Source organism: Barbus barbus (assembly GCF_936440315.1).
Source record: "Barbus barbus genome assembly, chromosome: 6".
In the NCBI taxonomy this organism is placed as follows: Eukaryota; Metazoa; Chordata; class Actinopteri; order Cypriniformes; family Cyprinidae; genus Barbus; species Barbus barbus.
Window position 1 is genome coordinate 17550697 of NC_136734.1, and position 144179 is coordinate 17694875.

At 37.4% G+C, this 144179-nt stretch overlaps 8 protein-coding genes and 1 long non-coding RNA gene across 18 annotated transcripts; 2 read left to right on the top strand and 7 right to left on the bottom strand.

Moving 5' to 3' along the window:
- Positions 1-4700: 4700 nt before the first annotated feature.
- On the bottom strand, positions 4701-27341 carry LOC306871662 (tubulin-specific chaperone cofactor E-like protein). Of its 6 annotated transcripts, none has more exons than XM_079419744.1 (10): positions 27232-27331; positions 26572-26764; positions 25323-25469; positions 24368-24537; positions 23918-24057; positions 22686-22867; positions 21742-21998; positions 20917-21043; positions 20625-20741; positions 4701-7744 (listed from the first exon to the last, which is right to left on the bottom strand). In XM_079419744.1, the coding sequence occupies exons 4-10, from the start codon at positions 24504-24506 to the stop codon at positions 7420-7422; spliced, it is 1287 nt and encodes a 428-aa protein (XP_079275870.1). In that variant the 5' UTR covers positions 24507-24537; positions 25323-25469; positions 26572-26764; positions 27232-27331; the 3' UTR covers positions 4701-7419. The 6 variants fall into 6 exon arrangements, with proteins under 6 accessions (XP_079275870.1, XP_079275871.1, XP_079275869.1 ...); XM_079419745.1 differs by having other exon boundaries at positions 24368-24542; XM_079419743.1 differs by having other exon boundaries at positions 24368-24662; positions 27232-27306.
- LOC306871663 lies at positions 26634-31907 on the top strand. The gene is made up of 5 exons (XR_013784353.1): positions 26634-26775; positions 27287-27780; positions 27996-28565; positions 30286-30364; positions 31578-31907. It is a non-coding gene; the product is annotated as an uncharacterized lncRNA (long non-coding RNA).
- Positions 31837-37595, bottom strand: LOC306871661 (gelsolin-like). 2 transcript variants are annotated; one of them, XM_079419742.1, is made up of 16 exons: positions 37148-37595; positions 36224-36420; positions 35967-36121; positions 35659-35820; positions 35216-35365; positions 34850-34939; positions 34632-34764; positions 34234-34538; positions 34003-34136; positions 33684-33774; positions 33207-33377; positions 32896-33070; positions 32655-32776; positions 32480-32557; positions 32330-32390; positions 31837-32240 (listed from the first exon to the last, which is right to left on the bottom strand). In XM_079419742.1, exons 2-16 carry the CDS (start codon positions 36414-36416, stop codon positions 32071-32073), a joined length of 2190 nt encoding a protein of 729 aa, XP_079275868.1. In that variant the 5' UTR covers positions 36417-36420; positions 37148-37595; the 3' UTR covers positions 31837-32070. The 2 variants fall into 2 exon arrangements, with proteins under 2 accessions (XP_079275868.1, XP_079275867.1); XM_079419741.1 differs by having other exon boundaries at positions 31843-32240; positions 32875-33070; positions 37148-37239.
- Positions 37596-37603: 8 nt separating this feature from the next.
- Positions 37604-45070, top strand: LOC306871665 (ras-related protein Rab-14-like). The gene is made up of 8 exons (XM_079419752.1): positions 37604-37841; positions 38539-38597; positions 38773-38826; positions 40010-40187; positions 40292-40358; positions 40508-40595; positions 42655-42685; positions 42796-45070. Exons 2-8 carry the CDS (start codon positions 38546-38548, stop codon positions 42971-42973), a joined length of 648 nt encoding a protein of 215 aa, XP_079275878.1. The 5' UTR covers positions 37604-37841; positions 38539-38545; the 3' UTR covers positions 42974-45070.
- LOC306871664 (centriolin-like) lies at positions 44736-64599 on the bottom strand. 4 transcript variants are annotated; one of them, XR_013784354.1, is made up of 32 exons: positions 64373-64599; positions 62665-62818; positions 62313-62533; positions 62056-62232; positions 59633-59698; positions 59230-59375; positions 58934-59117; positions 58627-58785; positions 58041-58220; positions 57854-57961; positions 57503-57644; positions 57222-57364; positions 56964-57132; positions 56567-56865; positions 55957-56114; positions 55668-55830; positions 54853-54983; positions 54387-54527; positions 54182-54308; positions 53543-53707; positions 53303-53462; positions 52478-52593; positions 52158-52375; positions 51041-51198; positions 50894-50958; positions 50623-50811; positions 48827-49019; positions 48562-48720; positions 47003-47206; positions 45691-45753; positions 45433-45612; positions 44736-45308 (listed from the first exon to the last, which is right to left on the bottom strand). XR_013784354.1 is itself a non-coding variant. In XM_079419750.1 (32 exons), exons 2-32 carry the CDS (start codon positions 62768-62770, stop codon positions 45249-45251), a joined length of 4752 nt encoding a protein of 1583 aa, XP_079275876.1. In that variant the 5' UTR covers positions 62771-62818; positions 64373-64599; the 3' UTR covers positions 44736-45248. The 4 variants fall into 4 exon arrangements, 3 of the variants coding, with proteins under 3 accessions (XP_079275876.1, XP_079275875.1, XP_079275877.1); XM_079419750.1 differs by having other exon boundaries at positions 48562-48725; positions 58627-58782; XM_079419749.1 differs by having other exon boundaries at positions 48562-48725.
- A 1577-nt stretch (positions 64600-66176) lies between these two features.
- On the bottom strand, positions 66177-69504 carry LOC306870730 (centriolin-like; the record flags this gene model as incomplete). The annotated part of the gene is made up of 6 exons (XM_079418157.1): positions 66177-66392; positions 66559-66668; positions 66969-67158; positions 67908-68027; positions 68270-68302; positions 69451-69504. 6 exons carry the CDS (start codon positions 69502-69504, stop codon positions 66177-66179), a joined length of 723 nt encoding a protein of 240 aa, XP_079274283.1.
- A 573-nt stretch (positions 69505-70077) lies between these two features.
- On the bottom strand, positions 70078-72689 carry LOC306870731 (centriolin-like; the record flags this gene model as incomplete). Its single annotated transcript, XM_079418158.1, has 6 exons — positions 70078-70391; positions 70465-70651; positions 71081-71222; positions 71313-71443; positions 71549-71679; positions 72542-72689. The coding sequence occupies 6 exons, from the start codon at positions 72687-72689 to the stop codon at positions 70078-70080; spliced, it is 1053 nt and encodes a 350-aa protein (XP_079274284.1).
- A 771-nt stretch (positions 72690-73460) lies between these two features.
- LOC306871462 (complement C5-like) lies at positions 73461-89718 on the bottom strand. The gene is made up of 42 exons (XM_079419416.1): positions 89351-89718; positions 88912-89107; positions 88623-88776; positions 88453-88523; positions 88244-88338; positions 86512-86594; positions 86302-86392; positions 85340-85445; positions 85130-85265; positions 84908-85023; positions 84616-84816; positions 84246-84437; positions 83368-83574; positions 83114-83275; positions 82877-83003; positions 82681-82749; positions 82481-82583; positions 81779-81891; positions 81599-81683; positions 81298-81380; positions 80111-80247; positions 79326-79547; positions 78663-78723; positions 78492-78581; positions 78120-78332; positions 77493-77577; positions 77212-77371; positions 77032-77130; positions 76781-76952; positions 76468-76673; positions 76217-76369; positions 76044-76106; positions 75830-75923; positions 75701-75740; positions 75494-75596; positions 75350-75424; positions 75133-75238; positions 74962-75045; positions 74642-74731; positions 74221-74304; positions 73936-74077; positions 73461-73723 (listed from the first exon to the last, which is right to left on the bottom strand). Exons 1-42 carry the CDS (start codon positions 89419-89421, stop codon positions 73582-73584), a joined length of 5082 nt encoding a protein of 1693 aa, XP_079275542.1. The 5' UTR covers positions 89422-89718; the 3' UTR covers positions 73461-73581.
- A 1238-nt stretch (positions 89719-90956) lies between these two features.
- Positions 90957-94516, bottom strand: LOC306870973 (PR domain zinc finger protein 12-like; the record flags this gene model as incomplete). The annotated part of the gene is made up of 5 exons (XM_079418604.1): positions 90957-91381; positions 91517-91631; positions 92188-92343; positions 92455-92645; positions 94297-94516. 5 exons carry the CDS (start codon positions 94514-94516, stop codon positions 90957-90959), a joined length of 1107 nt encoding a protein of 368 aa, XP_079274730.1.
- Positions 94517-144179: the final 49663 nt, after the last annotated feature.

Consider the following 144179-nt stretch of genomic DNA (forward strand, 5'->3'; position numbering starts at 1 on the left):
CAATGAGCCTGCGGCTGGGAGAACTTGCCTTGCTCCTCTCCATCGTCTGAAGGGTCCATTACCAAGTGTTTATGTGTTATGACTTGTTGGCATCAGAGAAAAGGCTGTGAACAGTGAAGCTAATGGGTTTAATTTAACGGGCTTGAGTTGCCAGGGTCTTTACGGCAACCCTGAGGGGCAGAAGTTTGGGTTTCACTCCCTTTAGATTCATCTAGCCTTAGTGTGCCAAAATAAATGGACAACCTCTCAAATATCAGATGATGGAAATGATAAGGATATAAAATTATTCTGATGGTAAAACTTTCAATTGGAAATGTTTTAGGTTGACCAATATTTTGATGAGGAGGACCAAATGCCTTTTAGAAAGTGCAGTAATAAAAGTAAGCAATAGCAAGCAAAACTCGATTAAACTGATTCATCCAGTGTAATTCAGTCTTAAGGGTGACTCCACAGAAATCTTGTCTTAACATAAACTACCTAATACTCAAATGCAAACCCAAAAGGTCTAGTGTGTTATTAAATAAATAGCATTTAACTTATATGGCATGTGTATGGCAAGAAAATGTATAATGTTATATTAATTAGTTGTATTTGGAAAAAAACACAATTACATTGCCTTGCCTTTTGTTAATTATGTAAACTCTTCATAGTATCACAAATCCAGAATTATGTTGAGAGATTTCACTCAACAAAACAAACCAAAGCTCACAATGTCATCATAGCACAATTATCAAATGTAAGTCTAATTAATTTTTTCATATTTTATACAATGTTTAAATCCTAGAAAAGGAATCGGCTGATCTGTGCCTTTGCCTAGTAAAGGTTGTGAGCAAATTAAATTTAGCATTGTGCCCTGGCATAAAACTATCATACAACAAAGAAAGTTTCCTTACTTAAATAAAAAAATCAGTCTTAAATTAAATTAATTAAAAATGCAAGAAATTAGCAAGAAACAAAAAATACTACTAGGGTTTTTTCTAGAAATAACAGGAAATATGACATTACATTTCAATACAAACAATATCAGGATGCCATTAATTATAACATTCTAAAATTGGCATGGAAACAACCGTAAATCTTAATTCAAGCTGCTTGAATTAGGAATGGATCCTTAAATCATAGTCTTAAGTGTACCATTTCTTCATATTGCCAAATGAGAAAGAATATCCACCTTCCAACATAACTGAAATCCAGTCTCCTGAAGAAAGCCTATGTGTTTTGGACAATGTCCTGTATAACATCTTCCATCATGAAACCACAGCACAGACAAAACTGACATTTGATGGGATTCCCAAGTGAACCATAGACTGGCAGAGTTCATTTGGCTAACCTCTCAGAAACCGATCTCAAACAAGCTGCCTGTCTGACGACTGGCATTAATACAAATGATAGATGTTATCAAAATTACTTAGTTTCCGACTGGAAGTTAAAGACTATCATTTACATTTTCACGCACAAAGTGCGTTTCCAAAACAAAGAGAGGGAAGGGAGGTGTAAAAGAGGTAGAGAGCACCTGAACATCACTTGTGAGAAAGTGACAAGGAGTGAAAGACAGTGAATTTGTCATAAGAAAACAAAACAAAACAAGAACAAAACACAAGAGCTCCAGTTCAGAGACCACAACTAAGAACTCAGCACTCACCTGCCTTCATAGGACGGAAGTTCAGCACGTCACCTGTGCATCAGCCTCTAAGTCACATCCAAGTGGGTACCATCAACGCAGTCTCAAGTGCGGAGGGGCTCTGCTCTTGGATGCAGAAAAGGGAGGGGGAGACTGCCCAGAAAAACCCTCCTAAATCCTCCACTCACACAGAGCGCTGTGCTGGTCCAATTCCACCGGACAACCGCCAAGGACAAGAATGGCAAACACGGCCCAATCCGTGCCTCAGGGTACGCTTGATTTCAAAGAGCAAATGTATGGAGAAAGTGATCCCAGAATGAGAGGACAGAGGAGGAATGAGTGTGTGGGTTCCCTGTATGGCTCTACTGGAGGGAGACGCATCAGAGGCAGGCGCTACCTTTTGCACCAGGGATAGTGTTAAAGCTAATCTGAGATCAGTTTTTGGGGAAGGGAGAGGATAGGAGATGGAAAGAGAGAGGGGTGGGGATGGAGAGAAGGGTTGAGACTTTCGAAAGAGGGAAAAACGAAGAACAAGAGCAGAATGGTGAAGAGAGAGTGGATAAGAGAAGGGGGGTAGAGCTGTGGACCAGTGAAGGGTGGCGTTTGGTAAGTAACTAAAGGGAAATATTGAAACTAGAGCTGTAAGCACAAAGAGGATTTCTGAAGAAAATGTCAGGCCTTTGGACTGAACCCCAATTCCCTAGATAGCAGCCCTCTCCATAACTAGTGCACAGTCCACGGCATCTCTTCAGGGGCTCTACGGTCCACCCTAGGGGCATTTATTTACAAAAGGAAACACAGCAGAAAAACATTGCTTTATTTGACTGAAAAAAGGAAGAAGAGCTTAGGTTACTGAATTAACATGAATTAACTTGGACTCTCTTAAGTCTGTGCGTGTGTGAGTAAATCAGTGCTCCCCCTCCTGTCTTACTGGGCTCCCTGCACCAATTAAGTATAGCCTCATTTGCAACAACTCACTCAACCCTGAGTTAGTCTCCAAATGGGGCTTATTTCCATAGATACGGTGGCGAGATAACAAAAAGGAGGGAAATCATTGGTGCATCCACGGCGATAGGGTCTGGGAAGGAGATGGGAGCGAGATCTGAGTCAGACACAGCATTGTTTCTAGGAGGACAGTGGACGTAACTAGATACTGGAGGAGGGCAGGATGTGTGAAAGCCGACTGGACAGACGCAGACCCCAGATTCCCTGTGACCAATGTGGGGGTCCCAGGGGAGGGTTCCTTTACACCTTGTTGCTTTGTTGTGCAAATGCAGCCCATACTCTTAACTAAACTAGTGCACAACAAGAACAGAGAATTTGACAAAGAGTGCAATGTGGTCCCAGGCTGATTGTTGGACAGTTGAATCATCTTGTGCTGGAATGACCAGACCAGAAAAAAGAAAGAGTGAGTAAGGACAAGGAGGAGACAGCAATCCGTATCTTCTCACCATTGTTTCCCTCTGCCGTTGTAATGAGCTTACTAATAGGGTTTATCATGCAATGTCTTGTTTTTATATTTGTTCCTCACTCTTTTTCATGTTGATCATGTTGACAGAAATGTTGTGGTTGTGGATTAGGTCAACCAAGCTGAGATAATCCTACATCTTTACAACCAGTTTCAGTCCCACCAACAACAAGAGATGGCTATGAGCTTGGCGATAAGCATTAACTCCACTGTCTGAGTATTGGAGTCAAGTGTCTGATAAAATGTAATCTCAAACTGTCAGCCCCATCAACCACCTGCTAACCAAACCTGGCAGATCCAAATCAGGCTGACCGAATTACCATAATGTCATCGGGTACAACAAGGACCTTTGGAGTCATCGAACCATTTCCGTGGGAAAGGACTCAAGCATAGTTGGACGCACTAACACTGTAGTTGCTTGCTGGTAGGTCTACCAGGCCTGACCCTGGAAGCTAGAAAAGGCCCTGGACTAGACCCTGGCTGGGTCATCCAATACCTTAATTTTCATCCAAACCCCCTTGATGCATCCAATGCCAAACAGTTGCCTTGCCCTCATATTATTTCCTTTCCTCGGCAATGTCAAACCCCCTTAAGGTAACTCAAACCTACTCAGAAAACATCTCCCTCTCCTGGCCACACAATGAGCCTCCTTTAGCGTTCCTTGCTCTGTGATGCACAGGGTAGATCAGGCTACCAGCTGCCCAGCCAGTTCTTTTTACTCTAGCTACAGAGTGAGGTGATAAAAAAACTTTCTTAAAACCCCCATCTATCCAAAACACACCAAATCCCTTAGCAGCTCCCAGTGTGACCTTGTCTTTGTAGCCCACCCCTGCTTTCATGCCCTGGTAACCCCTTGTCCCGCTTCCCTCCGATTGGCACCACTCTCGGTGTTGCCGATCCACCAGTGAACTCTGTCTACTGCTGCACTCTGGGAGGTTATGCTGCCCAGTAGTAAGGCCGCTAAGGAGATGGAAGTTTTAAGCCTTGGTAAGTGATAGTGATGCCAGGTTTGGCACGTGTAGCTTTCACCTGTAGGCGTGACAGGGATAGGCCAGCACTGAATGTGGTGAAACCAATTAGGCATGATGCTTTTTTATCAGCCAAACTGTTGCGGTGATCTGGCTGGATAGGCTCCAGTTGGATGCTAGCATTTGTCTAGCCTCATGGTGAGGTCTCTGCAGTGGTTAGTCCCTAGTGTGAGCTGGGTAAAATACAACAATACTACAACTACGGCAACAAAAGAGGAATAGTTAGAAGAAAGCACAGCAAAAAACTGAAAAGGCAACTGATAAAGGTAACCCTGGTGAAGTAAACAAGTTGCAAGGTTAGCTTTATCAGAAAGACCATGCAGGTTGTTATGTGTTATGCTGTACCACTCAAGTTTTGCAAGTTCATGAGCTGGGCCAAAATAACTGGACTTTGGATTAAAACAAATTGAGGAGCTAACATGGGGGACCTCTGCTGTTAACATCATTAACATACAGTCAAACATGGTTTGTGTCAGATGAACCATGTAATGTTATGTCCACTAACAATAAAACAATGTCATTAAAAAGAGAAACTTTCATTACCTTGGTGGCAGCTTGGGGGACATCAAGACTAAAAGAATTTCATGCAAAGCATTGGCTGCTATTTATTTGTAAAATTTTTCAGTATGGCATTCAACAGAATTTCACATAATGGTAAATTCATTACTCGTAACACATATCACACACTATTACAATGATATTCCATGTCAGTGTTCATATAATCATTAACACTGAATTAGTATCCATGGCACAAGCCAATGGCTCTCTTTACACTCTGAAAAACACCATTATACAGACCCAGCAATAAGTAAAGATGTCAGCACCTGCTCTGTTAACATTTTGGCATTAGAGGCCAGATGTCCTTTGGGAGCAGAACAGAGAGGATCAAGTGTCATCACCACAACCAGAACACAATAAGAACAAAATATGAGCAATGAGAAACTTGTAGAGACACAGGCACTGCTAAAAGATGGGATAAAGGGGATGCTGGAAGCGAACACACTACAGTTTGTAGATGAGAATAAAAGCACACATGCAGTTCGAGTGAGACATTGGCATAGTGCAGGATTATTATCCAAATGGGGCATTATGGGGTTTTGCGATTATCAGTGAAGAGTAAAGTTACACAGGGAGTGAGTAAATAAATGTGCCAACAATATGGTATAATCATAGGATTTGGACAAAAATATGACACACAAGCTCAATTACCAGTAATAGGCACAACTGAAACAGCTATGGAATTTTTAAGCATAACAGAGTCAGATTAGAGTGCAAACAGAAGCTGGACTTCTCTGTGATAAGACAATAACAGATCATCAGTGTGACATATGCGGTTACACTGAAACAAAGCGGTCTAAATATCTGACAACAATATCTTTGCAGACTCTTCTTCCTATCAATAGCACTACCTCTTTAGCTAATTTGAACCCCTAATGGATTCTGAGCTCCCTGTTAACACCTTCCGCTGGGATAGTGTTGCATAGGGACAGCTTGGTAACTAGAGAGGGAGTCTATACTATATCAGTCACTCCAACATTAGAGCCATTCTGCAGGGAAATGGTATGGGAATGAATAGGACAAGCCCTGGTAATCCAATTCCTTAAACGCATAGACTGGTATGTGCTGAGTGTGGTTAAAAAAATAAGTCCACAAAGACTGAATGTTAAAATTAGTATGTATCTGTGCAACACATTTATATTTCCCATTTAGTTTTATATTGAGAAAGGGCATGGTTTAAGTTCAACAAACTGTTCTCTTTGGGAAGAGAACAGGTAAGAATACACGGACAGTCATTTGCAAGCTATAAAATAGACATAATTAGGTTATTTGTGTATGGCTTCCCTTAATGTTTCATGCTAAACAAATGACAACAAAAATATCTTCAACTTCCTTTAAACCTGTAATATGTCAAGATTTAAAAAAAATAAAATAAAAGTCAAAGTCAAAATTCAATTTATCAGTATTCCACATTTCAATTTGTTTTTAATAATAAGCCAACAAAAAGCTACTCAATAAAAATTAAATTAACTTAATTTTCATTATTATTGGTCCCCTTGGGATTTCCTTCTCTGTGACATAAGCATGATAATAATCAAATGCAGATTTATAATCCAACAGCACATGATCTGTTTTAAACATCAATGAGAGTATGCCACCTAGATAATCCAAAGACGCTTTCCACCAGTTAGAGACGTGACTAGGGGAAGACTGAAGTCATAATAGGGGGAGCTGTATTTGTGAATGTAAAGTGTGTAAACTTTAGAGGGCTTCAGGATTGTAGGTGACTCTGTTGTAATTCAATCAGAAAAGAAGTGGTTGGTGTTACAGCTGGAGTATAGAGTTCACTTTCTATATGCCCCCATCCCCTGCTAGACCACCATCCCACCAACCCATCTCATGGCCTTAAAGCTATGTCAAGGGCACAGGCAGCCAAAAGACCTGTCTCTCCTTCTCAAACATTCACAGTCTGCATCTGCATATTTTACCTAGTATTCAGTCATTTTGATATCTTTTCATCCTTGCCAAGATGTCAGAAGATGTTACTCTGATTCACAATGGTAAATTGAAAATAATGATTTATGAACTTTCCAATTTTACAGGAAATGTCACTTTCACATAATTTGTCTTTGCGTGGCTACATGACGTCTGGCCAAAACTAATGAGCAACATAATAAATACAATGAATGAAACCATATAAGGAATCATCTTCCACAACAGGGGAAGACAGTTACCTGCTCAAAAGACATTGAAAACACATGGATATCTGTCCTTTTAGATTTCTTTTTCTTTTAGGAGGGGGCGAGTTTTGATATTGATAATGCCATTTGCTCTTATAAAATGATTGCACACGGGTACACTGGTATGCCTCAAACCATTATATTTATCCATGCTGAAGAGCTGAGCTGAAGCTCAACTCACATAATTACCAAAATAATGTTCCTCCATGAGTAACTTGCAGTTTTACACCTCAGCTACTAGAGGGACAAATATTCCATACTGCACCTTTACTAAATGGTAAAATACTCTTTAGAGTAAAGGCATGTATGCGGTTGTGGGTAATTCCTGAGAAGCAGTCTCACACACACACAAAACAAGAAAAGTCCACACATTTTTTTGTTTTTTATACATACATCCACAGAGCAGTGGAAGTTAAAAAGTTTTTAATCCTGATCCAATGTCTCTTTTTAGGGACCATTTTTAAATACGATTGAAGATGCTGGAAAACCAGACTGACAGTTTTTCTTTGTCCTAAACATATGGCATTTTTTCCAAACAGTGCTCAGTTGTTGCTCTCTTTTCAGTCACTGTGTCTTGGGCACCACAAAGATTTCATCTCCATCTCGTATACTGTAGGAATGAAGTGCTCGTGCTCCATATTTCATCTCCTGAGGCTCTAGTGCGTAGCCAAGCTGCCGGTCGATATAGTACACACGTATCTTGTTTGGAGGTAGCTGGACCATGGCCCTCAACTGCTTCTTTAGGTCTGCCACTGTCTGATCCAATCTGAGCTCTAGGGGCTCTGTCTGGTCCCCAATACGCACCTCTACCTGGACATGGCAGAGAGGGCGCAAATCCACCTCAGCAAGTGGGGCTAGGCGGCCATAGCGTGCTACCAAAGTGTGGTACCTGAAAAGAGTCGACAGCAATGAGAAAAAGAGAACCATCTGAATTTAGGCCATGTATATGCTTTTTTTCGCTACTACACCCAGTGACCCATTTATGTTAAAAGAAACTGTTGGAGTGGATTTTAGTTAAGACAGAAAGACTGTCAAGAAACCAAGAATAGAGAGAATATACAAAAATTCTGTTCTAAAGTGAAATTCCTACCTTGAAAGTATTTACAATCAGCAAAATTATACACAAAGGCCATTATTCCAGACAGTAGACAGCAACATTTTGCTTCCAAGATAACTTGTAACTGTAACTAATACGGATTTTAAAAATTACATTGAAAAAAAAAAAAGATTATTTATGCTTGAGTATTTCATAGATTGTTCCATGGATGGTGTAATTTTGTAGGCCAACCGAAAGTTAGTATCACTCTGGTTCTCTCTCGACAAAAAGCTTGACCAGAAGTTCAAAAATGCTAACTCATTCCTGGGTTTTAGAAGTCCTTTTTACAGCATCCTACAGTTATCTTGGCAATATGCTAATCCTACTGGAATCAATTCTGGGTCATACTTTTACATCTGGCAATCTTTATGCAGATTTGCGGCTTATGTGAATTGTTCCAATTATTCCAGTTCAGTCAAAAGTGAGGTTTCAGGTCTTTAGAAGTCAACTGCTTATGTAGACTAACAAGTCAACTAGGATTTAGAACATAAATAATGATCTATGATAGCACAGGTAAAGTACACTTCTACTTGATAAATGCTTTCAAAACATGGTATGTGTACATATGCAGACTCCCGGAAAGGTACGGCAGTCTCCCACATATTGATATCAGCTCCCTGACATCCACAAATTATATACAACATCCCAGAAATCAAGAGAGTGTGAGAGAAAGCCTATTTCTACCTGCTGTTAAAGGATTAGTTCACTCCTAGAATAAAAATTTCCTGACAATTTATTCACCCCCTTGTTATCCAAGATGTTCATGTCTTTCTTGCTTCAGTAGAAAAGAAATTAAGGCTTTTGAGTAAAACATTCCAGGATTTTTCTCCATTTAGTGGACTTGAATGGAAGCCAATGGGCTGAAGGTCCAAATTGCAGTTTCAGTGCAGCTTCAAAGGGTTCTACACAATCCCAGCCAAGGAATAAGGGTCTTATCTAGCTAAAGGATCTGTCATTTTATATACAAAAAAAAAAGTATATACAAAAAGTATATACTTTTTAACCACGAATGCTCATCTTGCACTACCTCTGCGATGCGTGTCTGCGACTTCACGCACTACATAATAACATTGGAAAGGTAATGTGTGGTTAGTTCTTTGTCTGTGTACTTCGATTCAAAACGGTAGGGTAGGGCAAACAACTCCATCTCCATCATTTTCTCCTCCAACTTCAAAATCATCTGACATCATTGTCAGGTCATTTCGCTAGATAAGACCCTTATTCCTCGACTGGGATCACGTAGAATCCTTTGAAGCTACACTGAAACTGCAGCTTAGACCTTCAACCTGTCGGCTCCCACTGAAGTCAACCATATGGAGAAAAATCCTGGAATGTTTTCCTCAAAAACTATAATTTATTTTCAACTGAATTAGGGAATTTTTATTCTGGAAGTGAACTAATCCTTTAAGATTTTTTTTTGGTGAAGTGGTCAGCCACGTGGTCAGGAATTTATTGTGCCATCTGCCAGGAATGAGTTTTTGCAGGGTGGGACGTCTGCATATGTCTGTTTTCATCAAAAGTGTCAATTATCCTCAACTGTTTAAAAAAGACAACACCTCTGAACAAAAATAATGTCAGTGCATCATGGAAGTGACCAGAGATCTGTGTGTGTTTGTGAGAAGATGTGGTAGTGTATTTGTGTACCTGTTTGTGTGTTTGTGAAGCACAGTGAGTTTTTAAACCGTGAGAAAGTTTTCACCACCACCCCGTTTACCCTCCCTTCTTTCCCGTCTTGCTGAAGGATTGTTGGAAAGATAAGAGGAGATCGGCAGGAACAATTAAATAAAATCTCCACAAAAACGTCTTTTAGCTTTAGAGGGCTACAGTAACCGACACAGCCAATCAAAGTAATTTCCCCAGCCTGTCCAGAAAAGTCTCCCCACAAAGCAGAGCCTGAGTCTGGGTAGGTGCCTGTGGCTCCCTGCCTTCGCCATGGGAATACTGCCCCCTCTATACAAAGTGCCACTCTGTCTGAGAGAAAGAACAGTCTCACTCAAGGGTCTCATTTAGTGTGGCTAAGCTCCTTAAATGAAGGTGAATGGGTGTTCGCTGTGATAACATAGCTGCCTTGGATTCCTTGAACAGTGCTTAGATCAGTCTCGGAGATGGGACCGGACAGTCGCCACCATGCAGTGCACCAGGTTCATAGTAGAGCCATACAGTGAGTCTACGGTAGATACTGCCATTGTTTATGCCCTCAAAAACAATATGATCTGTTTTCAGGTAGATAACATGCACACAATCACAATTAGCTCAAAATTTAGATATCTACAACTTGACATGAGAAATATATCCCCTTGAGACCCAAGATAATTCACTTGTGATTTACCTGTTAGCAATTTGGCTTTTTATCCAAAGCAACTTTAGTACACATATTATAGTGGCAGTCACCCTGGGTGAACTTGGAGTGGGGAACCTGTCTATGCCTTTGTTCACACTCCACACAATTGCCATTTGTGCTTTCCCATTTTTAGGACTGACGGTCATTTTGCATCAGTTGAAATCAAATCTGTTTTTAAGACAGTGTAGGCAATAACTAGTATATCTACATGGGTTGCTATAGTAATGATGTAGGTGGTTACAAGAGACCAAGAGCATTGTTTTCTTTTCCAACAACTGAGAGTCACACAAGACAAAATACCAGTAAAAAAAAAAATTATATTTCTGTATTTTAAGCATACGTTAGTGTCTAAAATATTCACTATATATTTTATTGGTGGGACCCAATACTATTGAGAACATTAGCATCCTGGGACAATGTTATCGGTTGTTATCCCCCTAACAACAGCCATAATCTTATGGAAAGAGAGAATTAAAATGAATTCAGGCTAGGGCTGTCAACGTTAGCGCGTTAACGCATGTGATTAATCAAAAATTTTTAACGCGTTAATATATTTTTAACGCAAATTAATCATTTGATAAGGTTTGACCAGGGACGGATTATGCCGCAGAGGTGCCCTGGGCACGGACTGATTATAGGCCCCCCTCAGTTGAAATCGCGGTCATTTTCAAAGTTCAAATAGCAATGGATTCTATCTACACCAAGTGAAAATAGCAGTATTTTTTAGTGATATGTTATTTACACTAAGTGCAAATAGCTATAGATTATATTTACACTATGTTATAATAGCAGGATTTTCTGCTAGTTATACTACTTGTTGCAAAATAGTGGCAATTATCTGCACGTCAGTATTGTATTACATTATAAAACAGTATGCAATAATAACGTATTGAGTGTAAATTATAATTTTGATTCAGATTATTAAATGGATGCCACCTTATTGATACAATAAAGCCCTCCCTACACCTACCCTAACCCTACCCGATAATTTATTTTCAACTTTTTGGTTATTTCTTTAATTTTTATTAAAAATAAATGCCTTTACAATGTGATATGAGATTTGAAAAGGGAGAAAAAAAAAAAAGAAAATTCGTCAAAAGGCGGGTTCTAACCCTGGTCAATCGAGTCAAAAAGACCACAGTACGCGCTTTACCATTTGACCACTGGAGATGTTGGCTCACAGCAGTGTTTTATAATTTTGACAGTCCCAATCACACATTGGTGGGCGGAGTTAGTGTAAATAGCCTCTGCCAAAAGGTGGGTTATTTGCACTAAGTGTAAATAGACACTCCGTTTACATTATCAAAGAACATTATCATTGACTTAGCCAGAATTAAAGCACTCTCAAAAACTCCCATTAATCACTGAAGTTGCTTACATTGTGAAATTAATATCTTGCTTACATCGTACTCACTTCTGCACTTTGTTGTTTCTGATGAGATAAATCGGCAGAGAGCAGAATTTATTCAGGGAGCGCGCGCACTGAACAAAACAGCTGTTTCAGCGATGACTCATCTGAAAACCTCTTATTGACCATTGTACTCATAAGCTCAACAGAATCATGTGTGATTGGTTATAATGCGCAGTGCTTTAGAAAAACGCGGCTGTCTCTGGCTCCTTGCCAACCAGCGAAGATAAGCGAACAATTTAGCAGCTGACCATGTTCCGCACTGAATGATCTAATCACACCTGTGTGATCGTTTATTAAATATAAAAAATATTATTCGGCTATTTTTATTTTTTTTGTCTTTTGGATGCTGCATTCAAAATCCACTTGCCTCAAAAATCTGAGGGGGCACGGTTGAAATCGCGTTCTGGGAGTAGCGGTATTTTGGCTGGGCCCCCCTCTGGTCCAGTGCCCTGGGCAGGTGCCCAGTAGGCCCGTGCGTAATCCGTCCCTGGGTTTGACCCAGTGGCGTAACTTTGCTTTGAAAAGTGGTGGGGACACCGCACAAAACGTTTTGCTATTTGTTTATTTAATAACCGAATTTACTTGGGGACTGAGTTCAGAGTTAGAAATGCACTTAATTTCCACACATGCATCACATTCACAAATATGTCTATAAACATCCAAATAAGAAAAACGTAACATTCACAATGTGGAACAACTTGCTAAAAGGACAACTTGCTAAAAGTAGGTGATCAATGCACGCGCTGAACGAAGAATCAACATTACGTCAAGAGTCAAGACAAGCCCACAAAATGTTTCCTCATCCAATCAAATAATTTAACCAATCCTGAACTACGCAAAACCTTGTGTAAAACATGAATGAGAGTTAATTTGTGTTTGAAATAGTTAAACTACCTTTATTAATTAAATAAATGAAATTGTTTTGACAAATCTTTTTTTATGACGTTTTTATAAAAGCTCTATTTTTCCCTCCCCCACCCCACATGTAAAGGCTAGTTAACGGTAAATGTTGCTACCTATAGCATAAATGTTAAAACATCAACAAAATGTCCAAAAGAAAGCGTGGAAGTGATATAAGAAGCTTTTTAGTGAAGCAGCCACGCACAGTAAAGGCCATTGCACACTGAGTCCGAATTTTTCGTCCAAAATTTTCGCACGTTGAAAAATAAATACGACCTCACGTTGTCAATCACGTTTGCACACTGCCTCCGAAATTGTCGTCCGTCAAAAAAAATCGGATCGGGTTCGTTTTTTTTGCGTTTTTCGCATCCGTATAAAGCATTTAAGTTCTCTGCACACTGAGTCCGAAATTTTCCTTGCCAATAAATTTACATCTAGGTTGTTCCTCTCTCTTGTCGAAGGAGGGAGGCTTCTTAATCCACTCATTATTCCAGCTTTAAAGGTCTACTTGCTGTTACGGTCGGTGACGGATGACTAATGCAACTTCGCAGTTTTATTTATTTTTCATCTCGAGTCAACTTCGATTGTTGCGTTTAACCTACAATAACTTTTTGTTGGTTGTAATAAAGACTCGGAGCAATTTTTTTTTTGCAAAAAAAAAAAAAAAATGCACAGAACAAGAAGTGCTTTACTGCATGCGTGTTCGATAACAGGTGCGTCTCTTCAGTTTTGTTTCAGCTTCTTTTTTTCATGTCACTCATGAAGGAATCCATGATCACTGTCCACTTGCAGGCTACTACATTAACTCCGCCCGCGCTCTGCTTCTGGAGGCTGAGGTAACGCGTGTTTTTTTTCCTTTTCACCTTAGTTCCCGCTCACACTTTTCTCATCCTAATTTTACAAACTGCAAGTTATGCATGCTGACTGACACTGATCACTGGCGGGTGCGGTATTCTCCGATCGACTCTGGTATTACACATAATGTTAAACAGACCCGGGACCCGAAGTAATAGATTGGGGGTCGACCCGGACCTGGCTGACCATTTAAAATATAGACCCGAACCCGTACGGTTCCCGGGTCGGGTGCCGGGTCCTCCGTGAAGACCTCTAATGTATTAATGCATTTTGTCATAATACTTAATTTAAGGTCGCAAGAAAATGTTTTGTTGTATTTATTTAGAAATACTTTTGATAATAGTTGGGTAAATGTGTACTGGGATTTAAGCGATGTGGCTTGGTAAACGTTTTATTGTCAGTATAAAGGCTGATAATGGCTGAATAAAAACAAAAGAATAGTAAGGATTATGTCTCATTCCTGGCGGAGATGTGAAAGGTTATGTTGCCTTAAACTAGTTTGTCATGCATTCCTTTATTTCAACACATTTACAGGTAAATCCTAGTATTCTAAATTTGCGATTAATCGTGATTATGTCCAGGACTGTGATTAACGCGATTAATTTTTTTTATCGATTGACAGCACTAATTCAGACATAGCTACCTTGAATTCCCTTTCGAGGGAACTTCAAACTGTTTCCTCTAGGGGGAACGCCTCGGCGTGACCGGTGTCTTGAAGCACATATCTAAACAGGACAATAACATTGGCCGGCGACAGCCTATGACGTCACTACCGGCGCGACCACAGTATAAAGGGGCGCCGGGAAAATACGTCATTCTCTTCTTCGTCTTCATTGACCATTTGTTTATGTTAGCAGAAGCTAAGCACGACTAGGAGTGCATGTTCTCTTGCCGGAGGCTTTGTTCTGATACCCGCAGTTTCACGTGGCTCACATGTTGTATGTGTGGTGAAGAGCAGGCGCGTTCAGCTCTCTAGGGAGTTAAATGCAATCGTTGCTTATTTCTCGTGAGGAATAGGCATGAATTGAACGTGCTTGACTCACGAGGAGACTGCTTGTGCTCATCGTGATGCATTCGCGAGACTACTGAGAGGGGAGGTGAGTGCTTCACTTTTTACCCGAATTGTAATACCCGTTTCTGCATGAGTGTTCGCCTTGGGCCCCACTCTACCTATTTCTCCCAATGTTTCTGGGCTTGCACAGTGGGTTATTACCAAGGGTCTGTTGAGACAGTTCCCTCAGCGAGCTCGTGCAGAGCAAGCGGTAGCCCCTGGGTGACAGGCCAGGACCTAGCTACTATCCTAGGCACTTGGCCGTATCCCCTTAAAGGAATCTTTTCTTATGATACTAAGCCTTTGAGCTCTACCCTGGGTCCGGGAGTCCCGGACCTTAACATGGAAGTTTTTTACGATATGCAGCTCGGGTCTTTGGCCGTAGGGGATAATGTCACTGACAGCCGTCTGACCGTCCCAGGGGCAACTCCCTTAGCCCGGTAGAGTTGGTACTTAGTGGTCGCCTTTTTGTGCTTGGCTTGCACTCCCCTCAGCATGGTGGCGTGGGTATTCCGTTCCCCATAGCGACCCCGAGAGGACGCAGTTCGAAGTTCCCTCGAAAGGGAACGTGTCAGGTTACATATGTAACCATGGTTCCCTGAGTAGTGTAGTGCCTAGTAGACCAGGACACACACACAAAATTATTTCAAGACAGCACATTCCTTAGCAGGGGTTAAGACTTCCACTCCCAGCATCTGCATTTGACTGGCTGGCCGATTTCCTGCCCTAAAACTCCTTATCTCAGGAGACCTCTAAAACCAGGATAAATTTGAGGGAGCATCTGGACGTATTCCAGAACAGGACTATACTGTGGCTTTCTTATCACTTAAACATAATTCAACCAGAAACAGGACAAAGACCTCTGGATCTGGACATGACCTCCTGACTGCTTAACATGTAATTCAATGATTGTATCAACAAGGAGAGACGTTTTTATGATGAGACTGAGCATTGAAGTCTCACAGATACATACCCAACGGGACACTCATGACCCCTGGACAGCTCCCCCTTACGTCCTCCCTGCATTCCAAAGGAATGTGGGTTTTTTTCTTGTGCAAAGAACACCCAAACTTTTATTGACTCTCTGCCAACAGATATTCCTTTATTCCTATTTCTATTAAAACAATATACTCAATAGACAATACATACTAACGTTGTATCTTTGTGTCTTTTCATATACTTGGTGTGATTATTTAGAAGGTAACATGTTAATCGATGCATTAACCCATGTAGTATATAGAATTAAGGTATGTACTTTGTGTATGCTAAATACCTGTTGTAAGCTAGTTGCGTCAGCAATAATTCGGTGTGGATGAAAGTTGACTTTTCTCATCATAATGTATGATTAAAACACTTATAGGGATCTGTGCCATGCTTCGGACGCAAGCTTCAGATGAAGAATTGAATGACGTATTTTCCCAGCGCCCCTTTATACTGTGGTCGTGCCGGTAGTGACGTCATAGACTGTCGCCGGCCAATGTTATTGTCGTGTTTAGATATATGCTTCAAGACACCGGTCATGCCGAGGCGTTCCCCAGAGGACGTAGTGTCTCGTTCCCTACTCAGGGAACCATGGTTACATAAGTAACCTGAGACATTCTTTATGGCGCTAGGTGTCCTGAGTGACAATAAATGTACTTGGAATTTGAACTGATTGCTCAGACTGAAATACAGCCTGATTTCATTCATTTTTCAGTCCTGTTAAAAAAAACAATAATTTGTTAACTAATAAATAAATTTAAAAAAATTTCTGCCTGTTTGAAGAAAATGTTATTAAGCCAGGTTCTGCACCTCAAGTTATCAAGTCCAGTCAACCTCAGTGTAGTCACCACTCACCATTATACCATTAAATTAATTAAAACTGCAGTAAATGCATTAAATGTTTAATGGGAACTTGTCTACATGTTGTCTATGAATCCTTCTATCTTGACATCTTTAGCATCGACATCCACCATGATGAATGCTAAAGAGCTGGGTTATGCAATCCACTTATCTTCTTAAATTTCTCATTGTCCTTAAAGAGTGACGCACTTAGATTTTCCCTATACATTGGCCTTCTTACATCCTTGTAGGTCCCATGTTGTCTTTCACTGTCAAAATGTCAATAAGGTCCCAGGCTATGGTTACTCAAAGACAGTAAGACCAATAGCCTCTTTCATTTTCTTCACACTCTCCTTCTGTCATCCCTGTCTTTGCATCCCTCCCCTCTGCTATCATTCCTGTGTTTCCCATTCATCCAAGGGAGGATCAACATGCCCATGGCCACGGCACAGGTTTTAGTTAATCAAAGGCTGTTGAATATATAGAGCTCCTTCATCTATTTAGCGGCCTCCTTCTTTCCTACATACACTATAACAAGTGTACCTCACAGCTTTTGGTACAATTAAATTAGTTAAAGTATTTTCACACGTTTTGTTAATAGGACAGTACAAAAGCTATTTTAGTGCACATAAAGTAGTTTTGTAAGTATATTCATAGGTATACGCTAATCAACATATATAGGCCTGATCTAGGAAATTGTTGTGAGCAATCAAGCAGTGAAAGGTTTGAATTACACTAGCCAGGACTCAAATCTCTACATCTTCTCAGCTTTATAAAGATAAGAGTCTCATGCCTACTTATACCTAAAGTTTATGTCTAAGCAACCGTAAATGTGACTAAGGTTACTGTGAAATCACTCTGAAAGTCTCTCAAATGGTTCTAACCATGCTACCACAGATTGAGTCTCATATATTAGGCTGAATGGGTCTCTACACCAGTTACGTCTCATGCATTCAAAGAGGGCCCGGTCCAACGGTGTGTTTGAGGTCAGGCAGGCATAATTTCTTTCTGCCCATCTCTTTCTCTGTTTCTCAGATCTTTGTCGTCTTTCAGAGTTTTATCACAGAGTAACATAGCCTAAGCTCTGATCTGCGACCAAAGGGTAGGGGAAAGAGCAGGCTGGGTTCAAAGAGGGGGCAACCTTAACCCATATCTAGAGTTTACCATCTACTTCTGCACCTGCCCTTTCACCCTCCAGTGCCAAATCTCATCTCAACCTCATCCCTCTGGGAAAATGGCTTTCCCTCCAGAGAAACAGACAGAAAGGGACAGAGAGAAAGAAACAGAGGATGGGGATGGAGTGAGTAGGTCAGAAATGAGGGTCAGTGTTCCCTGGTTTTAGTTTACCTAGGTGTTGAAAAGAAAATCTCTGAAGAAGTGGTCCCGGTGGGCACAGGAAGAAATAAATGAAAAATCGAGTTGTTAAGGAATGGTTCACCCAGTCTTGAAAACTTTCTCAAGTCTTTTGAAACGCGTTCGATTTTCTTTCTTTTTTTCAAACAATGACAGTAAATGGTGACCACAGCTGTCAATCAAAATTTTATTCAGATTTCCAATAAATAACTGCATACATTTCAGTGTGTTCTTCACTATTGCACGGCTTCAGAAGAATTGGAATATAGCGAACTATTTGTATGAACAACTTGCTCAGACTGCAGCTTAATCTGCTAATCTTCTGTTTCTCCATGATGTTCCAAAGAAAAAAAGTCATACAGGTTTAGAAAAACAAGAAGCTGACTAAATGATGACAGAATTTTCATTCTTAGGTGAACTGTGCCTGGCACAAGACATAAAAAAATGACACACACACAATAAATATGCCGTAGCCATGAATTAAGAATTTGTTCCTGCAACCTATTAATTTGTATTAGCCATGTTGTGCTAATTTGTTCCCTTCTTTTAATTGAGTTCAATCATTTCCATAATTTAACTAAATCAGGGAACAAATGATTGCTGTGCAATGAATTCTTAATTTGTGGTTTTTATTTATGCTATGGTATTTAGTTTTTCCTACACATCATGTGTGGGGCTCCTTACTTTAGTTGTACAAAATTTAGAGTGGGATGAATGTCAGTGTTATCATGGGCACATGTTTAAGAGAGGGTTACTTTTAACAGTTGTTAAAAAAAACTCTCTCTTTAGTATCTGGTACTTTAGACTGATGATAAAAGGCCAGTATTTCTGAGAAAGGCCCATTTCCACCTCATCTCTAGTTTCCGACCTTCTATATCTGGAGCAGGAACTGTGTCATAACTGTTTAGACAATTTAATCAATTCACTAGGTCTGAGAGCCATTCCGGAACAAAGGCAACAGCATCTCCATCACTTAACGGAAAAAACAGGAAAGACTGAGTCAGGGACGTCATTCCATCCCCTTTTGAAAAAATCCTCCAGCTAACTCAATCCCCTCAAAGCAAATGAAAAGGGGCAGGAAAGAAGAACAGGGAGGGCAAGAGGGGGATATAAGGAGGGGAAGAACGAATAAAGCTGCCACCTTGTGTATCGATTTTCTGATTGGAGTATTCCAGTACAAAGGCGTCTTTGAGGAGGGAGAGAGTGGACACATTGTCTCCCAAAGGTTAGAATCCCCTGCTGGAAGCTGGGGCTTGCCGCAGTCACTGAAAAAGTCCTCCACACATTCTCCCAGGTTAAGTGGAATGGGGTGTGCTAAGAACGTGGGTGATCCATTTTCCGTGTCTTTGACCTGCAAAGACCCTCCAAAATATCCACCAAAATATCCCCCGAAAGTCCCCCAAAAAACGGAAGCAATGAGGGAAGGGGGAAAGCCAGAAGACATGAGGGATGGGAGAGTTAAATGTCACCTGGATAACTGGAGACTCCAGACTAAAGAAAAGGAAGTGAAAAGAAAACAGGTTGGAATGTGTGGATGGCCACCATGTAACTTAAAACATGGCCAAAGAGAGAGAGGCTTTTAGTACTAAACCGGAAAGAGGTGGTTGGGCTCTCAAAATGTTACGATTTTATTATGTAACTGCAAAATTTAGTTTCAACTAATGTTCTATAGAAAATTGTACTTACAAGCAATACTGACAAATAAAAAACTGCAAGGACTAAACTAACCTTTAATGTCTGTGGAACAACAGTATGAGAATGTAACCTAAATTACAGCATAACACTTGTTCGGTAAATTATTCAGAATTTAATAGATAATATTTAACTGTATACACTCTAAAAATGCTGGGTTAAATAAAAACCAGCGCTGGGTAAAATATGGACAAACCCAGCAATTGGGTTGTTTTCAACCAACAGTTGGGTTAAATGTTTAACCCAACCTTCTGGGCAGTAACTAAACCGCTGAGTTTGTCCATATTTTACCCAGCGCTGAGTTTTATTTAACCCAGCATTTTTTTTAGAGTGTATGAACAAGAAACTAGTGCTCATTATAGTCATTGTGAAATTAAAATTCATCTGTTTTCTGAATGCCTATTATAGATCTTATTTTGTAATATCTTTTATACCTCATAATTTTTTATCCAAATATTCTAACTTGATATTCCATTGAAACAACAGAATTCTATCTGCTGACATTTGCTGGTATCTAATAATTTAGTCAGATTAAATCCCACCCCTTTGTTACAATCACGTGCAAGCTTGCATTCAGATCTGCCTCCATCCAATCAACGGCCAATGCATAGAACCAAGCTCCCACTCCTGCTTTTTTTTTTGATGATACGTTTCCCTCAATGTATTTCACAACACAAAAGAAAAGATTTGTCACCATTTCTGATTTATTCTGATTTATGACCTATTTAATGGTTATCAAAAAGATAACCAAAAAATAAATAAATAAAAATATTTACTTTCTTAAAGGATGTTTATATACACTGCAAAAAATTTAAATAAAGTTGAGCCAACTTCAAATTTCAACCAGCTTCAGCAGATTTTTGAGTTCTCTCAACTTATCTTTGTAGGAGATTCTCAACTTTTTGTTGCATAAACTTAAAACAACAAGTTGAGAAAACTAAAAAATCTGCTGAAGCTGGTTGCCTTAAAATTTACTTTCTTTTTTTTTACAGTCTACTGTAAATAATTAAAAGACAACCTTTTAGTAACTTTGGGAAAAAGGATAACATTGGTTATGGGTAACAGATAAGACCTGAGTCTGCAGTTATGAGGGAATAAAAAGAAGCATATTTTGATATTTTAATACATAGACACCAGACATTTGGGACAACTATGTACAGTACATCATAGTTCTCTAAAGAAACAATAAAAGAGACTGAGAGAGTTGTGTATATGGAGTATGGTGGTGTGAGGGGTGCGGGTGGGTCACCTTTGGGGTAGCTCATCCTCAGGGCAGTCCAGGTGGTAGCGGATGAAAAAGCGTTCTGCATCCTCTCTTTCTCCATCAGTGACAACACTGCCGTTCAATACAGTCACGTGAGGCAAACTTACAAAACACAGAAGAAGGACAAGTGTGTGAGGGAGAGAAACAGAAAAAGACATGGAATGCACAGACGTGGACAATTCCATATTGGTGGCCACATTGATTTGTGCAATCATTTCCAGCAATACTTAAAATTTGCACATTCCAAAAGTGGCTACTTTTGTGTACGGTTACTTACTGTGCTACCATAAGACAACGTCTCTCCTGATCAGTGTAGGGCTTCAGTAGAGGAATACCCATCAGTCTGACTTCTTGAAGCTTTGGGAAGAAATTCAATTTCTCAATGTCCTCCCAACGACTTAAACCTAAATGACACAACACCTACATTTCTGTTAATAATCCATGTAAGTGGATAAAAATAAATAATTTAATTACTCACCCACGTCGTTCCAAACACATTAGACCTGGGTTCATCTTCAAAATACAACTGAATACATATTAATGAAACTTCTGTCCCTCAACACTCCATGCAACCAAAACTTTGACAGTTGATGCATCATAGTTTTAGTGGAATGTACTTTAAATGGAGGGACAGAAATCTCTCAGGTTTCATTGAAAATATCATTTGTGATTTCAATATGAACAATTATCTTATGGTTTGGAACAATATGAGGCTGAGTAATTCATTTTTGGATGAACTAACCCTTTGATACTACATGATTATTCAGAATAGGTACTTAAAAATATTTACTACCAAAAACCACAGAAATTAGATATCCTACTGAATAACAGAAGACAAATATCAGAAAGCTACAGAGGAAGCGAAGATTTTTAATGAATAACGGCTTCCATTTTGGTATTTTCCTCATATAAATCTATTGTATTACTTAAGAAGACTTGAACCATGTGGACCACTAAAGTTTTGGCAGTGATGTTCTCAATTTTGTTTAAATGATAAATTAACCTAGATAGTAAAGGTTTAATGCTGCAACTACCTAAAAGTGTGTGTGTGTGTCTGTGATGATATTCTTTCTACAGAGATGATGTTCATGCAGTCCAGCACCTGAGTTGTGTAGGTTGATGCTGCGCAGGTTGGGAAAAAGTCTCTGTAGGGAGTCCTCAGGCTCGTGGATAGACGAGAGGGAGTTGTTTGCCAGGATAAGAGACACCAGGCCAGTATACATGAGGCCCAGCTTGCGCACCTCCGCCCAATCCTGCAGCTGGTTATCTGTGATATGCAGCAGGCTCAGGGACGGGCACAGCGTAGATGACACACTCACCCTCTCATACTCGTTCAGACACAAAAACAATTCCTCCAGCCTACACACATACAACCACAAGAAAAAGAAGAAAAGTTTTAGTGCATGACAAAATTACCAATTTTCGCAACTAGTGGGATGCCACAGCACAGTGCTAAAACACTATCTCCATTTTAATAGAAAATGCATTAAAATAGATTAAAAATACATAAATTTCTTAATAAAATATTTTAACAAAACCGCTTCACTATTTTGTGTAGCATTGTCTATTTATATTTTCCTATAACTTTCGCAATGCCGACCAGTGCTGTTAAACGATTAATCGTGATTAATCGCATCCAAAATAAAAGTTTTTGTTTATGTAATATATGTGTGTGTACTGTCTATATTTATTATTTATATATGTAAATACACACACATGCATGTATATATTTAAGAAAAATATGTTAATATATTAAATATATTTATATATAATATAAATTATAAGAATATAAATATATACATAAATACATGTAAATATTTTCTAAATATATACTGTATGTGTGTGTATTTATATATAAACATAATAAATATACACTGTACACACACATATATTATGTAAACAAAAACTTTTTTGGATGCGATTAATTGTTTGACAGCACTAATGAGAAACTGCCCACCTAAATCATAAATAATGAATAAAACACATTCACAAACACATTAGATGGTTCAGACCGAGGCTACTTCAATGTTAAACACACACACTTACTCTGGGATCTCTCGTGTAAGTGCATGCACCATGTCCCAGGTGACATGTGTGTTATTGAGCACGAGGCGGCGGAGGCCTGAGAACGCTTCAGCAGCTCCAGGCTCTAGACTCGACCCTCTCAGTGGATTCATACTCAGATTGAGAAAGTCTAGGTTAGGGATGTTACACAGGATCTTACTTATCTACAGAGAGGAGAGAAAAAAAGAGAAAAGAGACCGAACCCAAGCAGTTTGTCTTGTCAAGCCTGTGTCAGGTAGCAGACCTCGAGTTCACAGAATTTGTGAATGTTACAGTCTAACATATGCATAAAATTAAGCTTTAGTAAAGGTATTTTTTTTAAATGAAGTAACGGTTTATTTATAAATTAGTTTCATGAACAAAAATGCATACAATTTGTCAAATATTGCTGAGAAAAAAGTCTACAGACAGACATCACTTTCAAATTAAACAGCATTATGTTTGTCAACAGCAAATTTGTGTGAAAAGAGATGAGCCAGAAGCAAAATCTGTCTCTTATTCAAAATTCCTCGTCTGTGAAATGTCAAAAAATTGACCACAAAAATGAAAATTAGCTGAAAATGTACTTACCTTCAGGCCATCTCATGAATATAAGTTTGTTTCTTTATCAGAACAGATTTTGAGAAATTTATTGATGGACATTAATTGATTTACTGATTATTTACAATAATCTGACTGGATTATTGGGATGTTTTTATCAGCTGTTTGGGCATTCATTTTGACCCCACACGTTCACTGTAGAGGATCCAATGGTAAGCAAGCGATGTAATGCTACATTTGTCATTCAAATTTGTTCTGATGAAGAAACAAACTCATCTACATCTTGGATGGCCTGAGGGTGAATACATTTTCATTTTCAGGTCAACTATTCCTTTAAGACTTAATTTCTAACAACATCAGAGTAATGAAATCTGATAAAACTTAATACGGCTTTATATATTAAGCACGATTTAATGCATTCCAGATGCATTGATGATTTAATTTTTTTTTTTACAGCATTTATTATTCTTGGGTATTGTTAATTTCTGCATATACTAGCATGTTTTTATTAAGTTCCATAAATTTACATTAAAAGTGTTTTTCATTGTTAGTTTACAATACCTAATGCATTAATCACTGATAATAAACTGTATTTTATTGAATTGTACAGTAATTGTTACCTTACCTAACAATACAGTTAGACAAAACCTGTGATTCAAACACATTTTTCTCACCTCTCCCCAGTCTTTTAACTGGTTGTGAGAGAGGTCTAGCTCAACCACGTGAGCACAGAAAGTGGCCACCTCCTCCTCATCTCCGGCCTCCGTGATTCCACAACCATCCAGAACCAGAATGCTGGGCAGATTCAGACGATCTTATACACACAGAGGGAGACATAAACTGCCTTTAAATAACCAATTAATGTATAGATGAAAATTCATTAGAATTTGAAGAGGTTACAACCACCTGTTTAGGTTTAAAAAAAAACAAAACTTTATTTACAGCATATTCACTTAATATCTTCAGAAAATTCTTAGATTTTGGCCCTAGAATACATTATTATAATGATAACACTGTGCTCTTCAACAGATGCAACAAAACAATGTTAAATGGCAACTGTATTTAACACACCCTCTTTAACTAGCAGGCTTAGCATTTCACCTACGGCCAAAAATAAAACTGACCTTTGACAGGTGAACCCTGGGGACTCGACCGGATCACCACTCCAACTCCTGGCCCACGGCAGTATGGGAAGTTTTCCGGGCTGTACTTCTCACTGATCACCTGTACTAAAGTGCGTCCTTCTGTCTCCTCTGACTCCATCTCACCTCTCCTCCCACTCTCACACCTTCAGCTGAGCTAACACAGAGTAGCGTGTGTTTAGGTGAATGTAGCATCAGTTCCAGTGAAACAAACAGGTTTATCAGTTATGTCGACTGAGTGGATAGGCATGTGCTTGACATTCGTGAAGAGGCTAGTCTGGAAATTTCAACCAGGGCAAAGATTAGTACGAGTTTCAAAGAGCTGACATTTAGGTCAATAACATTTAACAGTGTCCATGATAACAAAATCAAAGGACAAATCATCTAAAAAAAACTAGTTTAAAAACAAGCACAATTCCTGAAATGTGCTATTCAAATTCATGTTGGTTTTATAAAGTTTTGAAAAACTTTATTAATATTCACATAAACAGTTTAAATTAAGTAATCAAGTAAAAAGTAAGAAAAAAACACTTCTTGCACCTTGAATACATATAGTGTACACACCTTAATCATCAAATTGGTTATTAACATATTTATTTAGGGGTGAGAAAAATTCTTTAAAATGCTTTTTTTCCCCTGCTTGTTAACACCAGAAGATTTTAATTTTTGGGACAAAAGTGTTTTAACACTACTAAAAAGTGAAAGCACTTTCTCAATATATTTTTCTAAGAAATAATAATAAAGGACTTGCATTTGAATGTATTTTGAATTAACTGATAAGACAAAAAAAGATTGTCATGTCACTGACCCTTTTGTCACACGCACCAGTGTTCAAATAATCAAAACACTAATACTCTACGCTAAAAAGCAACTGGTTTCTATATTAAGAAACAATGATACAAGGTTAAAGCCAAAAGAGTGAAATCTGTTGACTCACATTTGATCTGGAGGTCAAATAGGAGCGCATTGATGGTGGGCCTCCTGCTAAACAGCATCCAGGAATGGATCTCTTAACCTGCGGCCTTGTGGGTCAGGGCCAGGGGTGTCCCATAGCCCCTGACTCCAGTCTTCTAGACAGATGAATCTGTAAGTGTAAAGAGATCTTTATTGCTAAAAGATTGGCCTGCTGATTTATTCTGTCTGTGGGTTTCTTTCCATGAGCAGAAGTGTGATCTAAATCTAATCCAGCACAGACAGATACCTGTCACAATCTTCTGTGAAGTCCACTCAAAGTACATCTCACAAACGACACATCAAAGCAAGATTCATCTTGCTCCAAAACCTTGTCTGTCCAGACCAGGCAAAGTATTTTTTCTTATGAGAGATAGAAAAAAACACCCGTGGGTGGATGGGACTGCATTCCTATTAGAGGCCAAACATTTTTGTTTATGTAACTAATATTAGTGATACACAGAACCAATTTGTAATTTTTTATTTTACAGTTCTTAATGATAAGGTCCCATTAGATATTAAACAAAATGCATCATAACTTTTTGTTAAAAAAAATTAACTGTTCATTGTTGATTAATATTACAAGACACAACTTTTGATTTTAATAATGTGTAAGTAAATGTTAAGCAATTTACATAAGATTAGTTCATGGTAACTAATGTATGTAATGCATGTGTCAATTTTATTTAATTTCTTTATTTTCTTAAATATGTAGGTATATAGTATTTATAGAGTTGTAACTTTTAGTTTTAGTTACCTTTTCTTATAAGTCGCTTTGGACAAAAGCGTCTGCTAAATGACTAAAAGTAAAAAGTATAGTTGAAACGTTACAAAAAAGTTGGACACTTCTGCTAAAATCCACAAAATATTAAAGTCAGCATGAAATGGAAATTGCAATGGCTTTACTTTTCTATTGTGATGAATATCTGACTGAAACCGCTTCTCGAATAAGATAAAATGTAGGTGTTTGCTAATTGCTGTGAAAGGTTTCTTCGCAACTGTCAAAATTATGTTTCAAAAACATTTTAAATAAGGAATCAAATAAAATCTGACAAACAATCAGGTGTTTGGCTCTGAACAATGAAAGGTGGATTGGCTCTTTTAACTGTAAGGCAGGACTACAACTGTTTCTCATTTGAGAATGAATGTTTGTTGCATTAAAGTCCGTGTAAACCTGCGACATACTTTACTTCACCATTGTTACATATTTCCAAGTGAAACAGTCTATTACAAACCACTTGTAAATTGTCGATTTGCTGTCCTGCCACGAGAGTAGTTAGTTAACGTGACTCGACTTGTCCTCGGGTTCACTGAACGCAGTCAACAGCTGCGCGGTGCGCCTTGACGAGTTGTTGAATTTCAAACGGACGGCTGCCATGACAACGCGTTTGTTTGGGATTAGCGCTGGTTCGACCGGATTCTGCAGCTCTGCAATAGAAGTACAACGCTTTTGTTTAATACTTTTATGAGTTTTAGTGTTTTAAAACAATAACGGATGATACAGTACATGTCCATTTAAACTCGCTGTATGACTTCACGATCAGCTAAATATAGAGTCAAACAGGCGTAATGTACTCGAAAGTAGGCATACACAAATGCGACGACAGCAGCCAATAAGCGCGTGGATTTTATTTATTTATTTATTTATCTATCACCAAAACAACATTAGGCTGTACCGAAACGTAGTTCAAGGGTTTAAATTAAATAAAACATGTTTATAAATGCGACCTGCAGATAAACATGCAAATATCACACGATGTCAAAAAGAAAGAATATTTACGATGCTGGATGTCTGAAAAAAATAAAAGTATACAATGTAGCCTCATCTACAGGCTCGATAAATAAAAGGCGAAATATATGTGTGGTATTTTACGTGAGTAGTTTGATTCGCTTACCAGTGACTAGGTTCATCAAATCGCTCTGCTTGTTTTGTTGTTGATCCGTTGACAGTGTTTTGAACACGAAGCTCTGCTGTAGTTAACTTACTTCCTGCCTGAGGCTCCAGTGCAGACAGAGGGTGGCAGCATCACAGCACAGACGACAATCACATCTTATGAAATGGCATGAAAATATTTATTATGCATTTCGTTTTACTCTTTTACGAGGAAAAACCTTATTCATCTGAATAAATATGGGTCTATATGAATATTACATTCACAAATGTTGGTGTGTGCAACAAGAACGCTGCCCTGAATATTGTTTGCATTTTTGTTTTCAGTGTACAAACAACAACAAAATAACTGAGAAAAGTATTATATTGTGCAATTTGGAACTGAGCAAATGTGAGCTAACATATCCGATATTTGTAATATGTTTGTAATGACTCTCCTGTCTGAGAGGTGGCAGTATGTTGGAGTGGAACTGAGAGTGCAGCTTGTTATCGGTGGTGAAGAAGCAGACTAGGGAGAACCCGCGTGGAAAACAATCCGGTAAAAGTTGACCAGGTATTAAACACTTCGCTTTATACATAAATATTGCTAAACGCAATTTCAATCCCTTCCCTTCTTAACGCATTTGATGTGATTCAGAAAACACAGTATGTGCGGATGACCTGATATTCTAACGACACACGTTCAAGACTGTCAAGAATCAAGTTGGATTTTGTGTTTGTTGTGAAAAGCACGTTGTGCTATGTTTTCTGTATTCTTGCGTTTTAAAGGATGTTGGATGAAATGCAGTCAGATTCGCGAAATAACATAACGGACCGCGTTAATGATGATAAGGTGAAGAAGAAAAAGAGCAAGAAAAGTGAAACTCCAGACCAGCATGAACTCGCTGAAAGTCCACAGAATGAGAAGCACCATGAAAAGATGCAGAAGAAGAAAAACAAAAATAAGGAATCGGAGAATGTAAGCCTGCAGACACCTACAGACAAAAATGAAATTGAATGAAGGAGTGGAGGTTGTCACAAGTCTGCATAAAGTAAAAGATAAGAAAGCCCCCACAGCAGAGTCACAAGAGACACAGAAGCCTGCAAAGAAAAAGAAAGCAAATGTGACACAAGCAGACTGTGATGACAAGGCACAAGAAGAATAACCTGTCATTATCACAGGACATGAGGAAGAACCTGCCATACTATTTGGTACTAGAAAGCGCACGCTGTTGGATGAACCAGAAGTTGATCCCAATCTACTGAATGAATTGAAAGAATTTGAGTCCAGAAGCTCAAATGAAATCAATAAAATGATCATGTATGATCTGCTAAGGTTCAAGGAATTCAGAAAGCAAGGTAGGCTGATTATATCTATTAATATTTTTGATTTGTCAATCTTACTTTAAAGGGATAGTTCACCCAAAAATGAAAATTCTGTCGTCATTTACTCACCCTTAAGTATTTCCAAACCTGTATGAATGTCTTTTGTTCTGCTGAACACAAAGGAAGATATTTTGAAGAAAGTTTGTAACCAGGCTGTTTTGGGGCACCATTGACTTCCATAGTAGGAAAAAAATACTGTGGAAGTCAATGGTGCCCCAGAACTGCTCTGTTTCCCACATTCTTCAGAATATCTTCCTTTGTGTTCAGCAGAACAAAGACATTCATACAGGTTTGGAAATACTTGAGGGTGAGTAAATGATGATAGAATTTTCATTTTTGGGTGAACTATCCCTTTAATTATTATTCAGATCAGACTATATGATTTATTTACATATGAAGATTAATGTCATAAATATATAGTGCCCAAATAAAAGGCATGGAAGATTCTCTAATGCAGAAAATGAGAGGTTAAGACAGAAAGTTAGAGATTGTAGGCTCTCACAGGAGTGAAAAATGCTACCAAGCTCTTTCATCCAAAACGTTTCCCAGAAGAGAGACAGGAATTGACAAAGATGAAAAAGATCTACAAGTTTTTTGAAAGGATAGGTGAGTCTCAACAATCACATTGGATTCACTCACTTCTCGGTTGATTTTGTGTTTGAAAGGTCTAAGGTCATCATCCTCATCCTGCACTACTTAAATGTTTTTCTGTAGAGAGAGAGACATTACGAGACGCACTAGTCTTTGTGTCCCAGATATGCCTTTACACATGTTATTTGCAGGAATAGTCTAACCAAATGAAAATTCTCTCATTTACTCACCCTCATGTCGTCCCATGTACATATACATCTGGGATGGCATGAGTCACTGTAAAGGGTGAGAGAATTTTCATTTTTGAATGGAGTATTTCTTGGAATATGAAGACTTGTTGAATACATATTGAACATTGTGATAAGCTATACTGAAAATGTAAAATTTTCATTGCTTAATTTGTTCTAATCTTTTTTCAAATCAAATCAAATTTTCGGGTGAGGATTATATGCAGTTTGGGGTGGGTGATGTGGCAAATAATATACATTTCTTTCATCAGGATCACAATTTATGATCTTACAATTTAGACTCCATTTAAAAAATATAGCCCTACAAGGTAGCAAAACATAAAAACAAAAAGATTAAAAGGATACTTCACTCAAAAATATTTTTTTATTTTATTTAATCACCCTCAAGTTGGTCCAAACATTTAAAGAATTTTCTTTCTTCTGTTGAGCACAAAACCACATATTTTGAAAAATGTTGTGTTTTCAAAATTATTTCTGTAATTTGCCGGTAAATAATGTCTTGGCAACATTCAGCTTGTCTGTTTGTGTATGTATATATCTATGATATTATATCCATTGAAAACCCAGATCAATTGAAACCTTGGTGTTGTTGAAAGTATATTTGAATCTTTTCCAACGATATGAGAATTTCATAATCTCTGTAGATTACCATGGTGATATTGCTAGATCCAGAATAAAGAAAATCCTCTAAGGAGTTTAGTGTAAATGGCATCTGAGCAAAATTACACAGGTTACATTATTCAGTTTCCCAGTAAGTAACTAGAATAATGTTCCTACTTGTTCTGGCATGATGATGATGCTGCTGCTGGTGTAAACAAGCTTTGTGTCACGTCTTTGTCCTCTTTGTCTCATAGGGATGTTCCTCCAGCATATGTGCAAGCAAAGTGGCACCATCTTAAAGTTTGCTATGTGCCCGAATGGAGTGTTTTGGAGGTTAGTTAGTGTTCATTTATTTCACATTAGATTGTAGTTGTAGATCCAGCATTTTTTGTTCTATTTTCCATAGTGTACTCCAGAGATGGAAACTACAAGGCACAAGAAACCATTTTTTGCTGCTTCAATCAATTGACTTTTAAGTCGAATAGGACTTCAGGGACTTGATAATGTCCCAAATGGAAAGGGCTGCACGATATTGGAAAAAACTCACATTGCAATATTTTGTATTTCTGCGATATATATTGTGATATGAAAGAAAAGAAAAAAAAAACACCAGACGACTTGAAAAGCTCTTCTCTTTGGAAAAAAATGATTCGGGTGATTTTGTAGGCGAGTAAATCAGCATAGAAACCAAACAAATTACAAACATAGATAAATATAATAGAACAAAGATAAATTAAAGTGCTTTAAATTTTTCCGGTAAGTCTAACAGTATTCAGGTATACTGGTCGAATAATCAAATGTAAAATAACACTGCATAGTCTTCACTGTATAAATAAAATCTAATAAATCGGTGTTAAAGCTCCAAAAGTGATTTTTCTCTGTGTTTTGTTTGATTAACATTCATAACATTCAAACCTTAGGAACATTAAACTGCTGTGAACCAATATACCTTACCATCCATTTCCTTTATCAATGTTTACCTTCACCTAAGCAACTGTGTTTACAAGACCTGCATTTTGACAGTTTTGCGCGTAGGATAATGTGTCATTTCAGGCACAAATAGACGCGGAAGTGAACGGAATTCAGCGTTCATGTGAATCTGAGTGGCTCTTTACCGTGTCTGCACCGGACGCGAGCAAAGTACAATAGAACCCATTATAATCAGTGATGCGGTGCGACACGGCAAAACCCAGAGATTCTTCTTCGTTCTTTTTATGATGTACTGACACAAATTAAAAGGATTTGCAACGGTCGCTTGCTTTGTCGCATCCAGTGTAGACAGCGCGGGGCGGCGCTACGCGACAGCTGTCGCGAAAACGATCAGCATAATTAACCATCAGTATACTAAAATTCGCACATCCTGCTATATGACAATCGCGGATGTGCACATCACGATATCGATGCTGAAATTATATATCGTCCAGCCCTTTTGTTAATTAAAAAAAAATTATAATAATTGGATGTAAAAACCTACATATAGTAGGGCATGTTAGGACTGGACTATGTCTTTTAATATATTGCGTGTCTTTGATGTTGTTCCTTCCAGACATTGTTGACTTTCTTTATGAGAGAGTCTTGCCAGGCCTGGTGAAAGATTGTGAAGACCTTGGTAACAATGAGCTGAGGGTTGACCAGAAGCAGAGCTTCCTTCTATCTGACATTTTTCGGGACATCAATGAGGATAATTGTAGCGACAGTGATGAGGAGAGTGGCCAGAAAGAGGATGACAAATCCTCTTGAGCCATGTACAGATCATTCACACTTGTGATTGAGTAATATTCCACAAGTAATGAGAAAGACATTTTCAAGATGTACATGTAATGATGTATGAATTCCTTTTATTTTGAAGAATTGAATAAACTGAATTTGTATTATGCTTTTTTCTCTTTCCCATATGAAATGTAAAACAAGAAAGAGTGAGGTAAACGATGATTGGTAAATCAGTTGTGAAATGTTAGATAATGTTAAGCGTTTATAGTTAATTTGAAACATTCGATCAAACAAACAACTCTGTCCCTTCAACCCTACGAGTCAATTAATTACATTTTCAAACCAGCCATGGCCCGTTCCAGTGGGTTAGAACTCCAGAAGTCATGATCCCAACCCAGGAACCACCCTGTAAAGGTGGGGGGTTCAAAGCCCTGCTTCACTGTAACAATGGGAGTTCTCTTGTCCCTGCTGGCAGGATCTGATTCAATATATTTGGCAGCTATATTAGAAAAGACAAGAATAAAGATAAACTGTTAGCTAATGAAAATGGTTGCAAAATATTGCAGTTGAAAATAGGAAACTTCTCACCTGAAGTCACAACTTCTCTTTTTTCATCTTCACTGGCTTCATTTCCGATCCAAATGAAGACCTTGGAGACAATGGTTTCAAGCATTACATTGTTAATTTCATTTTCTCAAGTGCATTTTATTGCAAGTGTCGCGCACACAAACATTTTACCTGATCCCATGTGTCCAGAATCATGACATCATCTGGAGCCAAGTCCTCTTGGGTCATCTCTCCTGGCACCTCTTCAATCTAGATTGGCACAGAACGAACATAAATTGTGAAAAATGCAAGATTCTTTTCTGATTTCAGTGGACTATAAGTTGAACCATTCAACATGGAAACTCACAAGGAATTGTCCTGTCTTGTTAGAGCATGCAAAAAGCCTAGGAGGATGAGTGTCCATTTTGCTCTTGAGCCTTTCAGAGGTACGATACTCTGCTTTTCCTCCAAGAGCACTCCAGAAGCCATCTACATAGAAGTTTGAGAAAGAACAAGGGTTGTTCAGTAGAAGCTTATTTATATTCTGAATGCAACATTTAAATAAGTATAATAAAACACTCCTTTACCAACGACAGAAGTACACCCACCTCCCTCTGCTCCTTCTGATATCTCCGAAAGGTTCACTCCTAAAATGCTGCCAAGCTTTTTGGCTCCATTCTTTTCTGCATTACTTGCACCATGACCCAGCCACAGCATAGAGCCTGAAGCAGCCACCAAAACAAAGGCATCATTGGAATTTAGGCTGGAAGCTACAGGATCAACCTGTTTCAGGCAAAGTGAAGAACAACTGTCAATAGAGAACCAATTTTGCATAGATTTTCAAATGAAGAACATTTGACAAAATGAAACTGCATCATACAATGGTACATTCAAAGCATGAATGGACATTTTGACTCACCTCAACAGCTCGTGTGTGCCCAGCAGGATTGGCACGAACTTGGAAAAGGAGGACTGCAGAAGCCTTTGATTGGCCACCCTCTCGTGAAGTCCCACCCTTGTGCACGACCATTGGCTGCCCGCCAAAGATACTCATGAGATGAGGGGGCTCTTTGCCTTCAATTACTCGCACCTTCATAAACATTAACATTCAAACTGGTGTTACTAGTTTGTTTTGTTGGTATGCGTCAAGGACGTCCAATTCTGCTCTCGAAGGACTACTGTACTGCAGAGGACCAGTCCTGATTGAACACACCCAAACCTGCTAATCAAGGTCTTCAATATTACTAGAAACCTTCAGACAAGTATGTTGGGGCAGATTGGAGCTAAACTCTACAGGACATTTGCCCTACAAGAGCAGGAGTGGCCACCCCTGGTCTATATTACAGCAGACATCCAGTAGGTGAATACTGTAATCGATGCACCAAGCAAATGTCACCTGCACAGGACTCCCACCGAGCTCTGAATCAAGCTGGGCAGCCAGAATGGCAGAAGCTCCTTTCTCATCTTGACTGGACTCTTCCCCCTGCCTGTGGACATAAACAACCACATTTAATAAACCTTTGCAGGAATGGCTCATCCTATTGACAAAGAGAAGCCTAGCGGGCCTTAGAGATACTACCTAAAGACTCTGTTCTGTTACCCAAGTGTTTTTGTGTAACATGAGCAGACAAAGACCTTGGCTTATGACCAAATTCTTTCAGTGTTTATTTTTAAAATGGCTGAATGGATTCCAAAAGTAGGTCTATAGCTTTTACCATATATATATTATCTGCCCCTGACGTCCCCCATGCTTGTAGCTGTACAGGATGATATAACTGTCTCCTCCAAAGAACTGCCCATGAAAGGATGGGTCAACTGGTACCTTGTCCGATCCCTCAATGCGCCAGATCTTTCCAAAGCAACAAAATATAAAATTGTCCATTATTTTGTCTACATAAACACTTGACCGTTGCAATCTGTTGTACAATAGTACAAAAAACATTTACCTTTTTCTCTCCCTTCCCATCATCTACCATTCCATGCTGAGCAGCCATTGCCTCCGATTTGTGCAAAGATGATGCATCAAAGGGCACTTTCTTGATCTTGGCAATTTTGTTAGGCACATAGGCTTGTCCCATACCCTTTGTCTGGTCTATATCACGCCAAAACTTGAAGAACTGTTTGAAGAGAGGAGTCTCTCCATTCTCAGGGATGATCTGGACCTCAGTGTGTTTGGGATAGCCCATCTTACTGATGAAGTCCTCAGCTGTTTTCATGCCTGCACTCCTCTCTTCTTTATTAGCCTCTTTACCTGTTATATTAAAGAAATAAAAGGTCAAGATTTATATTCAGGCATGTTCCAAATGCAAATTTTGAATTAATTTGAATGATGTGCTGAGCTGACCTTTCCAGACAAATATCTTGCCATTGGAACCATGGTCCAAGATGAAGCAGTCGGTGGACTGCAGTGCACTCTGGGAAAAGGGGTTTTCTTCAGCCACCAAAGTCACAGACATACTCCCACTGGCATTTGACACCTAGGTAATAATGACCACCAGAATAAACCATCTAGTTAAGTTTTCTGTATTTCACGGAAAACCTAGAGAGTGTAGCTTACTGTACCTTGTACAATTTTGCAGACTTCCTGTTGGATGCATCAGTCTTGGTGTCTTCAGTCTGTGCATCAGGAAGATCAGGCTTCGGTCCAAGAATCTGACAAAATATAGTAAAGTATTTGCATTCAGAAAATAATATTGAATACACTACACAATGTTTGCCCTGATTTTTGATATTTTACAAACTTTTACTTCTAGCAATGAGAAAAATGTCTCTATACGAGTTTATTTTGTCCAGAATGACTTGGTCTGTGGTAGGGTGTGATCTTCAGTTGTGTAATACAAGTGTTTGATGCATATTTAAAAAACAAATGCTAGCACTAACCTATAGCGAAAATGACTAAATGAAACATTTTCCTTTTATTATACTAACCGTTAGCATCTTCTCGTTTTCTGATCCTTCTTCACATACAAAAAGTTTTGCTCTCCCACAACGTTCATTATCACGAATATCTTTGGAAACACCGGTGGCCTTCAGTCTCTCAAACTGGTTACACTTGGACCCACACCACTGGTATATCTCCTGATGAAAGTATAAAAGAGAATGGCATGAATACATTGGATACGTTATAACAGTGGTCTCCAACCCTGCTCCTGGAGAGCTACCATCCTGCAGATTTCAGCTCTAACCCCAATCAAACACACCTGAACCAGCTAATCAAGATGTTCAGGGCTACTTGATAATTACAGACAGGTGTGTTGCAGCATGGTTGAAACTGAAGTCTGCATGACCGTAGCTCTCCAGGAGCAGGGTTAAAGATCCCAGCCTTATAATAAGTACATAGGAAAAGGCAAAGCATTCATATCGTCTTTCACCTGTCCAAAGTCTAGGATGAAGCAATCACCCTGGTTGAAGCTGTCCCAACTCACAGGTACCTCAATGGCCCGGACCACACGTCTACCACTCACATGGAGAACTCGCTTCACATTCACTTCACCGGAAGCTACGTGTTTGAACCCAGAGGCAACTCCACCTTGCTGAAGAAACGAGAAGTAGTTTGATAAGCAAAATTATTTAGAGTTTTACTATTATGAACTGACCAAGTACCCAAATATATTTTGCATTCGAGTCCATTTTTGCATATTATGCATCAAAGCATGGTAAACGTATTAACTCTACCCACCATGTATTTAAGGCCTGATTTGAAGTAGCCTATAAAGGTTTTTGACTCATATCCCTGTACTTCTCTGTACTGGATGGGTTTTCCTCCAAGGAAATCATCCATTTGGACGGTAAAGATAGCAGCTGCCCCACTCTCATCAATTGAGCATGCATCACCTGGAGATGCCATTTAACAATGTTCATAAACACATTTCATGCACATCATTTACTAAGTGCACAGCACAGAAGACCTTGCATTTACACTAACAATAGTCTCACCTATCCAGAAGTGAAGGTCATATTGTAGATTTCCAGAATTTTGCTTTATGGTGTTGAGGATTAGGTAGGTATCGCCTGTGTAGAAGCCACCGTGAAGATTCTTAGGGACAGGCACCAAATCCATGCTCTCAATCCTCCACACCTGCAGGCCTGGCTGCTTTCCTGCCTTCTCAAATTCAGGGTGGTTCACCATGGTGCTGTTTGGAAACAACAACTATTGTAACAGCCATACACAATAGCTGTATTTTGCATGCTCTTGTGTTCCACAATCTATTGTTGAGAATAAGATTAAATAGAGGAAGGGTGATGTACTTTGTTCATCAAAAGAAACAATGGCAATTTCTCTCAGACTAGAACATTTTCTCTACATCTTTAAAATTGTTCTAATGCTTCCGCAAAATCAAACTGCTGGTCTGGTATGAGGTGGGTGATGAGGTGGATGAGTCTTGTCATGCCCTCAGGCACAGATCTCCACCCCCAATGGAAAAAGGAAGAGTCACAAAGGGCGGGTCTCTCTTCCTTACTGCAGAGGTGCAATGCACAACAATACACTTACCTGTTCTCAACCACTTTGTCATTCAGAAATAAACAGCAAAAAAAAGTTTAAAAAGTTACCCTGTTTACATAATCTGATGTAAAATTCAGTTTATTGGTTACTATAGTGATAATACCATAATTTTCAGTATAGATAAAAGTATTTTTCTAAATATCACTGGTTTATACCAGATCAGTTTAGTTTTTCAGTTAGAATAATGCATTAATAAATACAATAAATCATAACACTTTACCTACACTAAATGAGTTATGCTTGAGAAAGCTAAATAATTAATAGCAACATCAGATGGTTATTATGCATCAGGAAACAAAAGAATGCTTTTCAGTACTAAAACACCATCAAATAGAATGCTTTTGAAATAGGCCTACCTGTTGGGTAAAGCTTTTTAAAGGTATTATCAGCAGAAGAGTCAGACACGACAGCTGTAGGTTTGAGCACTGAGCTTCCGCAGGTAATGGGCGTAATCTTCAACAGGTTTGTCTCATTTGCATATGAAACCCCTCCTCTTATTAGTCAGAACATGCATTTTCTTCCGGAAAAAGCGAATAAGTTACAGAGTCTGCAGTTTAGTATTGTGTTATACATATGTTATATAAAAATGCACAGTAAATGTTTACACTGATTCAGTTGCTACAGTGTGCTATTATTTGTCTATAAGGTTTTGCTTTAAAAGCGCGTGTGTATATTATTCTGTCCATTCATACAACAGTAAAGGGGAGGCAAAATGAAACAGCTATTTGCTCAATATAATATAATCCATTGCCTGGGCTAACAAATATTGCAACTAAAATAATAAATATGCATTTTAAAACGTGTGGCAGCTTGCCTCGATCTGACATTTTTTGAAAAATGCACATTTTGGCTTTTTGAGAAAAGCTTCTTTCTTCTGAAGCAGTTAGGCCTATTCTGAGGTGTGTGTGTATGGTGCTGTGTCTCCGGTGGAGGTCGCTGCTCTCACTGTTTTCATCGCAGCAGCACTTTTAGAGGAAGAAAGCGGCCAGACGGCTCACACACGCCGAGACCAACCCAAACCTCCAAAAACCACTTGAATTTATATTTTAGGTAAAGGATACACACAAGACAAGATACATTTCTCAATACTGCGTTTCAAAATCGTTGGATACTAACGACTGACACTGTTTTTACCGCTTTACGGGTCTAATTTTGGGAGTAGCAGTTAGCTTTAGCATTTCTGGGTTTGGTTCAGCGCGAGGTCAGCTAAGGCTAACTAGTCCTTTAATGCTCAACGTTAACACATTTATCGTCTGAAATGCGACACGGAAATGAGAGCGCCGCAGGCTTACGCGTTAAAATAATACTTTGAGTGATTTTTATTAGGAGTGGTCTTGCATATAGCTGCGAAACCTGTGACAGGAGTGTGTGATTAGCTGATTAGTCAGTCATGGCGCTGGCTGATTGTAGTGCTGCAGTCAGTGTTTATGTTCAGTGTCACGTTACTCTGCCTATATGCATTTCAGTTTACATTACTGTCGTGTTTGCTTGTCATTTCTACATTATTATTATCCTGAATTTGTCCTGAACGCTCACCACCGCGGTTAGGCAAACTTGTGGAGGAAAAGGGAAATGTGTCTTTAGAGACAATAGTAGGACTGACTAGTCGGTCAGCTGAGCTCTGCTGGATTGCTGTCAGAGTGGTTTCATTTTATTGTCGTGAATGTTTTACATTTGGCTCGCTTCGACTGTTTATGGGTTATTGTGTCATTTTAAGCTTTGAATCACATTTCTTTCTGCTTTCCAGAGCAAAAATGACGACTGCACCATATAACTATTCCTATATTTTCAAATATATCATTATTGGTAAGTGAGCAGCCCTTTTTCCACTACATTTTAGAAAACGTACAATATATTATATAAACGTTTTATAATATTTAGTGAATTTAAAATCTTGGATATTGTATTCTGTCTTTGTGACAAATCAGATGTCTTTGTGTTGTATTTTTGTCATATTTATGAATATTTGGTGTCTTTATAGGTGACATGGGGGTTGGAAAGTCATGTTTACTCCACCAGTTCACAGAAAAGAAATGTAAGTCCTAAGAATGGTATGAATTACACTGAAACAATGGAACAGTGCTTTTTAAAATATACCAAATGCTTGTTTTATCACAATACTGGAATTAATAATTTTTATACAATATCTTCAAAATCATCAATATTTGATCTGATACCATTTTTGATGCCATAGGGAAAAACTGCAACAACAAGGGCATACAATTTGAACAGTATCTAAGTTAAATTACTTTTGACGGTAATCCTAAAAAATAAGTATATTCTTTTAACTTATTTTCTTATGAACTGTTGTCTGAGATTCCTTAGGACCATTAGCTATTATTTAATAGTAATAATAATATATAAATTAATGTAAAAGTTATTAATGTAATTTCAGGAGGAGTACGCCCATCTAATCTTCCAATTAATATCAGAGTATAGAAGACAGCCTCTTACCACTTCTGTTGGTAGTTCTTTCGGCATCTCTCCACCTTCCCATCTCATCCTTTATGCATATTTATTTCATTTATCCTTCTGTCTATAGGGGGCTATCGGAGCTCGAGTAGAATAGTCTCTGAGCCCTCCATTGCAGACATCAATCCAAATCCGTTTACCACTGATGCTAAGATTATATGGGCGCACATTCGTGAAATATTATTTCAAGAGAGAAATATATTGTTATTGTAACTGCTGTAACTATGTAAAATGTAAAAAAATATGTATTTCAGAATAATTATAATTATTTTACTTTACACTGCAGTAGTAATAATATAATGCTTTTTATAACTTACAAGAGTTAAAGCCTCAAGCTTTTATTTTGGTGGAAAACTGCATTGAAACATTTAAATTTTCTGTGACAACAGAAAATTATCAAATAATTGCAAATCTTGTGAAAAGCTGTAATGACCTGTCTACAAAAATGGAGATTATGGAATGTGAAAAAGAGCAAATGGTGTATGTTGCATTTTCAAATGCAGAGATGAAGTTTGCAGCATTTACTGTGGATCGAGTTGCTCTAAAATGACCAGATCATTAGCTATTGTGGAAAAAGATTGAAACAGTTTCAAGTATATAAGTATCTGTGTACCAAACACACCATGTATGTTTTTACAACACACCATATGTTTTTTTTTTAGATTGATTATTGAATACAAACCTTTTGTCATTTCAAATAAAGTCTTTTTGTTTAATCTAGCATACTTAACTTTGTCTCGTTGTAGTTATGGCTGACTGTCCTCATACAATTGGCGTTGAGTTTGGTACGCGGATAATTGAAGTGAGTGGGCAGAAGGTGAAGCTTCAGATTTGGGACACTGCGGGGCAGGAGAGATTCCGCGCCGTCACACGCAGCTACTACAGAGGAGCCGCCGGGGCCCTCATGGTCTATGACATCACCAGGTAGACCAAGATTCTGTTTGGATCGCATTGAAGTTATTTGATTTGTGCCTGTTATCATATTTTTAAAAGTCGCAAGGAACATATGCAGTTCATGTTATTTGCAGGAGAAGCACGTACAACCACCTCAGCAGCTGGTTGACTGATGCTAGGAATCTCACCAACCCCAATACTGTAAGTTCATTAGCTTCAGCAACAATGATGCCTTTACATTTCCATTCTAGTAAATGGTGTTGGAGCTTCAAATATATTTTAAATGCAGATGTGGTTTGCACAAAGACCAACCTTGAGCCTGTTGTAAGGAAATCTGAAACTTTACTCAGGTGATCATACTAATTGGTAACAAAGCAGATCTAGAAGCCCAGCGTGATGTCACATATGAAGAGGCCAAGCAGTTTGCTGAAGAAAACGGTAAGGTGCAAGTAAGAATATATGAGGTCTTTCATTTAAGTGGTTAATATTTTATATTAAGTGATTTTTGTTAAAGAAATTGTTCAACCAAAAATGAAAATGTTATAAGATTTACCCTCAGGTCAAACAAGATGTAGATGAGTTTTTCTTCATTGGAGCAGACAGTCCAAAGAGCTGATAAAAATATCACCATAATCTACACAAGTGATCAATTAACGTCCTGTGATGCAGTAAGCTATGTGTTCAGAAGAAACAAATCCATCGTTAAGGCAGTTTAACGTTAAAATGTCACTTCTGCCCAGAATACTAGTCCATAACCATCCCCTGTTGTCCTTGCATCAAAATTCAATTCAGATTTTGAACTGTTTTAGCTTGTAAACAGTGATTGATCTATGCCTAGGTCTCTCCCGATTCAGACGAGTTGCCTTTTACTGGAGAAAGCAATATAATAGAGGACTCATATTTTAGCAGGAAGCAATGCTTTAAAGGTGACCAATCATGAAAATATGACACTTCCATCTTTTAAGTGCTATAATCAGGTCCCTGGTACATCTACCAACCAGGGAAACATGAAAAAGATTAACCCAGTAACTGTTTTGGTAAGCCTTTTTCTGCAAGCGTCTGAAAAAATGAGCGCATCTCATTTCACTCCCCTAGTGATGTTGCAAGGGATGCATCTCATTATAATCTTGCCACCCCTTAATCTGTAAATTTCTACCCACCACGCCATCATTTTGATTTCGCAAGTGACAATGGTGTACCAGTTCTAATGTCATGGCAAAAGTTTGAGCAAAACATGCTAACTGTTCTGCCTTTGGCTGCACAGAACACTATAGAGTCCCAGCCTCAGAGGAGACAAGAGAGCAGTGCATTTATTGATTTATTTATTGCATATTGCTGCTGCCACACACATCTAAAACCTTCACAGATGTAACCGAGTTACAAAAACAGTCGGTTACATCTGTGAAGGTTTTAGATGTGTGTGGCAGCAGCAATATGCAATAAATAAATCAATAAATGCACTGCTCTCTTGTGAATGAGAACTTAGTTTAGTACTCACATGCTGTGATAGCCACTTTCTGTACTTCGTGTGCTTCGGATGTGTGCACTCAGAAAAAATAGAGTCAGACTTGTAACCCAAAGGTCGTGGGTTCGAGTCTCAGGTCCGGCAGGGATTGTAGGTGGGGGGGAGTGAATAACCAACACTCTCCACCCTCAATACCACGATTGAGGTGAGACCCTTGAGCAAGGCACCGAACCCCCAACTGCTCCCCGGGCGCTGCAGCAATGGCTGCCCACTGCTCTGGGTGTGTGTTCACTATTGTGTGTACACTTGGATGGGTTAAATGCAGAGCATAAATTCCGAGTATGGGTCACCATACTTGGCCACACACCACTTCCCTTTCCCTTAAAATGCATGATTTCAGCGCAATAAACATGATAATCAGAACCAAAATAGATATTTTTTTAGCAGGTACGAGCTGTAATGGCGCAACTCTATTCTGGAAAAGGGGGCAGCAGATCATTTGCATTTAAATAGACAGGCACGAAAAACAGCGTGTTTCTGCTTCTACTCAAAATGGGCATTTTCAAAATGATATAATAAATGATCTGTGGCGTGTATTGAGCTGAAAATTCACAGACCCATTCTGGGGACACCTGAGACTTGTTGTAAAAAGGGGCATAATTGTCTCCTTTAAAGTTGCCCTATTACAAACACGCAGCTTTTCACTTCTCAACACATTAAGTATTGGATTGGAGTTGTGTGGGTTACTTGAGGATTATTGTGGTGTTTTTATCAGCTGTTTGGACTCTCATTCTGACGGCACCCATTCACTTAAGGGGATTGGTGACAGCAAGAGATATGATGCAAAATTTTTCTAAATCTGTTGCAATGATGAAACAAACTCCTCTATATCTTGAGTAATTTTTGGGTTAACTACTGCTTTTTACTGAACCATTTTTAGATCAAAATGGTAAAGCTGTTGAATTGACTGTAAGGCTAATACATTGTAGGGCATGCCACGCTCACTTTCACATCTTTAATCTTTTTAAACAGGTTTGTTATTCCTGGAGGCAAGTGCAAAAACGTAAGTGGCCTTTAGACCTGTGTCAGCTGGCACAGCATTCCCTCTTTGTCTGTAAAACGTACTTCGTATTTCAGTCCTCTTTATCATCTCCGCATATGTGCATCCAACAGAGGCGAGAATGTGGAGGATGCATTCCTTGAAGCTGCGAAGAAGATCTACCAGAACATTCAGGACGGCAGCCTGGACCTGAACGCGGCTGAGTCAGGGGTCCAGCACAAGCCTACCGCTCCCCAGGGTGGGCGGCTCAACAGTGACGCACAGCCCCAGAAGGAGGGCTGCAGCTGTTAATGACCATGAAGACTTCACTCTCTCTCTTTCTCTATTCCTATTCTCTCTTTGTCCCACATCCCACCTCTGCCTCCCTCTGTATCTAAAAGCCTCTCCCCTTCTGGTATGATTGCTTATGGAGTCTTGGGCCAGATGGCTCTGCGTGATGATGGAGGTGTAACATAATTCATTCCCTCCTTACTGCCCTCTTCTTCCCCTCCTCCCCTTCCTTCCCTCACTAGTTTAGCTTGTTTCTCATACGCACACATCCCAGTGCTCCCAGCAAGCACTCGAGGGAAGACGGCTCCTCCGCTGAACACTAATCCTGAAGAGAGAAGATGATTGTCGATAAACTGAAGAAATGCTGGGTTTATCCTTTACAGACGTGATGTGCATAACTATAAACTAAACCTCTCATGTACAGGAGCTGTCTGAATACTAGCGTAATGTAAATTATACGGAAATATTGGCAAACGTTATTTGTGTTGACATGATGTCAAGTGATCAGGAGGATATGCTTCAACGTTGTAACGCTGTTTTGTTAAAAAAAACTAAAACTGAAATATTGTATTCTGTTTTAAATTAGAGGTTTTGCAGTTTCACATCCAATCACCAAATATTTATCCCTGTTTGTACCTATTCAGGAAATAATATACATGTACTATACAAGATTAGTATTGTTTTGAGAAGAATTTCAATAGAAGGTCCATTGTAAAAAAAAAAAAAAAAAGTCGATTCAGACAGTTATTTTAACTTAGTAACTGTTATAGTAATATATTGAAGAGGATGGGGTGCATTTTAGGTCCTGAAGAATGGTTTCTGCACTGCAGTTTCAGTTAAGTTTTCTGAGGGTCTGGAGCGTGTTTTGTGTTACTGAGGTCTACAGTCTGTCGCACTATGAGGTTTCAGATCCCCTTCGATCTGTTCTTGAGCATCTGTAAACATTTCAACATCACAGTAGCTTAAGAAAAACAGATCGACAAGAGCATCTTGTACCGAACGTTCAGGCCTTGCAAACCCTCACCATATCAAGATTCATATTGTTTTTACATAATTTCAGTTGCCTTATATGCTTTTGTTAATTCTGATGTGTTGCCCGTTTTATTCATAATCCTCGTATAGCTTTTATTGAAAGAATTCCAGCGATTCACCTGTAATAGGGATTATGCCTTTTCAAAAGCATTCCATTAAATTAATTTCCAAACACTGATCATGTTTTTGACCTGAGCTGAGTTTCTTAAAGGTTTCTTAAGCATGATGCATGAGACAACTGCTTTTTACAGACATTGTGGTTTCCCCCAGTTCAAACAGAGTTAATTATATCTTTAAATATATAAATATGTAACAAATAGTCCACCACAGCATGAGAAACATAACTGAGGGGAGACTCGGCCCAGATCTGATTTGTACGACCAGCAGTTGTTTCTTTTTCCTTTGATGCACATTTGCAACAAACAGCTAAAAAGGCAAATACAAGCACTCCAAATATGATTTTCTATTCAATTTGTGTATTATGGTAGATTTTAGATGTGTTTTGTAAACTGAAAATCCATTTTTAATTTGCTCCTACTGTCTTGCTTTTTTCACATCTTAATGACATCTGCAAAAATTAATCTTCTGCGCACTTCTGTCTTCTGTAAGTGACTTGTTTGTAATTATGTTAATAAAGACAATACTGTAGACTGTGTTTTTGTCCACATACACGATTGGTCACACTGTATATAAGCAATAATGCTGAGACATCTTGAGAAGAGAAACTGGACAAAATAAAAGACTACTAATTGTATTGCACACTTAATTTAAGTTGTATTTGATTTGAGACAAACTGTATATAAAGAAAAGTGCTGTAATAAATACTCTGCATATCTTGGCTTTGAATACAAGGTCATTTTTGACAACAGTCATTAAAAATCTCATTCAGCCTGCATCAATGAGATCACATGATGAAACGTGAAACCTTCCTGCCTGCATCTGTTTCACCTGTAAACACTCACAGGACATTGTCTACTTTAACATGAGCAAACCTTGAGAAGGCACATCAGTTTGTGTTAAAAATAATTTCATAAAGCAACAACAACAAATCAGAGCTAGAGAATAAACTTTCACCATCTTGTTTTTACCTCAAGTTTCAGTTTGCTTATTTGTATATGGAAAGTGCTGACGCCAGACTATTTCTTTGGCATTTAGGAGACTGAAACACATCCAGCCTCTGCTCTAACTGAAGCAGGAAGTCATTGAAACGGTCTCGTGGATTTGGCTCAGTGGTTTCTGCGTGCTTGTTTCTGGTAAAGCGGGTTTAATCGAGCTGCTCCTCTGATAAGATCTGTGCTCCTCTGTAACCACCTGCTTTCATAATCTGACAAAAATTATGGAAATGAGTTACTTCTTTTTATATGCTGCTTGGTTACGTTACTGCATATGCAAATATTTCCTCATGTCAATACAAAATGGTCAGTGGAGAATTGTTTCTGATCAATTACATTGGCATGTTTTGGCAGAGCTTTCTGGTCATTGAAATAATAGGAGTCTTTGGAGGAGTTGCTGAGGAGCTGGTCCAGTTTGTCAACATGTCTGCGCAGACCCTGAATGCTGCCTTCAGTCTGCAGTCTGCGCTGACTCAGAGATTCCTGCTGGGAGAACATGCGTCTGCGCAGCTGAACCTGGATACCATGGAGAGATAAAATCTAAATCAATGTCTCAAAGTGTTACCTTATCAAATGATCAAGATTTGACTGTACCTTCAAGTGGTCCTCCTGCTGCCTCAGTCTCTCCCTCAGAGCTTCGCCTCGCCACTGTTCGTCCTGTTTGTAGCAAATGATCAACATTAGCACTATTGACTGCATCTTCTGATTCATTAATGATACGTGGTTTGCAAATGTGCCAGGTTTGAAAATACACAAGATAAATAAGATTTGAGAGCTGACAAAAATGAGGCAAATGAGCTACGTTTTGGTGCATTTTTATCCTTTTTAGAGCTCTCTGTGTAGCACTGATAGAATAATCAGACTTTACAGTGATATGAAGCGTAAATGTTACTTTATAGCAGTGGTTGCCAACTTTTTTTTCCAAGGCCACTGCAGTTCATAAATATGTTCAAAGTGCTCCTAATTTTGTTTTCAAAAGTTACTATAATCTATGGCTAGGCCTTGTTTATGTAAATTGAAAATTAAAGTAATTAGGCTACCTCATACAGTATATAAAGTTTTTCCAAAACAGTGGAATCCCTTGTTCTGCAAAGAAAAATTAAATGAAAGGGAAGTGGTGTGTGGCCAAGTATGGTGACCCATACTCGGAATTTATGCTCTGCATTTAACCCATTCAAGTGTACACACAGTAGTGAACATACACCCGGAGCAGTGGGCAGCCAATGCTGCGGCGCCCGGGGAGCTTCGGTGCCTTGCTCAAGGGTCTCACCTCAGTCATGGTATGGTAGAGAGTGTTGGTTATTCACTCCCCCACCTACAATCCCTGCCGGACCTGAGACTCGAACCCACGACCTTCGGGTTACAAGTCCAACTCTCTATCAATTAGGCCATGACTGCCCATCTAAAGTGATAGTTCATTCAAACATGAAAATTCTGTCATAATTTACTCACCGTTATGTCGTTACAAACCTGTATGACTTTATTCCTTATGTGGAAAAAGAAAGATGATATTTTGAAATATGTTGGTAACCAAACAGTTTCAGTTCCAACTGGCTTCCATTGTATTTTTTGTCCATACAACTGAAGTCAGTGACAACCAAAATGGTTTGGTTACCATCATTCTTCAAAATATTATTATTTTTTTTTTTCTGCAGAAGAAAGTCACTGGTTTGAAATGACACGAGGGTGAAGAAATTACAACAGAATTTTTGGGCTCTATTCCTTTAATAAAGGTGAATTTGAATAAAAAAATATTTAGATTTAGTTGTTTAGGTTAGCAGTTTTAACCTTATTTCATTGTTTGATTTAATTAAAAAAACCACTGCTTTAGAGTAATTGTGCATTTTTACACCCATATCTCCCATACTACAACACTTGTTTAAGAGGTGCATAGGAAAACCCTTACCTTAGTGTTGTATGCTGGGTTCCCCATGGATAGTGTAACACCGAGATGGTTCTCTTTCAAGCTGTCTGTGTCTGAGGAGGCACTAGAGGACGACTCCAGCTCCCTCAGCCCATTGTCCAGCTCTGTTTTCACCTGGGATCTCAGAGAGTGCACGCTGTCCTTGATCTCACGCAGTTGAGTGTTGTTCTCTTCTTGGCTCTGCAGCTGAGAGAGGCACATGACAGTCATTCATCTTCCTCGTATTCACTGATAACCACGTGCTTCAGAAGCCAGCCCAAACAAGTAGAACAAATATGTTTATCTGCAACAAAGCTATTACAGTAAACAGATGTGGTGTGTTACAGTGCTATTTCCTGTCTGTACTTTGTCTTTGAGGCAGAGCAGCTCTTGAGAAATGGTTCTGAGCTCTTCCTGTAGCGTTCTGGCTTGTTTATGGTTTTCTTGAGTAGTTTTTCCACAGTTAGCAGGTCCCTTTGGAGCTGTACACGCTCTTGAAACAAGCTCAAGTTAGTCTGACGGCTATAAACTATAGCAAAGCACACAGCCAGAGGCGACCAAAGACTTTAAGGATAAATAAAGGAAGGTTGAAATAATAAAGTTAGCACAGTATACCCAACCATGAACCTATAATGCTTACAATCTCATTCTATTGGATTACTGCTTCATTTCTCCTAGTCTTTCAAATATTTTACAATCACTTGTTTAAATTGGCCAAACAATCCAATACTGATAATATCAAATTTGTTGAGATTAGTCTTAAGTAAAATATAACTAAAATACCTTAAATAAAATAAAGTATACATATTAGATGAAAAAAATGAAACTTGCACTGGCAACGAAACAAGTTTATGTAAGTACTAAAGTGTTAAGTACAAAAATTGAATGAAAATGAAAATGTAAAAATTTAATTAAAATTAATGAAAACAAATAGAAAAAGAATAGAAATAGAAATTAAATATAAAATGAAAATAGAATATTAAATGAAATATATTTATTAAATGTTTTACAATTCAAACTAAAGCAAATGACAAAAGCACATAACCAAATGACTAAAATATTTACATTGAAGTACTAAAATTACATTAAAATTATATTTAATTAAATTTAAATAAAATTAAACAAATAAAAACTAAACAGAATATAAAAAATAATTATACAAATAAAAAAACTAAATGATCACATACCAAATTTACTAAAACTTGAGTTGAAAAGAAAACCTAAAATATAAAAAAGGCTATTTAAAAATATCAATAAATACTATAATAGAATATAAGCAATACTAAAGTAACACTGAACTAAACTAAACGGCATAAAAATATATTTTGCGGAATGTTTTTGTGCATATAATAAAAGAACAAGTGGTCTAAAACAACTTTAATTGACTTTTATTGTATGAACCCCAAAAACGGAGAAATTCTTTAAAATATCTTCTTTTATGCAACAAAGAACAAAGTCAGTTAGGTTTGGAACAACATTTAAATGCCCTTAATGATATACAGTAGTGCCTATGCAGCATCTCCATGGTCCATTAAACTGGCAGTGTACTACTTATGAATCACCTTTTCCACTCCCTGCAGTTTTTGCTCGTTTGTGCGGCTGTGGTTCCTCTGGGCCTCCTGAGGTCCCTCAGCGCTGGTCCTGTTAGACAGCAGAGCCTCCTGCAGGCTATAGGTCTCCTCAACAGCATGCAGGAGTCTGGAGTCCCGCTCACACACCTCCTGCTCTGAACACACACTCACGCTTCAGTGTGACAAAGGCAAGCCGAACTGCATTTATCAGGCTAAGTGTAAGGGAACACATGGTAATGTTGCTCATGCAACTCACCTAGCTTCTCCACCTGCTCTTGTAGTGCAGTGCACTGTTTGCGCTCCCTCTGCAGGTCAATTTCAGCGGCTGCGACCTGCTCCATTCGGTCCAGCCTGAGGCCCAGAGCGCTCTCTACTGCCTGCAGCTTCTGCTGCTTCAGTCTGCACTGCTGCTCCAGATCAGTGCTCTGCAGCTGCTGCACTCTCATCAGCTACACAAAGAACACAAATACCATGTCTTCATTAGGACCCCCAGAAAATGACACAAACTCGGTTCGCCCACATCATGTCTCAGACATAATGATTTGAAAAGAGTTTTAAAGGTTATAGTTCACCCAAAAACAGGGTGACCATACGGAAACATACATATAGAAACACTCAAAATATAGAAATCCTGGCAAGGATGCGTCCCGTATAAATGGCACATATGGCCAGCCTACCCAAAAATTTTATTCTGTCATCATTTACTCACAGTTATGCTATTCTAAATCCACAAAGGGGCAGTTGCATTTACCATTGCTTGACAATTTTTCATTGGCAAAATATACAATACTGGGAATTTTTTGTGAGTGGGTTCAGATTCGCAGTGCAGATTAACAGAAGCTGATTGGTTTGAAAGTGACTCCTGTGTGATACAACTACACTGACAACAGAAAACTCTCTTTTTTTTTTTCACCCACAATATTTTGCAGAGATTTCGCTAATGTGACCTCAAGACTTTTGTCCATCCAAGGAACACAGAAATATTTTTAATGAAACCTTCCTTTCAAAGTCCATTCCGCCTTAACTTTGACTCTTTAAAAAGTTCAAAAAGGTAAGAAAGAAAAATGCTTTGAAAAACTCGTGCCACAGTTTTCCAATTCTTCAGAAATGGATCAAATGCATTTGTTACTAAAGGTAAGACAGTTGAACTGCAGCAAAATTATTATTTTTTTTGTTGCTGTACACCCTTAAAAGACCATCTACTGCCTTGATCAATATAATCAAAGACCATCATTGCACATTACAGTTTATTTTTCATCATGTGGTTGGTAAAAAAGCTGCAAATAAGGCCCATACACTGAGGTTTAAAAAAGCTAATGCGAGATAAAAGTCACCAACTTACTGAGGAGCAGCAAACATTTAATAAATGTCTATTTTATATTATATATTTATTTAGGTCACATTTTAGTTTAGGGACCAATTCTCACTATTAACTATTAATTACTAATTTTCTCTCATAATTTGCTGCATAATACTTACTAGGTGAGATATGTGGGATGTAGAATATGGCTGTGCAGAATATGTGATTTATAAATACTAATAAACAGCCAATAAGATAGTAATCTGCATTCTGATAAGCAACTAGTTAATGGTGAGAACTGGTCCGTAAACTAAAGTGTTACCCGTGTTTATTATTATTTATTAGCAACTTTGATATAGATATAGATAAATATATCATAGATATATTTACTGTTATATTATGTACATTTACATTTATGCATTTAGCAGACGCTTTTATCCAAAGCGACTTACATTTGCATTCAAGTTAGTTTTTTACATTTTATCAGCTCTTGCTAGATATATTACTGTTATATTATGTATATTTCTTTGACTTGTCAATACTTGGTTTATGTATAATGCTTTAGCAATAAACACAATCATTCCAATAAAGTACTTTAAGAATGAAAATTGAGATTTTAAGAGAAATCCATAATGGACTTCTAATGAAGGGTGAGTAATTGGCTACTTGTGGGTGAACTCTCCCTTTAAGATAATTTATCCTCCAGTTTCAAAGGTAAAGGATATGAAAAATACAACAGTGTGTCACTTCACCTTTTCATGTTCTTGAAACTGTGTCTGTTTCATGACTACTTCTGCCTTGAGCTCCTGTAGCTGTTGACCCAGTCTGTCCAGCTTCTGCTGTCTCCTCCTGATCTTCTCCTCTTTCTCCTGTAGTTCAGCCTTTTGCTCCTTCTGTTGCTTCATTAGCTCTTCCCGCTGCCTCCTCGCAGCCTTTACCTCCTAAACAGGAACAAGAGAAACACTTTTCATGCCATGGGGCAGTAATACCCCCTAGATATGCAGTGTTTTGCTGTAAACTCACCTCTCTGATCTCATCTAACTGAGTTTGAGATTCCATCAGCTGTTTCTTCAATCTGCTCAACTCCTCTGTGGGTAAAACCAACATTTCAGTGTTTATTAAAATAAACATATAAGAGCTGATGTTAAAGTAAAGCTGTTGAGCGGATACCCTCATGCTGCTGCTCCAGGGCTGCTGTGTCCCCGCTGATCTCCTGATGCTTATCGCGTGCGTGTTTCTGGTCCTGTTGTAGTTTGTCCAGCTCAGTCTTTAGTCTAAGCAGCTCTGTTTCTGCAGTCCTCGCCCTCGTCTCTGTTGCTTCCAAACACCTGAAACCACAGCAATACAGTCCATTTAAGCTACACCAGTTAATTTTTTTAACTGAAGTACAGTTGGACTGGAGTAGTGCTAGCATTAGCCTCAAGGGGTCAGAGGTTGTGTCCAAAATCACTTCATATGCCCTCATTCACTAGTCCCTACGTCAGACCGAAAATATAGTGCACTTGAAGGACTGAATGAAAAAGAAATGAGCAAATTTGGACACACAGTGCACTAGAAACACTGTCCCTTTTGCCCTTATCATGAAATCTGTCATAGTAACTAGCTTGTATAAACCTTAATTAAACAATTTAATAATTAAGACCCAGTAACTCATTTTGCATGGCCCTCACAGTGTATTATGGGTATTCTCTAGCCATTTCATGTACATTGGTCATACACTCAATGGCTACTTTGGTTTCGGACACCACTACAAAATGGTTGTCCCCTCAAAAAGTGTATTTCAACATGTCTAGTCCAAATTTCCATCTGTATTTTTATGCATATTTATGAAAAAAAAACACTTGTAAGTGTCAAGTTTGTTTTCTTGATGCTTTATTGCCACATTTTTGCTCATCCAGTATGTTTCCCTCTCCTAGGCTGAGACATAATACTAATAATAATAATATGCTGGTAGGCATGGATGAATGATTTTTTGGTAAATTAAACTTTAATTAATTTTGTTTAAGCTGAATGAAAACAGCTGTTGTTGATTCTGGCCAAGAACTGATCACTTAAATTACTGATCGACATTTAATTAAACCAACCACAGTTAAATTTGATTAGTATTTCATATAGGCGCAGATAAATCTGAAATAACTGTCATAATAATAATAACAGAACCAACAACAAAGTGGCAGCTCTATCAAATATTGACGCATCAGTCTTTTCAATATGACTCAAACATCTCAAAAGATTGTTCAGATTAGTCAAAGAAATGAGAAAATATTAGAAATCTTCCATACGTTACCTCTGAGCATGTGTCCGTCTGGCCTCCAGGTTTCTGCACTGTTCCTGTAGGCTGCTCCTCTCTTGGACTGCTGTGTCTGTTTGCTGTTGCAGGTCGAGGCTCTTCTGTTGGAGGGTGTGCAGCTCTGCTCTCTCTTTCTCCAGCAGGTTCATCTGTCTCTCAGCCTCCCCACGCTGCTCCTGTAGCTCCTGCTGCACGCGCTGCAGTTCTACACGCACCTGAGCAGCAGACGCTCGAACGTTAACTTCACATCTTACTCCAGTCTCGCATTAATCATCAGCACAGACAGTACAGGTGAAGGTAAAATGTTTAGAACTGACCTGTAGCAGAGTTTCCTGGCTCCTCTCTAGCTGGTCCAATTTCTGGTTATGCTGGAGCTTCACACCCTCTAATTCCCCTGTCTCCAACTGGACCATTTCCAACACATGCTTCAGCTCTAAATACACACAAATTCCACACACCTGAACATAAATTAGGAGAACCACAATATTTCCAAAACTGATACTATTTGCGGATTTTTCCACTCTGTCAACTTAACAAAAATAGGTTTGAACAGTCTGTTCAAAAAGTCATCCGTTTAACACTTTTAGTTTTTAATTTGTACTTGGTCTGACAACATTTTCACTGGGCCCACCAAGAAAGATGATTTGTTTAATATTTACAATACATTTTAGATTTGCTAGAAATATTTTTATTTTATTTACATTTTTTTTTACAAAAAGAAAAGGTTATTTAAAATTAAGATGAAAATTACAGAATGTACAGTAAATATGTAACTATAAATTCATAAACACTTTTGCTGGTAGTAAAATTTTTTGTGGCTCATAGTTTTAACACATCTTACTGGTACTTTTAAAACATTGTTGCAAGATTGCTTGCATTGTCACCAATGTGAATATACCACAGGAAACTAGACCAAAATGAGCATGATCAATAAATGTCAAACCTTTATAGAAACGAAGGATTGGCCCTCAGGGGAAAGTGACTATTCCGTCAACTGACCAGAAACCCTCTCATGAGGCCCTGTAGTGGAACCGCAACTGTAAAGAGGTTTCCAAACAGCCCCACTTCCTTTCTGCCTTTCGTCTTCCACTCACACCATTGGTTGAGCCAAATGTGGAACTGGTCACTCTGTTGTAACTGACCTGCTTTATGTTTTTTGATGGCTGAATGGAGGTTCTGCAGGGTTTCATCCTCCTTCTGCTGCTCTTTCTTATAATCTGCCAGTCTGGTTTTCTTCTCAGACAGCTGAGAGTCCAGCTCCCCCTTCTGCACGGCCAGAGACTGCACATCCACACGGAGCTCCTACACATACCCAGACTGTTCATCAAAAGTACTTCCTAGATATTTAAACAATGCACTAATATTCTGTGCATGTGAAAAACCTGAATGTGCTGGTGTAACAGTTGGGCATCTTCTTCTCCCTGTCTGAGCACATCCAACAGGCCCTGCCTGTGTTTCTCCACACTAATTCTCAACACTTCCTCTTCCTTTTTCCACTGCTCCAGCTTCCTGTCCAGCAAAGAGAGCTCCTCCTGCTGCAACACCACCTGTACCCAACACAAGAAACCCAGTCTTTTTCACTTTTTTACATTTTTATGCTCACAATGGCTGCATTTATTTGATCACACATAAAACAGCAATATTGTGAAATAATATTATTTATATCAATAAATATTATTTATTCATATAATAATAACTATAATTTAATATAAATAAATGTATTTTCTATTTCAGTATATATTAAAATGTAATTTATTCCTGTGATATCTAAGCTGGTTTTTAGCAGCCATTACTCCAGTCTTCAGTGTCACGTGATCCTTTAGAAATCATTTGTTTATGCTGAGTTGAGGCTCAAGAAATATTTAATATTATTTTTAATGCTGTAAACAGTTGTGCTGCTTAAACTGTCATAGACCCTTTAAAGATTTTTTCCACCAAAGCAATTTGTTGCATTGTAAATGTATTTGTAATCTATTTAATCAGTCTTTGCTGAATAAAAGCATCAATTTCTTAATTGTTACCCGAGCGCTGACTTCGTCCAGCTCTGTTTTGCGTTGTGCTAGACAGTCTTCTGTCTCTCTGCAGCTCTGCAAGAGTTTCACCTCCAGGCTCTGGGTCTCTCTGAGCTCTTTCTCATCAGTTTCCAGTCTATATAGAAGAGACAGACAGTTCAGTGGAGAGACATTTCCTGCATTTAGTGATATAAAGAAATGATAGTTGTCACACCGGTCAGCCATTCTCTCCAGCTTTCTGTTGACTTCTTGAAACTTTGAATCTTGACATGCGAGGACCTTATCTACTTCGTGTAGATTATGTTCTTGGTCCTGTTTACTTTTCTGCAACTCCTTAACCTCCTCTTGAAGATTCCTGCAGCAGCACATTTACAAGTCTCAATTTTCACTATTAGCAATTCTCTAACTCAAACAAAACTTGATGCACTCACAGAACAGCCTAAAAAGCTGCTGTCAAGCTTCATTTAAAAGTAGACAATGTGTAGGTTGATTTTCCCAAAAAGTGGTGCCTTCAACACTGCGCTACCTTTTATTCGGAACAATGTCAGATGGAAAAATAGTTTGGTAAATCTTTTCAAACCAGTCAATATTTTCACAATTCTGTTTGATGCCAAAAACAACATATACGTAAAATTACACGTAAGGATTCAGATTGAGAAATATGTTGTCGTTGTGTTTACCTGAGCTGTTGTCTGGTTTGCACCAGCTGTGTGGCACCGTCTTGAGCTCTCTGTTCCATCTCCACCAGTTCTCGTTCTGTCTCTTCCACTCGCCTCCTGGCCTCATTGTAGCGTTGCATGCGCTCTTTAGTCTGCAAACACACATGCATTACATCATTAGCATCTTCTTATAGATGATGTATATATTTAGGAAAACCAGTTTTGGGAAAGCTAACAGTACTCAAGCTACTCTTTTAAATAAGTAGTTGTTTACACTACAAGCTAGTAACAAAGAGTAGATAATTACAATGAAGCATTATAATGTGGCTGTAATATTGTGAAATAGTATTACAATTTACAATAACTAATTTCTATTTTAGGTATACTTTAAGTCATTTATTTCTGTGATGGCAAAGCTCAGTTTTCAGCAACCATTACTTGTCAGCAGTCTTTGGTGTCACATGATCCTTTAGAGTCACATGATCTCATTATCAATGTAGAAAACAATTGTAATTGTATTTGTGTGGTATATATATATATATATATATATATATATATATATATATATTTTTTTTTTTTACATCCTTACTAACCCTTACTAAGTCAACTTTTGAATGTTGTAGGAAATAATGTCAACTTATTTCCCTGCAGTGACTAATGAACCAGAAGTCTTGCAAATTCACAGAAAATGGCTTACTTCCACGTTGAAAAATAAGATGTATACTAATTCAAAAATATATTGAATATATTATTATATATGATACTGGAGAATTGACAGAAATGTGAAGGAAGAGAGAGAAGACAAGCTATATTGCGCTTTTGTCTTGGTACTGAACCTTGGCTCGAGTGTCTTTGAGCTCTGTTTCAGCCTCTAGCAGCAACCTGTCAGCCTCTCTGAGCTCTACTCTGCGCTTCAGCAGGGTCTTCTCCACACACTTCACCTCTCCCAGCACACACTGCTCCTCCTCAGCATGTGATAAGGAGCCTTCCAGCCCACTCCTGATGAACCAAAAACAGTGAGGTATGTGATACTTTTATAGATATGTTTTGTGCATTTCAGTGGAGTATTGTGTTACATTAAGTCTATATTGAGTAAGATATACTGGTGTTGATATGCTGACTAACGTGTGGCGCTGCAGTGTGTGGACAGTCCTGCGCAGGCGTTTGATTTCCTTCTGTAGGTCTGCTGTTTTTTCTTGAAGTGCTTGCTGTTCTTTATCACTGTGAGCTCTATCAGCGCACTCCTCTTTCAGCCTACGCTCTGCCTTCTTCAGATCGCGCTCCTGAAACACAAACCAAAACTACTTATCTTGAAAATGATGGACATTTAAATGCACACTACCCAATGTTTGGGGTCAGTAAGATTTTTAATTGTTTTTGAAAGAAATCTAAGGAAGTTGACAAGAAAATATCAAGAGAAAATACATTAATATGCTGATTTGGTGCTCACGTAACATTTCTTATTATTATCATTGATGAAAAGATGTTCAACAGCATTAAGAATATAAATATTTTGTAACAATGTCTTTAATGTAACTTCATCAATTTAATTCGGCTTTGCTGTAAAAAAAAAAAAAAAGACTAGACACAAAAAAGACACATAATTGCAATATGACCAAAATCTGATTAATATTAGAATATCTTTTGTAACATTTATACAGTACATTAAAATGATTAAAATTAAGTGTATAACATTGTAGCACAACTCAACAGCTGAAATCTACATATCTCATACCAAGTCCTGATGTCCAGGCACATTACAGTGCAGCGTCCCACTGGGCACCAGAGGAATAGTTACATTGCTAGGTGGAGGTCCGTACATCAGCCTGGCTCCATCAGGGGGCGGCCCATAGAGGACTGTACTTGAGCCAATAGGAAGTCCAGGCACAGGGTGATTGTAGATAAATGAACCAGGAGGAAAAGAAGTACCATTAGGTTGAGTAAATCCAGCAGAGACTGATGGAGGAGTGAAGCGTGTTCCAGACACCCCCTCTATATCGCTCTCTCTTCCACTGTCTCTGCCCATCTGTGCATCTGAAGAGACATGAGGACAGATATTACAGCACTGACATGATATTGACCATGATGACGTTGGAGAGAAAGACTCTGAACTGGGGTTCCATGGCACTTGCCTCTCTTTCCGTGATTGTGCGGATGGGGGGAATAGACCCAGTATCCTCCATTAACAGGTCTTCTTTCCCTGTGTGCTCTGTGTTTGGACCGCCGGCCTCTCTCAGGGGACTGTGGGTGCACAGAGCCCAGTCCTGAGTCTTGTGTGCCCTGAGATCCAAAACTAGGGGCCTGAGGACAAAAAAACATGCTGATTGCAATAAAAAACTGGCATTTACAAGTGCATTCCTTTTCTCATGCTAAAATAACATGTTTCTTACATTTTGATTTGACGGGACATAGTACCAACATCCTGTGCTTGGCAGGGGATCTCCTAAACTGGACAGGAAGTTATTCTGTTGTAGAAGAGTCTCCCTCAGTGCTCCAATCTCTTCCAGAAGCTCTTCTAGATTTACGCTGTTAGCTAAACAAACCACAATATATAACAAGACCTATTTTTAGCCTTGAAGGAAATGTGCATGGTGTTTGCCCACAAAACATGCCACCATAACGCTAGGGTGTTTTGAGGAGATACAGTATTATGAAAAGATGATAAACAAACCTTCTTTGGCTTGTGCTAGTTGATCTCTGAGACGTTTGGTTTGGGCCTGTTGTCTTTTCAAGGTTTGGTTTAATCTGTCCAATTCTTGCTGTTGAATACTAGAGTTTGGGACACTCTGGAGATTCCCATCTGTCTCATGAACCTATAAAAACAAGAAACCATGCATTAACATAGAGATGGGAACAGTACATTAGTAAACTAAAGCCACCATTTCACTATATACAACACTATCTCCTATCTACTTCACAACCAGTCTGAAAGTTCAGAGTGTCCTCCACCAAGGACAGTCATCCTCAGAATGTGGAAATGCAGATAAGACGGAAGTCTGAAGATTCTGAGCAGACACATTACCCTGTCTCTCAAAAGCTTCTGGAGAACCTCGATTTCTTCTTCAGCATTAGACAAGTCCTGAATGGCCTGGGCAGCCTGAATCCTGGTGCTTTGTAACTCCTCTGCATTCTACACACATATAAGCAGATCATCATCAGTGAATTCTCTCGTATTGATATTGGCCCCTAAAGACCTCAAGCAGTCTTACCGCTGCTCTCTCCTGATGTATTTTCTCTATGGTGCTATGAAGAGAGTGAAGTTTGTCCTTTGCTGCAGTCAGTTGTTGGGCAGCCATTCTGTCAGCAGAGGAAAAAGAGCTCCTGAGGGCCTGCAACTCCAGACTGAGAGATTCTAGCTGCTCCTGAGTCTGGCTCTCTTCAGCTTTCACCTAGAAAAACAACAGCTTTTAAATACATAGCTGCTTAAAGCAATATCCAAAGTAAAATACACGTTAAGCCCTATTGTGGAATAAATTAATCATGGCACTGGTAACTCTCATACAGTTTCCATAGGTTCCAAGAGTAAAAAAAAAACTTTCTTGCTAAAGTTTCCTAAACATTACATTTGATTAAAGCTTTGAAATTATAGCTTCTACAGATCTAGAGAGGTGGTGCTAAGGAGGAGGAGGGCAAAAGTAAATCCTCACGGCTTGCAGCACTGAGCTGTAATTAATCAATAATCCACTCTGAAGAATTTTCAGATATTCAGCAAAAATAGAAGAAAATCAAGACGGTAGCAAGAAAAGAAATAAGAATAAAATAAAAATAAGAAATAAATCACTCTCATTCTGGCACCTGTTTATCTTGTTCTTCTAATTCAGCAAGAAGACGGTCCCTGTCCATTTCTGTCTCCTCTAAACGCTGTAGCATCAGGTACTGCTGTTCATGAGCATCTTCCAGCTCCTTCCTCAATCTATGTAGCTCCACCTCCTCACCCTGTCTCTCTGCTGCCTGCTAGAATCAAACACAGGGAGATCAGAATCACTTTATACTAAAACATTATAATGAAATTATACTGGAATATGTGAGCTTTAGAAATGGCAATGTAACTGAAAAATCTATTTCAAACAATGATTACTTGAATTCCACAACATCAACTCACCCAAGCCTTGTATCTTTCTTGGTACTTCCTGAGTCTCTCTCTGAGCGAACTCATCTCTCCAGCAAGTCTCTCCTGACAGCGGTGGGCCTCGTCTCTATCTCTCTGAGCAGCAGATACCACACGATGCACCTCCTGTTGTAGCTCCATAAATTTCTTATTCACTGGTTCTCCAAGGTCTTCAAAGCTGCAACAGGACAGAATAACAAAGACATATTGCCAATCTGATAGACACATCTGTAGCCACACAGTCCACTTATTTTAAATTTGCTAAAATATACAATAAGAATCTATAATACCTTATTATTTCTTGTCCTGTAGCTATGGCTCTTCTCAGCTCTCCTAAATGTTTAACCACACTTTCCGGGCAAAGCATCTCCTCCCTAACCTGCTCCAAATCACACTGAAGAGCATCCGCCTTCTCCTTAAAATTGTCTCTTTGCTCCTGTGAAAGACATTTTCAGCCAGGGAATCAAAGATGTGAGTCTTACTGGAGGCTGAATGATTCTCATACATCAACAACAGCAGAATGTACAGCACACTTTTTTTTACAGGCTGTGAGAAGAGTTTGAATGAGTGAAGGGTGTCTGTATTTCAGAGGTGCATCCTTTAGTCTTTCCAAGAATCCTCTCTTCGCAATAGAGGAAAAAGTCTGACAGAGCTTTATTATTCTGGTATGAAGTTTGTTGTGCAGTAACACACCTGGAGAGTGTTGACCTGTTGAAGAAGCTCTGTGTTCTCAAGCTCTCTGTCGACAGCCATCTGCATCTGCGTTTTACATTTAGACAAAAATAACGTCACATTAATGCTATTCTTTTGAACTTTCGATATATCAAAGAATCCTGAAAACAAATATCTAACATGGTTTCGACCAAAATATTTAGCAGTACGAGTTTTCAACATTGATAAGAATAAGAAATGTTTCTTAAGCAACTTCCTAATTTAAACTAATTAGTTCCTAATTTAACTAAATGCTGTTCTTTTGAACTTTTCATCAAGGAATCCTAAAAAGTACCACAAAACTATTAATAAGTAAACTATTAACATGATTTTAGTATTGATAATAATATGAAATGTTTTTGAACACCAAATCAGCATATAAGAATGATTTCTGAAGAATCATGTGACACTGAAGACTGAAGTTAAATAATTACCACTAAAATAATGACATTTAAAATATAATAAATTGGAAAACAGTAATAATATTTCACAATATTACTGTTTTACCGTATTTTTGATCAAAGAAATGCAGTCTTGGTTAAGGGACTTTAAAAAATGTTTGAAAAAGTCTTTAACAAAACATAAAGAAATATTACAGACCCTAAACTTTTGAACGGTTGTGTATGTTTAAGGCACAAGCTCCAAATTGAATGCAAACACTGATGTTTGCTGATAAAACACATGAAAGAGTGAATATGTGAGATCTGAAAGGGTGAAAGATAAGATTTTTTGTGAATAATGACTTAAATTTCAGCTTGTTGATGAAGGATATTTTAAGAATATGGATGAGGACATATCAAGAATATCTGAAAAATAGTGCAAAATTAATTTTATTGCGAGAGTTGCTCCGTTTTGGAGCGTGACAGGCACTAGTCACAGTCTAACTTACTTTTATGGAAAAGCGCAACATGAATATTCAAGTTAAATTTTGTGAAATTTAAAGGGGACCTTTTATGCAAAAATCACTTTTATAAGGTATTTGTACATAGTTGTGTGGCAGCAATGTGTGAAAACAACCAGCCTATAATGGTACAAATCCACCCACACATTTTTTTATAATCCCAATAAATTATCTCTCCAAACGAGCGGTTTCAGATTCTCCCTTTGTACATGTCACTGAAGGGAAAAAGTCCCGCCCATTTGTGATGCTCTCTGCCCTATTAGCATAGACACAGCCCTGAGTGAGAAGCAGCAGTCCACCATTACTGTTTTCTTGCTGTAACATTAGCTGCTGGAGATATACAATGTCAGCCCAAACAGGCATGACAAGTGATGTGTTTTGGGATGCACCAACAGACATAGAAGTCTCCATAGACTCCCTCCTTCTGAGCCACTGAGGACAATGTGGTTAAATTTCATTTTCGAAGGAAATATCCCAGGAAAAATCGGATCAATACCAACGCTTCATGTGCGAATGTCAGCTTCAGTCAAAGTAAGTATCACGCATTTGTTTTCCAAATTGCCTTACTGAAAGCGCTTCTTGGCACTCTGTAAGGTTAATATTGCTAAAGCTATGCCTGTTTTCACTGGTGCTGCCTTCACATGCTACCAGAATGATCATAAATATGTGGTAGTTAAAAATTCCATATGAAAGCAATGTGAAGTCGACTGCTTGAATTTGTCGAGACTCGAGCTCATAATCACTTGGGACACGACGTGGATAAAGTTTGTGATAGCGTGCTAAGGCACAATGAGAACAGCTGTCGTTATTTTTATCGTGCCGTGCTCCCTGTCTGTGTAATTCATAAGCAATCATTTATTATGCACAGTACAATCAGATGACTGACTTTTAAACAAAGTACATTTTCTGTAAAGATAACAGGCTTGTTCTAATTGTATGAATGTTTATTTGCAAAGACCGGTATTGCCGGAGCTTGAGCCCTTAAAGCTCTGCCCTCTTCTAAAAAGGGGCCGGAGCACAAGCTCATTTGCATTTAAAGGGAAACACACACAAAAATGGCACGTTTTGGCTCATACCGTAAAAGTGACAATTGTAACAAGCTATAAAAATTTTCTGTGGGGTATTTTGAGCTAAAACTTCAAATACACACTCTGGGGACATCAGAGACTTATTTTACATCTTGAAAAAAGAGACATAATATGTCCCCTTTTTTTTTTTAAATGTAATTTTTTTTTGTTATTTCTAGGGGTGGGGAACGTTGATCCTGGAGGGCCGGTGTCCCTGCAGAGTTTAGCTCCAACCCTAATCAAACACACCTGAACCAGCTAATCAAGGTCTTCAAGATGCAGTTAGGTATTTCTTTTCCAGGTGTTTTCAGGGTTGGAGGAAAGTGGCCCTCCAGGATCAACGTTCCCCACCCCTGTTCTAGGTGAATTATGCCATTACAAAAATAATAATATGTTATTCATGAATATGAAAAAAAATCAATGAAGATATATCCTACTTGACTTAGTCGACGCAGTCTGCCCAACTCCTCCTTCAGCTGTGTGGCCTCAGTATCTCTCTCCTGTAGTTGAGTCTCCAGCTCTGCCTCATATTCACTGACCTGCCCCTGAGCCTGCTTCAGCTCTTCATTCTCCTTCCTCAGATCCTCCAATTCCTGCTGCTGATGCTGCAGCTCCTAGAACACATCAAACAGTGCGATCATGTTGATTTGACTTATTACAGAGTGGCGAACTTATGTCAGAAACAGCCTCCAACCTCCTGTGCGCTTTCAGCACTCAGAGCTTCTTTCTGCAACTGTGCGCATTGCTGCTCCTTCTCACATAGGAGGCATTGCAGAGCGTCTTTCTCCCTCTGCAGACGCCTGCAATCTAACTGGGCTCTTCGTGCTTGGTCCTTCACCCCCTGCAGATACTCCTGGAGACCTGCGATGATTCCCTCCAGGTCACGCTTGAGTGCTTCATTAGCAGCGATCTGACCTGAAAGAGTTGAGTGGTTTCTTCTGCTTATTTGATGATTTTACAATATCGTATTCATTAGTTTATAATGGTTCAAAGACTATTTTTATCTTATTAAGGTTAAAAAACAACATTTAAAAAAAGTTGCTGACCATCAGTAAGTTGTTGTTCTAGTTCTTTGATCTCCTGTGTTTCCTTGTGGATGCGTGTGATCATGTCATCCAGCCTGCCCTCCAGTTCCTGGTGCTTTCTGCTCATGATGGCCAGCAACTGTGTCTTCTTGGACAACTGAGCCTTTACATGGGCCTGCAGGAGCAATAGTAGAGAGAGTTGGGATAGGGTGCTATTACATGATTCTATTACAATCCTGCTGGTTTTTGACTCTGAGGCCCCTCTTTGTCCAAGATGTCTAACTCAATACCTCTCTAAACTAAGCTGATATGTATCTTTGGAACTTCTTTTGTAATAAAAATAAGTACTCAAAAATATGAGCTTATTAAAATGTTTAATTTTGTACATCTATAATGTGTTTTTTTTATTAACATTATGTTAATATAACTAAATGTAAATAATTTTAAGATTGAGTGATTTAAGACTGATTCTGCTGAACACAAAAGAAGATATTTTGAATAGTGTTGGTAACCAAACAGACACTGGCTTTCATATACGTTTTAACTATTTTCCGTAATCAATGGCTACTGTCAACTGTTTGGTTACCAATATTCTTCAAAATTTTGTGCTTAAGAGCTGAAAGAAAATCATACCTGTTTGAAACAACTTGAGGGTGAGTAAATGATAACAGAATTTTCATGTTTCAGTGAACTATCCTTTTAAGGCCCATTTATACCAAGGATTATAACTATAACAAATAATGATAACAAAAAAGTTTTAATAATCTTTTAAATCTTTTACGTCTACCACTGCAACAACATAGCAACATCCTAGCATCCTGGAGGTGATTTTCATTGACAAAGACCCTCACATTTCTTGTAGAAAATGTAAAAAAATTTAGTGTTACTACTAGGTTTAATTCATTATTAAACTGATCTAGACTGATCACTGATTCCCAGTCTCTTCAAATCACTCTGATACAAATCACAGAAGTCAAAAAAGAAAAGGTCGGATACCCTGTTTACCAATTCATATACACTGAAAAAATTGATGTAAAGAATTTTCAGTGAGAAATTGCTAGTTAATATTACAATTAATTACAAACAAATTGAATTTAAATTGAAAATTTTAAGTTTTAAATTCAGTTTAAATTTTTTGTTTTTTTATTTTACTTACAATTTATGAAAAATATGTTTTTTTTTGCAGTGTACTACCTGTATATCCACCCAAAATAGTAATCCAAACAGTATGTGAACTGGACGTGAATAGGAACGCAGGGACAGTCTTGGACTTCTGCATTTGTTACTTCTCAACCCATTCACTTCCTCTTCCCTCCCAACGAAAAATTATCTCAAAGTGAAAATGCAACACTTCCATTAAACATTATTTTAAACGATGCCTTGTTAATTAGCAAGTTTGCTTTAAAACTTCAAACCAAAACTATTCATAAATAAAGATTACAGAAGTATAGATTTATCTAGAGGTTTACTGATTTAATACTGTGCATTGTTTTTGTCCACTGCTCTCATAAAATATGTAAGCCAGCAAACTCTGATGACATAATGCCTTTGCAATTTCCTGTTATAAACACTGAAAATATACAACAATGATCAACTTTAAAAATGAAGTAATGTTCAATAATGCTAGATACCAATAATCACTTCTACAAACAACATTACAAGCAACAAATTGCAACAGTATGACAGCAGCCTCCCATGAGCCCCTCCTTGACCCCAGTGGAGTACTTACTACAGCGGTGTGGCTGCCATCTCTTCGCTTTCTGTCTCTATATATCCATTTTTCTGATGTTGCTGCCCCACAAGGAGTAACAGGGGCTCCTTGTGCAGGAAGAGAACATTTCCTGGCTCTCTTAGCTTTTGCTCTAAACTTCAGAGCTCTTTTCCAAGGACTTGAACTATCACTAAAAGAAGCCCCCTCCTCTAGACTTCATTCTCCCCCTCCTCCTCTATCCCTGCAGTCTTTCCACCCTCCTCTCAACTCTCTTTGAATCAACACAGGAAACTTTCAGCGGCCTCAGCCAATCAGTGACTGTGTCTGTGGCCGGGTGGGAGTAAGGAACCTCTCTGGCTCCACCCACAGCATCAACAGATTTCCCAGGACAGAAGTGCGCTCTTCTTTCTTAAAGAGACAAGAGCCTTATTTTATGTGCCTGCTACTCATTGCTGAGCATCATGGGTTAGTGATGATTAATTCCATAGAGAACATAATCTTGTTATACACCTTTGTTGTTAGGGAGTTTCCACAACACATCAGTTATTTTACCCCCATTTTGTTCTACACTGTTTGCGTGCCAAACATTTTCTTAAACAGAAAACAGGAAGACGTAGATTTTTTGTTGTTATAAAATATATAACAACAAAACAGCTGAATAGTTCAGAGGCTTATGGTATAAACACAACATATGTAACCAGAAACATATATTGCAGAAATATGTAACTATTATTCCTGCAGAAAACATTAGATATTCTTGCCCATATCTACTAACACTTCAAAGTGTATATATATATATATATATATATGGCATTAATTGTACAATGCAATATTTTTCAACAAGATTTCACATTTCAACTATGGTAAAATAGCAAATACAGACAAACTTGCAATGTACATTAGCCAAATTCTATTTTAGTGCTTTAAGTTGTCTAGCAACAGTCTACGAAAATATTAGCAATTTTGACTGAAATATAATGTATAATGTGAAATCTAAAAATGCTTAAATTTCCTCACCAATGTATGCATTTTTTTATTATTATTTGCATGCAAAAAAGTATAAATGACATTAAACATTTTATATTACACGGAGTCTTTACATGTACACTACCGTTCAAAAGTTTGGGTCTGTAAAATTAAGATTTTTGAATGTTTCTGAAAGTACTCTCTTATGCTCACCAAAACAAAAATACAGTAAATGTCTGTACCATCACTTTTGATCAATTAAATACGTCCTTGCTTAACAAAAGTATTAATGTCTGAATATATTTGATTTTGTTTAATTAATGTTTGTTGCATTATTTTAGCGGCATGTACTTGCATTTATACACTGGAGCTATTTGACTTTGTGTAGATTAATTAGCCATTATTTTAAAAATGTCCAATAAAATTAACCTTAATTCTTAATAATGTGGCCATCTGTATTGTTGTATCTAAACTGTTTACAGTACAAAGAAGATGTGTATAGTTTAAGTATGTTAGTATATTATCATTACATCAGTTCACGAATAATGATACATACTTTGATGAGCTCTATAATAAAACATTTTTACAGCAAATTTCTAGTGACTACACTAGTTTTAATAGTTAAATGTATAGTTTAAATGTTAAATGTTTAATAGTTTAAATGTTTTAATAGTTCATTGCTTTTTATACTGTAAATTTAAAAGGATGTTTACAATGTTCAGCTAAGGCTAATACATTGCATTACTAATAATTGTTTTAGCAATTATTGTTATAAAACCATTTATTTATTTACCTATTATGTTACACTATGTCATGGAAATTATAATCCTCAAGATAATTATTTTCATAAGACGTTTCAGGCTTGAGTGTTACTGACATGTCTGGGGTCACTGGGATCCAGGCTGTGCAGTAGATTCTGCAGCTGGTCCATTTCCTCCTGGGCTTGGTTCCTCTCAGCATTCAGCCCTTCCAGCTGCCTCTCCATAGCCTCCATCTCTCCTCTCATCTCTCCCAGCCTCTGGATCCTCCTCTGAAGCTCCTGCCTGAGCTGATCCTTCTCAGCCTCACAGATCTATGAGCAAATCAACATAGATAAATTAAATAATTAAAAATCTAAATGTGGACTCTGCCATCAAGTTTTACTTAGATCACAGGAAATCGTACGGACTCTCAAGTACAGCTCTGCTAGAGGTGTTTTTTTTTTTTTAAATCCATGCACAGAAGGGGGAACATCTCACCCGTCTCTGAGAAACTGTCTCTTCTAGCTGCCGGAGCTCTTCACTGGCTTTAAGGATCTGCTGCTCTTTTACCTCAATGTCTTTATGCAACTGCTGTAATTGCTCCAAAGCTAAAATGAAAACACAAAACAAATAAAGAAGAAAAAAATCAAAAGCCAAAATAAAACAAAACACAGATGCATTAGCAAAAGTGCAGTGATGTGGATATTACAGTGGCCACAAAAAAGAAGGGAAAATGTCCTTCATCGTTTGTTGGTAGCACTGGTAATAAGAGCCAACAACTACAGATTGTTCCAAGTAAAGAGAGTAAAAAAGGAATAGCATGTGTAATATACAAATGTTATTATTTTATGACTCTATTTAGAGCCTTTAATATAATATGAGGGCACAGTGCCCTTGAACCTTTGTACCTCTAAGCTGAGCATCTCTGGACATGTCATGTTCTCCTGGGCTGTCTGTCTCAGTCAGGTCCGCTGAGGCAGGCTGCTGCTGGTTTTGTGCACCCATGCTATCCGTCTCTGATGGAAATGTGATGTTCCTTTTCTGACGAGACTTTCCTATGTATGGACTCTCACTAGAAAGGTTCTCTACCTCCACCTCCTGAACAACAAAAAGAATAATCTCTCTAAAAATCAATATAATCCTACCATACACAAGTCAGCATTGTATGATATAGTTCTAAAATGGACATTCTCGGATAAATGTCTACAAAGAAACCCGCTAATGTCAAATATATTGTTGTTATTAGGACTAAAGTAAAGTCATTTGAAGCTTTTGTATTTCAGAATTTAACCGTCAAAGATCAAATGTATGAAATGTCACCTATGAATGAATCAGAATGTAATAAAATAAATTAAATGTTATAAAATATATTAAAATAGAAAATGTATATATGTATAAATGTATGCCCAAACTCGGTCCTGGAGGGCCGGTGTCCTGCAGACTTTAGTTTCAACTTGCCTCAACACACCTGCTGGGAAGTTTTTGGTATGCCTAGTAAGAGCTTGATTAGCAGCTTCAGGTGTGTTTAATTGGGGTTGGAGCTAAACTCTGCAGGACACCGGCCCTCCAGGAACGAGTTTGAGCACCCCTGCTCTATTACATTATATTTTAAATTGTAATAATATTTCACAATATTATTGTTTTTACTGTATTTTTGATCAAATAAATGCAGTCTTGGTAAGCATAAGAGACATCAACCCTAAACTTTTGAACAGTAGTATACATTTAGAGACCAATTAAAAAAAACTATAATGAATCCCTCTAACAGAAAAAAGAAAATCACAATGAGTTGTCAATTTTGATCTATCCAAAGCTCTAATTATTAATAAATGATAGCAAATACTTACAGGATCTGGATAAAAGGGAAGAGGTTCAAACTTGGCATCTATTTTGTGAAAAGCCAACTCCTGCTCAAGCTCATAGTGTTTCTGACAGGCCCGGGTCAACTGCACTGTTTTCTGCTTCAGCTGTGTAATAAGAAAGAGCTTATTTAAACACAACACTTTGCATACCACCATAAAACACATCAGCCACACTTCACTACAAACCTCTCAGCTCAGAATGAGATTGCATCTTAAGGATACGTGTAATACAAAACTGTTACACTCATGGAAATACACAAAGCAATGAATGATATTTTAAGACTTCCATTCATTTAGAATGCATACATGCAAAAACCTCAGAAGCATGCTAAAGAACATAACAATACCATACCATCAACATTCCTCTCTAAAGCGAACACCTGAGAGGACAGGAGAACACAATGTTGACATCTTACAGTGATTGGTGGGGCACATGTGAATACCTGACAGAGAGAATCCAGCAGAGGAGTATGATGTGGAAGCTGAGATTGAAGCAGGAATGAAGAGAACAGACAGTAGAAGGCATGCAAACCGTTTATGTAAAAGCACAGGAGTGAAAAATACAACAACAAAAAAATCAGCAGGGAAAAGAAAAGATTGAAAAATGTGCTTTGCCATCATAGGAATCAATGAGATTTTACAACATATTCATATGGAAAACAGTCCTTTTAAATTGAAATTATATTTCACAACATTACTTTTTACTATATTTTTGATCAAATAAATGCTGCCTTGATAAGCAAAAGAGACTTTTTTCAAAAACATTAAAAAACCTTAATTATTCAAAACGTTTGACTGGCAGATTATACTGTCATTTCATTTTTAAATTGTTTACAATAAATAATTAAATAAATACTGTGGAGTGAAGGAATTTGAATTAATTTGCTGTTTTAATAGTTTGAACAGCTTCAGTTCTTTTTTTCCAAATGCAGGCTCTCAGAGAAGTTCTGTTTAAGCAGATGATCAGAGAGGCAACACACACACATTCATACAAACACACACACAAAACTATTTTCAACACCATTCACAAAGTACCTTTAGAGCAGGTGACAAAAGAATGGAGTGAGAAGAGAGTGCTGAACAGGAAATTGTCTAGAAAAGACAGGAAAGGGACATTTTGGAAACCGAATCTCTGGGCTCACTGTGAGTTTGTGAGCAGAGATTTAGAAAATAATCTGAAAGCAGACATAAGGAAGTTAAAGATTAAAGTCAACATGACATTATTTTTGTTAACATTATTTCCATAATTAGTCAAGATGTTTCTGAAATGGAGCAAGTTATTCAATTCTGAAGAAGAACTAAGATAATATCATTTTTTCTTTGGTTCTTTGGATCAGTATGCAGTGATGAACTGTGCATAATAACATCAGGACAGTATATTAAAGGGTTAGTTCACCCAAAATGAAAATTCTGTCATAAATTACTTACCCTTTAAACTATCCCTTTAGGGCAAGACACCACAGGTGAATAGGGCAAATATTTTAACTACAGATATGACAATACCTCCCCAGTTGATTAATCGCAGTACATTAAGAGAACTGTTTTTGTAGACGTTTTCTGGAATGTTAAGAGAACGAGGCATTATCTAATTAAATATGTACATTATCTAATACATTAATTTGCATACATTTCCAGAACAGAAATCTAAACATTTGATAAAACCTGGTTCAAAATTCCTGTTTCATATTGTTGACATATTTACACTTACATTTAGTCATTTAGCAGATGCTTTTATCCAAAGTGACTTACAAATGATGACAATAGAAGAAATATAAGCGTTGAAGGTTTCAAAGAGGTTTTGGACACCTCCTTTCACTTTTTTATCATAAATCAGAAAATGCTGTAACACCCATAAAAAAAATTAGGAACAAAATGTAATTTAAATAAATGGGATTGACATATGAACAAACCTCTCTGTAAAAAAAATGGAAAGTCTGGTGTATGTAAGTGCTACTGAAGTGGTAATGTTCGGCTCAGTACATGAGAAAAAATTTATTAGAAACAGCCTTTATAGAAACATATTGTAATTGTTACTTTTCTTTCCACTAGTCATGTTATGGAGGCAAAATTGCCCAAAATCTCCAAATTAATCAGTGCATGTAAAAAGCATAATATTTCATTTGACTTTAAAAAGAGGTTTTTCATGTGATGCGGCCTAAGGAAATGCTCTGAAATTAAAATATTGTTTACGTGTGATATTACAGTTGTGTGGGAGGACAAAGTGGTCAACTCTAGTCACACTGGGGTTGATGACAGTGAAGACTCCACCACCCACCAGTTTAGATTTGGTGTCAAGTTCTCTCCGGAGTTCCTCATGGCTCCGTTGATGTTCCTGATGCTGTTGCCTCAGGTTTTGGTTGACCGCTTCCTGCCTCTCTAGTTCTTCCAGTGCTGTGGTCCGCTCTCTCTGAAGCTGTGCAATCTCTTCAGCTCTCAGCTCCAGCTCTTGCTCCAAGCGTTCCACTTCCTCTATAAGAACAGCACAAAAAGTGTTCAGATTATAAAAGCACAAAAGATCAAATAAGAAGATGAGATGGTGTACCCATGTGAAAGCGCTGATGTGCTTGCTCTCTTTCCTGTGGACTGATTGGTTGCCCATCCAACATTTCCAGTGACCTCAGATGGAAGATTAGGAAGAGGTGATAATGGGGCAGGCCGGAGATGGGGTTTTCTGCTAATGTCAGACTCGTCAGGTTCTTCAGGGGCTTCAGTTTAGTTATCTCATGAAGCTAGGTCACAAATGAAGAGAATGTTGCTAGTAACATAAATGTGTATAACTGAATATCAGTGATTTACTTTTAATGTGAAACATATGACATTAAAGGAACAGTTCACCCAAAACTGAAAATTCTGTCATTACTCACCCTTACTTCCAAATCTATATGACATTCTTTTTTTTTTTTTATTCTGCCGAACACAAAAGGAGATATTTTGAAGAAAGTTGGTAACCAAACAGTTTTGGTGCCCTTTGACTTTCAGTGTACTGACAAAAACATTGAGACATTTTTCAAAATATCTTTTTTATGTCCCACAGAAGAAAGAATGTTATACAGGTTTGGAATTATATGAGGGTGAGAAAAACATTTTTCAATCTGTTTTTAGGACTTTTTTGTTGATTGGCTGTTTAAAACACATGATTAACAAAAAATTGCACCTACTGAGAATATCTTGTTTCTCTGTAGATTTATAGTATGAAGAGATCTGAGCTTCTTTGCCATCCAAACTGGAAGATGTTCAATGCTGTTGAAGGCCAAATTCAGAACCTGAAGATTTGTCATGTGCTCTAGACCTTCAATTTTTCTGCAGATAAATGAAATATAAATGGCCTTTAGAACATTGCATCTTTCATTCTGTGACAAGATTATGAAAAGACACATGTCACATTCTTACCGTATCCTGTTACTGGAAAGGTGGAGTTGCTGTAATTGACATAGTTTCTCTAGTTTCTCGATTCTCTCGATCCTGTTGTTACTGAGGTTGAGAACGTGTAAGCGCTCACACTTTTCCAAATTTTCAATATACTAAAAAAAAAAAACGCACAGAAGTCAATAAATTAATGCAAAAAATGAACGCAACTAATGTTACCTCTCACACTAAGCATTAACCAGATAATGTCCAAATCTTACCCTAAATTGTTTGTCACTTCCTGTAGATGTAGACAAATCCAGGGTCCGCACAAGGACAAAATTTTCACATTTAGTCAATCTCCTGATCAGGTCTTCTGTGATGTATCTTGTCCCCTTATATAGCCTTTTTTCTATGAGTAGATTTTTGTGTAAATGAGTGCAGCAACCAAGAAATTAATGATATGACAAGCTGAAATATTTTCAATGTTCAACAGGGGATATACATAATGCATCAGGATTTTTCTGTCACTTTCCAAATATTATGCCTTTTTCTGTGTTTCACACAACACATGCCTCATATTTGATCTCAAGGTTTAGTCCTATTTATATTAGGTGGCCTTAACTACTATGTACTTACATCAAAAACTAAGTACAATGTACTTATTGTGTTCATATGGTATTGCATGACACTTTTGCTGCTGTTGAGGTGGAATACGGGTAAGGTACATATGACTAAGTATGTACACAATAAGTGAATTGTTACAATTTAAATGTAAGTTAAGGCCACCTAATATAAAGTGGGACAACAAGGTTTTCTTTTTGGCTTACAAGTACACTAACTGTTAACGAAACTGTACTAGGGCCAAAATTGTTTATGATGAATGAAAATCATAATAATTGAACAAAAAAGAGGATATTTTCACACAATAAATATTAAAATGATTAATGCTTATTTCACTTTTTCTCTTCTTTTAAACAAAAATTAACATTTTACTGATGGAGTTCCATATTTTTAGAGTAAAAGGTCTGAGACAAGAGTAAAACAAGAAAATCTATTGAAAAAATAAATAAATGAATTAAAAAACAGAAATAATGAAGGCATGGTGAAATCAAGAAGTTTTGATAAAAATCAACCCCTAGTATACAAAAGTACCCAAAGTTGAAGAAACATCCACTTGTTGAATGAGTTTGGAAAAATGACTTTAATACTTCAAAAGGACCCAAAAGGCTCCTGTACTGTATGACATATCTAAGCAATAAAAACTGATTTACCATCATCACTGGGATCTTCTCGAAGAGCTCCATCCTCAGTCTCCGACCATGAGATGGCGTTTGGAGACACAGTTTTGGTCTGGAGGCTCTTTGGACATTTGGATCCCGCTGCTGGTGATCGTTTGAGCATCTGAGCCACTCTCTTCATTTTATTCTCATGGGGTATTAATATTATCTGATGCCAGCGAATACGATGCTCATCCTAAACCATCTCGACTTCTAAAACGTTACAGCTAACATAGTTTATTTATGTCGCTTTGTGAAAATTACAACGCAGACCAAATCTGATAAAGAACTATAGTCACATAATAACTAAATTGTTGTAATATATATTAAAAAGCAGTTTCACATTTAAGTACATGTTCATTCAATGTTTCACAAAGACTGGACAACTTTTGTTAGCCCAGTTTCCATAGCGACCGATTAGGATAACGTTACCGAGAGATCATCCAGCCACCGTCAGATTATTATGAATTATTACAGTTTCTTTCTTAGAAGAACGGTCAAAGCCTGTTATGTTTATCTCGTGTTCCAGGTGTCATTATTTAGTCCATGGGTTTCTAAAGGTTTTAAACCGAGCTACCATTCTCTAGTTGTCTGAATCTCCAGCATGAACTCAAAGGATTCGCGGTGATGTTTGGATCATGTGATGCGGCTGCAATTATTTCAAAATAAGAGTCCTGTGCATATGTCTACGGTCGTGTCCCCTCAAAGCAGACTTTAGATACATACAAACCACCTTAAAGTGTTTTCACACGAGTGTTAATCAAAATAACATATAATAACTGCATGTACATACATGAATAACAACTAACATCTGTTTCAAATGTAATTTTTGAGGTAAATTGCATGTAATGCTTTTTTTAATGTTGCATATGTGGTTGATAAGAATGGCAAACATATTCACATATTTTTTAGGTACTTTAAAAAAAAGTTTTATTTAAATGTTTCTGTTTATTCTCAAATGCCTTTTTTTAGATTATTTTGCTATAGAAGAGAAGAGCATATGAATTAGCTCTTCCATTGACATGCATTATCACTTAATTTTCACAGCCAGATAATAAGAAATCAAATTCAAAGTCCTCCAAAACACTGGTGTATTGTTTGCAGGCAGCATCTCTGCAGTCATAGTCATGTGGCCACCAGACGACCCAAGCATGTGAGTCCAAAGGAAACTTATACCTAAAACACGGTATAAAGAAAGATCAGTTTTGAGGCTTCTGTACATAACAGTAAATGAGAAACACTTTATAATGCGTCATACTAATTAACCCTACCAATTGGAAATGGAACCAATTAAGGAATTAAAGTACTTTTTTATTAATTTGTGGCTTTTAAAAAAAACGATCAAAAGAAAATCAACCAACCAAACAAACAAACAAACAAGGACTTACTTATAACCATGATTCACTTTTATCTGAATACTTTCAGCAGTCATGATCAGATACTGCTTGCCAACTTCGAAAGCTGTTGAACTGCAAGTTGCCTTTTTCACCAAATCAATTTCTGAATCTGTTTTTAGGTCATCTGTTTGTTCTGCAGAAGAGAATTTAAGAGGTTGAATTGAAGCTGTTATGAAACTTGTTTCTTGAAATTGCTTATTCAAGTCATTTTGTTTTAAACCATTCAAATAATTTACAACGTGACTTGCTAACCAATCATATTCAATATACTCTTGCCTTTTTTGAGCACTGCTTTAACTTTTGCTTTGTAGGTCACGAAATCTCCTCCTGTCTCAGATGATTCAATTAACACTTTAAATGCTAGAAAAAAACACACAAAATAAATTACTTGTACCATTGTGCAAAGGTGTATATATATATATATATATATATATATATATATATATATATTAGTCAACATTTGAAGTGGATCAAACCCTTTCATCAAAGTTGTCCTAAAACCTAAAGCCAAAATGCTTCCTTATCTTAGGACAACTTTGATGAACATTTTTGATCCACTTCAAATGCCTACTATATATATATATATATATATATATATATATATATATATGTGTGTGTGTGTGTGTGTGTGTGTGTGTGTGTGTGTGTGTATCAATAATGTCTTGTGACTTGAAGCTTCATGAAGATCAGTATTTACCATATTTCATGCTTTCTTTGCACATGTCATTTTTAAGCCGTTCAGCAGTGGTTGTGGGATCAATGGTGGATTTAAAGTTGCAGCATTCGGCTAATTTGAAAAAGGACATGAAAATACCAACAAAGTGTTATAACACTAACACAGACACATTAAACTCACACATGTAAATGATAACTACATGAGCGGCAGTGGTATAGTAAATGCAATGTTACAGGTCAGGATTGACAGAATTGCCCTGGGGCCCCTAGAAGTGAGACACAACAAAATGATTCATGATTTTTGTTGTCAATTGTTTTATTTCGGTCCTTTAAATAGCTTACCTGCCATGCAATGGCATTGGTCTCCCTCACAGAGTCGTAACAGTCTGCGGCTTTGTTTGTGGTACAACTTCATACACTTATTTTCTATAAAAAATCAGATGAGAAAGCTGGTTTATGTAGATAAAATAAGTTCAGCCAGACATAAAACAAACATTTGTAGAAATGCTATACCTGGAGCATAAAATTCATAAACTCTGAATACTGAGCCTCTGGTCATGCCAACTTCAAATTCCTCTTGAATACGGAAACCCACACAGTATAAGTCTCCTGATGGTATCTGCATGGTAGAAGTATTGTAAGGTAGAAATATTGTACAAGATCAAATACACAACATATTTTATTGGAAAAAGTCAAAAGCCAAAAGTTTGTTTTGCTCAGTGATGCTCACCGAATCTATCTGAAGGATGACTTGGTCACCTGTGATTTCATAGTTTGAAATTCGAGACTCAAGACCATTCTGGTACTGCAAAATATAGAAACATGTCACTACAATTTTCTAAAACAATAGATGGTTTCTATGAAAATGTATTACCATATCTAGATCTTCCTGGACCGGGGTCACACCGGTCGGTAAATGAATTTCCATCACAGTCATTCCTGACTCCATTTCAAATGAATTTTCAGATGGCCTGTATCTTCACATATAATGGCATTTTCGTTTGAATGGCTTTTACAAATCAGAATTTTACAGATAAGCTTAAAACATGTCATTTCTTAAAGGGAGTTCCTACAGACTTACTTTGCACAGGCCACAATCCGCTGTGACAAAAGCATAGGATCTGCTCACCAAGAAAATCAAATTAGCTGAACCAAGTTAATTTGAAAAGAATACCATGAATAGAAAAGTAGACCAAAGTACCAAACTTACCATCTGAATTTGGGACACGTTCATGAATGTCAATTGATAAATCAAAATGGCAATTTTCATTGCTTTCTGTCATCTCATAGTACACTGTTCTCAGCTGTAAAAAGACAGACGTTCAGTTTTAGATCAGCAATTCTGAAATATCAGTCAATATATATGTAATATCAGCCAGCATCATACCAATATGTTGTATATTCCTAATAAAAAGCTCACTTACACTGGCAAATGACACACCAGAGCTCATTGCAGTTTTGATTATAATATCATCATTTTTGATCACCTTTTAAAAAGAAAATAGAAGAGAGGCATTTAATTCATACACAATTTATAAATAATTTTAGATTCCTCTCTTAATAATTCAGTTAAAATGATAAAAATTGGAAATCTTACCTCTATTGGTTTATGCACAGGCTTCTGTTGAGTTAGTCTGATTCTGCTGATGTCACCTTTAGTCTTGTATTCAATGTCAACGACCATGTCTAAAGTGGCTCGACTGGCTAAGATGCTGTACTTGGTAAGAGCCTCCAAAGTGAGAATGCTGTCCTGAAAATTTGAGGAAAGACAGATCACATCTGATAAATACAAAATTAAAATCGTACAAAATATATATATATATATATACATGACTTGCATTGGAGCACCTGTGTTGAATGGAAGCCCCCTCCGTATCTCTGGTCTTGTGTTAACCAGTTCAGGATGGGTTTTGCATAGGTGGAATCACCTCTGGTTAAAGTGTTAAGCAGGACGTAAACAGTAGTTTCCACAGTCTTTGCTGTCACATCAGTGGGTTTTAATAAATCCTTGTCTGGTTTGGACTCTTGCCAGAAACGAACTGTGGCTGGGTTCCCTGAAAATGTGAGATGTGCAGACAAATGGGTCATAATGTGTTTAAAATATGAGAGGGTCTAATCTGTGCAGATTTTTTGGTCAAAACTGTCCCAAATAAGATTTTACCATCGACTTGAGCCTGCTTTTTGATTTTTTCATAAAGACTGACTGCAGGCATACTATGGATGTCTGCAAGCAACAGAGCATAAGATGCAATTGCTCTAGAATATAAACTTTCAATCTTCTTTGAGTTAGAGGTGATGTACTGCGCGGCACGATCTATAGCGATTTTAAAGGCCTGGAGAGACAAGACAAACAAGTCTGAATGACTTGACTGAAATATCTGACATTTAGGTTTCTGATTGCTTAGATCGTACCTGTAAGTTAACGTCTGGGATCTTCATAGCATTTTTAATTCCAATCATGACAAAAGATGTGAGGAAAACTGTCTTTTCAGTCACATCAGCTCCAGCACCCTTAGAGAAACAAGACAATCTTGATCAAAACACTGCAAAATACAGTATTATATCATAAACACTCCTTTTTGTTTTACGTACCATGAGTTTAAGTGGAATAGTTTGTGATTTCTCAGAGAAGGAGCCATCATCATTCTGACAATTTTTAATCAGCCAGTTGATGGTGTTGGTCAGCACTTGAGACTCCAAAGGGACGTATTCATGAATGTCAGCAAGAGTCTTGACCATGAGAGCTGTCACCCTAAAAAGGTTTTGCACACATGTGCAAAGTAGCATGTGAATTATACTGTGTAATACGTAAAAATATGTCAAATCATTCCAGCTACCAGTGAGGAAAACTAAGAAACTGAGCAGTTGATTACCAGGTGCTGGCTGATTTGTCCTTGTTCGACCACATGCTAAAGGCATGTTCATACTTCATCTTAAATGACATGATGCTGGTGATGCCTAGAAAGGAACAGGCAAGGAGCTTAATGAATTATTTTAAAGTAATTTGTAAAATTAAAAGTAATACATAAGACAAGCAATTAAAAAATTTTAATTATTCCCTGTTGAAAAAAAAACGGCATATGCTGGTTCAGTATGTTTTGAAGCATGGCAGTTGGTTTGAGCTGGTTAAAGCTGGTCTATAGTTGGTCGTGATCTGGTTTAAGCTGGTCCTGTGCTGGCTATGAGCTGGTCTTGAGCCGGAGCAAACCACCTTAAGACCAACACATGACCATAAGACCAGCTCAAACCAGCTGCTATGCTTCAAAACATACCTAACCAGCATATGCTGTTTTTTTCAACAGGGTTATTAGATAAAAATGATCATTAAATTATTTTTATTGTTCTTTTACTGAAACTTGTACAGATACAAAATAAAATGCTGATACAAAATAAAAAAAATAAAAACCCTTAAAACATACATTATATGTTTATATGTGAAAAAAAATAATCTTAAATAATTTTACAATTCTTATTCTGCTTTACTGAATTGAACATCTCACCAGCTTGCATCTTCCTCTTTAATTCCTTTTCACTCGCAGCAGCCTCTTTCCCCAGAATGCCCCATTTCTCTGTTTTTTCTAGGAAGTGGTAGACATAGTAGATTGGAAGGAGACCCATGAGCTCCACCTCGGCACTTCCCCGTGGCAGGTTAGTCAACTGTTTTAAACCTTCTGGGTTGTTTATTATTGACAGAAGCTCTCCCAGTACTTCACCTGAACATGAAGAAGGGGTCACTTTTGGAACTTCAAAACTTCTGGAACTTAATTTTAATCTAAGCAGTTTATAAAAGCCAAACATTATAGCACAATATCTGATATACAAGTGTAATTTAGCATCTGCTCAAATGTGCTCAAGCTCCAAAGGCATCATACCATGAACTGTCAGAATACGATTCACAGTTGACTTGGGCACAATGTTTGGAGGAATTACATTTTTAAACTCAAGCTTCCGCATGGATGTGCCTAAGAAATGCAAAAGAAATGGTGTGAAACTCCAACAGGACATGAGCAAAGGGCATGCTGTTACTTTTCAGATGTCCTTACCAAACACTCCATTTGGATCTATTCTTCCACCAATTTGTATTTCCTTTCTAATTCCCTCTGGCTGTGAAAACCAGAACATTAGATCACAATCTCAGTCATACTAAACTAATTTATGAGTGGTTTAGTTCACAATAATCATCATTTCAAAGCAGAAATGTCATGAGAAATCATAGTTTAGTTTACAGTGAAAACACCTTGAAACTCAAGAATCTGAACTTTCAATTATCTGAACTGAAACTTCTTCCTACATTAACTTTCGGAATGAGACATTTTGTGTATGATCAGTTCAAAAGGTTTGTCCCAGCGGTTCCTAATTCCAGTCCAATTTAAATTCTATATATTTACAGAGGTATATTATGTCACACTCGTCCATGTGTGAAGACGCTGCGCAGCGAAGTGAAGTACACTTCAACGGATTTCCCCTGCTCAGGGAGTAGGGAGCAATGAACACTGTGTAGGGATCATGTCAATCGGAACACAGTTCATGCACGGAGCTCAGTTCTAACGAGCTGATTATCTGAATCAGGTGTGTTAACAAGGAGAGACATGCAAAATATGCAGAGGGGGGCGGGCGTGGTGGACTGGAGGACTGGAATTGAGAACAGCTGTCTAAACTATCTAAATACTAAAGTGATCTAGCACTGACTGTGTATTGCCTCTTACCACCACTCTCAATTTCTTGACCACACTCTCAGTGCCCCATGTAGTTGTTAAAGTGAAAGTGAGCGTATGAGTGCCTGCTTCCAAGGCCATGATGTAGAACGTGACCAAGGTCACTGAACGACCTTTTATTAGCCCTTTGTTTTCATGTGGCTTTCCATGTTTTCCCTGTTGAGCTCCACGAAACACACACACTCCCTCTGTTGCCGTCAGGGTCACACTGAACTATGTGTGAGATACAGGAAGAAACAGAGAGAATGAGAACTGTAATTAGTTGATCATGTGGTTGTCACATAAATAAACAGATACATATATTGCATAGTTTAGGGGTCAGTACAATTTTTTATGTTTTTGAATAGTTATTCTCTTATGCTCACCCAGGCTGCATTTATTTGATCAAAAATACAATAAAAACTGTAAAACTGAAATATTATTGCAGTTTAAAATGCTTTCTATGTCAATATATTCCTGTGAAGTTTCAGCAGTCATTACTCCAGTCTTCAGTGTCACACAATCCTTCAGAAATCATTCTAATAATTATTTTCATTATTGTTGTGCTGCTTTTTCAGGATCACCGATAAAGAGAAGGTTTGAAAGAATAGCAAATTCAAAAACGTTCGTAACAAAGTAAAATACTTTATTGTCCCTTTTGGTCAATTAAATGTGTCCTTGCTAAATAAAATGAATAATTTCTTAATACTGACCCCAAACTTTTGAATGGTGGTGTAGGTTATAATGTAAAATTTCTATTAAAAGTCATCCTCCTGATTAAGAACTAAAGCTTATACCCGAGTGTTTGAAAAACGCTGATTGTAGACTGAACCCCGGAGCTCAATCTGCTCTCCACGAACCATGGAATAAGGCAAGGGCACATTCACACTAATGTCCTGGGACACCTGAATCTTTTCCTCTGACATACAGATACCTGACCAAAGTAACAGGAGAGTATGAGAGTCCAACCAAAAACACCTTGAACAAGCTTTGTCTGCATGCACAATACATGGCATTATTTCTTGAATGCATTGTTGGTAATGAATACTGTTTTTGTGAAGCTTAAGCATATGGTTGGAATGCTATTTTTTAAACAGTATTTTGTTGTTATGTGGCATGTGAGTTGCATCCTGTTATCATCTTGGAAACAGATTCAGTCAATTTGCATGTTAATTCAATTTTGTTTAAAGTCTCTTACCTTTTGTCAGTCCAGTTGAATAATGAGTAAACACAAATGTTTTTAAAAAAGTGGCTGTAATTACTTTTGGTTCTTCAATCACAGTGGAAATGTAAGAGCACACTGCATTCTGGGATACAGTATTCTGTTCTGGCAGAGATACTTACTATATACAGTAGTCAACATTTGAAGAGAATCAAAAAAGTTGATCAAAGTTTTTCTAAGACAAGAACGCATTTTGGTTTTAGGACAACTTTGATGAAAAGTATTGATCCACTTAGAATGTTAACTAGTGTACTTACTATAAACGCACTAGACACCTCCTGTATAGCCTTAAAGGCATAGTCAACACATAAAATGAAAATTCTGTCATCATTTACTGTCATGTCGTTCCAAACCTGTATGACTTTCTTTCTTCAGTGGAACACAAAAGAAGATATTTTGAAGAATGTTGATAACCAGAATGTTGGTAACTACATCAAATTTGGTTCAATTTGACTCTTATATATGGCCAAAATATATAAAATATGGTCAAATTTCTTCTTTTGTGTTCCACTGAAGAAAAAAAGTCATACAGACTTGCAACACCATGAGGGTGAGTAAATTATGACAGAATTTTCATTTTCGGATGGACTACAGGTTGATGTTCTACTGTAATGTGTGATTAATTAGTAGGTAACTGACAAAAGTAGATCAGTCACATATTAACATTCAGCCTATCTGATAGCAATTTAGATGCATATAATTCCCCTTTCAGCCACCAGGTGATGCTAAAACAAATCATTTCGATCCAGCTTGTTAACTCACCCTCACTGAATACCCCAACTGCTTTCAGCTCCCATGTAGTCAGTGAGTCTGGAAGATTTTTGGTAATGCTTACTGACCCAGACCTTAAACAGATTAAAATGAAAGGTGCAACTTGTATAATAAAAAAAAAAAAATAATATATATATTTTATGTTTTTTATGCTATTTTATGTTTTTTATCCATGAAATAAAGCAATAAAATCATAATGTTAATTTTGTAAAGAATACTTTTCATAATTCTCTTACAAAGATTAGGATTATCAATTAGACAGAAGGGATTATGGTTCAGAAAGTTTTCTTACTTGCTGGTGTGTTCCTCCCATAACCAGCTCTCAGGGAAGTAGCTCCTAATCTGAGATGGTATCGCATCCAGCAGAAAGTCGATTGCTACATTGCGTAATGGAGAATTTATAGTTTAGTTTAGTCATCTAAGTTACTATAGAAATCCGTATGATAATGATGTATGTAAGAAACACCCATACCTGTGCGACTTAGAATGATTTTATCCATATTCTCTTTGCGAAGCTTCATAGCAAAGTCACAGCATTCAACGAAAGCACGCTTACACATTTTCTTCTTACGCAAATCTGAACCTCTACAGGTTTTTCAGAGAAATTAAATGAAATGTTATATGAATGATTCACTTGAACACACAGTGTGAAGATACAGGCCCATGTTAAAGTATAATATGTTTCATTCAGAATGAGTTAAATACAAAAAAAAGCTATATTAAAAAACTAAAACACATGTATGTAACGTTATACATGACATTAATTACAGTAGCAACATCTACTTTGCACATGCACTTTATAATGGAAATCGTATTTATTATGAGTAATACATATTAGGTGTTTATGTAATAATGGCATTACAAAACAAATAGCACTAATGCCTAACGCAGTGCTTCCCAAACCTGTCCTGGAGGCCCCCCTGCCCTGCATGTTTTGTATGTCTCCCTTATCTAACACACCAGATTCCACTCATCAGCTCGGTAGTAGAGACTGCAAGAACTAAACTGGGTGTGTCTGATTTGGGAGACATACAAAATGTGCAGGCCAGGGGGTCCTCCAGGACAGGTTTGGGAAGCACTGCTTTAGAGTGATATGTAATGTTAAACTCAGAAAAGATCCCTAAAATATGATTTCATTTAAGAGTAAAATGAAAAGCACTTAATAACTTCTTACGCAGGATAAGAGAGTCTCTCTGAACGTTGTCCACAGGTTTCAAGCGTCGGGTTACTCACTATCCCAGATGAGCAGCAATCCTTGAAGACTCCATAGAGTTTGGCTGTAGAACAAACATGTGGGCATAAATGTATTTTGATGATGTTGCTATGATCAAAAGAGTATACTGTTTTTCAGACATGAAATGCTTGCAAACATACCCTTTTGTTCAAACTTTTGTGCCAGGTCAACTGAACGCTTTGGCCTAACCAAGTCAGAACAGGCCCCCCCTACAAAAAAAAAGAGAGAGAGAGAGAGAGAGAGAGAGAATACATTTGCCAGAGTTTCAGAAAATGATCCTGTGCTCTAGTGTGATGTTTTAATGTGACAACTCACACTCTGTAACTTTACAAATACCTTTGCTAGAAGTTTTGGCATTTGCATTGGTGATGAACATAAGGCCAACACGGTCAAACACATCAGCATTATTTTTGCCTCCTCCTCTTCCACAACCCAAGTCACTTCGCTCAACATGTTGTAGCACCTGCGACAATGAGAAACATTTCTTTATCATGATATTCATTTGTAGTTTTTGTCTTTAAAAGCATAATCCACATGATGTTATTGTTATTTCCAATGAATTTTCTATTTCACCTTTTTTAGAGGGTCCTTGTCATTAGATTTCAGGTTGTACAGGGCCGTATCCACAGCAGAAAAAGCCACCAGTGACTCGTCTCTGCTTTTAGTTGACACTCTTAATTCGAGTTTATCTTTGGGTTTGTAGACATACGCTGAGTTGGGAACTGATATGTCCACCTAAAATATATATTTAGATGAGCCAGGACTTCTCAATGTATAAATAACATGAAACACATCACAACTACTGATGGCAGAGAAAAAGGCATTACATTTAAATTGTTAACACATTTAGCCTTCACATTAATCCACGTGGAGTCTGCTACCAGCTCTGCTTTTTCCTCCCCGTACAGGACGTAGTACACCACTAGCCGAGCAGACGGCACCATGTCAGGGGTGATCTTAAAGTTGAGGTTCTGATTCTTTACACCGCTCCACTTAACTGTGTCAAACTGCACAACTTTTCCTCTGGAAAGGATCTGAGAAAAAATGTTTGCATTATAGAAGATGAAATAAAGATGAATTCAGTGCAGCCCCAATTAATCTATAACATAACATATTTGGCAATCACATGGACTGTATTAGAGCAGATGCGGATTAAAAAGTTTGGAATTAGTACAATTATTATTCTTTTAAATGATCACTTAATTTAGAAATCTTAAGGATGCATTAAATTGATAAAAAGTGACAGTAAAAACATTTATAATGTTAGAGAAGATTCAAATAAATGCTGTTCTTTTGAACTTTCCACTCACTGAAGATTCCCGAACAAAATGTATCATGGTTTCCACAAAGGAATTCAGCACAACTGCTTTTAACATTGATAATAATAATAATAAAAAATTGAGCAGCAAATAAGCATATTAGAATGATTTCTAAAAGATCTGTGTGGCACGGAAGACTGGAGAAATGATGCTGAAAATTCAGCTTTGCCATCACAGCAATAAATGACATTTGAAACTAAATATGATAGGCTAATTATTTTAAAAACAGTTCACAATGTTACAGTTTTTCCTGTATTTTGTATCAAATAATTCTTGCCGTGGTGCGACTTCTTTTAACAGCATTAAAAAATACTACCAACTTCCTCTTTTGTAAGCCGATTTGGATAAAAGAATCTGCTAAATGCATAAATGTAAACACATTTTACCTGGTAGCTGAAGGTCTTCAGAGAAAGATAGTCACGAAAATCAAAGAAAACGTTGACATAAATGTACTGTCCAACTTCAAATGCTGAGGATTCAGGTAAATCGATGTACAGGTAACGATGGTTGACAGACTCATACGATTCAGCCTTTAGTTTCAGTGGAGCCTGACTCCAAGAAGGATCTTCTGTCTCAAACTGAAATGAATACAATATAAATGAACTTTTAGCATTTATATCATATTATATTGCTTGATAAATAATTACCTGATTAAACTATTGTCGCTGTATTTTTAACCTACTCTTGTTTATATCACTCAGCTCTTATGACTTAGCCCATCAGGGGGGAAAAAATCTACAAAAAGGTTTTACTCACAGTGAATTCAGCTTGTTTCACATTAGCAGGTATATTACAGGTGAAGTACGCAACTCCATCCTTCCGACTTGTACTTGTCAATGTATCCAGGTGCCCTAAGTATTTGAGGGTGCCTAGTCTATTGTCAGCTGTGGTTATTGTTGCCCTTGTCTTGACTGACACACCTTGCACTGGTTTACCCAAAGGATCCTTCACCAAGACCTATGGGTCCAACATGTCACCAAAATGTTCAGATGGATGAAACATGTTTGTTCAAATATAATAAACCTACTTGAGAAGACAGGTTTCTTACTCTCATAGCGTATGGTAGACCTGGTTTGATGAAAGGAGGGGTTGAGATCAGACTCAGTGTGAATGGACTGTCCACAAATCTCACATTTGAGAGCACTGCCTCCTGGGAGATGCCACCTGACAATGAAGAGGGGTTTCCAACGTTGTCAAATGGTTGTCACATTTATTTACTTTAAATCAGGACAACACACTCCTGTGTGTCTGTGGAACTAACTGGACCTACCAGTTGACTCTTGCAGCAAAACTTTCACTTGAAGAAAGGTGTTTTCTTTCATGGCACTCAGACTTTGAGGCCCATCAGGCTTGGCTGATAAAGCTGACTTGATGTCTAAGTGGACTTCTTTCTTTCCATTATCCAGCTGAAACAAAAGCCAAAAACAAATGTATTCTCAGAAATCCAACATTAAAAATGTTTTGTTGAGTGCACACTGACCACATATCTTGCAAATGTCTGTGGTATCATGACAGTTTCTTCTGGTGTACTGTATCCGAACGTCAAGAAAATATCTGCAGAACTAACTGGTGTTCCATGAACATACCTGTCAGCACACATATACACAAATTTAAACAATTTGCAACACTTGCAAATATATTCAACAGCAACTGAAATGAATATACTCTCCAGTTCAGATTTGGAGTTGTGAAGATTTTTTTAACGTTTTTGAAAGATCAAAAACTAAAAACAGTAATGTTATAAAATATTATTATAATGTAAAATTGTTTTCAAACTTAAATTGTTTTCAAACTTAAAATTTGTTTTTCACTATTCTTTGATGAACAGAAAGTTAAAAAGAAAGGCATTTATTTTAAATAGTGCTGTCAAATGATTAATCGCGATTAATCACATCCAAAATAAAAGTTTTTGTTTACATAATATATGAGTGTGTACTGTGTATATTTATTATGTATATATAAATACAAACACATGCATGTGTATATTTAAGAAAAATATGTTATGTTAATATATTAAATATATTTATATATAATATAAATGTATATACGTGTAAATATTTTCAAAATATATACACTATGCGTGTGTATTTATATATACATAATTGAATATACAGTACACACACATATATTATGTAAACAAAAACTTTTATTTTGAATGCGATTAATCACGATTAATCGTTTGACAGCACTAATTTTAAACAATAATTTCTTGTAACAAAGTTTTTACTGCCCCTTTTGATCTAAATATAAATATATTTATAGATCTAAATATATAAATAGAAATATATTAATATATCTAAATATATTTAGTTTGATCTAAACTAAATGCTTACTTGCTGAATAAGAGCATTCAATTCAAAATTAAATAAAATATAATACTGACCACAAATGTTTGAACGGTAACCTACTGTGTTTATGTGAAATAAAACAGGAAAAACCTACTTGGCTGAAATCTCCAACTTGAAAGACTCAAAGTTCTTATCACTGATGTAGTTGGCTTCGGGCTCAAGATGGAGTAAAATACTGGGCAGCACTGAGAAACAGTTCAATTTAGATATAATGGAAAATGTCAACATAACACAAAAACAAAACAAACAACCCCCCCCCCCCCCCCCCCCCAAAAAAAACAAAAAACAAAAACAAAGGTCTTACCATATTCTTTGACCTCAAACTCAGCAGTGGCAGTTGTTTCAAAAGTGTCTGCATAAGTAGCCACAATCTTCCAGATTCCATAACTAATGAGATTTACATTGTGAATAAAATGATGCAGATACAAAAAAGTAATAACTAATGAAAATATTATCCTGTTGAATAGACCACCAGGCTTCTTAACTAGTATTCAATTCTCCGCAAACTTCACCTGGTTGACAAGGACTAACCGATCTGAACCACCACAGAAATTCAGAGAGGCAGTTTTAACATTAAGTGACATGACATCTGACACACATTGGCACATGCCACTGTGCTCGGTGGCACTTCCGGTTTTCAGTGGCATGTGTCAGTAAAACGTGTATATATGGACTGCGTCTTGTGTCACTGACATTGACACTTCTGTAGTGACTGACACCTGCCGCTGGGTGCCGCTGCATAATGCAGACTTAACGGCAGAACGATATTGATTTAATTAACAATATGTTGCGGTCAAGTATACGATCTATTGCATCGCGAAATTCATTTGTACAACAAATATTCCTCTATTAAGATTAAAATGTGTCTAATGCCCCTTAATGTGTATTTTTCATTGTAAGTTTATTTCCAGAAGCCTGCTTTGTACAATACATTCAAATAGCCTACGTAAATACGCTTTTTTGTTGTTGTTGTTGTTGTTGCATAGATTTGACAGTTCAGCTTATCAGTAAAGTAATAGAGGCCATAGCTAAAAAAAAAAAAAGAAAAGAAAAATTAAACGTTTTAATCAAAAGTGCCACCACTAACTGACACTTGCCTATCCGAAATTACATACACATAGCCTATAGACTGTCATGAGAAAATGTGATGTCTACTCTTCTAACGTGCTTTACGAAACTTACTGTATATCAACCATTCAGAAGTGTGCTTGACCTTGACACACACACACACATATATATATATATATATATATATATATATATATATATATATATATATATATATATATAGTGTTTCTTGTTACACAGTTACAATTATAAACTGAATTAAATTTAGTTTAGGCTATATATGATTATTATATTAGCTATATATAGAATATTAAATATTGTATTTTTTTACAGTCATGCCAATAAAGGAATTTTCAATTGAATTGAATATTAAAGCCAGATGACAATCTGGCGCTGGCCAATGTAAAATTGATACGAATGCGGTATTCGTAGTGATCCATGATAATCCCCCTCCTCCCCTAGGCTGTATCCTAGTCTGCGCGATCTCCCACATACAATAGCACTGTAGGCTACTGCACAACATTCAGTGTAATCTGCCACTCAAAAACAGATGTGCCATAAACTCACGACATATCGGAGGAAGTATAACCGACTTGCAAATACGTTTAATTGACTTTTTTTAATCACTAAATTAGGTTATTTGTTTAGGATTTAGCATCACAATTGCATCTTCTATAGATATAGTTGCGACACTTATGTGACAATATCAGTGACACATGCCACTCTCCACTGACATATGCCAAGAGAGGCATGTGTCACAAGTTTTAGTGACACATGCCACTGAAAACCGGAAGTGCACACCGAGCATAGTGGCATGTGCCAATGGCATCTGTGCGTCAGATGTCATGTCACTTAATGTTAAAACTACTGCTGGAAATTCACAAGCAAGCTGGTTTCAACAGTGTCACTATTATTAATAAAGAAGCATTTAAACATCAGATCAACTCAAATATAATTATAATAGTTACGTTGGCTTTAAAGGTATTTTGAATGGTGGAAGAAGTGGTTTTGCTCCAAAGATGTCTGCCATATCAATCATCTCTACTTTGATACCGTCAGGGTCCTAAACCGAAGTTGAAACATAAACAAGGTTCACATATAAAAATCATAATTCAAGTGAAGTAAGAGGCTGTGAAGAGAGAGAGAGAGAGAGAGAGAGAGAGAGAGAGACACTCACTATGAATGTAAGGGTGACAGCTCGTCTAGATTTCCTCAGCTCCTCGTTGAGGGAGTAAACACGCACTTTTACTAAGAAAACAAACAGATTCAAAGTATGGATTCTTCCCTTTACTCACTCATCTTTCTCTATAAACTCTTACACACATGACAGATTCTTATCAAACTGACCCTCTTGTTCGGGTGTGTAAAGCGGCTTATCAGTCTGGATAAAGAGAAAACCGTTCACAGTAGTGACTGGGATTTTTTCATGTACAGAGAAAGCAGAGGAGATCGCCTGAAGGTAGACAAACGTGTCCTCCTTCGGGAAATCTGTGGGCATTATCTGTGAAACAGAAAAAAAGCATTTCTGAAAATAATATTCTTTATTAACATAATGTTTTGTAACTGTAAATAACAACACATTTAAGCCAAAAGTCATACAAAAATATCTTCTGGGATCTTAAATTTGCAGTCCTACCCGTAAAGTAGCGGAAGCCTGATAGTTATTCGCAGCGCTGAGCTTCAGGGACTGAGAGGCATATTCTTTATAAACTGGTGCTAGTGTGTTCTTCAGGTAAAGTTGTACTGTAATTTCCTGGTCATAACCAAACAACTGCACCACCACATTTTCCGAAGCATCGAGTCGCAGCAGTTTAGGTGCAGTTATTAAGTATCTGCAAAACAAAATATTTATTAGTAGCTATCAGAGCATGGCAGATGCGAAAAACTAAATAAATTGTATAAAATATAGGCTAAATGCCTAATTTCTGACAAACATGAAAGATTACTAATAGTTGTTTTCCAAGAGTGTAAGGAAGTACAGTTATCATTGTTTGTTTTGCAGTTCTGCTCTTTGATAATACAGACCAGTATTTCTGTTCAGTAGAACATTTTAAATAATGTAAATTGCAACTTACACACTTTCCTGGACAGTAATGCAGAAGAAGAGATGAAGTACTATACAGAGCAAAAATAAATGTGCCATCATAGACTGCTTGGTCCTTTAAAAAAACAGGTCAGGTATTTGCTCTGTTTTTGTCAACCAAATCAATATCTCCTTTGCTTGCTTTGAGTTACTTATTAGCTCAACTGTCTTGAAATGCCCCAAAAATGTTTCTTGAGGTTTAGTTTTAGTAAGGATAGCTATAGTCCAAATATGATGAGTTCGAAATAGACCTACATTAGTCGTAATGATTAGTTTAACTGTTCTGGTGTAACAGTTAAACGTTTGATTATGAAATGCTCATATCAACACTGTGCAGTTTGCTCAGTCATTGTGCAAGTCACAGTGAAAGTAAAGTATAGCTCTGTTTACAACTAAAAGGGGATTTCATGGAGTTGTTTTCTTTCCATGGGTTGTTTTATTATTGTGCAATTCTAGTAACATTTGGACATCAGTCCGACTATTGACATGGTCATTGATTTACTGAATTTGAGTAAAATGTACACAGAAACCCACTAATATGACAAGATGTTGAAGAGCGCTCTGAGGGTTCTCAGAGAAAAACAATGAAGAAAAAGACATCATGGATATTTTGTACTATTAAGTGTACAAAATATGATCAATAAGTTATATGTTTTTCCATTATTAAACTCATCAAATAATCTAACCAATTTCAACTTTCATTTTTAAGACAACATTTTTAAACGTGAGTTGCAATGACTTGTAAAGCCAAAATTATTATAGTTTCTAAGCTGAATTAGGTGGATATTTTTACAGCCATTTACATTTTAGTTCTGTATTATCATAACGAAATGAACAATTAATAAAGTGACAAAATCAGAGATTATTTGTTAATTATTTATTGAGCATACAAGTGAATACCCAAATAATTTTTATAAGCAAACATACATAATATAATAGAACCAAGTTTTGTAATAATACTTTAAGCTTTACATACATACACATATAAAGTGACTATTCCATGTTTTTGGAAGTAAATCTTCAAATCATGTACATTCCTTTACATACTTCATATTGTTCCTTCACAATAAACATGCTTTGAGACTCACTACTCTGATTGGGCTGCAGTGACACAAATCAGTCACTAAGTGGTGCTCGATCCCAGTGGATCCTTCATAGTGGCTAAAGCGAATGAGGTGATGTGGTTTTATCCTTAGTGGAATGGGACAAAACAATACTTTTGCATGCAAATATGAATAAAAGATACACTGACTGCTGTTTAACTTAAATGATCGTGTTTGATCAGATATAATATTGCAGATATCCGCCAGAACAAAGAGCCATCAATGCGTGAACAGTAGTTCTGGCAATGAATTCAACATGAACATACAAAACAGCCCTTCCATGGCCATCCTTTTCACTTCAGTGCTGTCATAAGTATAGAGTTCTGCAGGCATCGTTCATCATATCTGACCACTTCTTCACCTTTAAGGAACTGCGAAGCTTCCGCTAAAGGTGAGAGCAGGGCCGGCTTGGCATAGACGGACTTCAACACATGAGCCGGCAGCACTGAAGAACAGCCTGTGAGATTGCAAACATCTAAGACGCTTCATGCCCTCTCATAGCACCATGGTGGGTATGTGATGCACCAGCGAGGCCGGGTGAGGAACCTGTGCCAGTTGATGAGGTGGAGGAGGGGGCGAGTGGGCCTGCAGCCCCACTACAGACCCTGTGTTGGCCGGCCGGTGCCTGGCGCTCTTTTGGTGCGCCCGCAGCCCTGCCAACTGAGAGTACGCACTCTGGCAGACGTGGCACTTGTAGGGGCGCTCGCCCGTGTGGAGGCGCACGTGGTTACGGAGGGTGGAGGACTGGCTGAAGCGGCGGTTGCAGAAACGGCAGACGAAGGGCTTGTCCAGAGTGTGTATGCGCATGTGGGAGCGGAGGTTACTGCGGGAGTTGAAGCCGCGGTGGCAGATGACGCAGCGCATGCGGCTAGCGGTGGAAAGCGAGGCAGTAGAGGAGGTCTCACACAGGTGGAAATCATCTGTGGGGAGAGGAGAGCGCTCGGTCAGCGGCCTTCAAACACATGCTAATGGAGTTTTAACTAAGGCTGTTGTAGCACTGTGATAAAGATCAGCCTGAAACCCACCCAAAGCCCTGAAGTGACTAAATTACTCACCACTTTTTTTATTCCTCTGCTGTTCATCCTCTATGCCAGGGACTCCTGGGATACCCAGGAAAGTGTTGTGGGAATTTCCATACCACACAAGCAGTTCTTGATCTGGAGGTATTGTCTGTTAATGAAAAAAATAAAAAATAAAAATATATAAAATGTAAATACTTTATTTCAAAATGTTTACATTTTGAACTAAAATCAAAGATTATGTACTCAAGTAAATAGATTATGAATAAATAATAGATATGTAATACCAGATATTTAATAGAAATGGATAAATTAACTACCTAAATTATAAACATTTATCTGTCTCTCTCTCTCTATCTATCTATCTATCTATCTATCTATCTATCTATCTATCTATCTATCTATCTATCTATCTATCTATCTATCTATCTATCTATCTATCTATCTATCATTTAATATTTCAATTTACTTTAATGCTGCCTTACAATTTGAACCAAAATCAAAGAGTTTATTTCTAAACAAAATCTATAGCGTAATCTCTAAAAACTCATAAAATCAAATAGAAATATTAAAAATGTAATTTTAGTTGAATGAACAGATGTTAAATAATGATGGAATAATATTTTAAAGTGCAGGTACGTCGAAGTATGACAATTCTAAACACAAAAAAATTACATAAATAAACAGGTAGGCTATATGAAACGAACCTCTACTGCTTTGTAAAATATACTGCTTCCGATCTGCACGACCTCCAGGTTCTGTTCTTGCTCGTTGCGCGCGCATTTGATGTAAGTCATCCAGCTGCGATGATCCTCTTGGCTGGCATCGATGAAATAGCGCACCGTGCCATCTTCATTGAAAACCTGAGAACAACAAAAACGCTTGCCATGAATCTCTGGCTTGGCATGATAATTTGCGAGGATAGACTCCAAAAAATGAGCCTGTGCATGCGACACCTGTTGAACGTTGCTTACCTCCCACATGAGATTGTTGTTCTTGAAGAGATCCACATGCTCGGGTGAAATGACCCTGCCTGTGAAGGGACCCATTTCGGTGCCAGCTTTTATCCAGGTCTTGGAGAAGATGCCAAGTCCTTCACCAGGGATTGAGCTCTGCGCAATGATGACTTCACTTGGCAGAACTAAACTGGAGAGTTTCTGGACCTCTGGAGATAGAAAGCAGCATATAAAGTATAAATTTAATTTGGAACATTTCGTTTGAATATCTAATAAAAACCAGGAAACAAATAGGCTACAAAAACACTTGAATTGAAATGACGCAACCTATTTGCAAGCGCATTTAAAGCACAAGAAAAAAAATTAGTTACAGTGTAAATTGAGAACAAAGTGCATTCAATCTTTTATATTGTAAAACTATTATATTTGATTCTAGGCCAATATAAAGCAACGCGCAGTGTCCATCAGTAAGAATTTAAATGCGGCTTTCAGGCGCGACACAAATAAATGTCAAATTCGTCTTTACCTTTAAGAATTCAGCAATTTTCTACGCTTTAAATGTGACGAGGCTATATATTCATAGGCAAGAAATAGCTTATTCCGTATTCATTATCCTTTCAGAAACTTTGTAGCACTAAATGTGCGCTGAAAGAAACGAGAACTTTCTTTAAACGGCCCTGGAATTTCTGACAAAACGCAGAAAAGGAGATTAGCTGCTTGACATGGTATGAATAGCGATAGAATCAGCTTTCACGGCATATTAACAGCGGGACGGAAAACTTTAAAAGCGCCTGAGAGGAGAGAAAAGTGTCAAAGCGGGGGTGTGGAGACTGTCCCGAGCTGATGAATGACGGGCTTTTCTCTGTCTAACGTCCTGGCTTCACAGGCAACTTTCTCATGTCAAGCACAACGTTACCTCATGATTTTAATAGCCTTATTTAAATAGGTTTCCCTTTACTGACTATATGCTTTGCAAAGCTTAAATGCTGATTTTATGATATAGGCCTAGCCTAATGCTTTTAGAATAATTATGTTTTATTCGCATATGTTCAGCTTAGAAACCATGTGCGAATTATTTAATTAGGCTACTTTAAAGGGTTTAGGCTACTTTTTTTTTTTTTTAAGTAATCTCTGCCACCGAAGTCTGTCTCGCGCAACCCAAATTGTCTTTCTGCCCCAGTAAAATCATAATTAGCTTGCAATATGTAAATAATTTATAGGAAAGTAGCAATACAAATGACAGTAGGCTACATATATATATAGTCGATATACGAACCCCGGAACTTGAGCAACTGTTGCCATTTCCTCAGGTGAAGGCGCAAGCGGCTATTTACGCAATCTGACTTTTATCTAACTTTTGTGGTTATTAAAATACTTAAAATGCCGTTGAGATGTAGGCTATACGTAAAATACTACTACTACTACTAATAATAATAATACTTTTAAGACCCAAAATTCGCATCCTGGATGTGCCAGACTTAATTACCTGTACAGTCTCTGAATAAACTTATTGCACTCCATTATTTTAATAATCCCCCCCCTTTTAAATCGTCATAAGCCACTAAATTAAGAAATTGTCTTTTGCATTATTTTAAAATAGACTTTACATAGGCTATATTTTACTTTTTTCTCTTTAATGTGCCTATTTTAAGCAACTTTAATTAGGCTATCATTAATTGTATTTTAAATACCTATCCAATACACACAAAACTTGCCCCTACAGTAAGCAATTTCACATCAGATCTAATTTGCAATAAGAATAAATTGTGAAAACGGCTTTTAAAAATACTATAGCAAACACACATAAAACGTTCCCTTCAATCCATAATCAACGAATGAGGTGAAAACTTGCGGACTCACCTCCGGAGAACGACTGCGCCAGGACCTCGGCGGTGAAGGCGGTTTTGGGGCTGACAGTGCTGGTCTTCTCCTCGAACAGGTGTTCGCCCAGGACGTTCCTCCAGCGGCCGTACAGGAAACTGTGCAGGATGTCTGATGTGATGATGTCGGACAGGGCCAGAGTCTGCTGCTTAAATCCAGCCTTCAGAACCAGAGCATCTGCAGGCAACACTGAACCCATGATGAAACCCTTAACTAATATCCCTGCGATAAAACCCGACAGTATCCCCTTGCTGTTAAATGTAAACCAAATATATATGCTGTAAAAGGCGAATATAATCGATGAATCAGTCTGAGGCCAATGCGATGCCAATATGCTTTCTTCTTGCTAAGTGTCGAGAGAATGTTTCGCCTTTCCAAGGTCCCGGTGGGCTTTATATGCGTCAGGTCTGACCCACGGTAATTAGTTATTAATGACCCTCCCCTTGTGTTCTTTAGACTTGTTCAACCAGAGGGAAAAAAACGCCACACTCTTTATTGAGTGGCTACTCCTGAGGGGGTGGGGGAAGAAGGGGGAGCGATGTGTGTGTGTGTTGATGTTCAGGATCCAACAACCGCGTTTTGGCTAAAATAACAAGCCCATCTCAGCACCGTGAGCTCCGCTCCAGCTGTTTGCTCCTGAGAGACGAACAGGAGCACCTCTGGCATGGAAAACCTAAAAGCAAACTTGACTCTCAGCGTGAAGACTCTTTACAAGACCCAGGTTAAAATTTGTTAGCTGATTTATCTCGTTTGTCTACGAGAAACTGACAATATCCATTTATATCATTCTTTTTTAACATCTGAAATAAGAAAAAAATAAATAAATAAGGAATAGCTGTCGTAATGTTGAAATTTTGTCTTAAATTTTGAGCGATATATTTATATAGTTAAAAAAATGTCCAACTGTTTTCTTCATTTTGAGCCACAGCATTCATCATTAGATCAGTAATTATATTAATTCATTATTCATTTATTAAAAACATTGGAAAATTAATTATATGAAATTGTTGCGTAATTTTCCAATGCAACATGTGGCTAAACTAGTACAAGCACAAACACTAAATTTCTGTTCTTTTTTATTAATGTTCAATATACAGTAATCATATCGGAATTAAATTCGCATAAACAATCTGAATAGGTTTTAATGATGTGCTTTGGAGTACGAAAATATGCAAAGCCGTCTGGGTCAAGTATATCTTTTATTCAATTTTTTTCAGGCCGAAGTAATTTAATATTCATGGATGTTAATTTAAAGTCTTTTAGTATTGTGTGAGGTGTATATGGGCTTTTTTTATGAATAGCCCCTTGCCTTTCCCCCTCTTTCTCCAGGGTTGATGGACTGAGACAAAATGGGCAGTTTCCCCCCTTTCCAACAGGGAGGACATCTTTATTCCTTCCCCGGCTTGCGGGTTTCCTATTCAGCTCTCTTCAAAATAATGCCGGCTGAATGAAAAGTGCTGCAAATCAATCTTTCATGGTGTTTTTGAGGGCAATTTGACATCCATGCACTCTTCTTTCCTTTGAGATAAGTACAAGGGGATGGCCCGAAAACAAATCTGGACAAGGATGGGGTCTGGCGAGTGGGGAACTTCCAAAGGGAGATGCGAGGAGAGCGCTGAGGAGAATATAGGTGAGTGATAGGGCAAGAAAAAAAGATTAGGACTCAACAGCTGCTTTTGGGGGCTAACCCCCCCTCCTGGCTTTTCTTATTCTTCGGGGGTTTCAGCCTCCCTGCTGAATTGGATTTGCACAAGTACAGATTGATTTGTTTTTATTGCACTATTATTGGTTTCATATATAAGGGCAAACTTAGCCAGCATGGGGTGAGAGATACAGTCATTCTTTTCTCATTATAGAGAGACTGTGGGCTTTTGCAATTAATATCGTGATGCAACTGACAGATCATATCTCAAGCATTTTTTAAATGAATATTATCATCGTTTGGTATACCATGCAGTGACATTGGCATGCGACTCAAACTTTCTTATGCATGTACTGATTATTGATTTGGAGGACATGACTGTAAAGATCAACATGCATTCCAAAAGGACAGTCGATAAGGACCGTTTCTTCTAAGTGATTTTAAACTTATGAAGTAAAGAAAAAAACATTCGTTAGTGTGGTAGAAAAATCTTACGTAACTGACTAAAGTAAAAGCTGTGTATCAACTGGCGACAGAGCATATAAAGCATGTGATGATAATTAACCGACGGCAAATCAATATTCTATGAAATAATCAGATGCAAAGGACGGCGTGGAAATAATTGTGAGTTCAATAACAGGGTGATAAAGAAACTTGCTGCTGCGCGTAATGCCTTTTGCATTCATGGCCTTCGTCTGTCCCGCGCGTCTCGGTTACACAAAGCTGCAAGCTGCTCCGCGGTGCTTTTATCACAACAGAAAGCAGACAAAAATCCCACAATAATGGAGATTTGCAAATGTTTTTCTATTGATTTGACTCAATGAACACTGGATTTTTAGGGCAAGGAATAAGAGAGGACTTGGGCTGGAAAGCTGAATTGGGAGCGTGGAGGAGAGAAATGGTTTTTATATGGCTGGATAAAATTTAATTAGCGTAGTACAGCCCTTGAAGGACAATAGAGGACTCAATATGTACCCAATCTGAATCTCATTGGGGATCCAGACCGCAGAAAGTCAAAAGAATTGGAGAGAGAAAAGCAAGCTTTGAGAAAGGAAAGGAGCGAGGCAGACGGCAGGTGACTGGCACGCGTAAAAACAAGAGGGACACTTTTGGCACACGGCTTATTATTTGAAAGAGAGAGAAGACAAAACAAAAATAGAGGTTTCTTCAGGTTTGGCCCACTAAGACCAGCTGAGACTAGGAGTGAATAGAACACAGAGACCAGAGGGGGACTGGAAAGCAAACAGAAAACGCGAACAAGCCGAGTCACATCACACAAGTGCTTATGGGAATGTGCCCAAATGGTGGAAGAAAACCGTGGCCAAGAGCAGATAATCACGCGAGTATTATGTATATTAATCTTCTGTGTTCGTATAGTGCGAATCAAAGCTCTTATTGAGCTATGGATATTGCAGGAGCACGTGCGCAATTTCCATGGAGAGATTTAAGGGAGCAAAGCATCTGGCTCGCTGCCGCTAATGTGGATTGACACTTGGATGAAGAGGAAAATGTTTGTGTTTTATCAAAGACATTAAACGCCTGTTTTGAGTTCAGGCTTTTTGGTCATCGAAATGGCTTAATATTTCAAATAGCGACAATACAATGATTTCATTTGGTAGGCTACTAAAACTAATTAATGTAGAAAGAAATGACAAGCACTACCTGTTTCATAGTCCCATAAATAAAGTATCGGCAAACGACAGAGTGATTGCACAAGCACTGGCATCCAAATTGCATTTAGGAACTGAGAGAGAGCACTGCCAATATGATTTTTCCTTTCAGTTTGAGTTGACATTATGTTATGAACTTGCGTCAGGTTTTATTATATCCCAGTTAATCGTTTGGTGTTTATATAATTTGGAATTAACTAGACACACATGACGTTAATGACAACATTAAACTAACATCGACAGAAATAAAATATGTAATACATATATTTTAAATGAATAAACATTAAAAACTAAACATTAATACAGTTTGTTAAAATAGTTTACTTTTTTTCCCCACATAGGCATATAAACTGGTAGAGAGGAAATGAAATCATGCTGATTAAAAGAGTTCCACAGGTGACAGACAGATGGCAGAAATGCTACTTTTATTATTATAATTTATTAGTGAAATTACAATATTACTCTTATTATTAATTATTACAGTGCATTGTCTGGTGAGAAGAAGAAACCTGAAGCTCTTCTTTGTGTCTTAAGGTTTCTTGATCTAAAGATTACTCTGTAGTTGCAAGCACATGCTGTATGTATATACATAGATGACAAATTGTATTCTTTCACAGAGAATAGCCTACATTTAAGACAGATCCAGATGAAATAAATTCTTACATCTTTCACAGAGACACATGCCAATTGAAAACCAATTTGGCTGATGTAATGGTTTTTCACTAATTAATACTGAAAGCCAATAGGCACCTTCCAAAAATTTCCTTGATATTTTTTATTCATGATACAGTGTACCTGTATATAGCGACATTCATTGATCAGCCAATCAGCATGCTCTGAATGCTCACAGACAGTGATTTTCTGTTAATGATGGCAGTTTCTTTCAGCTTTAGTAATTGTATTATCATCCTCATACTCATCTCTATGAGTTCAATACAGATTGATTATTTTATAAAGCGTTTGTGAACTGCAGAATGAAGTGCTGTATGGGAGCATTATCTTTTCTCTAAAGTAGATTACAAAATATAAACAATCAATGAAGTGTGGATTCTTCAGAGTAGATTTTAAAAGCTTATTGGTAATGGGAATAAAGAACGGAATGATCTGAAAAGGACCAGAATTTGAAAACAGCTGCTGACAGAGTCAGTGGGATAGAGACAGAGACAGGTCTCCCGGTGGGTGGAGACCACAATATGCACCAGCAGGTTTTTGGTTATAAGAGCAACAAACCTGTTGAAAATGCCAGAAGGGTTGTTGACAATCAATGATTTTATATCTTTTTTAAGGTCTGAATAATAAGGTATTTCAAATGGAATTATGAGACTCAAGAACAACATTCTTACACTTGTTTTTCTTAAAAAAACCTTCAATTTGTAACAGTCTAACAAACAGCACAACAGTGTATTTGTGATCAGATGTGTCACTAAAAAATTGTTTCCTTCCTGTTTTTATTGCCAATTATTAATTCAGTTCTAATGCAAAACCTTTATATGTTAATTTTAACAGAATTAAGATTTAATTTACTCAAATAATGAAAATTCTGTTATCATTTACTCACTCCAAACCTGTATCACTTTCTTTCTTCTGTGGAACACAATGAAGATATTTTGAAGAATGTAGGAGTTAAAAAAAATATATATATATTTAATGTTCCACAGAAGAAAGAAAATCATACATTTATGAAATGACAAAATTATGAGAGAATTTTAATTGTTGGGTGAACTATCCCTTTAAGAAATATCCACATACATAATAATATATTGGGTAAGAAAGGGGCCCCAAACATTATTAATAGACATAAAGCAACCACTTATTGTCCTCAATTCACAGAGACCTATTTGATACATTGTACAGCAACCTGTTACACTTACAAAACTCAAGGTGAGAGTACAAGGATAAGCAGCAGTAAAGACCGAACATATCTGAAACGTAAAGATGTGATGGCAATAAAACACGACCCGCATCATTCTTGCAGATAAGTGATGGCAAAAGCAGGCAATTTCCTTTGAGAGATAAGTGCATTAAAAGAAAAGGTAAATGCTTGTAAAAAGTAAATACGGCTTTAACCGATGCCTGCATTTACATAATTCACCTATCATTTTGCAAAAAGGGAGAAAAAGGCATACCCCACTCGGGCATTGTAGTCATTAGAGTGATCTTGACATTTCACTGGGAAAAATGTCACTGCATCAAATGATCTCAAAACAAAAGACCTCTTAGTCCACACAATAGTCCACTTACGGCTTTTCCTAAAGTTGTTTTTTTCTCCCCGCACACGTCAATTTTGTGACTAATGCATTTAAGAATTAAGACTGAATGTGGTGGATAGAGGTCTATTATGGTCAGAAAAAAAGCAAAAAGTAAAAGCAAAAACCTCTTCTCCCACTAGAGCCTAAATTTTTAATCAGTGGTTATCTATCTAAAGGTCAGAGAAATAAATGCAGGCTCATCAGTATTTACCCTTCCACTTAAGAAGATATTTCCTGAAATAATCCATCCGCTTTTATTACAGTGTGGCACCACTCTCCCTACTTTCACAATTCAATTAAGGGACACCTTCTGGGTCATTACCCAATAATTACTAATTTGCTACTGATGCCAAATGTGCTTTTGGCAATGGGTTCTGTGTGTCTATTACTGCAGAGCGTGTACAGTACAGCTGCCCCGGCAATTCCCATGCTGACACCCTCATAACACGGCCTTTCTCTCAGCTTCCTGTCTCAAACTTTTAAAATGGCCACTTAGCGCTCATGCATAGGACATCAATTTTAAGTTGTTGTCATCTGATGTGTAATTACTGGTAAAGACTTGAAGGCTGACATCATCATCCGTCTGACCGCAGATGTGGGAGAAGGAGATGCTGGGCACTAAGATCTAAACTAAGGTTTGACAGGCTACATGCTTGCTTATACAGTATGTACACTCACTCTCAGAAAAATGCGGGTATCACAGTGATACTGTAGAAGAACCATTTGAATTCCACACAGAACATTTCAGTGAGTAGTTCATTTTCATTAGTGTGATTTCATAATTCAAAGAACATTTTTCCACTATACTCTTAAAATTGTCCTTAATTGACATTCATGTCTCCATGAAGAACATTTAACATCCATAGAACCTGTCCATTCTCCTAAAAGCTTCTTCACACTAAGAAAAACACAGTTCTTTTAAGGTTCTTTTCACTAAAGGGATATTGGGGAACCTAAAATGGTTCTTCAATGGCATCGCTGTGAAAACTTTGGCTTTTCTCCTTTTGGAAAGCCAATTTTTAAGAGTGTACAAACAAACGTGTAATGGAATGATTTCATGGATGTTAAAGCTTTTTCATGGAACCATCGATGCTTTGATATCAAAACGGTCTTTTATTAGTCGTCAATGATTTCTTTAAACCATACTTTTTGGTTTTGATTTTACATTATTTTCACATATCAAAACATCTTCGAACATAATAAATGTTAAGTAAAAGTTTAAAATGCAGAAACAACTATAAGCCATTCAAATATTAATTTCCATAAAAAGTACAAAAAAACACTGTCAAATCCCTGCTCTGTTTATTAGGCATCCTGACCCAGGGGGGTATTTTCCAAAAGCATCTCTACCAATATAGTTTTATGATGACAGTAGTTTCAATAAACATCTAGAAACAGCATCAAAAAGTTGTATCCAAGTTACTTGTTAGTTTCCAGTGTCCTGTCCCCTATACATGCAGAAACATATAGGCTAGATAAATAATAATATAGGAATAGAAATCATAGTAAAATTACTAATATAATATAATATAATATAATATAATATAATACCAAATTAAATTCCATCACTGAACACAGAAAAACATTATTTTTAAATAATGCAGAGAAAAATAAAGCACACACAAAAATACTGCTCCAAAAGTAAACCTAGACTTAAAATGTCTATATATATATATATATATATATATATATATATATATATATTTGAAGTCACGTGTTGTTCCCATAGTTCATTCATAGGCACATGCATTAATCAATCATGTTACAACATCTGACAGCTAATATTCTATGATAATTCCTATTGGTATTTTTAAAAACCAACTTGACAAATGTGAGTTTTATTTATATATATTATAATATATAAATAATATATGTTGTGGACCCATCAAAATAAAGTGTTAGAAGATATTAAGCAGACAGTATGCTAATACTCTATTGACTGCTAGTGTAACTAGAATGTGTTACCCTACATTACTTTCTTGGGTAAGTAAACTGTAGGTACACTAAGTACATGTACTGTACTTTAAAATAAAGCGTAACCAATTTGTCTTAAAACAATTATGGTAAATGGACCATACAGTGCATTCAATGTACTTCATTCTTAACAGAGTCAGTCACTTTACATTATTACTGACGTAGTTGTTGTTTGAAGAAATAGACATGCTTACGTCATTGTACTGGAAACGCACAGGGGAGCGTTTGAGAAACCTGTCTGAAATAATTACCTTTTTTCACAATTTCATTTAAAAAATTACACTTGTCTAAATGTTAAAAAAAAGGTTAGTTTCCAAATCCAAATGAATTTGGAACATAACTTTTTTTTTTTTTTTTTTTTACCTATGTTCATTTTTAAAAAGAGTCACTAGTGCACACTCTTGGCATCCATTAGCATGTATTGCTTCATTCTACAAATTGCTGCCGGTTGTTATGCAAAGGTGAATATAAAAAGAGCGTTGAGTGTTCCTGTTCCAACACGGCCTTATAAAAGGCCTGTGACTCATCTCGACATTTTCCACTAACATCCATGAAAATCAGAGACAAAAACAGACAGTGGTCCCAGCCTGGAGGAGAAAGAGCATTTCAGGAACACCAGCAGCGTATACCACCCCCATCACGACCTATGTGTGGGGGTTGCATTTCAACAACAAGCAAAACAGAACCGATTCAGCAGGGGTTATAAAGGGAAAAATCCAGGAGTGCCCCCCACACACACCCCTTTTTCAGCCTGGCAGATTGTGCGTATTCATGAATCGGTTTCCCCTTTCTGTGAAAAGTCCCTCAAAGACCAGACAGCACCCTCTTCAACGGGCCAGGCTCGAAAAGAGTCGGCCAGAGATGTCCGAACATCAATTACATGTTTGTTCACTTTTGGGTGACACACAGCTGACCCGGGGTGAACTTACACTGAAAGGGCTGTAAAAAAAGCCTCCTCCTCCTGTTGGCCTTCTCCCAGTGCCAATAGACTACCCTCGGGCCATTAACCCATTGTCAACCAAATGCAACTTCTGCATTAATGAAGCCATTATGAGGTCTACAGTCAGAGAATGAGAGAAATAAAGACACCGACTATTCAATTCATAGAGTGGGCCTTGGCAAGAGGACATAATAAGAGACTCTCAATGAAGCAGGTTAGGGGTGCCACAAGAGAAGGGAGGCTGGGCGGACAGCTGCGTGAAGGAATGTCAAATGGCTAAATCGCAAAATCGGCCCGTTCACGAGGATTTGGCTATGTGCGAAAGCGATGCGTTTCGAGGATTTGGCAGAGGTGCATTTTATGCAAAAGTGTATTTTAGCAGTTCATGCATTTCCGGGGAATCGAACCCACGACCATAGAGTTGTTAGCGCAATGCTCTACCAATTAAGCTAAAGAACACTTATTATAACTAGCATGATCATAACTACAATGAAAATTATTTACAGGAACCCAAATGCTTTGGATGTGCACTGCAAATTACATATACCAGACTCCAATGAGGATTTCTGCGCGAAACCAGAACATCCAAACGGCATGGCAGTCTGACAAGGGTGGGTCCAGCACAGCGCTGGCTGTGTGTGGTATCGTAAAGACATTAATCACCTCAGCGAAAAGATCCGCTGACAGTACCCAGACCGGCTGACTTCCAGCCATATTGGCCTGTTTCTTATGTTAATGCAAGGATGGGGCCCTCTAAAACCAGGTCTATTTGTCCCATTCACTTCCTCACAGAAGGCACTTGACATTTCTATTGCTTGCCTTTTTTTCTTAACTATCATAGTTGGAGCTGCTGCCCATCCATCCATCCCTGCCCTCCAACACAAACACGGTCAACACTGCTCATTGCACACTCACCGCGACCAACGGCCCGTCCCTAAATGGTCAATGACTTTTAAATAGCAGGCAATAGAGTGTACGTGAATGGCAAATCAGCTAATTTGACTCTGTCATTCACTCATTCGAGTCCATCGCCTTGAAAACGGCTTTCATTTAAAGCCTGAAGCAATCTTCCAGATGATTGAGGGCTGTTATTATCAACCTCGAACAATTAATGTCACATTACTTTACATGCATTATCCCCTTCATTAAGCACTTTACGTAGGGAGCAAATGGTACTTTTAAAAGCCATATACATGAGCGGAGAGAAAGAGAATTAAAGTCTGAGAGAGAGAGAGAGAGAGAGAGACATAGATACACACACACACACATACTGGCCACCCAGGTGTATAGTCTTCATTATGAAATTTAAAATGAATTCCTTTCCAAGATATGAACTTGGAAAATATTGAAACTCTACAGGAAGAATTAACATCATAAAACCTTCTCATGCATTATGCTAGAAAAGTCAATTTAATAAAATTCTACTTATATTAAAAAGCAAAAATATGCAATGTAACACATATTAGCCATTTAGAGAGTAATTATAAGCAATGGTGAAACATCTAGTCAGAATTGTATAGCAGGCTGAACAGTGGAATTCTCCAGTTTGTGTTTTGACGAGTGATAGGAATTCATAAGACATCTTTATCGATATCAGCTTGTCAATACATTGGGTAAATTAAGTAGCTTTCGCTTGTACTGTCTAGTCAAGCTGGTTACCCACTGTGAGAACAGAACAAGAGAAAAAGATGATGGGAGAGACCAATTTAAAAAATGATTGGACAATATTGTAAGTTAATCTAACTTTTCATCTCTCTTAAAAAACTTAATACAAAAACAAATTCCGTAGCTGTTGGGCCAAAACGGCAAATTGAAAGTTTAATGATCCAGGACAGATCTGATGAAAATGGAATGAAATGGCTATGTCAATATTTTCTATAACAGACTCTCAGTTGGGCGCTCAGTGCAACAGTGGGTTCAGAATGCAAGATAGACCCTCCAACACCTTAATATTCATAGACTGAAGAGCTAGCTGATAATATCTTAGCCCTCCTCGTCTTTCACTTTCAAATTAACAACAGAACAATAAACGAAGGAACGTGCCAAAGATGCAATGTGCCAAAATGTTAACAAAATTCTTCAGCCTAAAAACAAATTCAAACGCTTCCAGGTGTCAGCAAAACAATCAAAGCTATTCCATGAAGGAATTGGCACAGCATATCTGAGTAGCGTAAAAACATCCAGGCTTGTTATTGAACCTCAACATGCAGATGCAGTTAATTGAATTATAAAACATTATGTTAAAAGAATGTGTCAGAAAGAATGTGCAGCTGATTATCTCTGAAATGAATCACAGTTTGGAAAACAAGCAAAAAAACGTTGACAAACATTTGACACCATATTGAGAACACTGGCCTCATTGTAAGCGAAATGTTAATCGGCAGATAATAGAGTAGTTGCCTATTTAACCCAGAACATCTATTTAAACTGCTCGTTTTACTACGTGAGAGAATAAATCTGAACAAAGCTTGCAAAAATATGTAAAGACTTTAGGAGAGCTTTGAGCAAAGACGCTTGCTGTTCAGGAATGCCTACAGTAGACTCTCCGAAAGGATTTTGGCTGCGTGTATAATCTCGCCTTTGAAGCCTGCCGTGTTTCCCTCATCACGTCTTGAACATTTTTGTCCTCAAACTGAGCTCAGTCTTAAGTTAATCCAGTGGATACTTCACTGAACCTTCACAGACATTATGGCATGGTTCCTCGTTTCCCCCCCGTCCCATGGAGACTATTTACCTACAATAGGAAATAACTCGAGCTTGGGGATCATAGATGAAAAGATCAGTGCCAGTGGACAGTGCCATCATATCACACAATAGCGTATGTCACTCACGGCTAACTTAAAGCCTCTTTCCATTTCTCTGTAGATGGTTAAGATCTCTTCCTCTGTTTCTCTCAACAGGACAAGTGGTGTGAGAGTTTGCAAACTCTTGTGTCAGCCAGACGCGCCATTCTCCAACTGTTTGCCATTTCAAGGTCCTTTTTGCATTTCTGCTGAAAAGACCCCTGTGTGGCTGGGACTTAATGGATGGGCCAACAAATAAAACTCTCTGCATAGCAACTGTCACTTTTTATATTTTACTGTTAGTCTTTGAGTGCTGAGTGTGAAAAGAGGATTTAAGTACATTTAAAACACTGGTAAGTACTCCAGTGGAGGGCTTTTTTATGCCTGCATACATCCATTTCATGCTTTACTCAATATATTTTTGTCTGTAGATCAATTAAGGCAAGGCACAAGATGTATGAATTTGCAGAAATTTAATAAATTAAATGAATGACTTTAATAAATAAAGGAATAATTTTAAATCAATAGAACTTGTCAAAAAGGCTTGTGACATCCATTGTCGAGAAGCTGTATATTTCCATGCTTAATGAGTCATATTCAAAGAAAGTATAATTCTCTGTCATCCCTGAGCAGTTGAAAACACTGCTTTCCACCTGTCCATATCAATGTCTTACAGGTTTAATTAGCCAGAGAATGCCAGCATTCAAACCCTCCAGGTGAGTCATTACTCCAGCTAACGTGGCAATCCTTTCCTTTTCAAATGCTCTGCTTTTACAATTAAGGCTTGTGACATTTCTATCTACATATATGACTGGAAAAAGGTAACTCTATAGGCTCAGCTAAATGTTACAGCCTCCATTTTAAACATATTACTATCACTTGTTAAAAATGTCAACTAATATGGATAAAAGAATCATATGCATTTTCTCAAAACTTACACAAGAAAATATCTTCTCATATCTGTCAAAAAATAATCCAGTAGCAATGTGGCTCACAACTATAGGGGGTATCAAGATGACTAAATATGATTTCAAATAAGCTCAAACAAGAAAAAATTGTTTGGCCATGTTGATAATGAAGATACATTTTTGTAGTTATTTTGTATATACACACACATACTGTATATACAGTGCCCTCCAAAAGTATTGGAACAGTAAATACAAAATTGCTACAGAATGTCACATTTTATTATTGGGTGATTCAACACATAGATGTTTTAGAAGTTCAGCACTTTTAGAGTTTCACCCCTCTATTTGATGTGAGCAGTATTGGAACAGTTGCCTCACAGGTCTTTCTAAGTGATCAGCTGTTTCCTGTTGCATTAATTCTTCAGATATTAAAAGCAGGGAATGTGTCGTATCAGTTATATCCATTACTTCTGTATTCTGAATCTTGCATTTGATGATGACACACACAAACCAGGATGAAGATGAGGGAGCTGACTTTGAGAGAAAAGCAAGCAATTTAGATGCTAAAAGAAAAGAGGAAGTCAGTTAGAGCTCTAGCAAAAAAAAAAAAAGGGCATGGAGAAATCAAGAGTTTGGAAACCACCAGCAACCAACAACGACCTGATCAGCTGAGAAAACAACAGTAGTTGATGACAGACAAATCATAAAAGCTGTGAAGTGCTTCAGGACAATGACCCAAAACACCCTGCCAGTTCAGTCAAGGAATTTATAAGGGCAAAGAAATGGAAAGTCTCAGATTGCTCAAGTCAATCTCCAGATTTAAATCCGACTGAACATGAATTTCACCAGCTGGAGAGGAGAGTAAAGGCAGAAACTCCCCAAAACAAGCAACAACTGGAATTGGCTGCATTAAAGGCTGGGAAAAGGATTTCAAAGGATGAGACCAAGAGTCTGGTGATGTCTATGGGTCACAGACTCACTGCTGTGATTGTGCGCAAGGGATCTGCAACTAAATAATAGCTTTTAATCTTTTATATCTGCCTTATGTTCAACTTTCCCAATACTTCTGCTCACATCAATGAGTGGGATGAACTCTAAAAGTGCTGTTCTTTTTATTTGGTAAAACATGTGTTGAAACAGCTAATAATAAAATGTGACCTTCTGTAGTTTTGTCTCAAATTCATCTTTTAATCATATTTGCAAATGTCTTGACTCCACAGCCAACAGAGCAATTTTGTCTTTAGTATTTGTTCCAATACTGGAGGGCACTCTATGGTACGCATTATGTTCTAAACATGAAATATTTTTTTTAAATAAGTTTTTATTACATAAAATATCTTCAATTATACAAATCAGAAGAGATTTTTGAAAAAAAGATTTTTGGGGGGTATTTAGGAAAACGTTGCCATATGGCAACAGTGTACCACAATGGAAAATGGCCAAAAAAGTAGTTTTTCTATTAAATTATGATTTTCTTTTCAATTGAAAAGCACATTTCTTTTAAATGTTGATGGATCCAATCTTAATTTCTATCAAAATCTGCCATACACAAACAGACACATATACACATGCATACACACACTCATTGTTACACTGTAAAAACTGACTGTGAATTTAACGGTAAAAGACTGTAAAAATGCTACAATAAAAACCTGTTAAATTGTTAACGGTAAGTTCCCCTATACGGTGAAAAACTGTATTGGACATTACATGTAATTTTATGGTAGTAAACCGTTTTTGGAAGTGAAAAAGAACATATAATTTACAGTGAATAACTGTAAATTGACATTCCCAGAATTCCCAGCATTACACTTCATATTTGATGTTTTTATTTTTTTTAAATAACTGTTTCTTCTAAGTTTTGTACAGTAGGGTTGTATGTTACATCTAATGTTGTTAAATGAATGTTTCTTGCATTATTTCAGTTTCATGTGTGTTACCACGATGCTGTTTAGTGTTTGTGTGAATGACACTGAGCATATATGTAAATTCTTCTATATATGTAAATATTTAAAAGCTGCTTGTGATGGGCTTTTGTTCATCATGTGACTTTCTCATCACCACCTGCTTTTGGTGGTTATCAGTGTATTACAAAGGTACAAAAAAGATTTCAGTACTTCAATAGGTTGGTATATTAACATTATATCAGTTATTGAATTTACAGCATTTAAATGTAATTTTAAGTTAAAACCTAAAATATTTCTACCATATTTTTTTTAAGGTAAAATTCTGGCAACCACAGCTGCCGTTTGTTACCGTAAATTTTACATATTTTTTTTTTCGCAGTGTACAGTCACTGAAGACTAACTCATCTTCATTGTCATCACATGGAAGAGCCAACTCTGACACTTCCTATTGCGCTTTCAATGAAATATTGCTGTATTCATTTTCTGAAAAGAATAAATAATTTTCTTATTCATACATAAATACAACTATACTACCATAAACACTTCAAATAAATGAATAATTGCAATCATATTATTGCTGTTACTATCTTTAAAAAGTCCCAATGGGGAAATACATTACTTCAATTCCACTGTGGTACAGCGTTGCCATATGGCAACATACCTATTTTTCCGTAGTGGTACAGTGTTGCCATGTGGCAACATTGAAATCTTCTCAATTTACAGTAAAACTATGTTAGACAATGCTTATTTGTGAATACAATATGTAATTTACTATTCAAAGATGATGCAAAAAAATCCCCCTTGAGAAATTAGGTTAAAAGAGCCATTTCTGGAGCACTTCAATAGGTACCCTCCATGTGAGGGTGACAGTGGGAAAAAGTGTTTTGGATGAACATTCAAATGTAATTTTACTTAAAAACAGCACATTATTGACTACCTTAAGGCTGGCCCTTTTAATTACCATATTGAAAATATACTGTATTTTATTCAGAATAACAAGGAAATAAGTAGAAATTAATTGTTGCCAACTCCTGTTGGAACTCCGTACCAACCAACGTAGAGGGATATATATATATATATATATATATATATATATATATATATATATATATATATATATGTTATCTAACATCTGTTTTGTACCATTATAATAAACTGATAACCACCAAAATCAGGTGGTAATGAGAAAGTCACAAAGAATCAAGGCTCATCCATAAGCTGAGTAGGTAATACTAATATATAGAAGGTGCATGGTGTCATTCACACAAACACTAAATATCCTCATGGTAACACACAGTATTTTATTGTAAATTAAATGTAATTACAGTAATATTGTCAGGGTTATGGACCTGTTTTGTTGTTGTTTTGCTACCCATGTGCTCTCTATGTCCTTTCTTCATGTTTCATTGGGCCCATATTTGGTTCTTCCTGTTCCTGCTCCTATAGTGTGTTTCATTTGTCTCAGGTGTGTCTTATTATCCCCTTGTTTAGTTGTGTATTTAAAGAGTGTTCTGTTCCTGGTTTCCTTGTGCGGTGTCTTACGTCAAATGTTGTGCTACATGTTTGTTCCTGCTTGCTCTGTGTTACCCCCTTGGATGATTAAAGACTCTCGTTTTGTGTTAACTCCTACGGCTCCTCGTTCCTCACAGTAGCTAAATGTGTGACAAATATATTATGGAAACTTACTGTTAACCGGGTTTTTAGCAGGTTTTTACTGTTTCATTTTACAGTCTTTTACTGTTAAAAGCATGACCATATATAGGCCTATGTTTTTAAATATTTTATCGATTTTACGATTTTTAAAAACATCCTTAATCAGTTTATTTTAAAATTTTAAAGAATTTATTATCATGAACAACAAGACAAGAAGAAACAACATGGAGTTTTAAAAATTACTGTGGGCAATGGGGGGCCTGGAGTCATAAAGGTTGAGAACACTGGAGTAGCAGGTATATTTAGTATATTTAAATTCATGAAAATCCATGGACAATTCCGTGTTAACAGTATGAATCCTGAAATGTAATACACAATTAAGAAAGCAGAGCAACAAGTAACTCATTACGTTATAATTTCTATTTGTGGAGGAGGGAATTCACTTTCACCTACACAATGGCCTTCTCAGCGTCTGACAGGTGATCCTCACGGAGGAAGCCTGACTTGCACCTTAACGGCCCGAAATCCAACCCCAGAACCGAAGTGAATGAGCTCAATGCATCTCCTCCTCTGACCCCTCAGAGTGACAGAGGTGACCCAAGACCTGCCCTGGTCACACACCTGGCCTGTAGGTCCAGATGGCACTGATTGGAGCGATAAGACAGATAAGAGATGCATTCTTACTGTAGTGGCATGTGTGTGTGTGTGCGAATGTGAGGCTGAGGGGAATATCGCATTACCTGTTCTTGCATGGTGATGACTTATCTACATAGAGAGAGTGAGATGTAGTAGTTAAAAGAATATCTGACTGTTAGGGTGTTAGGCAGTGATGGAAAAGAACAATTTCTGGTTCCTTCGTGGCTCTGTCTTATACTTAAAAATAATAAATAAATAAAATAATAATAATAATTCTATTGCCAAATAATAGTCTCAATTTTTTTTCTGGCAAATTTTTTATTTGTTTTATTTGTTTTTATTTGTTTATTTCCACATTCTCTTTAAAGGTGGCACAAATGTAATGCAATAATTGGCAACATATTTGACTAATCAAGCTTTATAAAACTACACCATTCAGGTTTTCTACTCCAAAATGTTTTGCAGTGTACTGGCAACATGAATTTGGCTACATGTTGTCATATGAAAAATCAGTTAAATAAACTGTATATTGTATTTGCTTGATTCACTAAAATTATATTTGTATTTGAACTGACTAATTATTTTGAGAATTACACTACACTGGTTGCACAGTTTGTTTTAGATTAACTATAGAGAACCGCTCATAACAGTCATTCCTTCAGGAGTCGGGGTATAGTGCTTGACGTCTAAATTTTTTGTTCAATAAAATTGTTCATAAAAGAAATTTGCAATATGCAGCATGTTTAGTGATGTAGCTAAAGTAGCAGTGTTGCAGCCCAAGAAAAAGTAATGCAGGAAACTCTATCAGCATATTTCTTTTCTACATGACAAAGCACATTCTCAAATAATCAACATGCTTTGATTACAGTATTTATTAAAATGGTTGTTGGTTCAGTTCCCAAACCTAGTCAAATTCAAAAAATGACTTGATGACTTATTTTCTTTAAATAAATAGCGGTTCTCATAAAGCCATACTAATATCTTACAAATTAAGCGTAATTTAGTAGTATGCTACTTTTTGTTATGCCAGCACTAATTGCTAACATTATCAATTTTATCTCACTTTCTAGACACACATTTGCAGGCTCCATCTGCAAGAGGTATAATATGAATGCAATGCAAGTCTGCCAAATGCATAAATGCAAATATATTCCCCAAGCACACATCTATTGGACTAATTGATGAAAACAAATTAAAAGAATAATTCACCCAAAAATGTATTTACTCCCCAAACAGTTGCTGGTAGCCAATGACTTACATGGTATTTTTTCCCTACTATGAAAGCCAGTGGCTGCCAACTGGTTGATTACCAACATTCTTCAAAATATCTTCCACAGAAGAAAGAAACCCATACAGGTTCAGAACATCATAACCTCATCACACAGAAAACAAACAACTGTCATCACATATATATCAAGTAAGATAGAATACAAGAGAGAAAAAACACCAAACATTCCCTGCCTCCACCCTCTGATGCCTCAGCTGCCCAGGAGCACCTTCACCTACTGGCGAAAACAACGGTCTAAATGTTTTCATGGTTGGGCTACTTTAGGGGATATCATATCATTATCAGGCTCACATTTAAAATTAAATCACAAGCCCCAAGATAACATTTTTATGGGTGGGCCTCATCTCTCTCTTGGCCCGATGACTACACGATAATGGCCCTGAATATTATATTGTTGATACTATATCACAATGTTATTAAAATTTATTTTAATGTTATTACAATGTGTGTAATACACCGTTATATTTTATATAATAAAGTGCTGCAGTAATGATGCATTTTTGTAGGTAAAAACGGTAAGAAAGTAAGCATTTTAGCACTACAGCCTAAAACGAACTTGAAATGATGGATGCTAACAAGTTTTGTTCATTTGTAAAGATTTCAATTATAAAAAAATAAATAAAAAAAGAATCATAACCATTTGTTTATTTTCTGCAATAATCCAAAAGGCAGTTGAAAAATCCTACTGGGTTTAGGGGAACCAGGTCGATGCTTGCTTTTGAGTTGGTCTGCCAAAAATACTAATCTCAGCAACACTCAGATGGAAAAGAATACCAGACACATACAAAATACTATGTAAGACTAATTAAACAAAATAGGCAAGCAACTCCGTGAGCCTAAAGTCGTCAGCCTAAAGAGGCAACCTTAACAGCCATGACAGTGACCTCTCCGAAGTGAGAATGAACCCTTTTAACAAAAGGATTCTCAGATAACTTGTATTGCTTTACACTAGAATTAGAAGTTAGTTTTGTAAACCTCAAATTCAGAAGAGAGCCAAACAGAAGTACCATTCAAAGATGAACTCAACAATGGCGATGCTGTGCTACAGTCATTTGGTAAATTATCAAATCCTCCCGAGGAAAGAAACATCCCAAAAGCGATATTTCCTTTCAGAACAAAAACCCACATCTCACTTGCATTCACTAAGTGAAATCTGTCTTCAAAAGGCAAGAGGCCATCGGAGACAAATTGCCTTCATTCTTACTAAAGGAAAGCATTACAAAAGGAGCCAAATGAAAACAAAATTACTTGAGGTAGGAATCTGGCTGAAATGACAACACATAAAAGCTCCGTGGAAGAAAAGAAAGAAAACAGTTTCCGTTCTTATAAGAAATCGTCAATTGGATCTCCGGAGGGTACTCTTCTGTCTTATTACCTTCCCCCTTAGCTTTTATTCATCTATGTATCTGTATTTTAAATGACTCAATTACCCAGGACCCTGTGGTGAAAATTACATATGTTTCCCCCATGTTTCCTTTTTGGGGCTGGGGCACAGGAGACCTCGGTGTGCCCGAACCCCTCCCCCGCTCACTCTTTCTGGATCGCCTTTCTTCATAGCTCTATTCTCTTCCTCCATCTGTTGCAAAATGCACAAATATCGTGCAGCGCAAGTCCACAGTGAGAAAAATAAAAGCACCTGGAAAGACGTTTTGCCAGCTTTTAGAATATAATATATTGATGTCATATCATGAGAATAGTTCCTATCCCATCAAGCCGCTCTTAAACTTTCTGAAAATCAAAGTGTGACATGTTCACGATTGGCTTTGTTTGTTTTGATATTAGCCAATTAAATAAAAGTGGACGGAAATCCTTTTACTTTCTTAAATGCTTTGGATCTGTATCTCTTCTTCTGAACACTCAACCAGTTCTTCTCAGACGATTAGCATCATTAGTTTTCCCATCTGTCTCTATTAATGGAAGGCTTTTCATCCTTGAACTGAAGCAGTTTTACAAGAGTCAGTCCATTTTGGAGAGAAATGGCTTTTTAGTGGAGTCCTATGTTACATCTTAGCATCAGGAGTTTGTTTGCCGTAATTGGCTTACCATTGTCTCATTGAAATCTCCAATATTTACACACACATGTAGCAACACATTTGACTTTGTCAGACACCATCAACAGACCGCAGCAAACCGTCCTCTGCTGAGTCCCATCTGGAAATGCCTGAATCCTTAAGAGCCTTTAGACATTAAGGACACACTTGCATTTCTTATTGGCTATGATTGTTTTATCCCACTGCGAGCAGGGGAAAGAGGTTATGCAGAAGCACTGTTAGTGGGCTGATGTCACATGTGACCTGCACGGCGCTCTAAGGCACTCTCAGGGTTGTGTTTTGTCTGCTTTTGTGTGAAGAGCTCTTGAGTGTCCATGATTTTCCACTTGGTGAGGCCTCTTTACACAGCCCAACACAATCAGGAGCCGAGCGTAGGCTGTGTTGATTGAGTCAACACCCCGTCCCGTATACAAATATGTCACGCTGGAGCATTCACACGCTTAGATAAACAATTGAAGTGAACAACAGCATGCGTGCATAAACACTGAACGCCTGCACATCTCACAACATATGGTATGTTTACTACACTGCAAAACATGAACATGCATCTACAAACATGTTTGTAGACCTTAAAAACTGCTTGCATTACTTTTTTTAGTTGAATTTATCTACTTTTTACATTTTATAAGTAAATATTGCAACTAAACTGTAAATACTGTAACAATACCCTGCTTGAATTAAGCGAATCTAAGACTATCAGACTATTTTTTGGCTTTATTTACATGGTTGTTATGCGCATCATCTCACATTTTCCATAAGAAATATACATTTCATTGAGCAAACTACTTTTTGCATGTTATTGCCATGTTATTACTACATTTACAATATCTTTGATTAATTTAAAAACTGAGAATTCTTTGAAATTACAAATTATATTGAAAACCAAAAAAATTTTTTTTTATCAATATTAACGATAAACTGAATAAATTAAATGATAAAATACAATTTGAATGTATTATTATGAAATGTATCATATAATGTCATATGAGACTAAAAAACAAACCAAAAAAATAATGTTACTAAATGTGACAAAACAAATCAACAACAACAATGTAAATAAAACTGGCAATCGGTCAAACAATGCAACCGTATGAATTATTCATGCTAGGAGGAGGGGGGGGAATGGGACTAACGCACAAAACCTTTTTAGGAGCATAAACTCAAAAAATGTATTAATCTAACTCACCTGCTCTACTTAGATAATTATATATCAGTGAAGGAAATCTGCATTACTTGCATATTGCATATGTTATAGTTGGTTAACACGAATTAACAGTGTATAATATTTAACAGAATTCAAAATTTTAGCATAAAATTCTATTTTTTTTCCATAAAATGTTATTTTATGCATCACATACAAATACTGAACATTATTAATTAACATAATTAAAGGCTGTAAAAAAGTGGTTAATCATACATAATTCATTAAAAAAAATTAACACACTTATTAACTGTAGGTTTGGAATAGTAAGCAAACCTAAAAAAAAAACTAAAATAATAAAATTAACTTTTTTTCAGATTTATTTACTTGATCTCATTTTTTTTTAAATATTCTCCACAGAAGTCAAACAGTTCAATACATAACCCTACGAGAGCACAGTTTTGTTTTGCAAATGTTTTCCTAGCAACCCCCAAGGAAAAAGAAAAACATCAAAAACAGATCAAACATGCCATAATTGTGCTTGCAAACAGACGACTGCACTCTGGGGACTCAGCAGTAAAGCCCCCAAAAGTGAGATGAAGGTATTGATTGGGATAAGCTGCTGTTGCATTATTGCTACCCCGGGGTGTTACGGAGACCAAACCGATTGAACAGCCAAGCAGCTGGTGAGAGGTTAGACACCCCTCACGCACTCACCTCTATTCACAGTCTAGTCAATACTTGACACTAGACTTACACTCTGGTGTTCATAAGAGGACCGCGTCTAGGCTGAGATTAAGTCTCAGCAGGAGGGAGAGTGAGGACTAAAACTGTAACATGTCCCACATGATTGATAAGAATATCATCACTGGACTCTGAGAGAGGCAGACGGAGAGCTGCAGCTCTGAATGGATAGAGTAAGATCAAGTGTGAAATTAATCAACTGTTAAAGAACTTGCTTTGGAGATGGGGCAATGACAAACAATAACAAAAGAAAAAAAAAACACTTTTTATATTTCTTACATTTTCTAGAAGACAAAGTAGTGTAGTTATCAGTGTTTTAGGAACTGAAAGTACCATTAAACAGACTTGGTTTGTATTTATCATATTAAATAACAATAATGCACTTCTTTTCATACAAAAAAGGCCTGAAACTATAGCTCTTCAAAAACATGAACATTTGTTGAAAACGTACTCGCCCTCAAGATGCAAATGAGTTTGTTTCTTCATCGGAGCAGATTTGAAGAGATTTCCTCTGCAGTGAATGGGTGCCGTCAGAATGAGAACCAGACAGCTGATAAAAACATCATAATAATCCTCAAGTAATCCATACGATCTTCATCTTATGAAGCGAAAAGCGGTTTAAAATAAACAAATCCATCATTAAGGCTTTAAACTGACATTAAACTGTTATTTCTGTTTCCGCTGTTTGGACTCTCATTCTGACAGGTGATGTAATGCTAAATTTCTCCAGATCTGTTCTGATGAAAAACAAACTCATCCTGGATGATCTGAGGGTGAGTACATTTTTCAGCAAATTTCAATTTTGGGGTGAATGCACTATAAGTGCATTTTTTGGTTACATTTTATTTTAAGGTGTCATTCTTACAATAATTATACATTTAAGTAGTGAGTAATATTAATTAACTACATGTATCATACTATATGGTTAGGGTTAGGATTAGGGTTACTTACATGTATTTATGCATAATTTATTTTTATTATAATACTAAGTACATGTAATGTGTAACAAGCACATCTTAAAATAAAGTGTTACTCTTTTTTTCTTGATTCAAACATATATTTATAGGTGAAAAAGAAAATGTGATGGGAGAAAGCATTCTAACTTTAAACAATTAAACACGGCAACCTTAATGCTCCTCCAACAGGGACTGACTGCCTTTTATCAGCTTCGCCAATTCCAATATTTGCTGCCAAAGAGCAAGAGCAGAGCAAATCTCGGATCAGTTTCCATGAGTGAAGACCTCAGACCACCAGGGGTGTGTCCTCAGACCACCAGAGCACTGACACTGATTCTATTGCATAACCAAACACAATTCACCACTCTTGTTTAGAAGCAGCCATACTAATGTATTCAGCATGACAATACAGAATGTTCACTAACAGTTTAGGAGCAAGATTATAAGACAAACACTGATGAAGCAATGTCTTGCAAATGGTTGGTTAATTAATTAAACAATTAATTCAAACATTAAAACACTCAAAATTCAAATAAATAAATCTTACCTAAGACATTTGGTTGATTATCATTTTAATATGTACAAAATAAATGCAAGCAATTTTTGTGTTTTTACATGAACAGTAAAGACTGCTGTAGCCTGCCTTTAAAAACCTTACAACAAAGACTAAAATCTATAATTAGCCTTGCCATAGTATTTCCCCTGTTAACCCCAGCCTTGGTTCCCCAAGAGCAGAGTGTGACTAATGTCCGAACTCTGTGTCACAGTCATCTCCTGCTCTTTAACAGGATGGACAACACAGGTTCAGGTCTTAGGTTACACTGGCCAAACATTTTACTGCCCTCATTTAGTAATTGAGCGCCTGCTCGCATTGTTCCGTAGGTTTTGTGGAATCTGCTTCACAGCGGGCAGGTCATCAGACCAGGACCTGGATACCTGAGTGTCAGAGATTGAATGACCCTCAGATATGCTGATCTAGAAGATGAAGGCAAATTAAAGGAGAGATTGAAAAATAACTGAAGAGAATGATATGGATGAGAGGAAAATTTGACAGTAATTAAACAATTAGTCAGCGGTATGTTAAAGGGCTCACTTAAGCTTAAAAAGTTTGTGTGTATATATATATATATATATATATATATATATATATATATATATTACACACACACACAAACTTTTTAAGTTTACATACACACACACACACACACACACACACACACACACACATTTATTCAGCTAGGATGCATTTAAGTATTTAAAAGTGACACTAGAGGCATTTATATTATTAAAAAAGATTTATAATTGTATTAAATGCTGTTCTTTTCAACTTTATCAAAGAATACTGGAAAAATATTTATCAGGTTTCCACAAAAGCACTGCTTCCAACAGCGATAATAATAAAAAAAAGGTTATTATGAATTGTTATAATATTTCTCAATATTGTGTTTCTTGTATTTCTCAATACAATATTTAGATAAAATAAATAAAGCCTTGGTGAGTATAAGACATTGTTTAAAGACATTAAAAATCTCATTGAACCTTAAACATGAGAACTGTATACGATGCAAGCAGAAAGTAAATCATGTCTTGTGGCTTATTGTGCAGTGAGAGCAAGATTTTCTTTATAAATTAGATGGGGTAGGTATATCACCTTAAACGTACTTCCCCCTGAAACAATAGCTAATATCTTAATGAGTGTCTAAAGGCTCCCGCAGGAGGCGGAGAGGGTCTTGTACTGTTATTAATGGGATATAATGGACGCAAGTCAAGCATCATTAATTTGACCTCCCACCAGTGACAGGTACCTCTTACAGCCCCTGGCATTTCAGGAACATGAAACCTGTGAGTGGAAGGGAACTGAAGCTCTTACGAAAACTCGGGGCCAGACCTTTGTCCAGAATTTTAACAGAATTATACACGTATTAACTTTTAGCACAAGTAAATGCAAAACCACTGGATAACTGTAACGCAAACATGCACTTAAACTTTTCATATAGCCTAACCACTATGCTGATTAATAAACTGACTTCATTTTAAGATTATTTTCTTTAATTAGTTATCATGGCAGATTAATTGAGAGGGCTGTGGCTTAACTGATTTTGATGACAACATACTACTAATGTAACTGAGAGATTGGTTAAATGTAGGGATTCGCTTTAAAAGTGATTGAAGAAGACAGCTAATTATAGCTTAATTAGCCAGATGGGGACCTCAGGGAATGAAGGCTTCACCTCTGCTTTGAACTACTGAGCTAACTTTATCAAATAACTGGCCAATTCAGGAAAAATTCACAATTGGTGGATCATTAGCTTTCCTTTGACAACATTCACTGACATTTTTGACCACTTTGTGTTCAGTTTTATTAATAAACTAATCAACTTTTTTAATATAAACCATTTTAAGCTATTTTATTATATTTATATAATGGATTTATATGAAACAATTGTGCACCACAGTTCAAAAGTTTGGGGGTCAGCATGTTTTCTAAAGAAATTAGAAAGCTACGACATATTAAAATCATTTAAAGTGACAGAAAAGACATTTATAATGTCACAAAAGATTTCTTTTTCTTTTTCAATTAAATGCTTTTCTTTTGAATTTCAGTGAAGAATCCTGACAAAATATGCATCACGGATTCAACAAAAATACTAAGCAGCACAACTGCTTTCAACATTGATAATAATAATAAATAAGCAGGAAATCAGCATACTAGAATGATTTCTGAAGTGACACTGAAGACTTGAGTAATGAAGCTGAAATTTCAGTTTTGAATCAAAGAAATAATTTTTCCCCCACTGTATTTTTGATCAAATAAATGCATGGTGAGAATACAAAAAATTACTTTTCAAATTTATAAAAAAAAAAAAAAAAAAAAAAAAAAAGATCAGTTTGAAGTTCTTTTCTACAGGACAATTCTATTTCAGTGCTAAAAAACATAAAAATTTAGTGAAAATTAGACAAAATAGTTTCTACATAATTTTTTTTTCAGCGCAAGGGACTTTTCAAAAAAACTTGCCAAGCTCAAACTTTTAAACAGTAGTGTATGCACAAAGCTTAACACTTTTTGATGGAGCAAGGAGGTAATATAGCAAGTAGAACAGAAATACAAATTTAGGACTAAAGAGACACCGTATATAGCACAGTATATACAACGTATATGAACCTGAACATAAGAACAGACAATACACTTCAACAATAGTCCACGCCATACAAGAGTTCCCTGCAGTCTTAAACACTATGTGAGAGGGTGCCACAATAACTGACACACCATCCAGACCCTGTCCTGCCCCCGTAGCCCCTCTCTGAATGCTCATGTCCACACAGGTCTCACGACCAGCTGACCAGCACACCTGCTGGGTCCAAACCCATCTGCAACAGATTAGCCTTTCCTTCCACTACAACAGAGCCATTCCAGCCTCAAATAGTCCCATCACTTCCGCTAGAGCTGAGAGATTGCCTATCGACCAGACTTGACCTCACATCTTTATACATAAAGATATATGCAACACGATTCTTTTTCCTGCCCACTATCGCACCTGCCTGCCCTCGAGAGAAGAGAGCCGGTCTCTCTGCTGTGAATGACTAAAGTGAGACGGTTATTATTTACGGCTGAAAGCAAAATTTCAATAATTGTGCGAGGAAAAAGTAGCGGGTTTCAAAGCACTTAATTTTTATGTGAGGTGGACCTTAGTCTTGACTCAAGTGGTAATTGATGATACTTTAAACATGACCTGGACCTGTGCGAAATGGAAAGATAAAATACCGCCCAGAGATCACAATACATCGCAGAATGTCGTGACAAAAGCGCAGCCTCGATGAAATGTCATCATTTCATCTTTTTGACCCAAGATGCTGTTGGATTCACAGGCTTTAACAAAAGCACAACACTGACAAAAGGTGTAAAATTCAGATTGAGGTGGAAATCTTTTTATATTTTATTACCTGTTAAATGTATATTGCTTGAGCGCTCTGTTAATTATAACCATCGTATACTAAAAGGTCAGAACAGCCAGAACTCTACATTTGAAATAAAATAATCAATAAAAGCCACAGACCAGATGATAAAATTTGTGAATTCAGCAGCGTCCTTCACATTCACTTCAACTCAAGTCTTCAGTGGAAAAAGGGGCTTTTAAGGCTAGTAAAGACAACCACCGTCGTCCTGACTTGGAGTGTTTTTATGCCCATTTAAAGAAAATCTTTCTTTTGTAGCAGCAATCCACTCAATTTTCTAAATCAATATTGTGAAGATTTTCGTTTTTTGGACACTTATGCATCCTTCGGTTTAGTAACGCGATGTTGATATACAGTAGGGCATCCAATATTAAGATATAATAGACTGAATTCATGACTGCTCATCCAGGTTCAGTCATTCAAACCTGAGAGGTTACAAAAGGTTTCATTTATTCTGCCTGCGAGTCACACATAACAACCATTTACACTATTGATCAGCCACTTTAATAGACATTAATACACAGCTACAAGTATTTCTGCTTATTCTGAGCACACTAATATCTTATACTGTATAAAATAGTATATATATTAAATGACAAAATAAAACCGTGTCACCTTTATTTATATAGCGTTTTTAACAATACAGATTGTGTCAAAGCAGCTTTACAGTATTAAATAGGAAAAAACAGTAAACTGTTTAATTTTCATTTAAAGTTATAATTCATCATTGATTCAGTGATGTCATTATCCAGCTAATTTCAGTTCAAATAATAATATTGTTATATGTAATAATAATGTAATGTATTATTATTACAAATATAATAATATTTCACAATATTACTGTATTTTTGATTAAATAAATAAAGCCTTGGTGAGCATAAGATACTTTTTTAAATGTTTAAATTAAGAAAATTGAGGAAAAGAAATGGGAGCTCAAAAGTGTCATGAACATCAACAGTGGTTCTCAAACCTGTCCGGGGCACCCCCAACCACAGCATAATTTGTATGTCTCCCTCATTTAACACACCTGATTCAACTCATCAGCTCATTAGTAGAACCTGCAGGACTTGAAGTGGGTGTGGCCTATGAGAGAGACATACAAAATATGTGGTGGCTGGGGGGTCCCCAGGACAGGTTTGAGAACCACTGCACTACACCACATCTCAGATAAGTTTTGACACAAACAAGTAAAGGCTTGACTCTGGTCTAACAATTCAAATAGTCTAATAGTCTGTCCCCTGTCGGATTTTTAGTCTTCAGAAAATATAAGTTGCAAGCAAAGACAGTCTGTGCAGAAAATACTGCAGGTTTTGACTTATAAAATAAAAACAGGTCAAAAGACTCAAGTGAAACCTAAAGCACCGATGCACGACGAAGAAATAAAAAATCTTTACTGTTGATTAATGTTCTTATTAAGAGACCAGAAACATGAGTGAAATATTCAGCTACAAAACGTAAGGTATTGAAATCTGAACTGAAACACATCAACACACGCATATCCGCACGCATCCTAGACAACACAGCCCATACAAAGAGTTGCATGCATCCACCAAAAACAGACAATTCTGGCTCGGTTTAAGCTCTTTCCTCCCATTACAAACCCCTACTTTCCTATCTCTCCACTTATTTCCCCTTTTTCTTTTCTTTCAGCATGAAAACACACTTGCTTTTATTTTTGCGCTTTTCTTTTTTAATGTGAGCTGCGTGTTCGGCCTCTTTTTCTCTTCCTCGGTGTGTCTGTGCTCTATAATTACGGTAGTTTCTACCTACTGCGCCAAAGAGCGCCCACTCCTCTTCCTCCCCTCCCTGAGCGTCCGTGTCTCCCCATGCTTAATGTGACGCCGTCAGTCAAAGCCTTTGGAGAGCAGCCGAGCAGAAATCAAAAGACAGGGATGAAGTGTGAGGGACAAAGAAGACAGTGGATATGATAAACACAGAGAGAACCTGCGCGTTACCTGACAAGGGCCCTCTGCGCACAAAACCTGGTTCCTGCTGCTTTTTAAGGTGTATGGAGTGTTTGCATCTCTGTATTCATCCAAGAGTGATTTCTCTAAATGAACTGAAGGAAAGCAATCCATGTGACTCCTGCCAAAGTCCAACCTGTTATTTTGTGTCATCAAGTAAAAGACTGAACAGATAGGAAGTTAGTTTGAGAAAAATTATATATCATTATATAATGATATATAATCATTATATGAACATTATATATGTGCCACCTATATAAACCCTTTCCAAAACCAGCCGATAGCATTAACAAAATCAAACGCAAAATAAAAACTCATTTGCAGAGGCAACCAAGACATTTTAGCTTGCTTCAAGTCTCTGAGCTCTTTTATCATGACTCATGTTTCATGGGGACTCGACCCTGAGCACTTTGCAATACTGACCACCTAGCAATACTTGTACCAGGTGAGCTGCTGAGCAAGTTTACTACATAAGAAAACCACAGATATGGAGCTGATTATGTGATGCATACATCAAATTGTATTAGTTTACAAATATAGTAAAGTCTTTATTAGCTGATAATCTGTCCCGAAACTGAATACAAGTTATATGTGTTTTATTGACACTAGTGGTCATTTCAGCTGTAAACTGCAGTAAACTATATAGGTTTTGGAGTTTTGCACTCCAAATGCAGATAGAGGCACATTTTTTTCCAACAAGCAACATTGTGTTGCAACAGTGTCTGTGTGTTTTAATCCAGTTTGATAATGATTCTTTGTTTGTTATTTTATAATTTGATGTTGGTTGATATGTTTTTAGATGAGCTTGGACAAGAATAGGACAGAACGTCTTAGTATTGTGGGGGAAAAAAATAGAAATATGAGTGAAATGAGTAAAGAGCCAAATGCAGATATATTTGGCTATTTTAAATTAGTAACACAAATGATTGACAGTCAGTCATAATACGCAAAATCAAAGTCTTTCAAGTACACATACCCCTGCTGGGAATCACCTCCCTGTTCAAGAGATGACCATCTGATAATCCCTTCAAATGGCCATTGATTTCTTTAATCTGCCTATCATTTACACAGGGGCAGGTCTACCAGCTACCAAACACTAAGTCACCTCTGTGTAAGATTAGTAATTCTGACACATATGTTACTTGTCTGCCTTTCAAATAGGTGAACCTCACCTTTCCCTCTGTCTCAGTGCTCTCTGACAGCTGGGCTGGAGCCTGAGGACAGGCTCTCTCAATGGAGACTTTCACTGGGCCCATCTGTCCCCTTCTGTTCTGCACCTCTCAAACACACTGCCTGAGGATAACAGAGCACAGCTCTTCACCTTCAGCACACACATCATCTGCACGACATGAAAACTTGTATGAAAGAATTGTAATTTCATTAAAAAGTAATATTTATTTATAATAATAATAATGCAATAATGCATATTTAACATTAAATTTATAATGATATATAATTCATATAATTATTTACTGTTCTATTATTTATATATTATAATTATTAAAAAATAGTATTCAAAATATATTTTATAATAAACTACATATCTGTAAGACAACAACAGCAATAATAATAATAATAAGTATATTAAATTTATTATAATATATACAATAATGTTTATTATAAAACAACAACAACAAATAGTATATATATATCATTTTTGTTGCTTTTGTTATTTTATATTTAATAAGTGTAAATGATATTTTCTTAATACTTTTTTTTTTTTACAATACTTTATACATAGATTTCTCTGGCAGTGATAAGTTAATAATAATTTGGCTTTAGTGCATGACAACGAACTGTGTTCATCTTCATCATTACACTGAGAAGCCGCGATGAGTCACGAGCAATAAGACACAAAAGACTCTCTCGCTGCACTCACAAACTCATAAAGGCATCAAAAAGGAGCAAATCAGGGAAAAAAAAGATTAAAAATGTCACATCTAGGTGACAAAAATGATCCCCCTTCACATTGACAGGAGCCCCCGCAGTTTGCCCCCCTTCCTTTTCTACCCATGCAGCCGTTAAAAGGCATCTGTTATTATGGCCCCGCTGAGGGGCAGACAAGTCCACTCTACTCTCGGGACTCGCCGTGAAAATCTCCAGCTTCCCCATGGCTGAGCAGAGCTTGACGTGAGTAAATGACAGGGTAGGGCCCCGTTCGGCCGCGCGGCATCCAGGGGCACTGCGCTCCCGTAACCCTGCAATTAAACCTCTCCTGCAGAAATGGGAGGGGGCAGTGTTAAAGGAGGAGGACAACACAAAGAGAAAGTAAATCAAATGAACATCTAAGTGCAAAAATGAAGCGAGTGGCAAACAGTTCAAAAGAGGCTTCAAATTCCAAGATGTGAATAAGGGCAAGAGAGAGAATGCCACTTTTAGGTCTTTTTTCTCTTTACTTCTTTTTTTTAATCATCCAGACACATTTAGGATAGACACAAACTATGTCCACCCTGAATGTTGTCGACAGTTAGCGCTCCAGACAGGGTCAAGATGTGTGTGTGTGTGTGGGCTGTGTGTTTGAGGCTAAAATACTGCTAAGTGCTGTGTTTGGTTTTAAAGGAGGTGGGGTTGTGGTGTAAGTGCTGTGTGTGTGCTGCCGGGTGTATTGTGTTGAGTGTAAAAGCTCTGTGTACGATGGCTCAGTGGAGTGGGGAGCAATTCACTGCTCCACACCTCCCCAAAAATGATATCCTCCATTGTGTCATAGGAACAACTGAAACCAAGCAGGACTCAAACAAGTTCTGCAGTAGATCGTTCCAAATGGAGGGTCTGCAAACTGTTCCACTCTCAAGGCCCTGGGGACCATGAACGAGAACAGAGACCATCATTAGATCAGAGAGATAAATGACTGGCATGGGAAGAGATGCCTAAGGATCCACCTTCAGGTGTGTGTTTAAAAGTCCAAGACGCCAGTGGCCGGCGTCATTAACTAATAAATCAGGGGCTGGAGCTGTACATCAGAACTAATTAGCAAGCTCATCAATCAGTAAATCAATTAGTAAGGTCTTGATGGTCATGAGATAAATAAAAACCAATGAGGACCAAGTCAATCATCTCAACACCTTGGCCAACCACATTCTGCACAATTGTTCTCCGGGGAAGTTCTTATGGAAATAGTAATTATGATTTGATGTGTTAATTTTTTCTTCTGACCAGGAAGCATTTTAAAGTCAGTATGAAATTCACTCTATTTGTTTTCTAAATGCATCTTAATTATCTTACTGTAAATGATTCATCCATGCATACGTTTTTTGACCTGTTTGATCTTTGAAGCAAAAGTTCATAACTTGATCTTATTTCTCTCTGGTGGGATCAGACTTTTAGTCAGATTAAACCCACCTCTTTCTCACAATTGACTGCAAGCTTGCATTCAGAACGGCCTCCATCCAATCAAAAACTAATGGATAGCACTAAATTGTTTTACTATGTATGCATGAAAAGATCTCTCTCTAATTGTTACATTGAGATTTTAAGGTGAATTCAACAAAATAAAGAGTGATGATGTGCATTGGGTGTGTAATAGATGCTTAACTTAATTTGATCATTCTTGTGATGCCACAGAGAATGATGGGAACCTGGGGTCAGTTGCGTAAACAGCCACGATGTATGAACTGTCTCAAGAACTAAGGCCTTTCCACACTGAGCGCGACAAAACAAAACGAATTTCGCACGCGATGACGCACTGGAATAAAACAACAGCTTCCTATGGATGCTTCCACACAGGCCGCAAACATTCGCACACCGAAAAAGCGAATGTTTTTTTTTTCGTCCAGTCCGACGACTCTTTTCAGTTTCGCAAAGCAAAAACACGGACCCCTCTGTCAAGCTCCTGAAGTTTGCGGACGACACTACAGTCATAGGCCTCATCAAGGACGGTGACGAGTCTGCTTACAGACAGGAGGTTGAGCAGCTGGCTGTCTGGTACAGTCTTAACAACCTGGAGCTTAACACGCTCAAAACTGAGGAGATGATAGTGGACTTCAGGAGGAACCCCCCTGCTCTCCCCCCACTCACCATCATGAACAGCACTGTGACTGCAGTGGAGTCATTCAGATTCCTGGGAACCACCATCTCCCAGGACCTGAAGTGGGACAATCACATTGACTCGATTGCGAAAAAGGCCCAGCAGAGGCCTCCACCAGCTAAGGAAGTTCAACCTGCCTCAGGAGCTGCTGAAACAGTTCTACTCGCCATCATCGAGTCTGTCCTATGTTCTTCTATAACTGTTTGGTTTGGTTCAGCTACCAAAATAGACATCAGAAGACTACAACGGACAGTTAGGACTGCTGAGAGAATTATCGGTGCCCCTCTGCCCAGCCTCCAAGAACTTTACACCTCCAGAGTGAGGAAAAGGGCTAAGAAAGTCACTCTGGACCCCTCACACCCAGCTCACTCTCTCTTTGTACTGTTGCCCTCTGGCCGGCGCTACAGATCACTGAGCACCAGAACAGCCAGACACAAGAACAGTTTTTTTCCCCCCCAGGCCGTATCCCACCTGAACAACACATAACACACCCCGGTACTGTACATCTGTAAATAACCCATCAAACCTTCATCTGTACATAGGACACATGCACATTCACAGTTCTGTCTATGGTCATGTCTCTTTTCTGTATATTTTTATTCTTTATTACTATTGTTATTCTTAATTATTGTCTATTCTCTTCATTATTAGTGTTCTTTATCACCTTAATTATATGTTGTCTGCACTATGTTTGTACTTTCTGTACTGGAAGCTCCTAACACGAAGACAAATTCCTTGTGTGTGCAAACACACTTGGCAATAAAGCACTTTCTGATTCTGAGTATCATTTCTAATAATTCTCCACTGAATCATGTGATCTGTTGAGCACCGTCCATTTTCTTCCACGTGCACGAGTGTTATGATCGTTCACTCTCTAGATCTAGATTTTTCGACACATGAAATATGAATGCAAATAGATATGATTATCACGATATATTTCTGTATGTGTTTTGTATGCAGCTCATGGTATTTTTTTATAGCAATAAAGGATGTTTATGACTAACATTAACAATGGTGTGTTATTAAACATACAAAGAGTGCATGTGTCTGCTTATTATTATAGAATCAAAATCAAGTATAAATCACAATCGGAAGTCATTACAAGCATTCGATGATGGTTTAAAGTGGGTAAGCAAATACAATTAATTTTCAAGTGTAGCTTGATTTCTGGTGTAGAATCAAACTTTGTTTATCTTAATTTAGATGTTAAATCCATGTACGCGGATACATATCTGAGGAAAAATGCATAGTTGTTCGGCGCTCCCCAGCATGCAGGCGTGAACTAGCAGAAGGCCGAACATTCGTTTCGCGCTCGGTGTGAAAGCAACTCACACTCGCCTCACTTTTTCGCATCGCGCTCAGTGTACTTTCAGGATTCAAATGAGACCAATCAACCTTTTTGTAACTGACTTTAAAAAGTTATGACCAGTCTTGAACAAATAAAAAAAAAATCAGATGACTAACTTTTTTTAAGACTAGTCTAAGTGGTTTATGCAACCGGCTCCTGTAGTTTGTCTTCTCAAAAAATAAACTAAATAGTCAAATCTTCTGGCAACCATACAGCTAGCACACAAGTATTATTATTATTATTATTATTATTATTAACTAAAATGAAAACATTTTATTAAGTGAACTAAAAATATAAAAAAGAAAAAACTGAAACTAAACAATTTTTATCACTTAAAATTGATTAAGTTAAAAGTCTGCCACAAATGATTCTGATGAGTTTGATTATAAAATGTGAAATGTTTACTACTCACCTGCATTAAACCTGCAATAACAATAGACTGTGAGATAAATTTAACAACCCATAAAATTTTTTTAGGCACCATGAAAATGGAAATGACCTTTTTTTTTGTAATATTTTTATGTTTATTGTACAGTATTTATCTGTGTGCACCCAGCATTTTTTAAAGCAATTAACATTCCCTCCGCTTAAAGTCATGCAATGGAGTTTCAACAACCTGTCAATGATAGCAGCAATTAGCAAACGGCAATGATCCATGATCCACAAAATCAAGTCCTGGACTACAATTTTTTCTCATTCAAGAAGTCATTTAACGTAACGTTTCATCACAATAGGCAATAACAAGCAATCGCCATTTTTCATTTCATGCCAGCTTTAAAGATACCAGTTAGTGCATTAACTTTGGCAACCCTAAAATATTAAAACCAAAACTAAAAACTAATTTTAAAATATACACTGAAAATAAAATGGAAGAAACTCAAAACTATAACAACCCTGCAGTTCACAACATGGGTGTGCATATAAATTGTGCCGTCTATCATCCACAATTAGTTCTTATCATCAGCCCTAATTGGTTTCCGCCACTGAATTCGGAAATTCAATGTAGGGGCCTAAACACAATACCGAGGATCGTACTAGTAATTACGTCTTTATGGTGCTGTTCATTAACGCTCAGCTCATAAATACAATCATATGGCTTTCGATAAACATAGATTGAACACCCACCATATAAAGTTGCACACATTTTCTTTCCTTCCCTGTAACTAAGAAAGAGCAGCATGGGCTTTGAAATGAACGTTTAAAGGCAGTTATAAAGAGAGAGGGGCGAGTAAGGTAAGTGTACCTCATTTAATTGCTCTCTTGGTGGCTCGACTCACTGGGAGAGGGCTCTTTTCAGCCTCTTGTGTGACTGCACAGCAGGGGCTCCGTAATGGAACAGGTAGAAAAGGCGTTTATCAAATTTGCTTTTATTAGGAGGAGAATTTTAATAGACTGAGAAAAGGTAGACCTGCTGGGGAGAAAGCCGCCACTCTTGCAGGCCTATCTTGGTAAATTAGAGGCTGCCAATGTCCACCGAGGGCTCTGCGGGCTTAGCAGCTGACAGTCATCCTCACAATAGTGAAGATCCAGAGTCGGATGAAGACCTCTCGACTCCGCCGGGGTGATTTTCAATCCGTTAGGTGCTTAAACGCTACGGCGAGGTAAATAAAGCAAAACTTGAGTGACACGATCAATAGAAGGATGGCTCGTCTGTCAGGTCGACATGGACAGCCGGATTCAGAGTGTGACACAGCAGATGACAACAGCTGCCACGGCTCTATTCTCTCCAGCCATCATACTCATGAAAACAAGGTGACAAATATGACACATTCTCCCCCTGAGCCTCTTTCCAGTCCCAGTTCCCACCTTCACGCTCAATAGACTACTTGTCACTGCGCTCGCTAGTTACTGCTAGTTATGTATTTACCGCATTTATATGAAAAGGAAGGAGCAGAAAATAACCTGATGCTGAGAAAGAGAGCGCCCGTAATCTTTTGAGCAATCAGCGGAAAAGTGCGCTTCACATTTTTCAATTTCTACCTGCCACTTGCAACTCAGGCTGCAGCGGATACGCTTGGCAATTTGCCAATCAGTGTGTTGTGTTGCACAGGGGGAGTCTGTCATGCTTCTGTGAGTTACACACACACCACCAAACAACCATGTCTGATCACACACACACACACACACATCAGGTTCATTTGAAGTTACATAGCACGAACTAGAAGATAAAACAGATGTCTAGTAAACAGGAATGATGTGTCTTGATTTAAGTTTACGTGACGGAATATTATACATTTTTGACATAATAGAGATGTCAATCAGATGATTTTCTGAAGCTCATTCAAGAGGGGATAGACATGCATCTGAACTGAAGGAGTGCAGATGTATACGCTTGCTTGCGATCATGTTTATTCACAGAAGTGCATGCGTCTGAGATTCAGCCTCCTAATTGGCCCTCCTCCTGAGAGTTACAGGATCATTTAATAAGGAAGGGGGGGGGGGGCTTTGCTGAAGAGAATCGCAGGAGAAGATACTGATGAAGCTGTAAAGTCAGACATTTCTAGAAAGTGTAACAGTCTCCATTCTTTTTCATAATACTTCACCCAAAATTCTCATCATTTACTCACCCTCATGTTGTTCCAAACCTGCATGACTTTTGTAAAATATCTGCGTTTTGGTGAAAAAGAAGTGTGCTTAACTCTATTGAATGTGCGCTTGTAGTACTTCAACTATTAAAATGATATATTTGATCATTTTGAAATAAAAGGCCACTAGTTTCACAAGTGAAAGTTCACTTTCACTTCACTTTCACTAATGTGTACTTCCATGGCTGTTTCTTAAAACACTTGTTGAAAGTGCACTTTCTAATAATGTCAAATTAAAAGTTTTACTTTAAAGTACATTTTAAATCCTTTTATTGTTGTGGTTTAAAGTAGTACACTAATTTGGATGTGTTGAGTAACATACTAAATCACATGTAAAATTCTAGATTATAATTTTAACTGCAGTGTTATTCAACATTAAATTTAATGTTAATATATTCTAACTATACTAAACATCATTACAAACGTGATTGCGAAATAAGTAAAAAAAAATTACAAAATTATTAAATAAAAATGTGTATTTTAGTCATTTTCAGCAGAACATTTCAAACTATACAGAATTATGGAATTACACAAAGATGCACTTAAGTGGGTCAAAAAAGACCTCTAAGTTCACAAATATTAGTCACAAATATTAATTATAATTCATACTTCCAAGTGTCTGAAAACATTATTCAGTTCAAACTTAAGTATATTTTTTTCTTTAATACATAATGTTTTTAAAAGCATATTCTTAAAAGTACTTATTTTTCGTCCAATTGCAGTTTTCGTTATATATCATATCATATTATCTTTTGGATTCCACAAAATGAAGACATTTAGGTTTGATGAGGGCGAGTAAATGACGACAGAATTTGTACTTTTAGGAGAACTATCCTTTCTAATCGACTCTATATTAAGGATTTGACAGACTGATGTTATCTTGATATCCTTCAGGTGTTCATGAAGCAGTCTGCGTCGATGAAGGCTCTTCACCTTATGTGACATGTCTACTGTTTGCTTCTGCACCCATTGACATTGCTTTCTGCTGCATTCTTATTTTAATGTAAATCATTCTGATCCTTACATTTCTTCCAGCAACATTACCCCATAATACACTTAGACCTGTGAATTCTAAGGTAATGAATGAGCCATACATAAAGTATTAAAAACAGGCTTTTTCTATCAGTCTACCCAAGGTCACCAGCTCCGCCATTCAGAGCACTCCACCAGACGTGGTATGGTGCCGGACTGTATAAGGTGTATTGTGGTGCTGAATAAGGAATATGAATGTATTTGATATTGTATGGAGTCTAGCACTGAGAAGCCTACTCACCCTTTCCTACAGAGTTGCTGTTTGTGAAGCAAATGCTCCCCTTTGCTGCCATAATTAATCGCTCTCATTAAAATGACAATTCTTTCAAACTGGCGTCGCTTTATTTGTTAGGCACACATATGGGCCTGAAAAGAGAGACATTTCTAAGGCCAATTCATTGAACGGGGAGTGGTGGAAAAAAATCGTAATTAATGTTTTTGTTCGAGCGCCGAACAATTCTCTGCTTTCTGTTACCTTGATGCGTTAATGTCTTTGTGCTTATCTAAATTCTGTTTTACTGATGGCACATTGTACCTCTTGTTTTGTTTTGATTACACCCCATGCAATATGCAAACCACAAATTTTACTTTCTTTTATCAGAGAGACACCGGGATGATTATTTTCTAGACAAACAGAGGGAGACAAAAAATAAGATTCTTTGTATTTGTTTCAAGGTGGGCAAAACAATGTGTCCGTATAACGATCCGCAGCTGATTGCCAAAATAAAGGCGGCCATATTAAGATGTTAATGTACTGACTAATGAAAGCATGCACTCTCGTTAATGCGATTGTCATGCGGTTATTACTACGAGAACAATCCGTGAAGAGCCTTGATGCGTTTGTTTATGAATAGAAATAGAGCAGCAAACCTGAATGACAATTTTCATTTGCACCAGGAGCACACGTCTTCGGACTTTGCATTTATTGTATTACATTAGAAAAAGTAAAATGGAAGAGAGAGAGATTGGCTATAAACTAAAGAAAGTTTAAAACTGCACAGAGTAAATTTTGGTTTATGTTGCTCTCAGCGCTGTTATAGTCTTGGACTTTATACTGACACCTATTGGTGTGGATGCAGCGTAACATACATGAATGAAAATTTGCACTCATGGTTCATTCCATGATAGAAAGTTTCCAGAAATCAGGGATTACTGAGGAAAACAAATGCTACACTGATGACGTTTTCTTGTAGGTCAACCTGGAAGTTTGCATCATCCTGGGTCCCTTGACAAAAAACCAACATGATTTTTCTGTTGTGTTGGGATTACTGCAAAAACAAAACTTTAAGATTCTTACGTTTTGTTCATGAAAATATTCGCAAACTTGTATGAATTTTTAAGACTAAATGCAATCGCCATAAGTAAAAAGCTAAACTTAGGAGTGGAGGTGGCATTACTTCACCACCACCACCACTATAAAGCTCTTTCAGTGTTTATTTAAAAAAACCCTTTCCCTGAAAGTTTGAGTTCGAGTAATTTGCAAGAGCGCAATTACAAAGAACAAGGTTGTGAAAGTGGTCTAATGAGTAAATGAGTTTACCTGTTTGGCATGATGACGTTTTATGCCCTGGCCAAACAACTGTTAGCAACTGCCTTTTCAAGGAATTTTAGGAATCACAAGGGAGTGATAAGCTACTTTTCCATGAAGGACGCATTCTCTATAAAATAAAAATGCCACTTACAAGACTGGAGTCAGTGTGCGTGATTTTATACTTGCTTATAAAACAGTAGTTGGGATAAAACTTTTTTTTACTGAGGAAAAAAATTACTGAGTGCACCTTTAAAGTCCCTCAAAACTAATAAATCTGTTTCCATCCACTAGTGAACAATATGATATATTTGGATCTCTGATCTAACATTTTACCTGCACTTACTATGCTAAGTGCACTAACATGCTCTTAATTCATGTGGCATAGCGGCGAGGATCAGCTCTCAGGGTCATAATGTGTAGCTTTGTCCAGCACACTTCACGTCCATTATCCACTTAATTACATGTCTCCTCTCATGCACAGTGCAGCCTTATGGTCTTTCAGAAAAGCCTTAATAACCTCAGGGCCATAAAGCTAAAGCTTTAGTAGCTATAAGATGGCACATCTAAACCTTGAGGCACAGGGCCCTCGAGGTCACCTTTGACCCCCACCCCAGGACCAGAGATGGGAGAAGCATCAGGCCACACAGGGGCTTTATGGAAGTCCAAACATGAAGGAAAAAGGGCAAAGAAAAAAAAGAGAGAAGGGGCTGTGTCACACCACCAGTGATTGTCTCATACTGCTGTCAATAGTAGAAATTCTTTTAAGCAGCACAACTTTTTTTTGAACACTGATAAGAAATGTTTCAGCACCAAATCAGCATATCAGAATGATTTCTGAAGGATCATGTGACACCGAAGACTAGAGATATGGCTGCTGAAAATTCAGCTTTGCCATCACAGGAATAAATTACATTTTTAAATCTATTAAAATAGAAACAGTTGTCTTAAATTGCAAAGTATTTCACAACGCTACTGTTTTTACAGTATTTTTTATTAAACAAATGAAGCCTTGTTGAGCATAGGAGATATTTAAAATAAATATATAAATAAAATAAAAATTGCAATGACCCCAAACATTTGCATGTTAGTGCACCTTAGAGTACCAAAGTGTACTTTTTAGACCAGCTTTCGATTTATGTAATGTTCTTCAACAAATTCAAGTAAAACTGAGACATATCCAAGCAAATATAACTACAATAATTATTTATTAATAATTATATAAATGGAATTATGTGTTGAAAAACTGCCATTTATCAATCACTGCCCTCAGAACTGCATGCTAAGGACTGTAGGATTTTTTTGTGCATGGAGGGTTATATCAATGCTACCTTCAAAACCAAATCAGATGAAAGCATGTCAATAAGGATGTAATGCATTGCAAACAGTGCATTTGGATGTACCTCTAATAAGAGCCTGTGAACTGTGAAGGCAGCATTCTCCATTTTTCGGACACTACTAGGGAGTGAGGGAGAGGAAGAGGGGAGAGGGAGGGCCCGAATTCCTCCACAGGTGTGTGTGTGTCTGTCTGAAAAAAGGTGCTCCTAATCGGAGCTGATTATCTGCAAGTTGCATCTCTCCTAATAGCACCTCGTTCGTCACATGCTCAGTCATCTGGGCTGGCTTTGACAGAGAGACCCTGTCAGAAGAGGAGGGACAAAGGAACTTGAGAGAGGGAAACTTAAACCAGTAATTAGGTTCAGCTCATCTGGGTGGGGGAAAGGGCCCCATTTCTTCACTGTGTTAACCAAAGGGCACCCAAAAACAAGTAATGCTGACACCTTTATCATTTAATAAGTAATAATGTACAAAGTCATTAGGGTGGTTATTTTGAAATAACGACCAGCTGACTGTGCATTATCCCTCTTACTATGCAGCTACTAACCTAAAAAAATAATAAACTGTACTTAGTATGAAGTATGCATGTGACTTGAAATCATTTGAGAACCACAGAGTGAGATGACAATTTAAGCAGTCATTATACAATACAAAAATATTACTATTTAGGGGTAAATAAGGTAAAACTACATAGATGTACCTTTGAGGTTTGTACCCAATGACAGCTTTGTACCTTTTTTTCTGAGAGTGTGGTCATAAATGAGGCTATAGTGTGTGCAAGTAATATATGCATCACGGCATATAAGAGGGGCAGCCAGAACCTGACAGCATTGTGCTAAGTGTCGCATTTATATTGATTATGACTAATCTAGTGTCCAAATCTAAACCATATTGAAAAAACATCATCTAATTGGGTTTAATTGCTATTAACGGGGACATGTTTAATTGGCAGTTAGACATACCCCTTTTATCTCAGAGTGGTCCTCCAGTGAACAGCCCCCCTCCACACATGAACACACACACAAACACACGCACACACACACACACAGGGATGAAAATAATTTATTAGTCAACTAAAGGATGAAATTTATTGTCATTTAATATGACATCATGTTTTCTGTAAAGTAACTAAATGTATACTTGGAATTTTAAATGATCTGTAACGATGATTTTATTTTAAATCTAATTAAGTGAATTATGCAGAGATTGGATGAAATATTTATTGATATGTGATGGTGGTTAAATGGAGCTAATGAGGGATGCAAAATATTACTCTGCCTTCAAGTCATCAGGTAAAAGAGGCTTTTGAAATGAGTTGAGCTCTAAAGGCCTGATTACCTGTACAAACCCATTTACTGCAGGTCAAACAGCTCTACTGGGATAAAGACAGTAAGAGGGCCTGGAATGAGATATCTGTCATGCATCAATCACTTGCCATGTTGCAAAGCATGTGCAAAGACCTTTACATATCCTAATGCTTTAATTAACTCGAACTCTGACTGTCCAACAGAAATGCATTTCTCATTTCAAACATTTATGAGAGGGTGAGATAATTGTTTTGTTTGGCTCTATTAATCTATTCAAAACTACATTAGAAATGCCATTCATTCCAACCTGAATCACTTCATTAATGGATTTATTGTCTTAAATATAAGTAATCATTCATTCATTACTGGAACGAAACCAAGGGTCTCATTAAAATGTTGCATTAAAAAATAAACATTTTTGCAACTTGTTATATGGCATGATCTATTATTACTATTTTTTTCTTCTCGCAAAGAATATGCCGTTTTTGTTCTAAAGTATTATTAATATTTAGCACTTTTGTTTGCCAAATCCAGTATAGGTGACAAGAAAACACATGGCCATATACAGTGACAGAAAATATGAAATATGTGGCATATTTATGCATTTGAGGTTTAAGTAAAAAAAAATAAAAATACAAATATTTTACTAAACCATATAACCACTTGAATTTTTTTGTCTTTAAATTATGACATAAAATTATGTATGAACCATTACAAACATTTCTAAGAAATTGGCAAATGGGTTATGCATTTATTTTACTTCCTTTTTATCATTGTGGATGTCCTTATTCATTAAATGACCCTCTGTTTGCTCTGTATAGAGTAATATCTCAAATCTAGTCATGTGCCTGATCAAACATATTTCCAGAAATATATAAGTGTAGCCTGTAATAGGAAAGATGATTAAGCCACATTCCTAATATTTAGGTCTTTACACGGTATGACGAATAGGGACTGCAGCCCCTGATCATTCTATTTCTATTTGTAACAATTACATGTCACTATTTGCATGGCAAGTGTGAGGTGGGTCCCCATGACGCCCTTCTGGTCTGTCCTGCACTGGTGCAGCTGTGGGGGATTCAGTAAAACAGATGGGCCCAGTCTGCCCTCCGCCCTTTACGGGTCCCTCCCACACACGCATGTATACAAACTCTCTCCCTTTACCATCCACACACAGCACACACTGACGTCCATACAAAGGACAGCTGCCCGTACCTGCCAACTTTCAAGCCTGGACTAATTACTTCACAGTCATCAGTTACCCAATGGGCCCTGGACAACAAAAGCAGAGGGGTGGGGGATCATAACTTCACAGGGCTTCATAAGAAAGGATCATTTATCTGGACTAACAAGGCGAGCGACATAATGATGGTCTCTACACCCGCACCTTCAAAAAGGTTTCACCATCAAGCACCAATGTTATGAGAGCACAATATTACAAATGATTAGCTATACTCTCTCTATGTTTTAATAAAATGTAAATAGCACATAAAAGCTGAAGGATATACTTTTTGTGAGTAAAAAATATGGTCACACTTTATATTAGGTGGCCTTAACTACTATGTACTTACTTTTTGATGTAAGTACAATGTACTTATTGTATTGCAAAACACTTTTGCTGCTATTGAGGTGGGATATGGGTAAGGTTAGGCACAGGTTTGGAGGTATGGGTAGGTTTAAGGGTGGGTTAAGGTGTAAGGGGTGGGTCAACAGTGTAATTATAAATGTAATTACAGAAATTAATTACAGATGTAACTACATATAGGTATTTTTAAAAATATAAGTACAATGTAAATACATGTATGTGCACAATAAGTACATTGTATCAGATTATTAATTTAAATGTAAGTACGTAGTAGTTAAGGCCACCTAATATAAGGTGGGACCAAAAATATTTATCCATTGTGGATATATTGACTGGTCATGACATGAACGCATAAAGGATGAATGCATAAACAATGCAAAAAGGAAACATTTACATTTATTCATTTAGCTGACACTTTTATCCAAAGTGACTTACAATTGCTATATATGTCAGAGGTCGCACGCCTCTGGAGCAACTAGGGGTTAAGTGTCTTGATCAGGGACACATTGGTGTCTCACAGTGGATTCGAACCCGGGTCTCTCACACCAAAGGCATGTGTCTTATCCACTGCGCCACCACCACCCTTGAAACAAAAAGATGGATGGGTGATTTGTTCAGGAGGGCTCAATTATGGAGGCAACTGAATAAAGAAAATTATTTTAACATGGTCAGGGGCAGCAGGCCATATTAAAGTGCATGAATATAGGACAAATTATGACATAGGACATATCTAGCTTTAAAGAAAATTAAGTGCAAGAGGGTCTAGGGCTAGTTGTTATATAAGGCAATTAGCTCAAGTGCATCTTAGTACCTATAAGGTTTTAAGTCTAAAGTGTACAAAGTTGATTTTTACTAGCCACATTGTGCATGTTGGTTTCAAACACCTAGTTTAAACATTTCTTAAATTATTATTACAATTAATTTAAAAACGTCTTAATGCATTAAAATAACCTTTTTATTAAAATTATTTTAAAATTGTTACAATTCTTTATTTAAAAAGTCATTCATTAGTAATGTTAGACTTACAAACAATCAGTTATAAAAAGAAATATAAAAAAACTGTGCTCATTGAAAGAAAACAAGTTGATTAAAAGATTGAATTCATAATAATACAGCATAACAAAAAAAAAATTTTGTAGACCGGTCATTTTTGAACACCACAAGTGTAAAAAAAAAAAAAAAAAAAAAAAAAAAATTTGTACAAATTGTTTTGAGAAAGTTGTCGTACCCTGTGTTAGCACTGACCAAGTCTTAGTTTGTGTTCTAACATTGGACTATCACTTTCAGGAAAAAGAAAATCCTCTCCAGGCCAAAATAACCAGAACACAACATGAGGTTTAAAACATATTACACATATTATAATATTTATTAACCAAATATATGTTGGCCAAAACAAATAGTTTGTCCTTATAGATGACAGAAACAGGTTCTGAATTAGACAACAGCTTGTGTATTTGTTTCTGCAGGACCTTTTAAATACTATAAAACTATAATCTGAAAAAACAGTAACAAATATAGAAATGTTGAGAAAAAAACCAACAAAACAATAAGACAGAAATAGATTTCTATCAACTGAGCCAGATCTCTAAGTGAGGGAGAAAGAGAAAAATGGAGAGAGATATAAAAAGAGAAGGACAGAGAAAGGGACAGGGAGGGCCGGAGGTGGGGTGCTTACTAATGAGAGCAATGCCTAAATGGGCTGTAAATACGAGTACCAATATATCAAAAGCTATTCTCTTCAGTGAAGGCTGTGAAATCTTGAGCAGACCCTTTCCTAATTGAATTTCATGCCTTGCTTTTGTCATGTGCCACTGCAGCTTCTGTCCCACCAGCTCTATACAGCAGCAGGGTCCGAAAAGGAGGGAGAGACTGCGCGCATGGGACCGAGAGATTAACACGGGGTGTATGTGGCATTCGGCTCGCCCGAAAAGTGTGTGCAGTCTTTAAAAAAAAAAGATCCGAGATTCAAAGTGCAATAATGGAGACGGAAGGAACATGCGGAGAGCTTCTGTCAGGATACGGATGCAGGAACGCTTCCCCCACCTGCACACACTCCGGCCCTGTCTCGACCCCACCACAAAGGCCCCTCCTCTGGCCAGATCAAGGGGCTGGATCCCATGAATTAATTACTGTCCGCCTCTCCGCCTCCGGGTTATTAATAGTATGAAATGAGCAATAAAAGGGCTTAGGAATGGGAACAGGGGTGGCAGACTGCAGAGGTGATCCGGCGGGGGGACAAGAGGGGGGGATTTGCAGAGACAGAGAGAAACTTTTGTGGACGAGGAGAAAGAGAGCAGAAAACACTATGGTGCTAATCTTCAATCCATCTGGGGTTCATTAGCATTTAGTGTGTTTGCAGTTGCCAATCAAGCCTTAAAAGGCGCCTTTCTCATCCTCTTTCAGGCCTCCAATGTAAGCCCTGTTAGAATGGCGCGTAAAAGACTTGACAAAATATTTTTGGACAAGTGCTTTTGTCAGCGGCCTCACCCCCCCCCAAGGATTGGCCTCTGTACCAGCGCTCTCAACAGCACAAGAGCTCAGGCATACAATTCGCCTATTACAGCCGCAAAGCTTATTATCCCCCAAAATAGTTAATAATTAGATTAAAACTTCAAATAAATGAAGTGGTACTGTGAATAAGCCAGGCGTAGTCTCCCTACACGCAATCTGTCTCGCAGTCTATCAATATGGATTGCCGGGATCTCTCTCTTTCAGAACGCACACACAATGCCGCCGCAGATGCAGCCGTGAAGAAAATATTATAGCCATGTGTCCTTTCTTTGCAGCATGAGGAATTCATGGCCTTTGCGAGAGAGGTGGCGGCAGAGGCAAAGACGTAGCCATTTAAATGTGTTTGTGGTTAGGTTCGAATAGCTGTTCGCATTCATTTTACTTGCTGATTACGGTTGTGATCAACGTTGAGGTTAAAAGCAAAGAATGAAGAACAAATATGCTGAGAGAGAAAATAAAACAGCTTTTCAAAGTATATCTATAACTGGGTTTCATTTCAGAACGCTGACATTTACATTTAAAACATATTTGTGTTTTTACATTTTGCAGCATTATACTGCCATTTATGCGTGCATTGTTGAGTTTTCTACTTATTATGAAGTGTTTACCGAGGACAACCTTCAAACTTTAGATGGAATAAAAGTATCTAAATATCAGCTTCAGAAACTGTAATAAATTCAAGCCAGACCCAAAAGTCAGATGTAGTGACAATTTTTTTTTAATTATTATTATAATAATTACAAATTAAATATCCCACAAATTAAGTAAAAAAATCGACACTTCCATGGCAATTTCTAACTATTTTACATTTTGGCAAATTGGTTGCTAATTAATATGAATTCATACAATCTGCTTATTAACACTTTAGATCAAGGAACACATATTTACTATTAAGAGTGTTTCCTCAAACTCCTAACTTGCAGCTTATTAAAAGTAGTTGTTTGTAGCAGTTATGTTTAGGTACAGGATAAGGTTCATCTAGAATATGGTCACACAGAATAAGGCATTATGTTCTTTATAACAAACAGCCGATATGCTAGAAATATGCATAAAAAAAAGTTAATGGTGAACAGTGTTCCCTAATCTAAAGTGTTATGATTGCACAAATTCATCTAAAATCTCTACTTTGGAAAATTTTTATGCTATAAAAATTTCAGAATGGTTTAGTATTTGGTACTTGTGGTTTAACGACAGAACTCAAGCTGCAAGAACAAAACCTGATGATCATGTTCACCAGCATGATTTAAGATGAGCCAAAAAGCATCTTAAGCTTCAACAGAAGAAAAAAACATCTGACCACATCTACAAAGGGTCACATGATCAATGTCATGAAATTAATGCAACCCAATAATGCATAATCTGAACTATTTTTTTCATGACATTTTACGTCAATGTTTCTGTTTAATAAACAAGTTCCAAGTCAGACCGTCTTTGTAGTCTCAGACTTTTGTCCTCCAGACTCCAGTGTTAGGCTGTAACATTGAAGGAGAAGCAGATCAGAAAGAAGTAATAAAGTCACAGAAAATGGAATGGGGGGGGGGGGGGGGGCAGTGAATCCAACGAGAATAGAAGGAAAAGAGCGCAATGATATTTTCTCATCTTGATGGTTTCACTCCATCTGAACAAACATTCACAGCTGGAGGCTTGAGAGAGCGAGAGACTCAGGGTGAGAAAGGGTAAATGAGAGCGAAAGAGTGCTTGACATGTAGACAGAGGCGGTCTATAGAGGTTAAATACCGCTTAGTTTGTGAGGTCACATATACTTGATCTGATGAGAACATGTAACAGGAACGGGAAGAAAAGTGCATTTCTATCTTGAATTGAAGGTATTGTGAGGAATACCACTGATCATTAAATTAAATTCCAGCTGCATTCAGCATGAACATGAGTGCTGAAAAGAAAAAGTCATTTCTGTTTGAAGATACTCGCCCCTGGAGTTGCTATAGAATGTTTCTGCTCAAAAAAAGAGAGGAATCTATTTGAATGTAAAGAGAGAGATGGTATTCACAAGCACATGTACCTGCCACTTATTAAGAAAGACAAAAAAAACAACCTTACTCTGCCAGCCATTGTAAAAATTCTGAAAAAAACATCAAAAATCAGAATATGAATGTCTTTTGCAGAAACTCTACATCCTGGTTGTCCAGATATCAGACGTGGCAGTGTAACACCGTTCTCTCTGACAACCGTCTCAATCGTTCTCTCGCTTTCTCTCTCCCTGACTCTCTTTAAATCCTTGGAACAGTTCAAGAGACAAATTGCTTCTTGTGCCCATATCAATGCATTTCATTTAAACCTCCTCAGCGGGGGGGTCCGGCCGAAAGATGTCATTCTGTGAGAGAGGAAAAGATAAAATATATGCGGGGGAGAAAGAGGAGAGCATTGGAGGCAAATGGGCCGTGAACTGAACCATCATGTAGCCGCTAAGAACCTGCTTGCAGGCTTTATTCAATCGCTTCTTATTGTGGAGCGGCGGGCAGCTGAATGCTCTCTTTCAGAGAGGTCTGCAGCATGAACTTAAAGCAAGTAAATTTCTATCTTTCTGCGCATTAGCTGCCTCATTGCCCTTCAATTGAGTCCCTAAGAGCCTAGAGAAAAGAAACTGGTGGTAGTGGAAAGAGGGAGAGAATGGAGTGAAAAGTTAGCCACATAGGCAGAGGATGGGAAAAAGAAAAGTAGGAAAAGAATCAGAATAAATTGAGCAACCATTTCTATCTCCACACTCCTGCACTTTCAAACGATGACTCTCGTCTTCTGTCTGTCCTAATGATAGTTTTCATAAAATCCTTGCTTTTTGATCTATTCCAAAATATGCCTTGATTTAACCCATGACCTGCTGAGAAATCTGAGGACAAAGCCAGTGACCATCCCTCAGGGTCTTGCCGTTGTGTCAATCAGACAACAGAAGACCATGGAAAACTTCCCGTAGCACTGTGAGGCATAATCTACCCCTCCTGCTCTTTCCTCTCCTCCACCACAACATCAACAGGTTGCTCTTGCCATGATCAAAGAGGCTCTTGTGTTTATCCAACATTGACAATAAGAGCAAATGTTAGATTTCGTCTCAGGGATAAAGGGCTGTAGGAAGTGCGTCGAGAGCTGGGAGGGCTTGATGCTGACAGATCCCCCTAGACTGGAAGAGCACCTGATCACCTGAGCGCTGCGTGAGGGTCGAGGCAACAGGTGGATCTTTGTGGTTTGCAGAGTTGGACATTTCAGATCACTGTTACTGTTAGGACAGAATTAAGCATGAAGGGGCTGCAATCCCTGTAGCTGTTACTACATGCACAATATAACACATCCCACATGCTTTTAGAAATCTTTTACTATTAACGACTCAAATTTTATTCATATTTTCATTAAAGATGAAGTGTGCCATTTCTGTTCCACTAGCATCACCAATTACAAAAAATACTGAATGCTTCCCAAAATACCAAATGAAAGTTTTTCCAAACACTCCCTCAGTCTGTCTTTGGTTAGTCGAACTGATCCCATACCAGACACACTCCATTGGTTGAGTTAAATTAATGAATCTCATGGAATTATTAGGGCCATTTTATTTCCAACCCTTTCTGACAGGAAGGCCCCCCATTATGCAACACTATGCATGAGGGGAAAATGATTTCAGTTCACATCTTTTTGTGTTTATTTTCATCATTATAATTTAGAGTTATATTATTACTCAAATACATGAAGAATAATTTAGATAGTTTGCTTTAATGGGTCATCCTGTGGCCCCCTTGGAAGGCTCCCTGGTTGAGGACCACTAAAGAAACACAACATATTATTTTCTATAACTAGAACATACAGCTAATTCAATGTTGTTATTTTTTTAAATATTGTATGCTATCATGATAAATTGAGTATTCTGCGAATAGTAGGGGGCACAAGGAGACTATAGAGGGCTTCAACTCAGTTTGTGTCCTAAGCAAACTGCATACTTTGCGTATTTGATCGGTGATACTGGAACCACTGTTTTGTTGTATTTAATCAATTACAACATGTTCAGTGTGGTCACTTAATTTAATGCGCTTACCCACATTTACACTGAAAGTTTTATTCTGTTCTGTGCAATATCTCCATCTGTATTTAACTTGTCAAAAAAAATATAAAATAGTGTATCGTAACTGAATTTACATTGAAC

Coding starts and splice junctions, on each gene's coding strand:
- LOC306871662 (XM_079419748.1), bottom strand. CDS start 24,506: ATGGAGTCAGAGGAGACAGAAGGACGCACTTTAGTACAGGTGATCAGT. Junction 24,058..24,367: donor CCAGGGTTCACCTGTCAAAG/GTCAGTTTTATT, acceptor TGTGTGTATAAG/ATCGTCTGAATCTGCCCAGC. Junction 21,044..21,741: donor CATCAACCTACACAACTCAG/GTGCTGGACTGC, acceptor TGTGTCATTTAG/GTTTAAGTCGTTGGGAGGAC.
- LOC306871661 (XM_079419741.1), bottom strand. CDS start 36,416: ATGGTGAACCACCCTGAATTTGAGAAGGCAGGAAAGCAGCCAGGCCTG. Junction 34,137..34,233: donor ATGGGAAGGGAGAGAAAAAG/GTAAATGTTTTT, acceptor TGCTTTGGAAAG/ATCTGGCGCATTGAGGGATC. Junction 32,777..32,874: donor TGGGTGTACTTCTGTCGTTG/GTAAAGGAGTGT, acceptor ACTTCTATGTAG/ATGGCTTCTGGAGTGCTCTT.
- LOC306871665 (XM_079419752.1), top strand. CDS start 38,546: ATGACGACTGCACCATATAACTATTCCTATATTTTCAAATATATCATT. Junction 38,598..38,772: donor TTTCAAATATATCATTATTG/GTAAGTGAGCAG, acceptor GTGTCTTTATAG/GTGACATGGGGGTTGGAAAG. Junction 40,359..40,507: donor ATCTCACCAACCCCAATACT/GTAAGTTCATTA, acceptor AACTTTACTCAG/GTGATCATACTAATTGGTAA.
- LOC306871664 (XM_079419749.1), bottom strand. CDS start 62,770: ATGAGCAGAAAGCACCAGGAACTGGAGGGCAGGCTGGATGACATGATC. Junction 57,133..57,221: donor ATGTCCCGTCAAATCAAAAT/GTAAGAAACATG, acceptor TTTTGTCCTCAG/GCCCCTAGTTTTGGATCTCA. Junction 54,984..55,667: donor TCAAAGACACTCGAGCCAAG/GTTCAGTACCAA, acceptor GTGTGTTTGCAG/ACTAAAGAGCGCATGCAACG.
- LOC306871462 (XM_079419416.1), bottom strand. CDS start 89,421: ATGATGGCACATTTATTTTTGCTCTGTATAGTACTTCATCTCTTCTTC. Junction 85,024..85,129: donor TTTGCTGCAAGAGTCAACTG/GTAGGTCCAGTT, acceptor CTTCATTGTCAG/GTGGCATCTCCCAGGAGGCA. Junction 75,741..75,829: donor ACGTGTCCCAAATTCAGATG/GTAAGTTTGGTA, acceptor CTTGGTGAGCAG/ATCCTATGCTTTTGTCACAG.